This window comes from Mytilus galloprovincialis, chromosome 6 (genome assembly GCF_965363235.1).
Source record: "Mytilus galloprovincialis chromosome 6, xbMytGall1.hap1.1, whole genome shotgun sequence".
Lineage (NCBI taxonomy): Eukaryota > Metazoa > Mollusca > Bivalvia > Mytilida > Mytilidae > Mytilus > Mytilus galloprovincialis.
Genome location: NC_134843.1, coordinates 83,266,555 through 83,388,450, shown reverse-complemented (window position 1 = coordinate 83,388,450; position 121,896 = coordinate 83,266,555). Strand labels below are relative to the sequence as shown.

Below are 121,896 nucleotides of genomic sequence, written 5' to 3'. Positions count from 1 at the left end.
GTTGACTTATTTCTAAATCTTACTTTTCTGAACATTATTGCTGTTTACAGGTTATCTCTATCTATAATAGTATTCAAGATAATAACCAAAAACAGCAAAATTTCCTTAAACTTACTAATTTAGGGGCAGCAACCCAACAACGGGTTGTCCGATTCATCTGAAAATTTAAGGGCAGATAGATCTTGACCTGATAAACAATTTTACTTCAGTCAGATTTGCTCTAAATGCTTTGGTTTTTGAGTTATAAGCCAAAAACTGCATTTTACCCCTATGTTCAATTTTTAGCCATGGCGGCCATCTTGGTTGGATGGCCGGGTCACCGGACATATTTTTTAAACTAAATACCCCAAAAATGATTGTGGCCATGTTTGGACTAATTTAACCCAGTAGTTTCAGAGGAGAAGATTTTTTGTAAAAGATTACTAAGATTTACGAAAAATGGTTAAAAATTGACGATAAAGGGCAATAACTCCTAAAGGGGTCAACTGACCATTTCGGCCATGTTGACTTATTTGTAAATCTTACTTTGCTGAACATTATTGCTGTTTACAGTTTATCTCTATCTATAATAATATTCAAGATAATAACAAAAAACAGTAAAATTTCCATAAAATTACCAATTCAGGGGCAGCAACCCAACAACTGGTTGTCCGATTCATCTGAAAATTTAAGGGCAGATAGATCTTGACCTGATGAACAATTTTACCCTTGTCAGATTTGCTCTTAATGCTTTGGTTTTTGAGTTATAAGCCAAAAACTGCATTTTACCCCTGTGTTGTATTTTTAGCCATGGCGGCCATCTTGGTTGATTGACTGGGTCACCGGACACATTCTTTAAACTAGATACCCTAATGATGATTGTGGCCAAGTTTGGATTAATTTGGCCCAGTAGTTTCAGAGGAGAAGATTTTTGTAAAAGATTACTGAGATTTACGAAAAATGGTTAAAAATTGACTATAAAGGGAAATAACTCCTATAGGGGTCAACTGACCATTTCGGTCATGTTGACTTATTTGTAAATCTTACTTTGCTGAACATTATTGCAGTTTACAGTTTATCTCTATCTATAATAATATTCAAGATAATAACCAAAAACAGTAAAATTTCCTTAAAATTTCCATTTTAGGGGCAGCAACCCAACAACTGGTTGTCCGATTCATCTGAAAATTTCAGGGCAGATAGATCTTGACCTGATGAACAATTTTACCCTGTCAGATTTGCTCTAAATGCTTTGGTTTTTGAGTTATAAGCCAAAAACTGCATTTTACCCCTATGTTCTATTTTTAGCCATGGTGGCCATCTTGGTTGGTTGACCGGGTCACCGGACACATTTTTTAAACTAGATACCCCAATGATGATTGTGGCCAAGTTTGGTAAAATTTGGCCCAGTAGTTTCAGAGGAGAAGATTTTTGTAAAAGTTAACGACGCCGGACGCCAAGTGATGGGAAAAGCTCACTTGGCCCTTTGGGCCAGGTGAGCTAAAAAGAATTGGATGAAAGTTGTAATTCATACAATCATAATTAAAGATTTGAAATCCATACAGATTCCTAGTAACATTGATGAATAAAAACAAGATGAGTTCGAATATCCCATATTATCATCTGTCTGATTAATATAGTTGATTACATTCATTTTATTCTAAAATACCGCTTACTTGTTTTCCACTTGACGTCTTGCCATTCCTATTGAATAAAAGATGCCAGTACAATGTACTTGCATAATATCTAGTGTCGAATACTGCATGTATGTATTTGGATGATACTTCTTGATTGAAACTATAAAGTTTGAAAAAAAACTTACCACTTAAACAAACAAATACACGTCCACTTATATTTTTGTCCATCTGATGAGTTAAGCCTTTTTCAACTGATTTTTATAGTTCGTTCTTATGTTGTACTGTTATACCACTGTCCCAGGTTAGGGGGAGGGTTGGGATCCCCCTAACATGTTTAACCCCGCCACATTATTTATGTATGTGCCTGTCCCAAGTCAGGAGCCTGTAATTCAGTGGTTGTCGTTTGTTTATGTGTTACATATTTGTTTTTCATTCATTCTTTTTTTTTTTTACATAAATAAGGCTGTTAGTTTTCTCGTTTGAATTGTTTTACATTGTCTTATCGGGGCCTTTTATAGCCGACTATGCGGTATGGGCTTTGCTCATTGTTGAAGGCCGTACAGTGACCTATAGTTGTTAATGTCTGTGTCATTTTGGTCTTTTGTGGATAGTTGTCTCATTGGCAATCATACCACATCTTCTTTTTTATAAATACTGTGGATTCATTATCATTTGTTGGGATTCCATTTTCATGGCTTTTGAGGGTGATGGTGAACCACAATTCAAATGTTCTATAGACATTGGTTAGGTATAACCACAAAATTAAATATCCATGAAAAACACAATTTTGAATCAAGTCACAAAATTTATAGTACCCCCCAAAAAATAAATGAATCCATATCAATTGGTCAAAATGATTAACTAGTTTTTCTTTGCTTTAAAAAACATCATCCAGTGACATAATTTTCATGTGTATTCAAGATTATAGCATACAAAACCTATAATACATATAGTTTTTCATTATTATTTTTTCAGATCATATACAACAAGATATAATATTGGTTTCTCAAAGCTGTGTGCTACTATATAAATTTATAATTTGAATCTTAAAAAAAAAGTGTGCAAATGAAATTTTTGTACTACATTTAAAGTTTTGTCATTATAACCAGATTAATTTTTCCATTTCTGTACCATATATCAAGTTCTACCAGTATCACCTATGTATGTTCATTTCTCTTGTGTTTTTTTTTTTCCATTTTATAAACAAGCAAGGGTAAACAAATTAACATAAGTTGTATCAGTGAAATTTCTGAATATGACTGAATTTTGTGTAAAAAAACTTCAAAATCAAGGTCTTCATAAACTTACCATTAGCATTGATCAATAGAAATAAGGTTGAGGACAGACAACCATTTATAAACAGATATGAAGACATCACAATGACCCTATGGTCCAAATTCATCTGCTAAATCTCTCTAAGTAATTATGAAACTGATCTCTTATCAAAATCTTTAGTCTTTCACCATGAAAATGAGGTGAAAGTCACAAGAACCTTATCATTTATTTCAAAGATAGTGGACCAATAACTATATAGACAAACAATCATGAAAGTTTAAACTTTGAACAAAGAAAATGATTTCAACATTAAATTAAGATGATCTTTTAGTTGAATTATCACAAAATGACATGATCAGGACAACTAAACTGTGATCAAAGAATCATTCAAATCAGGTAATATGAACCAGTAAAACAGTGATCAATGAATCATTCAAATCAGGTCTTATGACCCAGTAAAACAGTGATCAAAGAATCATTTAAATCAGGTCATGTGACCCAGTAAAACAGTGATCAAAGAATCATTCAAATCAGGTCATATGAACCCAGCTAAAAACAGACATATATCCGTTACAATCATTCTTTTACACAAAATATTGTTGGCTTTTCCTAAAGTGTCAGAGAAACTGAAGGTATTCCAGAAACTCCATACTAGTTATGAGGACACAATATGGGCAAATGCACTCATACTGATAGACATGTACACCTTGCAATTATTCTTTCATATATTTAAACAATGGATTCATTTTTTTTCAATGCAGTCATGAAAACCATGAAAATGAGGTCAAGAACAATGAACATGTTCTGCAGTAAGAGTGAGACAATAAACATTTTTGCCAATCATTGACCATAAACAGCTGAAGTGATAACTTATTTTTTGGAGACTGAATGACAAATACTAAGCATACAAACCCATCTATGTCAGATTACAACCATTTACACAACTGTAAATAGTCCTTATAATCATCATGTAGTGGATTTAAAGTTTTTTCCTTCTTTTGGTTTTCAATTAATTATGCATTTTATCCTTATGTTTATTTTTAGCTGTGGCAGCCATGGTGGTAGTCAGTGGGAACACAAAAAATGACATTCTTTATACTTAATAGTGGGTACCATGAGGATTGTTCATGTAAAGCTTAGAGAAATTGTTCCCTTGTTTATTTCTAAAACTTTTTACCGAGAATGTCATAATAGTGTCACAAGATGTAAAACATATGTGATTGAAATGGAAAGATAAAATGAGACGAGAAATAGGAATAACCAATTTATCAAAGTAACAACACTTTAAATGCAGTTCTTCATCTAAATATTTGTCCAAAACTTTTTACACTGAACTTATAGATCACAGCATACTGCAATATCAAAACATCTCCTTGTCTACTATTTGGCAATTTTTTTTTATATCAATTAATTTAAAATAAAGATATAACAATAACTGTATCAAATATTTATTAATGACATTTTTCATATAAAATACTTAATTGTATAAAACACATATATATTACTATGATCCTGAAACATATCTTAAAATTTACAATTGCACAAGACTATGTGAACATGAGTTGTCTCCCATACATTAGCTAAATTAAAAGCAATGCATTTAGTGGCAGACTGATGTTTAAATAAATGGGCTTCACAAAAGAGACAACTGCAAAACATGAGTATAAATGATAGACCTGATTTGATTGCCAAAGAACCATACTTTAATGTGTGTTACAAAAGGCTCAAGATAAAAATGAAAATTAACCTATTTTCTGTTCCAGATTTAATATAAAGCATACCTAGTAACAGTATAAAGCTTAACAAGCTTGTTATATGAATCTTAGGAGTATGAATTGTTTTGCATATTTACAAAAGAAATAAAAGAAAAAAAACTCATAGATTTCAATGGAATTCATGCATTTACAAACTGGCAGGTTTTGATACACTGGCTCATACAAGTTTTGTCTACCCTGATTCATTTGAAAAAAAGTGTCCCTTGATTTATATCAAGGAGCAAGATGGATTGAGTTTTAAATTTTACTTTTGTATGTATGAAAACTCTGCAAGAATGTTTACTTGGAATTTAATATTAGTATGTACCCAGAACAGTAAATTAAGAAATTATTGAGTGCATTATTATTGCGATTTTGTCATTTTAAACTAAAAAGCAATTTTTAATGTTGAAATGTGAGTTTAAATTATTGCAATTAAAACTCTGTCACTTTTTTTCGTAAAAATTTCTGAATTTACAGTACTTAAATCCTTCAACAATACTGTCTAATAATTCCTAAATGGTGGAATTTTTAAACGAGTCTTCATTGATACATAGAGAACCTACTACGAATGGGAAAAGGGTACAATTTCAGATTAAGGATAATAAAAAACCTGAAACTCTAAAATAAAGAAACAAAAATTTAAATGTTAACAAACTGACCATTTGATTTGAGGAAAGTTATCAAAGTTTATTTATTACAATAACGACAGTTAAATTCACTGTTTTTCTTCACATGAAATAACAAATCCATATATGACATTCTAAATGAATATTTAAAAAAAAATCAATACAAACTGTACATCTGACATTAACATGATATAATATTAATAAACAATAATGTAGAATTAATGTGTTGACTTATTTCACCAATCTCTAATTTTCTAATTTTGTTCCCATGCCATTATACTTATATTTTTCCTTATTCCCACAGTTGTAAAATTCTGTCGAATATATTTCTAAAGAGTTAGATTTCACACAGTAAATTCTATAAGGACTATTTTATTAAAGACATGTAGAAACAAGAAGCCGACCATTTCTAACTCAGGATGACGGCAACTTCATAATAGAATAATTAGTTTGGTGTTTTTTTTTCTGTCTTGTTTAGAAAATTTTTCCATATAACATGATTCTTATAAAGACTGGCACTTAATTATTAGCAAACATTCAGTAGAAATAAAAACTAAAATGAAACATGGAAAAGGTCCAAAAATAACTCCCTTCCCTACTCAATAATATTCAATTGATATGAATATAACCTTTTTAAAAAATGCTGCTTTCTGTTTCAAGTAAGGATAAAAGTTAACAGAATGTTAATTGCAAAACATAGATAACATTTTAGCATGGCATTCCTAAATATATAATGTATCCAGATATGATCATATCATAGAAGACTGATACTTTAAAATAGGATTAATATATTCAGCTATATACAATAATTTCTTGTGATTTAAATATCAGATACAGCTATTAAAAAAAATCCCTCAAAAAAACATTTTAACAAATATAAATAAAAACAAAGCTGTAAACAGGACATTTTGATTGGTTAAAAATACAGCATCAATAAAATACAATATCAAATATACACATATTAAATGTAAAACACATGTTTATGTTTGCTGGTACCCTTTGGTTGATAAAACAAAATGACAAATTAATAAACATTTTGTAAAAGATTGTCATGTAACATGAAAAAAAGATTCAATTTATGATAAATATTACTAGGTAATGATTAAATGTTAATATCCTATACATTTCAATGGTCTGTCAAAACAAATATCATATACAAAATCATCTTCTTTTCATGTCTTTTCCATAAAACTCTTGTAATTAGTTTCAAATGCAAAATCGGAGTATCCCTGAATATTGGAGACCATGAACTGGTTCCCTGAATATTGGACACAGTAATTATTATCCAGTGAAGAATCCACGACAGGAACGACAACATTTTGAGCCATAAAATCTGTGATGACATATTCCATGTTTTGGAACTAAAAAGCACCATCTGAATTGGTCTGTGCACCTTGGATCTGAAATATTAAAGAAGAACTGTGAGATAGTGCTAAAAATGATCTACCCCATTAAGAAACAACAGTTCATTCATAGACAATTCCGAAAAGTCTTGTAACTTATCCATGCTGACTTGAAAATTTGAAACTTTTTATTTCACTAAAGGCCTCACATGAGGTGTAATAGTACAATAAATTTAACAACAAATATAATTAATACATGAACAAACAAATAATATACATATAAAGTTGATGTAATTGCAGCTAGAAGTTAAACATTACAAATACGATTATTTGAATACAAATATAACATTTTTGTAAAATGCTGACATCCAAAAAGTTTAATTTGAAAATTAAACACATTTGTTTTCACCTTAAAAAACGTATTAAAGAAAAATGTCGCCTCATGCAAGAAAACAATTGAATGCTAATAGACCAAGAAAGATAACTCATATACATTGGGATGGTCATGGTAAAATTGCAAGCTGAATTTTGGTTAATTTTGATTTAGTGCAAAACAATCCTTTTCTTAAATATGTAGTGTTATTTGTTCATTTTACTATTATGCTCCAATAAAATTATAATCTTAAGTTTCATACAATCTTCATGTCCAAAAATTTCTCAACTTTTTGCAATTTATTCTTTGAGATTAATATATATACCTGGCTTTGGACATTCAGGTTTTACACAGATGTTTTGAGAATCTGGTTTCCTACCCCGATCACATCCTGTAGATAATTCCTGAGTAAGTTCATCTAAACAGTGAACCAGTCTGGTCTGACTGCCCCTTCCACAACTGACAGAACACTGAAATACAACAAACATTTCAGTTAGATAGCTGTAAAGACTTTACAATGAATTTACCAAGCTTGGAAACTAGAAGTATTTGTTTAGTTTTATTGTTGTTTAAAATTAACTTCAGTCAGGTTTTTTTTTTTAATCATTTAAATGACAGTCCTAGATTACTAGAGATTATGCAAAAACAATCTATTTATTTTTTTAAATATGCAGTGTGGCAGTGTTCCTCCATCTTAAAAAGATGCAGTAGGAGAGCATGTTTCTTACTAGAAAATTATTATAATATCAGTGTTCCAGCTAGCATGAAATGGAGGGGCGCCGCGCCCCGCCCCCGAAATTTTGCGCCCCTCTGCCTTTTTTAAGCGCCCCTGCGCCCCGTTGTGCCCTTTTGAAAAAAAGTTTAAAAAACGATCTTTTTTCCTCATATCGTCGCCATTTTGTTGAGGTCTTTATACACACACTTCATTAAGACAACAGATTAAAATTGTTGACACTTGTTACCTGTATATAATCACCTCTTTGATTAGAGTCAATTACTTAATCAGGTGAAATTTACGACCCTGTCTAATCCCTTTGCCCTGAAGCACCAAACATCGAAGTTAAATGAATTGATTATTTTAACACCTGACGATGCAAAATAGAATTTATAAAATAAATGTGAACGGCAGAACGGTGTTCATTTCTATTGCATTTGTTATTTATAAAATAACGTTCATTTAAAAAGAATCATTCCAATAGGTCAACACGCAAAATGCCGACGAAAAAAAGAAAAATTGACCAACTCGGAAATGACAAGAAGAAAATATCAAAGACTTGCCAGTCTATTACATCTTTTTTCAAGAATAATGACCATCAAAAGTAAAAAAATAATTTAATTCTTTACCTTTATGAAAAATCGAGAAGAAGAAAGGTTTTTATCAAATATCGCAATTGTTCTTCTATTGTAAATTCCGCCGATTACGGAGCACTCGAAAGTCCGATTTTTATATCATTATTTTCTTAAATTGAAATCCGTTTTGACTAACTTTAATATTGATATTATTAAATACGCTCAACATGAAGTAAACGGAGATGCTTGTTGAATTGATAATAAACTTACAAAATTGAATCAATTTATTATTGTGGCGATTACGGAGCTCTCGAAAGTCCGATTTTTGTATCAATTTTCTTATTGAAATCACAGGCACTTGTTTCTATCCATTGAAGACCCCTATCAACGTATATTTCCGTAAATATACGTTGATAGGGGGTCTTCCAATGAACAAGTGCCTGTGATTGAAATCCGTTTTGACAAACTTATTGATTTTATTAGATACGCTCAACATGAAATATACGGAGATGCTTGTTGAATTGAACAGACAAAAGTGAAACAATGTATGGTTATACAGAGATAGAAGCTCTGGCAAATACATTTGACATGGACCCTGAAACTCTCTTTATTCAATAACAGGACTTTATAGCTCTTGTGTCATCAGCAGAACTTACAGATCGTTCCTTATCTAGTCTGCTAGAGCTATTTCATTCACCTTGTCATTAGGATAAAAACCTATTATCTATGTACCCTCTTGTTGCAAAACTATTCAGTGTTGCAATATGACATGTACAATGTACAACCACTCAGTACAGCAGAGGTGGAGAAAATATTCTCTCAGGTCAAATTGATAAAGACAAGTCACAGGCAGCTAGGGCAAACTTGAAAACACAGACATTAACAAAAATATTAACTGTAAAATTAAACTGTGATGAAACTAAATTTGAAAAAAATCTTGATCAATGTGTGACAACCTTCTTCAAAAAGAAAAACAGAAGATTTGTCATTGTTGTTTATTTATTTGCATTTGAACTCTTCTTTGAAAAAATCTATAGTTCTGAAAGAGAAATGAATATAGTAATGTCTATTATTGCTATCAGTTTGATTTTAACTTATACATGTTATATGTTCTAAATAAATGATTTGTAAACTTGTATATAATAGCTATTTAACTTAGCTACATGCTTGCTAAAAATATGTCTTTATGTGGTAACATAAAATATTTGATTTTTTTCAGTGAGAACGCGCTTAAGTGCCCTTTTTAAAAACGCGCCCCTCTATTTTCAAATCCTAGCTGGAACACTGAATATTATTACATATGAGAATAGAACCAGTTTACAATCAAGTTCAAACCCTAACAGGTGTACAAACATTGAAATTGTTAGAGGTGGCATGCACCATAATGACCTCATCACGTAAAACTATGTGAAACTATATGCAAAATAGTTAAAAATGTAGCAATTTGACTTCGTTTTTGCACAGAATTGTTTGATTATAATAAAGAAACAAATAAGAGTTTAAGTTTATTTGTTTTAATCACAGTATAGTACGATTGGCAAAAATGACATGCTTAACAAATGATTAGGTAAAATTCAATATACCTGAGATAGAGGTGAGGTGTACCAATATGGCTTAGTTTTGGTACACTCCTGAATGATACATCTATCTGACAGTTGTTGAACAGGTCGAGGTATATTCTGACAATACTCAGGTCTAACTGTCGGGGTTTCTGCACTGTTTTCTATTTGTCGATTACAAATCATTTCTCTTCTTCTTGTTCCATAATCACATGTCGTTGAGCACTACAATATACAAATTTAAATTATTTGTACTTACAAAAGGTCTCGGGATGCAATATAAACTTGTCTTTATTCGATTATACCTTGGAGAACAATATCATAACAACACATCTTTGTTATTGATTGCCTTTGGTCTCTTTATTGCCATTTTCCTTTTATCTCCTTATTTCATAATAATAACACTGGACAGTGACATATTCAAACTTCCAAATCATTAAATACCATCGCAACAAAGTCATAGCTCTTTTTTTTTAAATTAAAAACAAGAATGTGTCCATAGTATACGGATGCCCCACTCCCACTATCATTTTCTATGTTCAGTGGACCGTGAAATTGGGGTCAAAACTTTAATTTGGAATTAAAATTAGAAAGATCATATCATAGGGAACATGTGTACTAAGTTTCAAGTTGATGTAACTTTAACTTCATCAAAAACTACCTTGACCAAAAACTTTAACCTGAACTTTGCACTATCATTTTCTATGTTCAGTGGACCATGAAATTGGGGTCAAAACTGTAATTTGGCATTAAAATTAGAAAGATCATATCATGGGGAACATGTGTATTAAGTTTCAAGTTGATTGGACTTCAGCTTCATCAAAAACTACCTCGACCAAAAACTTTAACCGGACGGACGAACGGAGGCACAGACCAGAAAACATAATGCCCCTCTACTATCGTAGGTGGGGCATAAAAATTGACATCAATAGCATGAATAACTGCAAGGGAATCAAAACTCATCCATTACTATCGATTTTAACTCACTCAAGAGGAAATTTTCATGAACATGTTTTTATAAATTGCTCTCAATACAGTGGAATAATTTGACCTTGTAGGTACTGAATTCTGTAGTTTTAAAGAGATAAAATGTGTTAAGGATAGTTGAGGTAAGCATTTCTCAATTGTCTTTTTTATATTTATTAGTGTAATTATAAATCAACCAAGTGCCATAACTCCTGGACAGCTAAGTAAAAATTTTCCTATTCACCTTTACCCTTCATTGTGCCTTCAGAAGTAGCATATAGTAACTTTGAAAGAACAGTTGCTGTATGAAAACCATATAAAATGTTATCGTAAAATTTAAACAAAACCCACAAACTCCTAAACAGCCTTAATGAAAATAGTTCAAATCAAGAGTCACCTCTATTTGGTCTTCAAAAACAACATATATAGATTTAAAAATATATAAAATCATCCCCCTTCAATGACATACATGTATACATACATTATAGACCATAACTCATGAATAATAAAAGCTAAAATCTGCAAAATTTTAAGTTTATATTCATTTTGAAAAATATTCTTAGAAATGCTAGGTTGCAAAACTAATAACCAGCCAAGGGGAGATAACCCAACTATTTTTCCAAAGACACATTTGTGAGGGTTTTGTCCTTGACTGCCAATTTTTATATTTGTTTTTCAACAATACAGTTCAATAATTTAATTTTGGATGTAACGTGTCTTCTGATTGGCTGACGTTATTTTGTTGTCAGCCCATAGACATAATTTAGTCATGTGACTGTGACGTCATCAACGTTTTTTCATGGTTTTCTATGGTTTAAAATGGAATTTAGAATTAGATTATAAGAAATGACTGTAATATTTTTTCTGTCTATTCGAAATAACATAAAAAATGTGGTGCACACTGTAAATAACCCGCTACGCGCGTTATTCAGTGTGCACCACATGTTTTATGCTATTTCTTCATAGACAGAAACAAGAATGTGTCCAAAGTACACGGATGCCCCACTCACACTAGCCTTTTCCATGTTCCATGGACCGTGAAATTGGATAATTATCTAATTTGGCATTAAAATTAGAAAGATCATATCATAAGCAACAAGTGTACTCAGTTTCAAGTTGATTGGACTTCAGCTTCATCAAAAACTACCTTGACCAAAAACTTTAACCTGAAACTCCCACTTTCATTTTCTATGTTCAGTGGACCGTGAAATTGGGGTCAAAAGTCTAATTTGGCTTAAAAATTAGAAAGATCATCTCATAAGCAACAAGTGTACTAAGTTTCAAGTTGATTGGACTTCAGCTTCATCAAAAACTACCTTGACCAAAAACTTTAACCTGGACGGACGAACGGAACCAGACGGACGGACGGACGAACGGAGCCACAGACCAGAAAACATAATGCCCCTCTACTATCGTAGGTGGGGCATAAAAATATTACAGTCATTCCTTAAATATAAAATGAGGTTAACACCCCTCAACACTTTTATGAAACAAGGTGTTCTATAATTTGAAATAAATGGTGAATGGACACAGCTGATGCCCCTGCTTGCATTTAACACTATAAAGATGATCTGTGTTAGCATTGTGTATGAGTTTAATAACATAATTAGTTGAGGCAAACTTAAGTTACAAAACAGAAACCAATTATTGAGGAACATAATGACAAGGGATACACTTAAAGCTCCCTAGCAATAGGGGCATTAATCAATATCTTTAATATCTTTACTTGTACTTTGGATGGACATGAAAGAATGGTACAGGGCTAGAATATAATGTCTTCCTGAGTATATGTAAACTGGAAAAGTTTATTTAAACATGTATTGTACCATGTTATAATAACATTTGAAGTTATGTTTTTTTCAGAATTTGATAAATACCTGTGTCCAAGAAGAAACACTCCATTGGTAGGTAATCACAGGTGGACAGGTCGGCATCTGACAACGGGTCACCTTGTCCATAGAAGGCTGGTGATCACACATACTGTTTGGTAATAAGACAGATCCACGTGTTGTATGACTGAGACATGTCACCTCTCTGACCTTTCTTCCAGATCCACAAGTTACAGTACACTATAAATGTAGGGTTGAATAAGACTTACATTTGGAACTCCAATGTCAAAACATTAAAACTGTAAACATTAATATGTTATAGCAATACAAGGTACTGTGGATTCTGACATTTTTATATTATCAATTTTCACGAATTGAGGAAAACTTGTATTTTCAAAGACATTTTAATTTATCATGTGAAGTGTTTTGCTAAATTCTGCATACAACATTGAACATTACAGAAAATTTGATCAAACAAATAATACAGAATCCACAGTGATTGTATTTCAGAATTATTTAATTAAGCAATATTATCGATATTTCTTTTGATTTCATGGAGGAAAGTCAATTACTTTAGAATATGATTGATACATGAATGAAGGAGTTGAAATACTTTTATTTTTAATACTTACATAAACAAGAATGTGTCCCCAGTACACGAATGCCTCACTCGCACTATCATTTTCTATATTGAGTAGACCATGAAATTGGGGTAAAAACTCTAATTTGGCATTAAAATCAAAAAAGATTATATCATAGGAAACATGTGTACTAAGTTTGAAGTTGATTGGACTACAACTTCCTCAAAAACTACCTTGACCAAAAACTTTAACCTAAAGCGGGACAGACAGACTGAAACGAACGAACGGAGGAACTAACAACGAACAGACAAACAGACCAGAAAACATAATGACCCTCTACTATCGCATGTGGGGCATAAAATATAATCTCTTTAATTTTCTGTTATATTTTTGGATCACATCTTTCATACTATTGTAAAATATTACCTTTGACCATGCTTTAGCATGCCATGAAGGTGGACACTCTTGAGTGTTGCATGGTATTTTTCTTGCTGGTTTCTTAAGATGGCTACATCTATTACGTCTAACTCGCCTTTCTTTAGTAAGAGATAATTTCTGACTACAGTAGACACGTCTTTTCTGTTTACCACCTCCACAAGTTCTAGTGCACTCTGTCCAAGGACCAGAATACCAACTGTAAAAACAACAATATATTATGTCAAATTAAAATATCAAATTAGTTTTTATTTTCCTAAAGATATTACCTATTCATCTTATTCAATAATTTGGCAATTTCCTTTCCTGTTTGAAATTTTCCAGCAGAATCTTCTTTCCTAGGCCTAGTTAATAACTAGTTATCAAAGGTACCAGGATTATAATTTAGTATGCCAGACGCGCGTTTTGTATTCATAAGACTCATCAGTGACGCTCATATCAAAATTTTTATAAAGCCAAACAAGTACAAAAGTTGAGAGCATTGAGGATCCAAAATTCCAAAAAGTTGTGCCAAATACGGCTAAGGTAATCTATGCCTGGGATAAGAAAATCCTTAACACCAGATAATCCTATTACTGCTCTCTTATAGCCAATGATAAGTGTATGAAAAATCTTGAGAGATTTCCTGTCAAACTTTAAATGGCTTATATCTCGAAAACAAGCACAAGGACCATCATTTTTTCTGCTTTTTCAGTTTCTTTATTTATATGCAATCAATTTATAACAGTCTTTTAAAAAGCTTGTTATTTGGAAACAGAGAAGCCAACATCCTTAACTCCTAAATTTCATGCAGTATAATTAAGTTAAGTTACATATTTTTATTTTTACAAATAACCCAAAATACTGTCACACAGTAATGATAATATAAAACAAAGATTTATTGAACTTCCATTAACTGCAGTAACAAGCTATATATAGGTATATGAATCTCAACAAGTTTTCTTAAAAAAAAACATAACAAAGCTTCTGAGAAATTCTAAAGAATTTAAGCATGTAAGTGATTGAGTGTACCTTGGCTGACAAGGTCTGGTATTACATGATGAGATACCAGTTCTAGGACGAGAGCTCTGATCACATACACGTGGGTTGACTTCTTCTCCATCACCACGGTAACAGTGGGCTGATGATTTCTGTATACCTAAAACATATTTCAATTAAAAGTTCTCATCTTGATGCTTATATCACCTGTGTATATCTCTTGGTCTTAAAAGTGGTATATCATTTGATGCTAATGTCACCTGCGTATATCTCTTGGTCTTAAAAGTGGTATATCATTTGATGGTTGAAAGTCTATTTATTCTAAAGCACATACTGTGGACTCATTATTATACGTTGGATACCAATTGTCGTTGATTTTGTGGGTATTGGTGAAAAACAAATGTAAATGTTCAACGAATGACAAATTTCCTTCAGACTTGTAACCAAGTCAGGAGCCTCTGGCCTTTGTTAGTCTTGTATTATTTTAACTTTTAGTTTCTTGTGTACAATTTGGAGTTTAGTATGGTGTTCATTATCACTGAACCAGTATATATTTGTTTAGGGGCCAGCTGAAGGATGCCTCCGGGTGCGAGAATTTTTTGTTGCATTGAAGACCTGTTGGTGACCTTCTGCTGTTGTCTGCTCTATGGTTGGGTTGTTGTCTCTTTGGCACATTCCCCATTTCCATTCTCAATTTTATTGTAAGCAAACTTCAGCAAAACAATCAAATTAATTATTCACGAACATGTAAGTTTTCCTCAATCCACGAAAATTGATACCCACGATAATAAGCAAATATACAGTAATTAAAGTTAAACCATTGTGGTGACGTCAGCCTATTCATTTACCGTGGATTCTTTTCCTAAATCCGTTGCTGAAATGGACTCACCAGATTATATGCTATTGTTTCCTTTGTGCGCCTAATATCATTAAGTTTGAATTGACTAATTTCCTGATTTCTGTTCACTAATGGAATTATTTTTAAAAACTTACCTTTAATTTTTGTAATTTCTATATGCCTTCACTGGGAATCGAACCCGTCTATAAATTTTGTAACCTTACTATGGACATTAACATATCGACGAAACCTCTGCGCTACCAATCGGTTACGATTTAAAAGTCTATTTTATACATATAAATGAATATATGATATATATCGGTACAACAGACACACATGGCTTGTACCTTTATATATACATAATAGGGAATCGTATAGTATGAGTTGGTAGCCACAAGGTTTCGTAGTTAAAATAAATGAGTTAAAGCTAAGGACTTGTCTGTTTAGGTTCGAATCCCTGAATTCTATTTGTTGTTCCAATAGTCTAGATTTCCAGTTTTTGTTCTTGTTTTGAATGTTATTGTGGATATTTTGTGCAAAAAAGCAATTTTGGTCGTTATTATTGGATAATGGTTGGCTTTTTTTTGAAACAAAACAAAAATGGATTGCATAATATTGGTCCATTTTTGTTTTATAAATTAATTTTATATGATTTCATTTGTTTTACTACATAATTTTACAAATTTTACTTTGCAAATTCCTATGCTAGAAAATCGTGATATTACTTGAATTAGGCTTATTGCTAGAAATTTCTGAAACATACTTATTATATGCACTATATGTTTTTTGTCGGGTTGTTGTCCCTTTGACACATTCTCAATTTCCATTAAGATCAATTCAAATAGAAATAAGTTCGAATAGATCTTATTTTGTAAAACAGATAACATTCAGATGGCTGATGATATGAAGATCTTTAAAGGCAGACGTGTTGTGTTGTTATATATTTGTATTTTTTTAACATTTAACTGTGATTTCTAATTTATTGTAATGGATCGTTTGACACAATAACATGGTTAATTAAACTCACTTACTATACCTTCTAATTAAGAATAGGCGTTAATTTTCAAAAGACATTCCCACAATAGTTTAAGTGATAGATACAATGGATAAGCGTTGATTCATGAAAAACAAACCATTCGCCCTGCGGGCTCATGGTTTCTTTTTCAAGAATCAACGCTTATCCATTGTATCTATATCACGGAATAGTACCACCTCTTTCATTTGATCTCTTTTCTGAAAGTTAGATGTTTTATTATGCAAACTTATCTCCCAAATATAAATAATTTATGCTGGATGGTTTAATATCCAAATCACTGTATCTAAATAGAACACCATACCTCCAGCACACTGCTCACTACAAGTAGATAATTTGACTGTCCATGTAAAGTTATATCTCCTTGGTCTGTCGTCTGTTTTTGGTAATGTATATTGATATGTGACTCCTGGGTTCTTGCCTTGTGTTAGAATCTACAAAATGAGATGGAAACTTTAATTCAATTCTGTAACCTCAAATTTGATGGTCTTAAAAACACGTCATGAATTTTCAAATAAGTAAAAGTCAGTTAATCAGTTTGATTCAGGACTATGTCAAGAAAAAATTTACAAGAGGGGGTTTGACATCATTTTTATACCCATTCACCCATAATTTTTCATTTTATTACAACAGTTGTATTTACACCCAGCCCTGTCACCAACAGAAAATAATAATACGTGGTGTTTAACACTTCCTTACTTTTTTCGTGGAATAGCATTAAAGACTTATGTGAGTGATAAAATGTATTATTTCTTTATTCTTAAATTCAAAACAATTGTAATTTTTCCTCCACCTTCATTCAACATTTACTCATACCTCTAATACTACATCCTCTAACAATGGTCCATCTGATTGAAGAATTTCAGGTTCTATATAACTTCTCTTGTATATAAACTTAGCTCCAGCAATGGAGTATGCTCCATTAGAGTTCAGATGCCAATTCCCATTCAGGTAGTACTTTCCATATATGTCCCTGACAGCTAGATAATTACGTGACAAGGCTTCTTCAGCAATCTGAATAGTTCTAGCTCCTCTAGGTAAGACCATTATAGGAAAATAAGCTAGAAAATAGTTGTTAAAATTTCTTATAGAGTAAAGAACTGGAAACAATCTCAAAGAAAAAGACACACATACTATGCCAGAATTTTTAATGTGCCTGTCTATAAAGTAACAAGCTAGGACAGGAAGAAATTTCAAACTACACAATAACATTATCCTGACTCTTGAGTTCACCAGTCTTTACTCTTAAATTCTACTTGTTTGGTGGAAAAGCAAGCACATACCAATTCGCCTTTTTAGAATCTAAAGCATTAAGGGTAATATTTCCAAAAGTGTACACCAAAACGTTGAGATTGGTTTAGAGCGTGATAACCAATAGAAATTAAACCAATGATGTAACATTATTTTAATTTTGGTGTACGAACAATGAGATTACCCATAGTCCTTTAGATTCTGAAAAGGCGACTTCTAAAGTTATGAACTAATAACTTGTATACAGGTGACGAGCAGAGTATCACAATACCACACATCAACACATATGACTGAAGTTTACTTTTTCTTTTCTTTTGTAACCAATAAAAATATATGTCTTAACTCTTAAAATATAACTTACTGTAGGTTCATTTATCTTCAGGGGTAGCAATTTTCTTAAATCAAGGAAAACTTGCAGTTTCCTGGATATTTGATTTCATGGTTTTGTGAAGTTTTAAGAAATTTGTTATTCGTTGAACATTCAATTTTGTGGTTCACCTGTAATAATGAAATCCATGAAAATTGGTATCACATAAATTATAATAAAACCATAGTAGCCAAATACATGCACCAACTTACTGTTTGTAGGAGGTTGCCTATCAAATCTTCCTGTCACTTTACGACATGTAGAATCATCTCCCATACATACACCACAGACATCCTTTCTAGCTATAGAATCAACCACCAGGTCACAACCAACAGTCTGAAATATAAAGAATTACCAACATTTAACTTTCTACATTTAACCATTGAAAATGAAAAAAAAACCCTTAATAATCAAGAATGACAGGTTCAATCTTTTTATTCATACCCCTACTCATAATTCAACAGGGAGTAGGTGTCTGTTAGAACTGCCAAACAGACACAGGTTTCAAATCATTACTGTCAAGCTGATAAGCAAATATGTTCTGCAGTTCCTGAGACTAAGTGTGACAGAAATATTTGTTGGACGAAAACAACCGTCTTAGGGATTGCAATATAGTCCCTTTCTAGACTGAAGTGGGGGTTTAGTTGTACATTGAAGAGCCAAAGTTACCAAGGATTTTCGATAACAACTTATTTTGTTAGGGGTATGCATGCCATCAACCCCATTGCATTTAAATTTCAAACATGCTAACTTGTTTATCAAAACTTAATGGCAACAATTTTCACATATACAAAGGCAGGGAAATTTGTGGAGACAACTGCTGTTAAAGACTTATGATTACAAATGTTTTGGATAAAAATAAATATGAACTGTGCCTTAAGCATTATTTAAAATTCCTGGATAAATTAGAAAAAAGAAGAATGTGGCAAATTCAGCAATTTTCCTGTGTCTATAGGGACATTAAACAATGTAAGTGACACCATCTTAATTTGATCTGTGTTTGGTGGTTATAAACATTGTGTATAAATGTCATAACAAATGGCTGCGGCAAACTACAATTGGAGTGTGTGAATGGCAAATTTTTCCATCTACAATGGATAAAGGGACATAACCTGAAAACCGTTGAAAGTGATGTCATCCACATTTTAATTTAATCTGTGTTTGATTATAATAAGCATTGTGTACCAGTTTCATAACATTTGGTTAAATTAGAGAAATGGAACTTATGGGCAAACATACTGACGGATGGAAATACAGATGGACAAATGTAAAAACTTAATGCCCATTACATGCAGCAGCTTAAAAATGTATTGTTTTACTTGTGACTAGGGTTAAAAGATTCTTTTTGTCTTCTTAAGATTTATTTGCAGCAAAGTATATTTATTAAAAATAAACTGATGAATAAAAACATCTGAGAATAAAAACAACCTTAATTTTCCTGTACACAGATAATCATTATACCTTACATTTCCCTTGTACACAGATATTATCACTGTAGTCATTACATTTGGTCCCATCTTCTACTTGTTTAGACAAGGCATAGTAGAAGTTAAATCCATCAGCCTGGCAGTACAATTTACACTGGTCATGTTCTACAATGAGAAAACAATTATTGTTCAATGAGTTGTCCCCTTGTTGTTACTGATCAATGAGTTGTTCCCCCTTGTTGTTACTGATCAATGAGGTGTTCCCCCTTGCTGCTACTGATCAATGACTTGTTATTACATATAAATGAATTGTTTACCCTTGCTGCTACTGATCAATGACTTGTTATTACATATAAATGAATTGTTTACCCTTGTTGTTAATGATCAATGAGTTGTTCCCCCTTATTGTTACTGATCAATGAGTTGTTTCCCCTTGCTGCTACTGATCAATGACTTGTTATTACATATCAATGAGTTGTTTACCCTTGTTGTTACTGATCAATGAGTTGTTCCCCCTTGTTATTACATATTAATGAGTTGTTCCCCCTTGTTTATACTGATCAATGAGTTGTTTCCCCTTATTGTTACTGATCAATGAGTTGTTCCCCCATGTTATTACATATCAATGAGTTGTTCTCCCTTGTTGTTACTGATCAATGAGTTGTTTCCCCTTGTTGTTACTGATCAATGAGTTGTTTCCCCTTATTGTTACTGAGCAATGAGTTGTTTCCCCTTATTGTTACTGAGCAATGAGTTGTTTCCCCTTGCTGATACTGATCAATGAATTGTTATTTCATATCAATGAGTTGTTCCCGCTTGTTTATACTGAGCAATGAGTTGTTTCCCTTGTTGATATTGAGCAATGAGTTGTCCTCCTTGTTGAAACTGATCAACAAGTTGTCCCCCTTGTTGAAAATTTAAAAATATTCAAATCTAAATATTGAAGAATAAATGGAAAGAAAATCTCCTGAAGAATCATGAGATATACTTTGATCAGATGAACACAACATAAAATTTCTTTTCTTTTTATAATTTAAAATTTTTCATGTTTGAATCATGTCAGTGTTTAGAGTGTTATAATTACTTGATGAGAGTACACAAGAAACTGATATTCTTACACACTTTATTGCTATTTGGAAATCTGTGCCTGTTGACATGAGAATCTGTGCCGCTTGAACTATTGACAAACATCATACAACAATCACTTTTCTATTGTGACATGAGATATTTCATATTATGACATCAAAATTTTACAGGAAATCTATGTAATGTCCAGTAAAGGCAGACTAATAGCTATACGGTGTATAAAAAGATCATAGAATCAAACTTCTAAAAAATCTGTCTCCAGCAATTAAAAAATTTACTCTCTACTATTTCATATTAACAAAAATATTACCATCATATATTCTTTTATAAGGCATCCATTTATACATAAACCCTCTAAATCTATTCTTATTAAAATGGCCACACTGTTCTTCTCTGAAATCTTTGCTGCCATGTGGACATTCCTATGAAAAAAATTAAATTAAATTGATCACTGCTATTTTAAAGTCATTTTGATGAATTGGTATTCCAGGTCCATAGACAATATTGCATACATCCAAGGACAAGAATAACGACATGTTTTTTTTTATTAACAACCTTGTCTAAACAAGTGGATCTTGCATGGTCAGACAAAAATATGCTAATGTTGTAATAATATAAACCCTGCTTAGTACTTAAATATATTAGTTCAAAAGCCCAACAGTCTGCATGTCATGTCATTTTACTAGGGCACCTTATTCTGACACAGGGCAAACCAGTCTTTGCTCAACTCCTTCATGCCCCCAGCAGAGAAGAAGTATATACCAATTAAATTATCAAATCATTGGATTCATCGACAGTAGACTGAACCCAAGACCTCTTGAACAAGAGTGGGAAAGTTACCACAAGACTTATATAATCAGAAAATTGAACTGGTTGGCTGAAGGTGTTGAAAAATTAAAATAATATCAAATCTAAGTCACAACTGATTCTAATTAGGTGTATTGAGCATCAAAAACTAAAACAAACTGTTCAAACACACAAACAATCTATTTATGATCAGCAATATAAATTTCCAATGTTTTTGTTGTTGCATTTTTTCACTATTTTTGACATTTATTTTCTGATGTTCATGTCTGATTTCATTTATATTACATGTACAAGTATTTCAGAGATTTTTTTTTATTGAATTTCATTTTCTAGAGATTATAAAACTAGAGGCTCTAAAGAGCCTGTGTCGCTCACCTTGGTCTATGTGCATATTAAACAAAGGACACAGATGAATTCATGACAAAATTGTGTTTTGGTGATGGTGATGTGTTAGTAGATCTTACTTTACTAAACATTCTTGCTACTTACAATTTTCTCTATCTAAAATCAACTTGTAAAAATTTACAAAAATTTATCAAATTAATGAAAATTGTTAAAAATTTACTATAAAGGGCAATTACTCCTTATGGGGTCATCCGACCATTTTGGTCATGTTGACTTATTTTTTAGATCTTACTTTGCTGAACATTATTGCTGTTTACAGTTTATCTCTATCTATAATAGTATTCAAGATAATAACTAAAAACAGCAAAATTTCTTTAAAAATTACCAATTCGGGGCAGCAACCCAACAACTGTCAAATTCATCTGAAAATTTCAGGGCAGATAGATATTGACTTGGTAAACAATTTAATCCATGTCAGATTTTTCTTAATGCTTTTGTTTCAGAGATATAAGCTAAAATCTACATTTTACCCCTATGTTCTATTTTTAGCTATGGCGGCCACCTTGATTGGTTAGCTGGGTCATCGCACACATTTTTTAAACAAGATACCCTAATAATGATTGTGGCTAAGTTTAGGTAAATTTGACCCATAAGTTTCAGAGGAGAAGATTTTTGTAAAAGAGCGCGTGATTACAACAATTTATGAAAAATTGGTAAAAAATGACTATAAAGGGCAATAACTCCTTAATTGGTCAACTGACCATTTTGGTCATGCAGACTTATTTGTAGATCTTATTTTGCTGAACATTATTGCTGTTTACAGTTCAACTCTATCTATAAATATATTCAAGATAATAACCAAAAACGGCAAAATTTCTTTCAAAATTACCAAGTCAGAGGCAGCAACCTAACCATCAATTGTCCGATTCATCTGAAAATTTCAGGGCAGATAGATCTTGGCCTAATCAACAATTTTATCCAATGTCCGATTTGTTCTAAATGCTTTGGTTTCAGAGTTATAAGCCAAAATCTACATTTTACCCCTATGTTCTATTTTTAGCCATGGCGGCCATCTTGGTTAGTTGGTCAGGTGACCGGACACATTTTTTAAACTAGATACCCTAGTGATGATTGTGGCAAAGTTTGGTTGAATTTGGCCCAGTAGTTTCAGGGGAGAAGATTTTTGTAAAAGTTTACAGACATCGGACGCTGGACGACGGACGCCAAGTGATGAGAAAAGCTCACTTGGCCTTTTAGACTAGGTGAGATAAAAATAATTCAAATCATGAATTATTTTGGTTTTCAATTCTACAAGCTTATAACATGATTTTTTTTAAAATTCACTTTAAAGATCCTATATCTGTCTTGTAAAATGAAGATATAAATGACATCACAAAGAGTGAGTTATACCTGTAGATTACAAAGCTTGAACATTTCTGATTTCCCTTGGCACTGCTTCCCTCCATACTGTGGTCTGAAAGTAGAAGTAAAATTTATTATCATCTATCCCATATTTAATTACGAATTATATCTTTACTTAATTCTAAAATAATTTGAATTGTCTTTTGGTTTTGAACATAATTAATGAAAATGATGTAAGGTGCCTGAGGCATCTTAATTAAAATCCATAGAATTTTTTAATAATGTGTTAAAATGAAGTCTTTATCATGCTTTTTTCAAAAATACAATCAAAAGTACAGGTCACTAGACTTTTTTATATGCTACAGGTTGTGCAAAATTGTCAGATTTTGTATAGATTATGCATGGAAAATCCAACTTTGTGTCATAACATGAGGCTATAAAGAGCCTGTGTCGCTCAAAGATTTTTGTAAAAGTTAACGACGACGGACGACAGACGCAAAGTGATGGGAAAAGCTCACTTGGCCCTTCGGACCAGGTGAGCTAAAAAGTTACAAAATTTATGAAAATTGTTAAAAATTGACTATAAAGGGTAATAACTCCTTAAGGGGTCAATTGACCATTTTAGTCATGTTGGCTTATTTGTTAATCTTACTTTGCTTAACATTATTGCTGTTTACAGTTTATCTCTATCTATAATAATATTCAAGATAATAACCAAAAACGACAAAATTTCCTTAAAATTACCAATTTAGGGACAGCAACCCAACAACAGGTTCTCTGATCCATCTGAAAATTTCAGGGCAGATAGATCTTACCCTGATAATTTTTTTTACCCCTATGACAGATTTTCTCTAAATGCTTTGGTTTCAGAGATATAAGCCAAAATCTACATTTTACTCCTATGTTCTATTTGTAGCCATGGCGGCCATCTTGGTTGGTTGGACAGGCCACCGGACACATTTTTTAAAATAGATACCCCAATGATGATTTTGGCTAAGTTTGGTTTAATTTGGCCCAGTAGTTCAGGGGAGAAGATTTTTGTAAAAGTTAATGACGACAGACACGGGACAACGCTGGACGCCAAGTGATGAGAAATGCTCACTGGGCCCTTTGGGCCAGGTGAGCTAAAAAGAAAACTACACCATAGAATTTATTAAGATAAAATGTGAGAAGATAGCTCTTATGACCTGCCTTCAAATGAGAAAAAGACAAAAGAGGTCACAGGACTTGTTTTCTTGCTAAATATTAAAATAAGTAAATCCCAACATTTTCTCTTGTAAAATTACTTTATCTAAGTTATCTCCCCTAATTTGGCAAAGTTGAAAAAAAAATAATCAAACAAAAATATTTTGTTGTTTACAGAATACAGCAAGAAATATGATAAAACTAATAATTGTCTATGTTAACATTAGAAGTCTTACAAATAAATTACATACTACACTCAAAATTTGCACATTGCATTAAAGATCTAGACTAATTGTTATCTGCTACTTCAAAATCCAAGATAGATGAAGACAACTGAGCCATCTTAAGTTATGTAGGTGTTCAGTATGAATAAAAAATACCAATTTTAAAATAGTAAAGTTTAACTGACATCCTTAATTTTTTTAATCTCCTTAACTTACAAAGGATTACTGCATAGTCTATTCCTCTTTTTAACCCCTCCTCCACATGTCCTAGAGCACTGTTCCCATTCTGACCAAACAGACCAATTTCCATCTCTGGGCTGTGGACCTCTTCTTCCATAGGACTCACAATTGCCCTGCTTACACCACTGTAATATTCAAATTAAAATCAAAAATAACAACTTGTCCAGAGTTATCTCCCTTCAAGCATATTTTCATTTGGTATATTCATGTGTACAATGTGTACACAATTTTTCTTTCGATGAACTCTGCTAACAAATCTAATTATGTCTCTTTGGTCAAGGAGTTACATAGTCAATTTAGCTCCATAAACACAAATTCTTTTAAAGCTTATATATGAACTACAGTTCTTTCAGTAAAAAATCCACATTTGAATTTCTTTTTGGTGTTTTAAAGGCAATGGATTTGTTAGTATTTTCTATCGTCTAATACTATATCTATGAAAAAAATCTGCATGTCAGATAAATAATAAAGTAATATGATCAAAAAGTCCTTAAGACAAAATCCTAAAGCACATGAATCTAAAATGATAAAAAATATAATTGAAAAAGACATTTTCCGAGACAACATAAGCTGCCATGACAAATTATGCCTACCTAAGGATAAAAGCCTAAAGCACATGTAAGTAAAATGATGAAAATTGAAATTAAAAAGTGATGTATTTCTGTATCTTCACCAGCTCAATATCCTGGACATTTTTTGGAGACTGAACATTAGTAAGTTACCATAACAAAATATGCCTACCTACCATACCATTACCACATGAGGTACCGTCTGCTGCGGGTAGGAACTTAGTCTCACACATCAAGCCTCCTTTATAACACCATAACTTCTGACAAATCTCTCTCTGAAAAACATCAAATATTAGACATTAATACTATATTATGAGATTATGTGATGGCTGAAGGTTATGTAATAAGTAAAATGGTGCTGCATCTCCAATAAACACCAGTTCATTCTGCAGCAGAGCTGCAGACATGTTGATTTAATAAAGCAAAAATGTTCTAGTATACAAATGGTCTATGATTTTAAAGTGAATAAATACCAAAACAAGCAACTCCCATAGAAATGTACCTTTCCATCTCTTATGATCTACTGATGTTGAAGCATTGAACAAGTCAACTTAAACAGTATAATCAGCTATGAAAAGCATTGAACAAGTCAACTTATACAGTATAATCAGCTATGAAAAGCATTGAACAAGTCAACTTATACAGTATAATCAGCTATGAAAAGCATTGAACAAGTCAACTTATACAGTATAATCAGCTATGGAAACAAGTCAACTTATACAGTATAATCAGCTATGGAAAGACCAGACATGACTAAATGTAAAACTATTCGAGCAAGAAACCAACAGCCTAAATTATGACAAAATAATGAACAAAAAAATAATTATGACAGACAAGACAGACAACAACATACAACATACACTGAGTGTTATGCTATAAAATACACAATTTTGTAGGTAAATTGCCATACCCCAAAAACAAGAGTATTCATACCTAATTGAATTCAAAGACTTGACAGTTAACACCAACATCTTATGTTTTCATATAAATTGTTACCACTAGTTGTTAGTAGTGAATTAAATGCTGTTGTTTTGAGAACTGGACAGATTGTTTGGGCATCAGTTCTTAATCACATACCTTTCCAAAATCAAAGATGCAGAGTCTTGCATTTCTTCCAAATTGCCATCTACACTGAGTGTCTGCATCAAACAGTTCTCCTGGCAGTCTCTCTGGGAATTGTAATTCTCCAAGTCCATGGGGTCGGTTCTCAAGACAGGATGACTGAATAGTACTGAAAATACAAATTAAGGCTATAAATTGTAGATATACATCATTCTTATGAAGATCGACATTAATAACTTTGTAACTGAACAAAGCCTAAACAGCAATACACAACAAGAATGTGTATCATTAGACAGACACCACACCCTGCTTGCACTAACATATTATCATGCTCAGTGAACCATGAAATCTTGTAAGTCTCAAAACACTAATTTGGCATATATTCTTTAAAGTTCATAAATTAACAATGAACATGTGTACACATTTGAGTTGTTGTGACTGAATTAATCTTCATGGTATAAATACTTTTAATAGTAATATATGTAAGAATGGTAGAGTTTCGTATTCAGTATATAAGTGTGTCCTACTTACTTGAAATACCTGTCAAGGTAATGTTTACTACATCTTGACCACCTGAACAACCCTGTCCTAGAACTGAGTGTGGGGGACATTATTGTTCCGGCATTAGATCTACATGGATTATCTGTACCATCATGCATCATGCCAAAGCTGAAGAAAAACAGATTTATGAATATTAAAATGTTAACATTTCTGGTACAACATGTACAATTGGTTAACTGATCATGAAAATTTTGTATAAACAAGAGGATTCGTCCTGGATTTCAATTTCTCGAAAAAAATTCATCTTATATGTTATTTTTTTTTAAAATTCCTATTGCAATTCCTTGGTGACATTTAATAGAAAAGACAAACAGCATTTTAATGTTAAATAATAAACTTACTTATGTCCTATCTTATGAGGTATAGTAAAGGCTGTAGATAAAACACTATCCTCAGTCACGATACAATAAATCTAAACTTACTTATGTCCTATCTCATGAGCTATAGTAAAGGCTGTAGAGAGACCACTATCCTCAGTCACAATACAACTTCTTGCTTCTTCACACATACCTTTAATTGGGGCAAACCCTGGAAAAAAATAAGTATTGAGATAATTTGGTATACATTTTTTATGTTGTTGGTATTGTCACCTTTTTGTTAAATATATGTATTTCAAAGTGCACTAATATGCCAGGACAATTGCAGAATTGTCATTGTAAATCATTACTAATTCCTTTAAATAAAATAATAATTGTCCTTATTTATGTGCAAGTCTTTCGAAAGATAAAGCAAAAATAAAACCTATTTCTCACCGTTGTTACCCACAGTCCTTTGATAAATCTCAAAATTCACTTTCAACTCAAACAAAAGACCTTATTTTTACCAAATTACTTTCTGTTTCCTTGCCATTACCTAATGTATCACAAGGTTTGTCACTGAAGGCACATATATCTAGTCTTACCTAATGTATCACAAGGTTTGTCACTGAAGGCACATATATCTAGTCTTACCTAATGTATCACAAGGTTTGTCACTGAAGGCACATATATCTAGTCTTACCTAAAGTATCACAAGGTTGTCACTGGAGGCACATATATCTAGTCTTACCTAATGTATCACAAGGTTTGTCACTGAAGGCACATATATCTAGTCTTACCTAATGTATCACAAGGTTTGTCACTGAAGGCACATATATCTAGTCTTACCTAATGTATCACAAGGTTTGTCACTGAAGGCACATATATCTAGTCTTACCTAATGTATCACAAGGTTTGTCACTGAAGGCACATATATCTAGTCTTACCTAAAGTATCACAAGGTTGTCACTGGAGGCACATATATCTAGTCTTACCTAATGTATCACAAGGTTTGTCACTGAAGGCACATATATCTAGTCTTACCTAATGTATCACAAGGTTTGTCACTGAAGGCACATATATCTAGTCTTACCTAATGTATCACAAGGTTTGTCACTGAAGGCACATATATCTAGCCCTGTAAGGAGTACAGCATGGTCATGTTGATGTTGTCTTCCTTTCTTTATTAAAGCTTGCCACTGACAGAAACTGTTTAATGTCTTGTCTGCATTGTTGTTTATATTCAAACCTGGCTGCAAAAAGAGCAAAATTATAGAAAATTAAAACAACTATAATCTGATTAATATGTTGGGACACTCACAGTGATATTGTTGGCTTTTTTCAAAACTACCTCTACCCTTTTTTATTGGGAAAATATGCATTATTTTTATCAAATTGGGAAATTTATAATAAACCATGAATTTGACTGGAACTTCAATTTGCAAACCCCCATTCAAGAGGTAAACCCTCATTTGAAATAAGACCCCTTATTGTCATATTGATACATAAATAGACCCTCAAATCTGCACATATAGTCATTTTAGACATGAAAAATGTTTACCTGGAGTGTTTTTCGGTTTGTATTCATGCCCAATTATTACTGAGACTGCACTGTTTGGGAAAAAATTTGTATTTTTGGGAATAATTTTAAGCCAATTTTTTTTTTAATTGGGATTCTTCTCCAGGGGAAAAAGCCTTTATTCTCCGGTAATTTAAGGCAAACAATATCAAGTCTTACTAAAAGATTTGAGAAAGAGTTTAACTTGTTTACATTATGGAGCAATGGAATTTATCTTTGTAGGTAAAGAAATATTAAATAGTTTCAGATATATTTTTTTTATATGATTCTATATACATTCATGTTGGTTTTCCTGTTTGAATGGTTTTACACTTGTCATTTTTAGGGGCCCATTATAGCTTGCAGTTTGGCTGGAACCAAGGCTCCGTGTTGAAGACCGTACTTTGACCTGTAATGGTTTACTTTTACAAATTGTGACTTTGGTGGAGAGTTGTCTCATTGGCACTCATACCACATCTTCTTATATCTATCTAATCAATATATATATATATAAATCTCCAGCTTTCTTAAGTCTCAGGAGTCGATTTCACAAAAAAACTTACGACTAAGATTTGTCGGAAGTTATGAACAATTCAGTATACTTAAGATCAATCTTAGTTGTAAGTTTTTTTGTGAAATCGACTCCTGGTTTGGAGGATGTAGAATAAGCTAACATACTTCATCCGTTTCCAAGATAACCAGACCAACAACAACTATCTTAATTCTGTATGCTTCACCACTCTCTTGGAACAACTGAGACACCTGTTATAAATAAAACGATCATTTTGTTACATTATAACAAAAGCACACCTTTTATAAATTTTTCCAGAATCAAAGCAAAAGAATCATTTTAAAACAAAAATCAGCTTATTCATTCACCTTCCATAAAAATTGCTTTTTCATTTTTTAAACAAATAAGTAAAAGAAAGTTTTAAAAACCCTGAAGGATCTTCATGCAACCAAAAAATAAATTAAAATCAAAATATCTTCAGTTGCAACTGAATTACTTAATTTTATACACAACAATTTCCCAATAGTATGAAGGCATTTTGATTTATAACTAAAGTTGTCTGAAATTTACACCCTTCACCCCCTTAAAAAGGAAAAAAAAATGTCTTCATAGTAATTTAGCGCTTGTAATGTTTTTCTCTTTCCTGATTTTGTTAATTCTTACAATATTAAACATACTAAGTGCATATGTTGTGATGTTATTTCTCCCATGTTTACTCACAATATTAAACATATTAAGTACATATGCTGTGATGTTATTTCTTCATACTTACAGTATTAAACATACTAAGTGCATATGTTGTGATATTATTTCTTCATACTTACAATATTAAACATATTAAGTACATATGTTGTGATATTATTTCTTCATACTTACAATATTAAACATATTAAGTACATATGTTGTGATATTATTTCTTCATACTTACAATATTAAACATACTAAGTACATATGTTGTGATATTATTTCTTCATACTTACAATATTAAACATATTAAGTACATATGTTGTGATATTATTTCTTCATACTTACAATATTAAACATATTAAGTACATATGTTGTGATGTTATTTCTTCATACTTACAATATTAAACATACTAAGTACATATGTTGTGATGTTATTTCTCCCATGTTTCCAGTAAACATGTTTATCTACAACCACCAGTGTTTCCACAGTTTTGACAGATTTTCTGTGTGTAGCTCGTTTCGTCCTGGTAGGGTTAAAATATATATAGCTACCATTGGGCAATGTCTGGTTTTCATCCAAATCGGCCTCTTTTCGTCTTGATGGATTATAATATGTATCACTTTTATTATTTTCTATAGTATCTGGAAAATAGAAAATTGTTTTTATTATCAAGGATTTTTAGATTAGTTCTACGTCCTAAAATGTGTCCTTGATATCATGGATATTATGTATACAGATTAAAAATACCAAAACAAGGAATGAAAGTAGAAATTTTGAGGACACAACAATCACACAAGAGTCAAGACACAAGTGCAGAACTACAACATGTACAAGAAAAAGTGTTAACAGAAAACACATTGATCTAATTCATTGGGCATTTTCAAATCCTTTAATATCAAAACTTAACTGGAGTTAAAGAAACAAGTAAGTACTTAAATGTCAACTACTGTACCTATGCTGTATATGTTACCTTTTTAAAGAATGAAAAATCAAAGCAATGTAAAACTCTGTTGAAAACTTCAGAATAATATTTTCTGAGACATAAAAAAAACCTACAAATACATGCATTGCATGTGTCTTGGCTCTGAATGTGTCATTATTGTCTTGTTCAATATAATGTTTTATGTAAGGTGCTAGTGGACTGTTAATAAATTGCATATATTTTTGTCACTTTATGGTTTTATATGGCCTCTTGGTATTTCCTACCTTTTTTACAGTGATCAGGTATTTAGAATTGTATTTTTATGACACTCATTTTTTTAAACTTACAATTTGAGTCAAAGTATTGATTTTGAACTGATGAAGATGAGGCTCTGTAGAGAATGTGGGATGCTTCTGTATCACCGTAAGATGTGGACAATAAATGATGAGGTGCAGGCTCAAATATATAGTCATCATCTTCAAGCTGCAACACTCCATTCTGAAATGAAAAAAATATATATATATTTTAAAAAAGCAGTACATCTTTTATATACTTCGATCAATGGCTAAGTTATACAACATAAGTGGTCTCTATACACATTAACTCCAAATGGAGCTTTTGTTAGTAGAAGCCATATCAACTATGTGTATTAGTGTACTTCTTAAATTATTAAAACACCCTTTACCCAATGATAAAGCCCAAATCTGGTTATATCAACAGGTCACGTGTTTACTGTATAATGTCAAAATGTTTACCGTAACAGGTCAAAAAGATTACTGTAACATGTACATTAGCTAAATATAGATAACTGTAACCATGGAAAATCCCACTTGGATTTTTCACTGAAAGGATAATTGAACTTGTATCTGAACCGCCGGTTAAATCTGAACCGCCGGTTACCATATCTATATAAATAGGGTGCAAACATTAATCCACCATTCTGCCTCTGATGAAGGTCCTTTTTAGACCGAAACCCGTCAGGCTATGAAACATCACCAGGCACTGTTAATTATGTGTATTGGTATATATACTATATTTTAGGCTAAGTTATACAACCTTTTTTCTTATTTAATTATTGATATTTTTTTGTACTATCAATTTGCCATCTAATATTCTTTAAATCCAACAAAATTGTTTTATAATTATAGATTATCGTTTATCATCTCAACGAGATTGATTTTCTCGCTTGAGCTGGTACATGTTACAGTTAACTCAACCGCCGATAAATATAGATTTTTTTATAGATAAAAGTTTATTTTTGTAAACTAAGAGGACAGATTATTCATTTTCTGCACTATAGAAGCAAGATTTTTCATTTTCATTAAAGCAAAGGACTGATTATTCATTTTCACAAACTATATTTATGATATGCAAAATCATACAATTTTTAAAAGATTTGTTTATTATAAATAATATACATATATGTATAGTCAAGTCATTACGTATCATTTAATCAGAATTAATCATCATCCTCTACAGAAATCCCAACTGCATATACATGTAATGCATACATACATAGTATTAAAGTTTGGTTGTAACTAGCCTCTTATAAAAGTCTTTGAAAACATATTTCTCCGAGCGGAGTGAGAATAATTTTTTTGGAGGGTTTTGGAGTCACTGAAGGCCCAAGAACATGAAGAAGCTATAGAACAAATGATGCAAAATCATGCTTTCTGGGTGTTCAGAAGACATATTCATAACTTTGAAAATGCAAGTTTTGTTTTAATCATTTTTTGACAATATTTTGGTCTCAAAGCAAAATGTATAAATTCAGTATAAGACTTAAATTTCTAGGGACAACATCAAAAGACCAATGTGCATGATAAAGCAAAAAAGGAAATTCACATATAGTTAAGTCTGTGGCTGCTGTTTTTTTTATTAAACTCAGGCCAAATAAAAATATATGTGTGGTTCCAGTAACCATACCGTCCCTACTTTTTCGGCTTAAAAATAGCCTACCCTAAAGATTTTATTGTCATTTTTCATTAAGCATAAGTCAGAATGTTGCTCCCATAGACTCCATGTAAAAAAAAAATATAAAATAAAAAAAAATCCCTACCTACCTACCCTAACTTTTTTTCAGATGTAACTGGAACCACAAATACTTTTTTATTTGGCCTCATGATCAAGTTTATAACAAAATTACTAGATTACAAAAGGAATGCATCACTAACAGAATATAGAAAGGCAATCAATGAACATAGGACAAATAAATAAGAAACATTGATCCTGAAAAATCAGGGCTACATCTGAGGGAAAATACAACATAATGTGATATGGAGACAAGCGTATGGTTTTGAAATTTCCTGCATGAGGCAATTGCCTCAATGTAGTTACGGCCCTGTTAAAATAAAATTGAGGTAAGGTTACATGAAACCAATTTTAAGACATTTCAAGTATATTTAAATAATATTTATACTTTTATTATCAAAAAAATTGGGATGTGTTTCCCAAGTTTTTTGGATTTTTTTGGGGAAAAAAATGTGAATTTATGTAGAATCTGGTGCCATCTCATACTTTCGATTAGACCTGCTGTCCTGAGTTATTTATTTTCAATACATTGCAAGTCAAGTAATTTATTTTCAAACTACCACAGAACAAACCATTTTTTTTTGTTATTCATACCTGCCAACTTTCACGATTAAGGCGTGTATTACACGATTTTTACCCTTTGTCACGATTGCAGGATCGTGATCGTGAAAAACCCTCTAAAACACGATTTTGTGAAAATCTACACGAAAAATATGATGGTTCAAGATTTTGAACTGTGTCCAAGGAAGACATTCGTGTTCAGCCAATCAAATTCTATGTTTCTCATGATCAAATTAATCAGCCAATCAAAAACGTTTTCTCTCAAGATAATTCTAACATGCTAGATTTTGAACTTGTGTTGAATTCCTCTGTTTTTTAAAATCGTGAACATGGCAAATGTTTATTCACCTGCAAGGAGGTTCTTACACAGAATAAGAATAAAAGCATGGCTGATTGACACACTTCAATGATGCAGTACTACCATAAAGATAATAAATAGTAGTTTATTCACTAATTTATTGATATTACACTTGCTGTAACAAATGTTATTTATATATTTAATTAAAATACCAAATCATTTAATGTACTATTCTTTATTTTTCACATGGACAAAACAAAAAACCCCACATGAGGAATCCCTTAAATGAGAGACTTCCCTTAGTCAAGGGGTCATTTTACTTTGGTGAAAAATAAAAATGAAAAATATAGATTTTTATTAAACTTAAAAATGGGAAATTCTGACATTATATTTAAAACTACTTTTCTAGATGTAGGGTCCAATTATTTTGAAAAATAAAAAAGATACACACGATATATTAAGCCAAGAACATACCAAAATTCTTGTACGTGTGCAGTGTTCTCCCCAGAAATTTTGGATAGCATCACATTTGGCGTAAAAAAAAATGTATTTTTTTCAATGTAATTTGTCGCGTCGTGGCAATTATGATATATGCGTTATTGTTTATTACAAAATGAATTATATTGTTTGTATGCTATAGGCCCTTATTTGGTGAATAAAATATTCTATTCAACCCTATTCTTTGTGTCAATATTGTTGAATTTATGACTGAGAATACAATTAAACTATAACCCTGATAATGTTAGTATTTTCAGTTTATGTTTTCTATATTCATTTATAGTTCCAGAATATATTTTTCCTCTTGGGCCAACCAGAATATATTTTTCCTCTTGGGCCAAATAAAAATACACATGTGTGGTTCCAGTTACCCTACCTACCCAGTTAAAAAAAAATCTTTCTCATGTCTATGAAATATATTGGTTCATGATATTCAATTAATCAGTCCCAGTTGATTCTTTTTATCAAAATGATATATATTCTTAACAAAGTTATCTGACAAATAGTCTGTTAATGCTTAGTTTTCTCTTTAGGTATCATTGTTTTCTGTTTACTGTACCATTTGTGCAAATGTAGCTATTAATGTAAAATACGGATTTTTGTCATATCTGGTCCGGTTCCGATCATTTTTGAATAGTTTACACTAAAATATTAAAGGGCTGCCGAAAGCAATGAAAAATACGAAAATAAACAATGTTTGACAAGAGATTTGGAATGAATATGGCGTTTTTAATGCATTAAATGGATGAAAGATAAACTAAAGCCAATAATGATCACTTTCTAAAGAAAGACCAAAACTTATTTAGCTCATAATCAAAATTTTCACTCTCGATTTACAAAAAGTGATAGGAAGAGAAAGAAAGCAATACTGCTTAATTGTCTATTGTCCGACTTGAACATGTTAAAGGGATTAAAGGTGATATATTTTTTATGATCATAAGCGGTAATTAGATGAAAGTTCAAAATTAAGGACATGGCTTTGCCATATAGAAACGAGAAAAATAACATCCTAAAAATAATGATAGCGTTGCGGTACTGCGACGCTAAAACGCCTGAGGAGAACACTGCATGTGTTGCTTGACCATATTATACCAGATAGATCATAAGATGTATAATTCTTTGGGAAAAGTTTCTTCAAATAATATGAATATGTGCTAATTTTTACTTAAAAAGTGGTTTTTAATGTCCTTACATTGAGGGGATATCCCTAGGTGTTATTCCTAACCTGATAAAGGTCTTTCTCTGTGCATAATTTTAAATTGGAAAAGTCAACATTATTAAATTAATATCCTTACACATGAAATTAATTCCTGGTCTTGCAGCTACATGTTCATCTTTTCTACTGATATATAATAACTAGAATCATGCAAAATAAACTTAAGAAAAAGGCATGTAAGCTCATCTTACAAATATGACACCTTTTCTAGACCACAAAACAGCACACGCAAAATAGTCGTCGCAAAGAATTGTAATCAAAACTTGGCAGGTACATGTATGGTTATAATTATCAACGCTGAGTTATTTATTTGCAAAATCATCCTGCCCCCCCCCCCCCCCCCCCAGAATATTAAATGGTCATCCCCTAAGGTATGACAGGTTGGACACAAGGATTTCATGTATTTAGGGAACACCCCATTTTTCTTGTGTTAAAAAATCAGTCAACAGGGACTTCCTTTTACTATTTCAATTTATGGCATGAAATTTATTAAATTAAAAAAAAGAATAATTTATGTGGTCATGTTATATATGAATTGTAGTTTGTCTTTAATTTGTTGCCATAACCATTTATTGTCAATGTGTTAGTGCTAATAAAGTTATCTATCTTATCTATCTATGACTATATGTATATATTAATGTGTAGGACTACATCAAAATTTAGCTCATTACATCGGTCATCAGGAATGTATTTCCACATATATGATTAGGTACATGTTATCTGAAGGCTTACTAGGAGCTGATCTGAGACAATTTTCACCCACTTCTGTTAAATTTCTGTGTGTTTATACATGTGCTTATTTCGCGCCAAAATAATTCATCTTCGTCTCTGAAACGCTTTGAGATCACGACACTAACCAAATTAAACAATTGAAATGTAACGTACAACCAGTACAATGCTATGTTTGTTAACGAAGACTGACATCGAGTATGTGTGAACAATGATGACCAAAATTTAATCTAAATGCTTTGTCATTTTTTTGTTTAAGGCTTTTTCCTATCAATTTTTCAAATATAAGGGAATAGTATAACCGGGTAATGGTTAAAAAGAGGGACGAAATATACCAAAGGGGCAGTCAAACTCATAAATCGAAAACAACGTCATGGCTAAAAATGAAAAAGACAAATAGACAAACAATAGTACACATGACACAACAAAGAAAACTAAAGAATAAACAACACGAACCCCACCAAAAACTCGGGGTGATCTCAGGTGCTCCGGAAGGGTAAGCAGATCCTGTTCCACATGTGGCACCCGTCGTGTTGCTTCTGTGTCATAATGTGATAACAAATCCGGTAAATAGTCTAATTCGGTAGGTCACATCAGAGACATATAATACAATTATATGTCTCTGGTCACATTCATGAAAGTGAAGGGGATTGTATTTTCGACGTAAGGAACATCCGATATCATTTGTGAAACGGTTATTCCATAACGGTCAACCAACTCGTGATGGCGTCCGTAAAATTTAAAGAAATTTGACATGGATTATCTCCCTTTGACTGATCTTAATTTTTATTACCAATTTCAATTTATTGAAAGGTTGGTGATGGACAACTTCCTAGTCTGATAAGTTGGTTTTGACTTTTTATGTTAAAGAAAGACAACAAATCAAACAAAGAATCGGGATGAATTTATTTTCACAAGAACAGAAACAGACAGTCAAGCCAGTTCAGCTGTCCAAACCGCTGTCCTGTTCCACTAGTGACAATGGTATTTACGGTTGCTTGTGCAAGTAACATTTTGATGGCCTGTCGTAATCGAAGAAAGGAAAGCAAGATTGTTATAAAATGATGTCTGATATATATCCGTGGACGTCTGCGAAACAGTTAGTCAATAATGGTCAACCAAATCGACATAATCATGTTCGTCAGCAATACTGAATTTCAAATGGATAACCTTATCCAGATAGTGAACTTAAGGTCCAAGTTATTTTCATATATTTGAGAAGAGCCTGCATGAAAACTACCTCGTCAGAGTAAGGGGGAGTATGTAAGCAAAGGCGTACATTTGGTTTCCTTAGGAATGCCGGAATCTTAAAAATAGATCCATCAACTGGAACGTTACGAATATGTTGCCATAAAATCCAGTAATTTTATGAAATTCTTCACTGATTTTTATTTGTAGAATCAAGAGTTTATCTACATCCAATTATTATTAGTCCCTCCTTAAGGTGTACTTAGGTGAGGTTTTGGAATTTGTGTCAAATGTTCGGACTCCTTGGTGTTTTTCCATACAATACAATGTAAAATATTTTGCCCCATAACACCCATTTATTTTTTCATATAAGACTTAGAAGCTCATGAAAGGTCATTTACCAAAATTTTAGAAGATTCTTAATTTTCTTTCTTTTGTTTTGAGAACTAATAGTACCAATGCAAATATAAGGTAAAAGTCCGAGTCAGCCTTTTCCCGCCATATTTTAAATCTCAAATATCTCGAAAAGAAGGTCCATGACCTATCAATATTTTTAGCTTATTTTTATCCTTAATTGATGCTCTACCAGCTTATAGTATCAATTTTAACTTCTTAATTTATTAATTTTCACCTAACCTCACCTAAGTACATCCTTAAATAAAGTCTTACTATATATTTTTTTTAATTTTGTCTTTACATTTTGTTGTAGGTTTAAAATTTTAAATTGTGTAAAGAGTACAGAAGTTGGGAACAACAAAAAAGACTAAACATAAGCACACACATAAAAACAACAACCAAATAAACAAAAAAAAAAAAAAAAACCAAAAAAAAATAATAACTACTTTCACATGCTTTGAATAGTTAATTAAGATGTGCCAGTTATATCGACAGATTGTTTTACTATTGCTATTTTACCATGAACTTTAAAAGGCATCGTCATGTGATCGGAATCGTGCTTTTGTTGTATTTAAACTCAATTATGCTACCCATTTGATATAATTAAATCATTAAATTCATCGAAACAACCCTAGAACTGTTGTTAACCTGGAACTTTTGGCCCTAGCAGCATGCTTTTTCCAATATTTGTCCATATATAATAATAAAATCAGAGATAACGATGACACTGACAAGTATAATTGATCTCCCAACGTAACAACTTCCGTTTTAAGTGTATATAAGGGCACACTTGATTTAACGTTTAACTAATTTAATTGACCTTGCTTAAATAAATACACCGTACTAACACATTATTTCTCCAGGGGTGGTAAACTTTACAGGGTCAGAGCAATCCACCGTGAAATGCTTGTGACATATCTATTTTCCCTGTCAAATCAGTTCATAGAATCACATATTTTCACATTCTAGCGAGCGAGAGAACGGAAATAAGTAATTCAAGGTATAAATAAAGTATGAGGCTTATCATTCATATTTGTATCCTACATTCCGAAAATGCACGTACGGTCGAGAAGATTTATGATTATGCTTCTACATTTGTATAACCAACCACTTGTAATGTGTAAATTTATATATTATATGGACTTAACCCTTGAACTGCCAATGCACTTTGTTAGAACATAACGAATATATTGTACAAATATAGAGACATATCATGCAGAAACCAACATAAACAAACCATAAAATAGAAAGTTAGCTTAACCTCCACAAGTAAATGTCTGTCAGTAAAAAGTAGTGAGTAACAGGACATGTTACATGTCGCTATAGGATTCATTATAGTTTCTATTTTTGTCAAAAAAGTGAGAGGTATAGCTAGCTTTAAAACCAGGTTTAATCCACCATTTTCTACATAAAAACCTAAACCAAGTCAGGAATATGACAGTTGTAATCCATTCGTTTGATGTGTTTGAGCTTTTGATTTCGCCATTTGATTCACAGGCACTCGTCTCAGAATTTTTTCCCCTATATACCTGTATATATATATAAAAAAAAAAAAAAAAAAATGCTCAGACGAGTGTCAGTAATTTGATTAGGGACTTTTCGTTTTGAATTTTCCTCAGAGTTAAGTGTTTTTGTAATTTTACCTTTTCGTACTACAACGAACCAGTCGTTGTTCACCATCAAAATGATAAAGCATACATTCATGGCGCTAACTTTAATTTCAAATAAATAAGAATCAGTTTGTAAGTCCTTAATTTTACCATGTAAAACGATGTAAAAGAGAAGAATAGATTCAACTATGTTGCTTAGCATACTTGTTTGATATAATATGTTAATTTTAAAAGGAAATTAGCAATGAGTTCTGAGAACTAGTTCTGTCAGCTGATTGGCATGTAATTCGTACAGTCAATAATAACTGGTTAAGATTTCTCACTGAATTCGTCAATTGTCATTTTTGTTTCTTTTGTGAAAACTGTGAAACCTCAGTATGTTATGTAGCTGAAAATATCTGTCAAGTTGAAATATTTTGGCATATCAAGTGAGGAAATTTTTTTATATTTCCATTTATCACGATTTAGTATCTTTATCAAACAAACATTGTCTCCTGACCCTCATGACCTGCGGTTTCTTCAAACCATTTCAAAACATATTCATCACTCCATAAAAACTACGACTTAATTGATTAATAAAAAGTTGATCCACCATAATGTATAACTTTCGTGCAAACAATGGAGCTGCAAAGGATTAAGTTCGCAATACAAGATTTTAAACGGAAGGACAATTTAAACTTGCTGAAATTACGATCTTGTAACTCAAAGTGAAATATATATGCAGTGTTTTTGCATTCGTAATAATTTTTGGAGTTAAATTTCGTTATTCTAGCGTTTAGATCTATTAGCCAAAAAGTTTAATGTACAAACAGAGCTAAAAAATTTGGTTCATTAAAAGCATGCACGTGAAGTAATTAGACAATTCCACGCCGGGTGTTGATTTTTCTTGTTGCATTGAAGATCAATTGGAGGCCACTCGGGCTCTTTTCTGCTGTTTGATCGGGTTGTTGTCTCTTTGAAACAATCCTTGCTTCTGATCTCTATTCTACTTGTTGGGTAACGACTGCGTTATAATGACAATATTGTGGTATTCTGATAAATGTTGTGTTAAAGTTAGCTTTGTCAACTTTTTTTGGAAAAAAAAAAACAGTGCAGTATATTTGTGCTTTTCTGAATCAGAGATATGCCCCAAAGTTCACTTATAACGTAGAAATATACATTATGTTTTCGCCACTCTTCTTCCAAAGCCAGTTGTATTTTTTTTCTTACATATTTGTCTATTGCCATCCTATTAAATACATGTACATCGAAATGATAAGATATATACCAAAGTTCTTTTAAACAGCAGATTCTGTTAACTTTAATCAGTTTGTGGCAAGTCGTCTCAAAATTTATAAGCAAGTTTGTATTTCTTTCCTATTTGTCAATTGTCATCATATTGTATGCATTTACACCAAAATGATAATGATATACCAAAACCATATGATCTCGAGGTATCCTTTTAACTTAACTCAATATTGAAACATAATAATGTGATATATAAACAGTCAAGCTCCAGTGTTAGTCACAGTAAACTCGGTCTTTTAACCCAAAGGTCACTTGGTTCATAAAACAATTTTAAAAACATATTTATCACCTCATAAAAAGAGTGCTTTAACTGATCACCTGTCAGTAAATGCATCACCATCGCACATTTTGTGCACATATTAGATCTTTTGAAATGCACACGGGTTTAGTTACGATAATGAATGAATTGTCATGCAATGCATTCATCTATATCAAATCATCAAGCTATATTCACTGCATAACACCTACAATTATTATACCAATGGTATCTATTCTTCTCTGCTTAACATCCTCAATGTCACGTCTGTATTAAAGTGAAATGAGTGAAATTAAATATTTTACAAAAAATAAATGATACATATCTTGATTAATAAATCTTTTAAATTTATTTCTAGTGATTTGTAATATAGACATAAGGTACTATTTTTCGTGATTTTGTGACGTAATCAACGTCAAATAAATTCTTGAGAGTTACAAGGTTTGGAAGACAAATGTTTAAACGTTCGAGGTCATCAAACGTCCATCCCTTTTAAATCTTACTTGTGGATATTAAGCCAAATCATACAATTTCATATATGCTGGACTCGTCTTTTTTTCACTAACTTATTATGCTTACTTTGTTGATTTGAGGATTGGAAGATTTTATATCTCGCTTCAACTTATATCCATCAATTTTCAATTTTTCGAAGTAAGACATCATTCGTTTTTGCATTCTCTCTCGAAACACCAACACAATCACATATGATCAATGCATCTGATAGATTTTTGTATGTAGTGTTGGTATAAAACAGTTATCAAAGGTACCAGGATTATAATTTAATACGCCAGATGCGCGTTTCGTCTACATAAGATTCATCAGTGACGCTCAGATCAAAATAGTTGTAAAGCCAAACAAGTACAAAGTTGAAGAGCATAGAGCACCCAAATTCCCCCAAAAAGTTGTTCCAAATACGGCTTAGGTAATCTCTTCCTGGGATAAGAAAATCCTTATAGTGTTTCAAATTTTTTTAACAGGAAATTTTTAAAATTATAATTGATATTCATGTCAACACCGAAGTGCTGACTACTGGGCTGGTGATACCCTTGGGGACGAAACGTTCACCAGCAGTGGCATCGACCCGGTGGTGTAAACAGTTATCAAAGTACCAGTATTACAATTTAATACGCCAGACGAGCGTTTCGTCTACATAAGACTCATCAGTGACGCTCAGATCAAAATAGTAGTAAAGGCAAACAAGTACAAAGTTGAAGAGGATAGAGGACCCAAATTCCAAAAAAGTTGTGCCCAATACGGCTAAGGTAATCTTTTTCTGGGATAAGAAAATCCTTGGTTTTTCGAACAATTCAAAGTTTTGTAACAGGAAAATAGTTATCAAAGGTACCAGGATTATAATTTAGTACGCCAGACGCGCGTTTCGTCTCCATAAGACTCATCAGTGACGCTCATATCAAAATATTTATAAAGCCCCCCCCCGCAAAAAAAAAATTAACATGATAGCATTATTGTTGAAGTAGATCTCTCCGAAGATACAATTGACCAAATAAGTCTCTGTCTTCGTACATTTTGTTTTACTAAAATTCGACATCAGAGACATTTTAAAAGTCAAATGCTTTCCAAAGATATTAAATAATCAAATACATTATGAGAGGACCAATATTAGCAAAATATTAGCAATTTATTAGGTTTCAATAGCTATATCGTTTTTTCTTCTGTTTTTTATATGATCACTTTTTTGTACTTCTTCGTCGTGCATCCGATCATGTTGGTGTAACCATATTTTCAAATGCCCAGTGTGTACACGATATTTCCGGACCACATGAGTTCATCGCACCGGTTTTTGATGGGATTTGTGGTGCTGAATCTTTAGTTTTCTGTGTAGCGTTTAGTTGACTGTCTATTTTCTGTTCGTTTTTTTTTTCTTCTCCATTTTAGCAGTTGTGTTGTCTGCTTTTATTAGTATTTAGAAATTGGATATCCCTGGTATTATTCCATTTTCCTAAATACGATTTAAATACTTAAGACAGATAAGAAATATTCATTTCAACTGCGATTTTTAAACTGTTTCTCCTTTTTTAAATTTGAATATGGTGTTACCATTTTAAAGCTTCGTAAGTGTGTAATGCATATGATTTTTATACAAAAATGTGCTTCGGTCAACTTTTTTACATTCTAATAAATAACAAAAAAAGTTGCCTTTTTTTTAAACATTACTTAATACTTTTTGTTGTAACTTGATGAACCAACAGAAGTAAAAACTATTACATGGGTCATGATTTATATAGCAAAAAATCTTAAAAAATATGTCTACCGAATATATTTTGTCAAATTAAATCTAGATTCACGTTTCATTTAAAGTTCCTAATTCAACATAACTGTCTATCAAATTAGCAAAGAATTTTGTTACTGGTATCATAAATAATTTTCTTCAAAGATATGATTTAATGTTTTATGAGATGAGGTAAAAGAGGTTTGCTGATTACAGGAAACAAATTACCTTTCGTCACTGTAGGAACAGACTGTTGCGTAATAACATGCGCATAACATTCATATCTGCAACACGCAGCTCTCACTTTAAAGATGTTTCGTGACATCATTTACCTACACCATAATTCATAAATGAAGTTATTTAGACAGATGTAAAATAATCATTATGTTAAATGCTTTAACCTGATCTGGTTAATTGAATATTCTGCAAGCAATAACAATTCCAAATCACAGACTTGTATATTAATAGATTGTTTGCTTGATAACCAATACTATGTTCGTTTTTATGATAAGGTACTGTGTCAAGTAGTTATTATGAAAATGGGACGAATTTTTACCTCTCATTGCATATAGTTATTAAAGGTATCAGGTTTAATTTGATACGCCAGACGTGCGTTTTCTCTACATAAGACTCATCTGTGACGCTCAGATAAAAGTTAGAAAGCCGAATTAATTACAAAGTTGAAGAGCATTGAGGACCCAAAATTCCCCAAAGTTGTGCCAAAAACGACTAAGGAAAATATGCCTGGGATTAGAAAATCCTTAGTATTTCGAATAATTTATACTTTTGCAACAAGTAAATTTATAAAAAAATTACCATATAATTGATATTTATGTCAACACCGAAGTGCTGGCATATGATTATTTACACCATGTCTACGAAAGAAGTGAACGTAATGTCACCAGTCTTTATTGTCCGTTCGTCCAAACCAGATAAAGTTAAATTTTTTGGTTACCTTAGTTTACTATAGCAAAAATATGGAAACAGCATAAATCTTGCGCTTCCGAAACGCTTCTCTTAAATCTCCTTCTTCATGGACTGACAAAGCCGATTATTTGAAACAAAAAGAAATTTAAGAACCGACACAGTTGAAGAGCTATATGAACAAAATGGATCCAACGGAAACTCAGTTCTCATGTCAATTTTGATACTAAGGTTTTACTACCTCTGAAATAGATTACCTTAATTGTATTTGACAAAACGTTTAGGAATTTTTCGTACTCAATACACTTCAACTTCGTACTTTATTTGGCTTTTTTTTAAACATTTTTTTATTCGACCGTCACTGACGATTCTTTTGTAGACGAAACGCGCGTCTGGTGCAAATAAATCTGGTAGCTATGCCACACCCACCCTAAATGATGGAACTGTAAAAAAGGACATTGACAGAGGCGTTCCCGTTTGTCGGTAAAGTATTATAAACCATGTGCAATGACGATAGGAAGACCTTCAGAAGAAAGCAATATAACAAAGCAGTTACTAAAATGCTTTCAGTCAGTTGTCACTAGCTTTGATAATTTAAATGAAATAGCTTTTTCTTAATCATTAATTTAAGTTTTCTGTAGTAAAATTTCATTGTCACATCTGTCAACCTTCAAAGCTTTTAAATTTTGTTTATCTTTCAAATAAATCTTCTGTTTTACCTTCAATTGTTATTTATCTTACAAGAAACAATCTATTCCTTCCATAGAGGATACGGAGATATGAAATTAAATTGTCAAAACAGGTGCGATAATGTTTCTTCTCACTTTTTACACTTTATTAACTTATGTGATTTTTAAATGTTATCTGTTCTTTTGAAATTTGATCAGCTGTCAAGTAGAGATGTCAAGCAAGGACTGACAAAAAGTACGGATATTTAGAGAGGAAAAACTGCAAGCTCTTTACAAATTACCAGTATTTTGATTGTTCTTTCAGTATAGTGCATAGATGGGCCTGATGGTATCAATAATTAGCCTTCAAAAATTACAATGTTATTTATTTTGCTGTCAATTTTTTTATATGCAAAAAAAAGATCATTTCTTATTTTGTACTATGATCAAAGTGCATGCTATATAGATATATTTTCTTTCATTGCAAACATCTGATTCTTTATTCGGAGCTTTTAGTCATTTAACCGGGTTGAAATAGGCATGCAGCAATAATTAAAGCATTCTATTCGTTTCACATGTACCCTGGTACCAAGTATGCACATGATGTTAATTTTGATAATAAGATTTTTTTGGGGGCATTGTTATGGAATCCAACATTAGACTGTTATGAGCAACACACCAAAACACTATACAAAACATTGACTTGCAAAAACCATAAAAACACATCTTGGAGAATAATCTAACTGAATATAGTACCAGTCAAACTAGGTTAAAATGGTGTTATCGCAAATAAGACAGGACAAACTAACACGACTTAACAAAAGCACACTTATGTAAAGGTCAGACTCACTATTCGGTCAGCAATATAACATTCCCGCAGTCTTGGGTAGGGACTGAAATGACTTACATCAACATCATCTGTCATGAAATATTTCTGGTCACGGATAGTAATGATTATAATATTATAGTAATAATAATCATAAACATATTTATGTAATGTAATGGTTTAGGGATGTCTCTTCAGGTTATAATGTTTTTCTCGTGAGTGGATACAATAGCAATAAATATTAGGATTAGCTAATGGGTTTTATACTATGATCCCCTTTTGTATCCTACTAGTATATGGGCTAAAACTAGCCATAATTTTGTCACGACAACGAAGTTACATGTACACCCTGCACTTCCACATCATATGTAGATGGCTTACAGTTCCCTTACGAAGACAAAATGTTAAATTATAATTATAATTATAAGCGTATTTCGTCCGTTTCAACAAAATTTGGATCTTGATAAAAATGAGTATTATTATATGCAGTTCTGCCAAGCACGTTGGTTCTTAACGGAATGTTGATATTTCATCTTTCTGTGTTTAACACATATTTCATTTGACTTCATAACTTTAATATTTAAAGATTTTATCATTTCTTTTGAAATATGATCAGCTATCAAAAGCATCGACAAATTATCACCAAGAAAACATATTTCTTACAAAATGCATGGTGTTTTATTCTATGCAATGTGGAAATATTACTCTTTCAAACAGCTCGTTTATCATGTATGTCATAAATGAAAATAAATAAAAATAAATTTCATCTTTTATATTTATATACTGCATATTTCAAAGCTGAAGTTAAGGCATAATTTTGAAATAGATTTATTTTTTAGCTACACAAATCCATTTAGAAAAAACTATTTAAATAATATAAACAGTTAATTGTATTTTTCAATGCAGTGTACTCATCAAACGTAATTCACAATAATCAGAATACTTTAACTGCAGACATGAACCTTTTTATTTATCATGCAGAAAAGACAATTACAATCAAAACCCAGGAGTAAACAAAGACGCACAAAACCAAAGGACATTTACATCAACAGTGATAAATAATAAATTAGAAACAACAAGAACTCCACTAAAAACCGGGAGTGAAATCAGGTGCACCGGAAGGGTAAGCATTTCCTGCACCGTATACGGCACCAGTCGTGTTATTTCTTTGTTCAGTTTGGTAATGATGGAAGGTAATTATGACTGAGGATGAATATCAGATATGATTTTATTATGCTATGCTTTTATTATGCTATCTCAAACAAAGATCAGTCACACACATGCCTATACGCTTTCACCTCGTATGCGCACATAACTACTTATAATTACTAGCATTTCTTTCGCGTACACGAATCCTGAATATAATTCTGTGCGTGTACATGACTACTGGACATTATTTCGTATGGGTTCATGACTACTGATCAAAATTTCGTATGCGTGGATGACTACTGAATACTAGTATTCTATCGTATGGGTACACGAATTATCCATACGCTTATATGCCTACTTAAAATCATTTTGTATGCGCACATTACTACTCAATATACTATTTCGCATGTGTACATGACTCTTGAATATATATAATTTTGTACGCGCACATGACTACGGAATAGTATCTCGTATGCGAACATGAATAATTTCGTACGCGTATATGCCTACTTCATATCATTTTATATATGCGAACGTGAATCATGTATCATTTCGTATGAGTACATAACTATTTAATTAAATTTTGTATGCATACATGGTTACTTTATTTCATTGCAAGTACATTACTTCTGATCAAAATTGTACTCATAAACGACAACTTGTCAAACTGTACCGTAAATGACTACTTCTACAACATCTACCGCGCAAAGGAAATCCTATTCAAACAAACTCGTGAATGTCTACCTATCAACAGGTTTATCGTTTAACTAACCAAACAGTTATGCATAGTGATTAAGATTCAGATTATAGAAACAATGTTGACTGTTGTACCCTATATTTGACATTTTTACCCATTATGTCTGTTTTGTTCACACATCGTTGGCTATATAATAGAATGTTTAATGCAAATGTTATACACGTGAGAAGTATAGCTAGCTAGAAAACGAGGTGTACATAAGAAAAATGCATGTACCAAGTCAGGAATATGACAGTTGTTTTTTTTTTCTTTTTTTAGATAAAATATATATATGACAGTTGTTATTCATATTTGATGTATTTAAGCTTTTGATTTTGCCTTTTGATTACAGACTTTCCGTTCTGAATTTTCCTTGGAGTCGGTATTTTAGTTATTATACTTTTTGAAAAACAATTATTTTATCCGTTTTTTTTTAAATAGTTCAGGGTTGGTTCATAACTATCGACTTCTCGTATATCGAATTATTCTTAAGACTTAAACAAAATATGCGTAATACACCTTGTATAAATATAATAATACAAAATTCGTCTAAAAATAAGCCAAGCAATGTTAGATCTGCATATTGATGTGACTACATCATAAATATTTTCATCTATTACGACTGACAAAAACAATTGATACAAAAAGTATATCATCTTCATACCACCATACATCATGTACTGTGTTTTAACGCCATGTGAACCCGACGATGTATTCGACTAACTAAAATTATATACTGTGATTTATCTATTTTCGTGGATACCAATTTTCGTGGATTGCGGAAAACTTGTATATTCGTGGATATTTAATTTCGTTGTTTGAGAAAATTTGCATACATTCCTATGGAAACTATGTATTTCGTTGAACATTTAAATTCGTTGTCCCCCTGTTCCCACAGAATCTTCAAAAATTGGTATCCAACGAATATAAATGAATCCACAGTACCTATGTTGTCCGACGTCGCTCTTAGAACACTGGACGCAGTACAGGCGGTTTTGCTACGATATCTCAAAAAGCATGGATTTAAATCATAATGTGGGAATAATAGATGTTTGTTAAAATTTAATATACATTTTTGCATCGGTCCTATTTCATTGGATATGATATTTTACTGTTAAAGTTTCATCATGTCAGTGATCTTCAATAAAGAACTATTTACAGGACAAGTTATATACAGTTCTAACCACTAATGTCACAAAACAACATAAACATACGGGTTATTCTTTGATTCTTAATCACTGCATTACGCAACATCAACTAGTTCATATCTCTATTTGTTTACAGTTTGTAATAAGTCAAATGTTATATCAACATTTATAGTGAACACCTTACCAAATCAGTTACTTGTTTATCTGAAATTACATATTTGTTGCCCTGATATTTGTAATTATCAATCAGTCAATAAATATTTTTAAACAAATTTATCTGAAATGGTTTAAATTTATCGTCCGTGAGACTAAAGTTTTCTGTTTACAAAATTATATTGAAATACATAAACAAATGTAATTATTAAATTAGAATGTACTCGTTATACCCTACACCAAATGATACATGCGTTTACTCCTTCCAACACGAGTTTCATATCATTCCAACATTATTTGGTCAACTAGTTACATAGTATTCGTTGATTCAATTTCAACAATAAAATTAATGTAGCAAACTGGTCTCAGATTAACAGCTGAAAGAACAGTAATCATACAAAACCGACAAAAGCTATCAAATGAAAAAAATGTTTGAAAAATTTGGGGAGTCCGAAGCGCTTTTTAGAATTCACCTATAGTCACCAATAATAAAGCAAAAAATTGAAAGCTAAGTATATAAAATTATTTGAATACGCGAAGGGCTGTGTGACTAAAAGGGATAACAAAAGAATAGCCAAATCCGTCCATTACAAAAAGATTTTGAAAAACCCTAGATCAAATCCAGATACTGTTTTCTTCCTTTGTCATTTGCACTACAATACATAGAAACAGATGTAAAAAAAAGCCCAGAAAAATTAGAAATGGCATTGTCAAATACGCAGAATTTTTTTTTTCACAAATTTTTACCATAAATAGAATAGATTAGACAGTTATTTTGATATGAGCGTCACTGATGAGTCTTATGGCGCGCGTCTGGCGTACAAAATTATAATCCTGGTACCTTTGATAACTATTAAGTGCATGATTTATTAACGGTCAAGAACGATTTGAAAAATATAAACTCCTTGAAGGTATTTACATACAAACAGAGCCTAATATACTCAGATGGCATATCAAATTACAGCTATAAATTTAAAATCAGACGCTGTTATTTTAAAATAATATCGATTGTTACTTGAGGATCAGTTTTAAAGAAAAAATAACCTACAGTAATTCTAGATCAAACTGTAAGATGATTCTAAACCATGATCATTACATTCATGCAAATGAATAATATTTTAACACCTGGCAAATAGGCCTGTTTATGCAAATGAGGCGTATGTAAATGAGTCATATGCAAATGAGACATAGGTATGCAAATTTGGTACAGTTGATGAAAAGAACTTACCACGCCATCACATAGGGATACAGCAGCTTTTCCTCTCCTCGTAGCAACTTTCCCTTTGAAATAACACTGTTTTTCAATACTTTCAGTTGATGATGACACATTGTAATATCGATATTGGACAAAGGAATGAGGTGCTACAAAATGTCCATTACGTCTAAGATGAAGCTGGAATGTTTGATTGAAAGCTGTGAAGTTTAAAAACAGGTCGTTCCTGAGTTGAGGAGCACTACGACGGTGTCGCTGGCTTGAGTATACAGTCGAAAAATGAGGTTCTTCTGAGATGATAGGGTATATCAGTTGGTAATCTGAAGAAAATAATTTGTTAGGCAATTATCAAATACGAATTATACATTGATGATGTTATCTGAATTAGACGTATAGGATTTAGATTTAAGAATAAAAGATATACAAGCGTTAAATTCCTTTTTCATTTATTATTCCCATCCTCAAACTCTTTCGATAGGAATCATGTAAGGAACCAAATTCATAATGCATTCAATGGCAACACTATATTGAATTAACTGCCGGTTGGAACAGAACAGTTAAAATGAAGTATTTTTTGCCGAAAGAACCTGCGACTATTAACCCATGTAAATAAATAAATTAAAATAAAAAAAAAAAAAAAAAAAAACAAAACAACATGTCTTTCAATCACACACATATGTGTCGAGAAGCCGCAAATCGGGAAAGGTATTCTGAGTAGGACAATGAAAATTCTAATTTTTATGATTCATTATGGCATACTTTTGAACATAGTTTTATGCTTAGTTTAGGAAAAAGATAAATTTTAATACATATAAACGTTTGATCCTGTACTAATTACGATGACGAATTAGGTCGTTTACGAAATACAGCAGCTGATAGTTAAGGAATATAATCTTGGAATTCATAATTTTTGTCAGGTGTGCTCGAAACCAATTTTTGAAGAACCCACAAAAATATGAGATTTTTTTCTTTATTCATAATTGTTCTGATTGTATAGCCAACTGAATTTTCCATTTTGGTTTTACATATATCGACTGTCAATCTGTGTTTAAGCATTTCTGTTGTAATACTCCCCCCACCTGTTAATTTACAAGATACGTTAATTGGTATAACATCTTTCTAATTTACATTTATTTTAATGAAAGGAAGGATAGATTATATCATATGAAGATAAGTAAGTTACCTAGTTTTATCTAGAGCGTAACTTATGACCTAATTGACGAAAAAAGCCATGTGTTTATAGTTCCTGTGGCAACACATTCATCTTTTCAGCATAAATGAATTATGGGTTATCGTTATGATATTTATGATAGGAAATGAATATTTTTTTAGGTATGTCGACGGACACAACCGCCCTTAATTATACGCAGAAAAAACCCATCCTGAAACGAAAGAAGAAAACACAAACCGGTACAAATACAAATATTCACATGTAATATAATAACGATCAAAAGTTTTCTTTAAAAGTTGTTTTTTCTTCTCGAACTTAACTTTACTTAAAAACATATTTAATATACAAAAAAGACGTTGAAAGTAAAACATTATAGTAAATACAATAGCACTAGATATCAATATAAGAAGATGTTGTCTTATTGCCAATGAGTAAATGAGGTATAGCGAATGCCCATAATAGTCCTTGCAATTGTGTTCTTGTAACAATTACTTTATCCTACATTTGATTGTAAAAATCAAATTCATACTAGATTATGCGTTGTTTAGCTACTTTTATAACATTTCGACATATTTTTTCATTGTTGGCTTTAAAATGCGTTCTTTATAGTTGACAATCCAGAATATACTTTGGACGTACAAAATTTATTATTTTGATAAATAGAATAACAAAAATACCGAACTCCAAGGTGGAAGTCTAAAAAAAAACGGCCAATTTAACAAATTAAAATTTGGTATTTACCCAAGAATATCAGGTCATAACCACTAATACGTTCCCATAACATTTAACAAGGTTTATGTACACTTCATGTATAATTATTGTACGATTTTATCTATGATATGTAAAGATGGGAAATTAGTACACTGACCTCCATATCACGGTAATGCCTACAGGTGTTTGAATAAAGACAAACGGACAAATGCAATACTAAATTCCTCTCCCACTATTAGTTTGGTGGAAATTAATAACATTACATAACGATAAATTTCTTTTTTTTTCAAAAATAGATACTGCTATGCATCGCATGATGAATTTGCAAACTGCATGTCGATGTTTATTAACAGGATATACACCAGATTTATTGCATGCAACATATTCACGCCTCTGGATACCAGCGATATGTCTATTCATACATTTGTTATTATTTGATTATTTTCTAAAACAGAAATAACAATAAAAATTAAAAAGATCAAAATTCTACATTTTAATGAAGAATTTATCAATCAACTTTTCTCTACAATATCTTGATAAGTATTAAAGAATCAACGTATACCTTTTGAATATTCAAACGGATTTTCATAAAATGTATAAACACCTCACGCACCTCTTTAGAGAAAGACGTCCTCGCAAAAAATCTGTCTCAGTCTATATATGCTTTTACGATATCGCTTACATTACGTTTGAATTTGATCGCTAAAGCAGTGTATCAAACCAAATTACATGAATATGGTATCAAATCTACGCGTGAAAAAAATGATTTATCGACATTTTGTGCTATAGGTCTTCACCCTTTAAACAGAAGACGTTTACTATGTTACATTGATATACTACATGTGACAAGATAAATTACAACTGATATATTAAAATTGATATGCAATATAGTACTGGGTAGAACAATGATTCAATGAATAAAAATACAAAATCAATCACTTCCTAGCTAACCGTAATTTTTTTCACTCCAGGAAATAATGTAACCGTCTCCGTGTTACTCTTATTCTGATTTGATTCATAGACAAACCTTGCTCAGGTGATTCTATTGATATTCAATCGTCTGCGTTAGAGTGCCCATACGTTTTACTGCTGGATTCTTGTTTTATGTACTTATAAAAATCGAAAGCTTTAACACAGCTGCGTTGATGGCAGTGTTATACTAGTGCATTTGTATATAAAAAGTAAAATAGCAAAAATACTGAACTCCAAGCTTATATAATCCTCTATATATACTTTAACGTCCGAAAGGAGTATATGCTTAAAAGCACACATTTAATACTCCGAGTTAAGTTGTTTGAGTTTGTCTGTCCTTCTGGTATCTTTCACCCCTCTTTCTTGAACAAGAGCCTTGATGTATCGACTGGATGAGAAGAAGTTAAAAATCAAAGAACCGAAAGTTGTATTTTTAGAATGTCCCGTTTATGCCCTATCCCATGTTTAAAAATGTTCTGTTGGAAGCTTATCAAATTAGTAGAGTGTGGGGACTGATATTCCAACCTACATTTAGTTGACAAATGTTTTATAAATTTGTATCCCTTGTAGCTGGTCTATTCTTGTACCCATTTAAACGTAACTTTTTTAGACCTTCTTTCAGGCATGCATAAAACATCAAGTTTTCAATTTCATAATCGGATATGTTGTGCATGCCATTTTCGTTAAATGTTTTGTTTTAGGGAATACTTTCATATTAAATAAAGGTTTAAATCTTTAGTCTAACAAAACTCCATGATTTCAGATTACTTATTGTTAACTTCCCATTCTTAAGAAGTAAATTACCATTATCATGAACTGTTAGATAGACGCGTGCTTCGTCTACAAAACACTCACCAATGATCCCCTTATTAAAAAGAAAAATTCAAAGGCGTTTACTTTGAAGATACCCCAAAATTCACCGGCGCCTCGAACTATTCAATTGAACTGGCCTTGACTAGGGTATGTTGGGACAGGTTATTCGTGCATCGTAAGTGATGTCTACATTGTCGACATACTAAATATTCATGCGATATCTATTGTGTGAGACTTTGAATTTTAAGATATAAAGTCAACTTTGGTAAGCCTTTATATTTCATCTTTTGTCAAAATCATTTGTACTGTTAAGGTGCATTTCATCTTGCGGTAAGCCATAGTCAGACCTGACTCATGTTATGCATGTCTGTCATTTTGATTGCAAATATTGACACCACATAAAAAAGTGTGTAGTGCATGCACATTCCTGAGCTATCTGAAATAACCAATGCACCTAACATATATCTTAAGAGATAAACGTCATCGCAACAATATTGTCTTGGTCTTTAGTTAAACGATATCCCTGACATTCCATTTTCATTTGATCGTCTGAAAAAAGTCGAGTATCAAACAAAATTGCATGATAAATGTTATCAAATCTTTAGGTGAAGAAATGATTTATGGGCTTTTAGTACTATAGGTTTTCACTTTTTAAACAGAAGAAGTTTACTCATTTTACTTGGCAAGATAAATTGGATGACACATTTTATTTAACCAAAATAATCGCAACATTCGGAGTGGAACTGTAATTAAATATATCAAAAATACAAAATCAATCATTACCTTTACGCCATTTTTGTCTACATTTAAAACTATTATCAAAAACTCTAAGTCTGATATGTTTTATGCGCCGTCTATGTCTATTCCCAAAGTTACATTCACCACAAGCTTTGCTATTGATACACAATAGAGACACCGTTAAGTTAATATTATTTATTTCATATAAAAATATAAATTTACCCCATCACATACTGCATATATATTTATTTTAAAGTGATATCTTTGACATCGAGGTTTCTTAAACAATAAGATCATTACACATCCATATCGTTTCGTTAGCTCGGAATACGACCTAAACTGGTTGAAAAATTGCAACGCCTACATTTGACTATCGCTCTATAAACCAGACAGCAAACTAAACTATTTAAATACAGCTTTTGTTGGTAAGTGATGGCTTTCCTCGTGATAGAGATGTAAAATTGTACATGGTCTACGGTTACATGCAGTAGCTATAGCTGTGCATTTGATCTTTTTTCGAATGAATCGTAAAGCAATAAAATGTTAGAAAGCCTTTAGATTTCTATGTTTTGTTTTGTATTTTTCGTCGTTATTTGGTTGTTTTTCCTTCCTGGTTGGTGTAATCTATGTTTGCGCTTGCTTGTTTGTTTTAAGTATTGCAGCTTTTATATTTTAAGTTCAAACTTTTTATTTGGTCTTCATTCACCTTTTTAACCTGAATGATGAAATCAAAATTGGAGAAATGTAAACGCGTATGTGAACACGATGGTTTGATGCTTATCTTTACAAAGTACCTGCATGATACAAGACTCAAAGTTAGATAATGTTGCTAAGTCTTTAGTCTTATATGCAGTGTTTTGATTGCCTTTCGTTTTTGTTTTTTTTCCTCGTTTCAGTTTTTGTTTTGTCCCTTTGGTATCTTCTGCCTTTTTGTTTTACTAAATCGGAAAGCTTGTTACCCACTCTTGCATCTGAAGTGATCCTTACAACGGATTTTGACGCGGGGTTGGTGTGTTGGGTGATTTATGGTATTTCTACTGTGTCCATTTTTTTTTTTAATATGAGAATGTTTAAGACAGTTAGTCAACATTAAATAGTCGTGAAGATCATTTTGTACTGTAAAGGTACATTTCATTTTGCGGTGAGCACTAGTCACATCTGACTCATAATATATGTCTGTCATTCCTTACTTGATAATACCACTAGCGCGTCAATGTTTCATGTATGTTTGGTAGATTTATCTAGAAGCAAATATTGACACCACAAAAAATTATGAAGTGCAATCAAATTCCTTAACTATCTTATAATACTTACCTCGAGGTAGTAGTTTCCCTGAGTTTGTTCCTAATACTGGTAGGCTTATATTCTGGAAAAAAAGAAATGATTTTAAAATTGGTATGCATATCCCAAGTTCAGGTAGAAGGATGATATCGTATAACAACTATTGCTAAATTTGTATCAGATCAGCCAGTTTATATTAATATAAAGATCAGCACACATATAGCAACATATTTTTTTAACATAGGAGAAAATATATTGTATACAGTTTAATTTGCTTCGTTAACACATCCAATATACCAAACAAATCAATGCACGGACCAACTGGTTGACCATCAATTCTAAGGTGTACAATTATTCTGAAGTGAATTTCACAAAAGACTTTTCCTGTCACCAATTACAAATACTATAGAAGACTCATTTTAACGCCACCAGGAGTTGGTTGACCGTTATGAAATTGATATCGAAAATGTTCATTATGTGATAACTACAATCCAATCCCGTTCCCTTTTCACGAATGGGACCTACCAAATTATACTATTTACCGGCTTTGTAATAACATGAGCAACATGACGGGTAACACGTGTGGAGAAGGATCTGCTCACTCTTCCGGGCACGTGAGATTACCCCCAGTTTTTGGTGGGGTTCGTGTTGCATTTGTACTTTTTTGACATTTTTAATTATTTTGTCTGTTTGTTTTGTTCACACATCGTTTTCAATATTATGGAAATTTGATGCAACTGTCATACAAGTGGGAGGTTTAGCTAGCTTAAAAACCAGGTTTATTCCACCATTTTCTACATAAGAAAATGCCTGTAGAAGGTCAGGATTATTACAAATGTTATCCATTCATTTGGTGTGTTTGAACTTTTGATTTTGCCATTAGATTAGGGACTTCCCGTATTTCCGTATTTTTGTGATTTACTTTTTTATAATTGTGATCAATGGCTTCCAAGACAACATGTTTTAATTTTTAATTACAACAGATCTAGACTGTTGGAAAGCCAATGCACATTAACCTTTGCTGTTGGATATTCGCTTTTCTCTTTTAGATTTAAGTATTTAAAATCCTTACAAATCATGTATATAACTTTTCGCTAGTTTAATATTTCTCATGTTTATGAATGATTTGCATATTTCAATCATTGAAGAACACAACACAATAGACAATTAATATCTTTCTTAAACTCTTGATCTTTCTCTCTTTCATTTGAATTTTGAATAGGAAACAACATAAGGATATATACAGATACGCAATCAACCAATCACTGTATCTTTCTGGTATTTGGTTATACCGAATGATAATATGACTAAAACATCATCCGACGTTTGATTTCTAAAGACAATTTGTCATAGGAGTCCCTTCTTAAATCTAGTTGTTTTCACCCTGTTTCAAAGTTGTCTCATTGGCACTCACACCACATCTTCCTATGTCTATTTTATCTGTTTATATATATATAAACATATCTTATGTCTCACCAATATTTGTGACTAACAATTAAGACGACTTTGACGTTCTCTAATAACTATACATTCAAGATTTGTATGTACTTTGATTTGTTAATAAAGTCTTTGAATAATTTATACATTTCATACTATGGTCTTTGTTTGTCATGCCTTCAACATTGTATGCTGTAATTGAACCTGTCTTGTAAACTAATGACATTTATAGTCTCCATTTATTGTTAAATTAATTAAAAATTGAAGTTTATTGTAATTGTCTACATAAGATGATACAAAACTGTTTCAAAGGTTGATGTATGAATATCATTTGACACATTTGTTTTTTTATTTTTTTATGTGCAGATATAATGTCGTCTTTAAAAACCATGTAATGATCACTAATAAGGACAATGGTTTTGGAATTAATTAAAAATTGAAGTTTCTTGTAATTGTCTACATAGGATGATACAAAAGTGTTTCAAAGGTTGATGTATGAATATCATTTGACAAAATGTTTTTAATTTTTTTATGTACATATATAATGTCGTCTATAAAATACAATGTAATGATCTCTAATTAGGACAATGGTTTTGGAAAAAGAACAAAACATTACTGATATTAATAAATCATTTATAAGTAAACCACATTTGATTTATACTCCACGATTATGTATGATGTATTATTTCATTCACCATAATTTATGTTTATGCTACTACAGACGATAAATTTCGTGTATGATATACAAACCGTAGAGATCAGAAGATAAAAAACATTCAGTTACAAAAACTCCAGCAGGTATACAACCGGAAATTGTATGCCCTGACTTTCATTTTCGGTTTCCGACCCGGATTTGTTTTAGTTAAATCGATATATGACTATTGGACAGCGGTAACATACCATTGCCTTAATTGATGGACCAGGTTAAATAAATATCGAAAATAAAAAACAAGTCCAAGGACTGATCTATTTAGCTGAAATTATGCATGTACAATTGTCACAAATGATAAAAAAAGACATACAAACTAACTCGACATCCTTGACAATTCAAGAAGATAGATACATTTACACATTTAAACGTGTTTAATTCATGATAATAATTGAAATTGTACTCGTTCGACGATAAACATCATTCAATGGAACAACAATATATGTGTTATTACTTACAAAGATATCTTAAAACTTATTTGGAAACACACACTGTCGGATTAGTGTCATCACAGGAAACGTATATATTTACCCATTGAAGCTTCTTGATATTACATCTAGAGAAAAGTAATACAATAGTTTTACAATTATAGAAGTCGTCAGCATTCATCAAGAATAAATCGTCAAAATCTTTAGCATTGTTGCCAGCGACAGAACCTATTGATTGAACTCTGGAATACTACTTTAAAACAGTTGTATGTTTAGATTTTTTGTTTCAATATTCTAATTTATTAACAACCTATCTTTGATTTGTGTATTGCTTCATCAAGCGAAATGTTTTATGGACCATAGCGTTTAATTTTCTTCATTTAGCTAGCTATATCTTTTTACCCTTTTCCCAATAGCTTTGGATTGCTCTGTCGATACCACTTTTAAAAGAGCAGAACCTAAGAATTATTTTGATAAGGAAACTTCAACAAAAGCATTCATAATAATTTCTATTGCCTATGTCTCACACACTTACTATGCACGGGATATATACATCGTTAGTTGAAAAGTCAGACTAAAAACCTACTGTAATCTTAAATTAATAGGAATTTAGTATAAAAAATTACGAGAAAACTTTTCATTACCATAAGAAATCTATGTACCTAAAACGTTTTTGATTGATATTTTTGTAATGACAAATAAATTATCGGCGATGTCGTTATCCCAATACACAAGTACTTATAAACTAAAATTTATTGTAATTTCATCTTAAGAACGCATTATTAGAATTAAGATTAAGGCAGGTAGTAGATGCACCATACATTACATTTAAAAACCTTCAAACACATTAAGAATCAATATAATAAAAGCATATGAAATTATGTGTGTGGCATAACTGATTTAAACAATAGAAGATCGCAATAAATAACAGTATTAAAGGCCCTACACCCTATAGTCCTGTTATAAAAATGTTAAGAAGAAGTGAGTAATTCAGCCAATTTGCACTATTATACTACGCTGCAGACATAACCTTAGATAGTATTGTAGACAATTCGTTTGATCTGTGCTGTGCACATTAATACCCATAGAACATCCGTTACAGTTGGGTTATATATGATCACTTAGTTAATTTTGTTTCTTTGAAATTTAAAAATGAGAACTATAAATTAAACTTAAATTGTATTTTAATTACCGAACGTCTTGCAAGCGACTTCTTATTTGCAAATAAATTTCTCCATAAAAAGAATAATTGCAATAACTTGTTTCCAGTCAACTATGCAAACTTTAAATAAAAGTTATTGAAATTTTATTGTTGTTCTTTCAGTGTGACAATCAAAAGTGTATGCATGACACGAAATATTAAGAAATGATACTGCATTCTAGTTAATTTGTTCTATTTTACTCGATATTCTAGAAAGGTTCACATTCAAACTCTTGCAACAGAGTAATGAGACAAACGTAAAGGTACATCTTAATAATAAATGATTTGTAAGACACTTTTTGTAAATCCTCATAAGTATCATCATTTGTTTGATGTATTTGAGCTTTTGATTTTGGCATTTGACAAAGGACTTTCCGTTAAGAAGTTTCAGTGGAGTTCGGTGATTTTGTTTTATTTTCCATTTTAGTATAATTCGTAAAGCACAATCGATTGACATACGAAATAAAAAATGTTTTCTCATTCCTCTTTGGAGTCATTTGATTCCTTCTGTTTTTAATCGATTTGTTTGATCGACAAACTACTGTTGGCTTCATTTTTTGCAGAGACTTTGCAATTTGGTAGAAAAAATATTTATGAAACATGACTTCCTGAAGCAGTACATAACTATACTAGTATGATGATTCAACAGGAATAAGGTAAAGTACAAAAAGGTCAAAAGACGAAAACAAAGTGATTTATATTTTTAACACTGCAAGAACTTTATATAAGTGGAAAAACAGGGAACATGTCTCTATTGTTCAATGAAAAAAGGTAATTAAAGCTGACAACATTTTGAGCATTTTTTAATCGCTGGTTACCTGGCCTTAAAAAATTGTAACCAAACTTTTTATTTAACATCAAACTAGTTGCGCAAATTCTCCATTTAATAGAAAAGTTAGACGAAGAGACGTAACACATATTATCGATCTGTATGGAATACGTTTTGTATATTTAAAACAGGAGCATGTGTGTATGTTTTGATGTTTCAGTCGAGGCTAAATGTTGTAAAGTTTTGTTTTAGAATTTAAGATCCTGAGAAATAATCAACACAAAATTATGTCAACGCGAAAAAAAAGCGAAATGATACCGGATCAAGTAAAAGCTAGTTTTCTTAATCAATTATGCATGTTTCAGACTATGATACAATGGAAGTACTTTCAGACTGACACTATGATTCAAAGGAAACCGTTTCCTGTGTTTTGTCATCAACAAACATTTCTCTATATTTCACATATCATGTTTGGGACATTTAAATTAAAATTTGCAAATTTTTATGGTTTTAAAAAGCCACAATACCGCAACTTTTTGTTGTCAGTTCACGCAGCTATACTACTAAATGAAGGTAGGAAATCGGTCAAATATAACATTTAAAAACTTGGTCAGTGACATGCTTTACAGGTGTTAATACTGTAAAATATATTTTTGACATTTAAAACTTTGCTACATACTTCAATATGGCACTTAATTTTTCTAATTATACGTTCACAGGGAAAGTGTTCTAACACCCTACGCATTTTCCGTGTAAGAGTTTTGAAAGACTACGGACGACATCATTATTTAGACATAGACATGATAGATTACCTTTGCTATTTACCAATACTCGTAACCACAATACTTGATTATGAGATCACCGAATCAGAGTTATCACTGAATGTGTACTAACCATGAGTAACACGACGGTAGCTATATGTGGAGAAGGATCTACATAACCTTACTGAACATCCAGATAACCCCTGTCTTAAAGGTTGTCATGTGTTGCTCAGTCTTTAGTGTTCTGTATATTTTATATAACATCGTAATAGATACCAGGATTGAAATTGTATAGGCCAGAAGCGCATTTCGTCTAAAACAGACTATGAGTGACGCTCGAATAAATTTTTTTAAAAAGACCAAATAAAGTTCGAAGATGCAGAGCAGTGATGACCCCAAATTATTTATTATATTGTAGACTGCTGCTTTTTTCCATTGTTTTTCTCTTTTGTTATTGTTGAATACATAACATTTAACTATAGCTATCCGTTATTGATCATTTGGATATTTGAGTTCTCCTTAATGTTAAAATACATGAGAAACAATATATGAATGTCAATAGAAACAAACAAACACATAACAAAACAAGAATGTGTCCATAGTACACGGATGCCCTACTTGCACTATCATTTTCCATGTTCAGTGCACCGTGAAATTGGGGTCAAAACTTTAATTTTGAATTTAAATTAAAAAGATCATATCATAGGGAACATGTGTACTAAGTGTCAAGTTGATTGAACTTCAAATACTACCTTGACCAAAAACTTTAACCTGAAGCGGGACGAACGGACGGATGAACGGACCCACAAAACAAAATACACCAAAGAGTCAAATAATTTCATCGATCATTGTATTGAAAACTAAAGACCGAGCAAAACATAATCAACCGAAAACTGCGGGTGATATAAGTGTTCTTGTAAGTACAAATACAGTGATAGGAATCATGCAATGACGTCACAATCGAGAACAGATGGTGTATATATCACCCTTTGTTTTAAGGACAAAAAAGGCAGTACACAAGATCAGAACGAGCTATATCATGTATTATGATACAGCTCAATAAAGCTTAACTGCATTCTTATACGCACGATATTTATTTATCAACCTAAAATAAAAAAAACTATATACGGCAAGTTTAACCCATTTTGCCCTTTGGAATGATGAAGTAGTTGAATTATTATTCACAATCATAAACGACTTGAAATTCTGTGGACAAAAGAATTATGAAGATTCTAGAATCAATGATAAAAGAAAAACTCAGCTCTTTTACTTGTTTGATCGATGTTCTTTTCTCAAGTTTTTTTTTATACGAAAACGTTATAACCATCATGCTGTGCAAAAGACAACGCAAAATGGAAGACACATCAATATTTAGGTCGAACATCTGAACAAACTCTGTAGTATTGCTTTGCACTACAGTAAAAGAAACACTCTTTAATTAAAGTATAACTATAGGGATATCAGCATAGGTCGTTAACGTAATGATAATGAAATTCTCATGTGATGTGCATTATTTGTATCAATCTTTATTGTTTATTATGTTGATTGTTCTTTACTTCTAGCCTAGAACTATTATTAACGTCCTCATTGACGACATATAAACAAAGCATTACTAACCAGTTCAAACATCGTGTTTTACTGAACCGATATGTGTCAATTGCTTCAGTTAAAAACCAAAGTAACCGATAACAAGAACATTGTAATAATAATGTTGATTACAAAGTCATAACTGAACCTGTAAATTATTTTTACAGACATTTTCAGTTTTGGACAGATCATCTAAGTTGCAAATCAACCTGAAATGACTTTGTCAGCCAAAAAGGGATATTACCAATTATCGTTACCGTCATGAAATATTATTCAAACTGAATATGTAACTCAAAGATGCTAGAAGTAACTCACTGAATTAAAAAATTATTGGAAAATATCAGTTATTGCTGGTATATCAAATTAATGCTATCTATGATTAAATCCACTTTCAGTTAGTTAACAAATAAACTCATCATAGAAACCAGGATTGCAATTTTGTATTTGCGCAAGATGCGCGTTTCGTCTACAAAATACTGATTAGTGACGCTCGAATAAACAAAAGTTTTAAAAAAGACCAAATAAAGTACGAAATTGAACAGTATTGATGACGAAATATTCTAAAAGATTTGCCAAATACAGCTAAGGTAATATATTTCTGAGGTAGAAAAGCCTTAGTATTTCAAAATGCCAACTTTTGTAAAGAGTTAATTTATAGTCAAGACCATATCAATTATAATACGTGTCAACACAGAAGTGCTGAATATTGGGCTGGTAATACCCTCAGGGAATAAAAACTCCACCAGCAGTGGAATCCAATCTCGGGCCTATTTTTCAAGAAATGCAGCCATCAGACGGACTTTTGATGTTGCGACCGAAGGAATTGTTAAAATGATAAACTGATATAGATCTATTCTAACATATGACAACGAAAATATGAAGATATATCTATTCAATCATGAAAAAGGCATCATGTAAATCACAAGAAACGATTTGAAATATGTATCAGACAAATTATGTTTCTTACGTGCAAAAAACAATATACAAATTTATAATCTGCAGTAGGTTAGACTAATATGTGTTGCATGTTACATATTGCAGAGTTAGCAGAGTTAGGAAAACCACCTTGCAGACCCCACACAATCTTAAACTGGTATTTGATTGACGTTACATAATCGTTACATAACCTCATCACTCGGGGACTAACACGATATGCTACTTGTCATGAGATTTAATGATCTGTCTGTTCACTCAATTAGGTACCTACAAACAAGATCGTTAACAAGTGCTCTTCTCTTAATCTGTCTAATGGATATGTAAGAAATGAATAAAACAGGTATCAGATTAAAAAAAATAGAGACAAGATAAGGAAGTTACGATCGTTTAAGCATAGAACATCTGGTAAAACTGAGTGATATAACATTAAAACGTTGAATCGGAATTTTACTTTACAATCAAATACAACAAATCCAGAGATGTCGTAGACTCATTTCACAAGAAAATTACAGATATTAAAAAAAATCTAAAGTCCAATGGAAGTTCAAAACGAAACGTCAGTTATAAAAAGACAAAGTCAAAAATCCAAACACATCAAACGAATGGAAAACAACTGTCATTTTCCTGACGTGGTTCATGCATTTTCTTATGTAGGATATGAATGTCATAAAATATTATCAATACCCAAATCTTGACCACTGGTAGGATCTTTAAGCACTGCCGGTTGACCAGCAGTTAGAGTAAATTATAGTAGATCACGTACGAGCAGGTCTGGATTTCGCTTCCTCCAAAACTATGAATTTTCATTAAACCTCTTCTTACTTCATAACGGAATTGTTAGAGAAGGCGAAAAATACCAGAGGGACAGTCAAACTCATAGATCGAAAATAAAATGACAACGCCATGGCTAAAGAATTATAATACAAAAGATGCAACATAGAAAACTGAAAACTAAGCAACACGAACCCAATCAAAAACTGGGGTTGATCTCAGGTTTTCCGGAAGGGTAAGTGAGCGTTTATCATCATCGAAAGCCTTCGTATATGTTTGACTAATGAAAGGAAAAAGCCAAATAACAAAAATACCTAACTCTAAGGAAAATTCCGAATGGAAAGTCCTTTATCAAATGGAAAGTCCTTTATCAAATGGAAAGTACTTTATCAAATGGAAAAATCAAAAGGTCAAATACATCAAACGAATGGAAGGCAACTGTTATATTCCTGACTTACAGAAATGAAAAGTAATCCAAGATGAGTGTTTCAGAAGTACGCAGTAAGAATGAGACCAAGTTGTACTCAGAACGAACACGGAATTTTTAATGTAACATATATTGTGTAAGTAGGCCGACAATCCGAAGTATTTTTCATCGTTTGAAAAATATGACAATGCATATAAAAAATATCGAAGTAAGAAAAAACAATGAAAGGAATGCTGTTTGGTCTAAAGCATATTTCTATCAAATGAACTTGAGTTATTTCAAAGGTCAATTTTTAGTGTATTGTTGGTTGAAAAATGATTATATATCTTAAAGAAAGATATGCATTCTTCAGAAAGTTAAACTGTACGATAAAAAGAAACCAAACATAAATGATCGCATATAGCTATTAATTAGAAACTATCCATGCATTACAGTTTAACGAAAAGCAGTTCGAGTATTGGTGCCTTTACAATTATTGAACCCTCGTCGATAATTACCAGTGAGTGTCAAACGCGACAGACAATTTACTTAAAATAGACTACTTAAGAAGTATAATATCGTACTTGACAACACCGATTTAAACAAACGAAAGTACAAAAGTAAATAAAAATGACCTCTTATGATGACCAGTATAAAATGACCTTAATCTATTGTCTGGACATCTGGTGGAAAGGGTATTATAAACCTAATTATATATTCTGAAGATGTTTATCATTATAAAGCTGACCAACTGAAAAACCATTATGGTGTGTATACTCTACAAAGATTTATATTCAACTACCTAACGATACCATGTTGACCACCATAGGACTACAATATAAAAAAGAAGATGTGGTATGATTGCCAATGCCACAACTGTCCACAAAAAACCAAAATGACACATACATTAACAAATATAGGTCACCGTACGGCCTTCAACAATGATCAAACCTATCATCTAACTAATTACTGAGTATAATGATATACTACACATATAACTTTGAAATCTTTCACAGGGATTACAATATCTGGTTTTATTATAAAGAAGCATCAGATTGCAACCCTGGCTTATACCGCTACATTCAGCTACAGGCATGTGATTCGTCTGATGTTAAATAATCTGAAATTTGATATCATTACTTCTGGTCCTATTTATGCTGCATCTTTTCATTAATATATCTTCAACTTGTTGTAACGTGCAGTATCAAGACAGTAAAAATACGAAAAAAGCTGAAAGCAATACATAGTTAGTGTTATAGTAATAACAACCAAGCTTCCAAAGTGAAAGTGTTTCAACACGCGAAACGTCTTTATAAACCAGCACACGTTTGTTGATTGAGAATGGATCCTTGTTTCATTCAATCAACCTCAATTGTATAAGCGTCCTAATAAATATCTAGTATTGACAGAAAAAATATATACCCTACAAGCACGCACAAATGAAAAGTAAACGTCAATATGGTGTGGTACTTTACATTAAATTAATAATAACTAAGATATCCTACAATCCGAGAAGTCAATGTGTGGCACAATATCTATTTTAAACAATAGTCAACAGATTTTGATTCAAAAGACTTCATTTCAACAGTTTTTTTCTGATGGGTATTTTTTCTTTGATGATACATTACAAAAATTTTAACATATGATATATCTCTATCAAGTTTAAAAATCTATGATAGAGAGCTTGTTACATGCCAAAATATAAAACGCACACAGAAAGATGATAATATCACTGTACTGTCATGCAACACACGATTGACATCGAATTCATTGTTTAATCGCGTGTAACTACGTATATAATGTAAATAAACATGTGGAGTGTAAATTTTATAACATTAATGAAAATCGAGGCTAATATGTTGAAAATATTTAGACTTTTGGATTCACCATTATTTTAGATACATTTGTTTAAAATTACTGAAATATAAAGAGAGGGAGATGCAGAAACTCAAAGCGGATTACCACAGACCAACATACAAATTAACTATGTAATAATACTGAAGCTGTTTTAGAAATACCAATATAAGTTGGTTGATCAGAACACAAGTGTTGTCTTCAAATTGAATAACGACTTAAACCCATAACGTATTTGATATCGGTTATATCATGAGAATTGGCTGTCCTATAGATATGATACCATTCACCTATTGTAAAAAGTTATATTTTGAATGCTTTAGCTTTAAGTGGTTTTGATGTTTGAATATAACAGTATATTGATATTCTTATTAATTGTTCCCATGGTCATGTAAATATCAGCAGATGTAGTATGATTGTTTATGAAACAACTCTCACTCGCGCGGAGATAAAATGGCGTAGATGATGGCAACTATAGGTCTGTCACTATATATATATACGACCTTCAACATACAAAGTAGCAAGCTATACGATGTCACAATACATGAAAATATGTAAAACAATTCAAACGAGACCACTAACGGTCTGGTCTAGTGAAAAACAACTAATGAATAATAAATATGATACAGAAAAAAAAAGCAACAAAAAGACAACAATTATCTTTTTTTGTTATTTTCGTGATATTTTACTTTTCCCTTTGTATACATATAATGTACATTTTGTACACGTTAATCTTGTATATACTTAACACAAACAGTATTGTTTGTCAATTCCTACACTTTTACAAAATTGGCTGTGCATGTAATCCATGATAATCCATCACGTTATCGCGTACAACACAAACAATTGGAATCTTTATACTATGGAGACTTTGAAAATATCTAGATGGCCATGGGTCAAAATGAGACACTAATCCAAAACAAAGGCGACATTCATCGCGCTGAATGGCGTTAGAACTTAAGCAAGATGCAAGGATAATCATGTTTTAATAGGGTAATTTGTCTGTGTATTTCTGAATTTACAACCCCAAGATATATTCAAACTAAGCGCATCAAAAGCAAAAGATTTGGAAAGTCATACTTTAATCCATCCTGAAAAATTCAAAATGTGATAAGAATATTATGTTCATGTCATTTAGGTTATGAAAATGATGAGCCATTTAACACCTCAATTCCAGTATGGCATTTCTAGCTTTATAATTTTGGTTTCATAAAGGTATTATAAAAAAGACTATAAATGAATTTGAAAAATTCTGTATAACATATATAATGTCAGTGCTAACTGTCACCTATACAGTTTTTCAGACGTGTATAGAGTGTATAGCTTTATTTGAAATACTATTCCGGTAATCCTTGTAGTACTTCAAATGATCACGTATTAAATATTCAAACAACAGCAATTTTAATTCTGGACTTTAAAGTGTCTAGATGACCAGTGGTCAATGTTTGGACAAAAATTCAATTAAATTGTACATCGTTCTTAAACAGTTATAGATTTCATAGTGATTAAGTTCATTTTATATGCTTTATATAAATGTTAACGCTCTAATTGTCTACATGCTCAATCGGTTTGTGATAAGAAACTTCTTGTCAATTTCTAATAACAGAATATTTCAAGATTTAAGACTTTCTAATTTACACTACAAATTTGTTTAACGTCTGAATAAATTTGTTTGAAAAAACACGATTAGAACGTTTGTTCTGTATGCAAGAGAATGATACACAATATTTTCAATGGTGTAAACTATATTATTACCTTTATAATTAAACAAAACCAAACTGATATCAAAATGACTGTTATAATTCATTACACGAACTAATTAAGTTTAAACAGATCATGTAAATGAGCATGTTCCAAATTCTAAACCATGACAATAACCCTTCTCGATGTTGGCCTTTAGTTATATCTGCAACAATTTTGGAATCTACTACAAGGTGGAACATTATTCATAGACATGTTTTCATATTGGCGCCCTCAAGTAGAGCGCATGATCAGATAAAGGTTAAAATTGGTTGAACCTATCACGTTACCAAGAATCTCTTCAGTGTTTGTTTTGAAATCATGCTGTCAACTCTATCGGTTGAATGTTTAACACAACAAAGCCATACACAGTAAAGGAAGAAATGTATAGAACAAACGATACAGTCAAACGAAAGACATTTTTGTAAAGTATTGTTAAAACTATAAATTAGAGAACAATTTATTATTGACGTTTATCTCCAAAAAAAAAAAAAACAAAACAATGTACTTAAGATTTTTTTATTCATTCAAATATTGCCATGATGTTACGCTTACTGTTCCGATACAAGTATACACAATTTATTTCATTTTAATACACATTAAGGGAAAAAATATGTTAGTGATGACAAAACAGTAGCATCAGAATCCGTAATTAATGTCGTGTATAAGTCCTCCCACGCTGTTTAAGTGTCAAAGTATGCACCATAAATTCTATATTTAACGCCAAGCGCTCCTAGGTAAGACTGATATGTTGTCACTCTTTTAAGATTAAATGCCAAAAACTTTCTTTTTCCCCAATAAAATAATGACAAAACTACAGGTTGTATCACCATGACATAATCTCCATTAAGTTAACATGCTTTACTTAACTTGGTATCTTATCATCTGCATAATCAAACTTCTGCTGCAAAGGATGCCGGGAAGTCGTGTGTCCCTATCAAATTAACGTGTCAGACCAGATTATATAACGATTACTGAAGATAACAGCTAATTCTGACAGAAGTCAGCTACTATCAGAAAACACATTATTGCATCTTACAGAAACTACGATGTTCACATAGCTACTTTATTGTTCAACAAATATGCATAAAATAGTTCATAACTAATGCATGAATAACAAAGAAGTGAGATGACAATGAAATGTAATGAAATGCAATGAAAATAGCATCCGTCATCCAATATAGCTTCCATCCTACGACAAACTGATATATCGTCCCTTTTATCTATTTCAAGATTATTCCACAAAGGTTGTTTGTGCTTCAGAAGTACCATTTTAGCCACTTCATGGTCTTGGGGAAAGTCTACTTTTAAACGTTGACATACAAGTCTTTTTGATTATCATAACTTTAAGAAGTGTTACCAATAGGTGAAACGAAAGAATATGCAGTGAAATGTAAAAATAACAAAAATACGTGGAAAGGAAATGTTAATAAAAAATACAGGACAATTCCTAGTACTAAAAATCAGAAATTGATATACAAACTGATTGATTGAATGTTGGTTGCTTAATCCCTAGTTTCAAATATTAAAATTTTGTTAAGAACGATACAAGAGGGTCTGGATGGGGGGTCTGTTATTCTGTAAACATTTAATTTTCACCCTTTTTTTTTTTGTCTAATCTTCAAAAAATAAACCCCTTTTTTCTCTAATTTTCATTTTTTTTGCCCGTTATTCTCTAATCTTCATTTTTTTGCCCGTTATTCTCTAATCTTCATTTTTTAAGGGCATTATTCTTTAATCATTTAACCCCATCCAAACCCTCATACAAATTGGACTACAATCAACAATACTCAAACCACAACTCTCAATACAAATCATAGAGGAAGAGAACAAATACAAACGAAAGAGCTGGAACAATCAATGTATCGCAACTGAAATACATTCACGCGTATTACAGGTATCAATTACGAAATCAAACAAATAGTCCTCAGGTCATACATGCAAAGTCGTATGCAATGTCACGAATGATAGTAAAGTGTCCAGTGTTTACCTCTGTTCCTTTTTGTTTGACACTAGGTACAGTTCATTTAATTTCCTATTCGTATTTATTTTACTAGAATAATGTGACACAAAATTATGATTACTTATGCATGGATAAGAAAGAAACAAGCACGAAAATGATTCAACTTTTCTTAAACATAATAACGAATAATTGATTTAAAAATGTGATCTGTTCGACCATTTATACGATAACAAAGTAAACTATTAGAGAAATTTAATAAAAGGGAGACTGCACAACATTACTGTAGTGTTGTGTTTTTGTATACGGGCTAAATGACAAAACCTAGGTGTCGGAATGAATGAGAGAGAGTAAAGCTGCCAGACTATGGCATTGACCCTAACTTTTTCTTGACCAAAACTTTGCACGAAATCCGTTCGATGTGTACTGCTTGATACATAAAGACTAGGAAAACATAAATTTAAAAGTATATATTGGCGTTTCTCGCTTTCTGTAACTGGGATTACTCTTGCTTTGGTGTTTTATGGTTATTGTTCTTCCGCAGTTGTTTTTGTGCCTTTGATCGATCTTTTGTTAAGCCAATTCCAAGTTATTTTAACCGTTTCTTCCTATGTTGTGCTGTTTCAGCAGTGTCCCAAGTTGGGAAATCAAAACATGTTTGATCCTATCACATTATGTATTTGCCTGTGTCACGTCTATTCAAGCTTGTAGTACAGTGGTTGTCATTGGTTCATGTCATATTTGATTTTCGTAAATTGTTTTGTTATAAATAAACTGTTAGTGTTTGTGTTTGAATAATTTCACATTATCATTTCGGTGCCTTCTATAGCCGACTATGTGTTTTTGTGGAAGACCATACAGTTGTCTATTATTGCTTACTACCACATCATTTTAACTCTTGTTTATAGTTGTCTCATAGTTCATACCACATCTTCTAGTTTTCAAATTATGACTTTATGTCAGGTGTTATAGTCCCATAAGATCTCATAAAGCCCCTATTTGTTGTCAATTATGTATTACCTAATCCCAGAAGCTGCATGCGAGCACCTGTTTTTTAAGAGTAAAAATCAGCTGAAAATTAATGGCTAATATGTGCTAATTTATTGGAAATATTGCAAAAAAAGATCAAACGGAAATACGGACAATCAAAAGTTTATGCAGTATAACGTAAACTTGAATAAACCGCATTTTATTGAAAGATTTTTAACTGTCAGTAATTTGTAAAATGTGTTCCAAGGTTGTGCTCGTACCTCAGGCTCGTACACATTATACATTTTTGTAATTGCAATGTAATTGGAAATCATACATTAATGAAATCAAACACTAAAATACCAGCCTCCTAAGTACGAATCTGTAATGTAGAACACTCTATAAACATAAGTAACATTATATAATCAACCTAACAGGTGGGTTCCAACGTTTTAACTACAAAGTGTTAGATGTGCTGATATAGTAGAAAAATCTTTACTTACATACAAACATATGTTAACTACGATAGCTTCAATTCTCCAAATTGATAATCGTAAAAATTCACCCTAAATATTATAATAGACTAGTATATTTCAAAGTTGCAGTTAAAATTTTTAGTGAAATTAATAAAGATTTTTGATAAATTCAGAAGACTTACCTGTAGTTGAAATAATATCAGAGTTGATAATAGTCCGTGAAACCTCATTTTTCAACTCCATAGAAAAGAATTTCCTGAACTTAATTGCTGTTATGCATAAACATAATGCTATTTTTTGCTATAAAGTCACTTTCGTTTGACTATCCTCTAATCATAAAAGATGACTGTTCACTATATCTCTGTACGACCAAGAATTCTCTTTTCTAGGTTTGAAATATACAAAGCAGAAGAAAAGTGTATTGTAATTTCTAACATTTAAAATATATCAATATGAATTAATAAATGTTAAATATTTTTATGAAGCGTTTTCGAAAATTTTTGCCCAGCTATAAGTGGAATAGTTTTAAATATAGAAGTAGTTGGAATATATTTAATATACTCTCATTCATAAATTTTGTAGCAGAATATATACAATTGCTATCGCACATGTCGACCAATCAAAATTGGAAGTTTTGTGGTCTACTGAACACAGACAAATTTATGTGTAAAAGGGGTAGTGCGACTATAACTAGTGTACTGTATTAAAGTACTATCTTGAACAGGTATACTACCTAGATCCTATTATCTTAACAAACTTATACCTCATAATATGAACTTTAAACACCGAATACATTCAATCTGTTTTTACTAATTTTATCATTTCTCGGTTTATGATTCGCATTCAATTTGTTTACATTTTGCCATTGCGTAGAGATATAATATAATGTCACAGTTTGTTTTGAGGTTTAGGTTTATAGAGGAAGAGTTTGATTTATAACTGTTAAAACATAGCAGGCCTATAATGTGTTACGTCAGACCAGCGTTTCGTCTATATTTGACAAAGCAGTCGTGCTCGAAACAAAACAGACCAGTCGGCAAACTCGATAACGAAACTGAAAAAACATTGGGAATAAAATTAGTGCCATATTTTAATTAACTAATAATGCCCTGGAAAAGAAAGTCTTAGTGCTTAAATTAATCTGATTTTACAAAAAAAAGACAAATCAATGATATGCAGTGGGGATCCAGAAAGGGGGGTTCAACCAGACCTTTTTTGTGGACGATCAATGCATTTGAATGGGGACATATGATTAGACACCCCTTTATCCGGCTTTGAGAATCCCCCTTTTAAAATGGCTAGATACTCCCCTGATATTTCATTTTAGCACTTACTACTGGACTATGATATGATATAAAAATCAAATTGTATAAACAATTACGTATGCATACAGCAAAATTGGTCAGAAATAAAAACTAAAGTATATAAGAACAACCGTCACCACATCATTCTTAGATAAAAAAGAAATTACGGGTTCGTCTCAATCTTTCAGTTAGCACATGCTAAGCTTACTTAACGAAAACAAGACTAAACACAATAACATATCCAAACAATAAGGGACTATATGATACCTAATTTGACAAAGAATGAAAAAAAAACATAACAAAGAAAATTTAAAATTATCAAACTTCAGCCATCCACAACGTTCAAAAAAATAAAATTAGTTTAAGGCAAACACATTCAATCCTTGACAAACGTTAAAGTACATTTGAAAATGACACAAACAGTCCATTGATTTGCATCATTACTACATGTATTTTATAAGTTGACAAAAAATATGAAAATAAACTCAATAGTCCAATAACAACCCCGCGAGTAAGAGGGTGGCATTCTGTGAGATAGAATGCATGTGTATGTTTTAGCAATTCCACTGATAAATAATTGACACAGAAAAAACTACGAATTTGGGTTTTTTGCTTATTTTGCTTGTAAAAGCACGTTTACAAAAAAATAGACGATTAAGGACTTAAAAACTTTATTACAGGCATATCGATCTACGTTCAAGATATTGGAAAGGAGTTTTTAAAGATAGTATAGATATTTTTTTTTTGTATTATGACAGTCAGTACTGAAGAATAGGTTCTATTGTATTCGGGTTCGTGGATTAGTCAAATAGTTGCACGAAGAGATATTTACATTTAATTCTTTAGTTATTTAATCGGTAATAACCATAAACTTTCAAATCATGAATAATTTCATTTTCTTAATGTATAATGGCTATGAATTAATAGAATCTGAAGAAAATTTAGTTTATCAAAGAGGATGATTTATGTATGCATATTTATATACAGAAATAAATGGAAAGTGTTTTCTTCACTTTTTTGTTTATATTCTGATAGCATTTTAACAAGACTAGCATTCTCTTGAAATGTAAATATCCATATCGTGTGGATTTTAACTATAGAATGCATGTTTGGGAACATTTTTTTACTATCATAGTAATGTCTATCATAAAAAAAGGAACGTATCATTCTAAAAAATATGTTACTTGTAAATTAGCATAAAACACGAATTTTATAAAACTTGAACATTAATTGATTGGTGTTTAACGCCACTTTCAACAATGTTTTTCGAATTCGTGGTATTCATATTTTTGTTGTTAAAAATTAGTATAAAAGACATCTTCAAATATATGATCTTGAACGGTATTCAGACAATTTTAAGCCAATTGAAAACTGTGATTCTACCATAATTTATTCTGTGTGCTTATTTTTCTTTTTTTTCCCTTCAAAATATAAGATATGTTACATAAATTAACCTGATAATTAAAGTCCATGGTAAAATTTCTTATAACTACAAAAGCAAATGTAAGTAGTAAATATTATTTTCGGACAGTTGGTTCTTGTCAGTAAATATCAACAATAAATTAACAACACAGAAAAAAACTCATTATCGTTCGACTTTTAGAACAAGAGGAATCCCTGTTTTTATTGTCAGTTCAATTTGCAATTCTTTTTCTCGGCATGTATTTTTTCTCTCTCTCTACGCTAACGACTTTTTGATTGCTCGCCCTATTGACATTATGTTTACGTTTTGGTTCGTGTCAATTAATGCAATGATCAAAGGTAAAGAAGAACATACTAATTAAAGTGTTGCATACATGCAGATGGGTTTTCTTCTGTTTCTATCAACAGATACAATATTGTAGAAAAATAACAAGACGATAGGCGCTTAAATGAGTATTAATGTTTACATAAGTGACAATAATGACCGAAAAAACATAAATATTTAGAAAAGAAAGAAATATCAGAACTAAACGCGGATACCGTCTGAAAAAATATACCGCAGAAAATATATTAACCAAATATTTAAACAAATCATGAAAATATATTGCACAAAGAAAACAAAAGTAACTAAAACTTCACAGGTTCTACGTTAATAGTCATCTGGATGAGTTGTCTGTTAAAATTTCTAGTGCTAATTTACCTTGTTTGGACGATTATTTTCTTTTGAAGTCATCTGACGATGTGTTTCCAAACTCGTTCGCTATGCCCGTGTCTATAGAGACGTTTTAGATTTTCTATGTATTATAACTTGTAAATTGATGTCAGGGATTTTGTTCCTATGAATAAGATATTACGTTTACATGATTATTTTATAGGCACACATGTTTTGTTTTTGAAGTCTTGCTGTAATTCTGGTTTCTTATTTAAACACAATATAGCATCCTACTTTAAGGTAGATAGGGTGTCTTCTTCCATCTTGGATTTGGAAATAACAGAAAACAAGGTCTAGATCTTTAATAGAATGTGCAAATTTTGAGAGTAGTAGGAAATTCATGTGTAAGAACTTTCATTTCAATAAAGAAAATGACATGCTTTATCATATTTATGGTTGTACAAAAAACAGAAAACTTTACCACATAAGGGAAGGCAACTCAAATGCAAGGGCAGATAATTCAGATAAAGATACTTTTACAATAGAATGTGTTAGGAATTTGCCTATTTTATTATGAAGCAAGAAAACGGGTCCGGTGACCACATTTTTTTCTTTTTCTTAAATGAAAGCATACTATTAAAGCTATCTTCTCATATGTTATCTCGAAATTCTATGGTGTAGTTTACGCTTAATTGCAGAAAATTGGATTTTCCGTGCATGATCTATACAAAATCTGCAAATTTTGAACACCGTGTAACGTAAAAATAAGCCCGGTGAACCATTCTTTTTTTTTTTTTTTTAAAGCATGATGTAAACTATATTTTGGCAAATTATTAAAAACTTGTATGGATTATAATTAAGAGACCCCATCTACATTAATGAAAATATTGTTTATAAAGCTCGAAAATTTAGATATGTTCCATCTCAACTCTATCTTAATTCATATATAAACTTATTCTTAATGTTTATCAATTTAACACAATAGTTAGATATTTGAGTTTTATTGATACCAGTACTAAAATTGAGAATGGAAATGGGGAATGTGTCAAAGAGACAACAACCCGACCATAGAAAAACAACAGCAGAAGGTCACCCATAGGTCTTCAATGTAGCGAGAAATTCCCGCACCGGAGGCGTCCTTCAGCTGGCCCCTAAACAAATATATACTAGTTCAGTGATAATGAACGCCATACTAATTTCCAAATTGTACACAAGAAACTAAAATTAAAATAATACAAGACTAACAAAGGCAAGAGGCTCCTGACTTGGGACAGGCGCAAAAATACACCGGGGTTAATCATGTTTATGAGATCTCGACCCTCCCCCTATACCTCTAGCCAATGTAGAAATGTTGCTATACGGTTGTGGAAATTATTGTCGATATTATGGACCTATATTTTGGCATTAAATGGCACAAGATAATGCATTGTCAGACGGTTGATGACGTATAAATACTAAATTCATTAGACTAGTACTTGAAGATACTTAAGTCAAGGAGAACATAATTTATCTATTAGATTTTATTGGCGTTAAACTAGCTTTTAGTAACTCATAAAACTCTCAGAACTCATACATTTGTATCTATTGTCTCTATGTTAGTTGTTGTCGTGCAGCTCGTAACATGTCTTGCAATATTAATTACTAATTGTCCGGAATTTTGGTTGTATTCATGTTGCTCAATTATATTTTTGAGTGTCTGGTTGAATACTGTCTGTCTATCTGATTGTGTATTCTTCTTTTGACCATGCTGATGTTAGTTGTTCAAGATCTATTTTTTTCTGTATGTAACGTAGCTCAATCACCATAAATATGTGTCTTATTGTGTCAGACCACCAATTCATTTCAACCAAAAAGTAAAATCACAAAAATACTTAAACCAGAGGAAAATTAAATCGGAAAGTCCACAATCACATGGCAAAATCAAATGAAAAACACATCAAAAACGAATGGACAAGAACTGTTATATTTCAAATGTAGAAAATGGCGGATTAAACCCGGTTTTATAGCGCTAAACCTCTCAGTTTGTTGACAGTCTCATCAAATTCCGTTATATGTACAATGATGCGTGAACTAAACAGACATAATAAATAAAATAGTCCAAATATGGGTACAGCAGTCATCCTCAATTTAGAACGTATGTTAAAGCAGCCCTACTCTGACACAAAATAGTGATTTAGAATAATTGTTTACTGAAACTTACAAACAAATTTGCAGGAATAAAACTTTTGGTGAAATAGAAATATATTTAGATCGTTTTGAATCAATTGCATTTGTCTATGAGTTTAAAATTGAGAAAGGAAATGGTGAATATGTCAAAGCGACAACCACCCGACCATAGAGCAAACAACAGCCGAAGGCAACCAATGGGTCTTCAATGTAGCGAGAATTCCCGCACCCGTAGGTGTCCTTCAGCTGGCCCCTAAAATATGCATAATAGTACAGTGATAATGGACGTCATACTAAACTCCGAATTATACACAAGAAACTAAAATTTAAAATCATACAAGACTAACAAAGGCCAGAGGCTCCTGACTTGGGACAGGCGCAAAATTGCGGCGGGGTTAAACATGTTTATGAGATCTCAACCCTCCCCCTATACCTCTAGCCAATGTAGAAAAGTAAAAGAATAACAATACGCACATTAAAATTCAGTTCAAGAGAAGTCCGAGTCTGATATCAAAAGATGTAACAAAAGAAAATAAATAAAATGACAATAATACATAAATAACAACAGACTACTAGCAGTTAACTGACATGCCAGCTCCAGACCTCAATTAAACTGATTGAAAGATTATGTCTTCATCATATGAATATCAGGTACAATCCCTCCCGTTAGGGGTTTAGTATCATACTATCATAAAATATATGAGAAGAACATAACCCGTGTCATGCCAACAACTGTTTTTTTTAGAAATAAATGTGTTTAGTTCCGATGCAAAGACCCTATCAGTGAATCAATGTTAAAGCCAAAATATGCAATCTTTAATGACCTGACAACAGTATCGTAACTATATCCCCTTTTAATAAGTCTATTTAAAGGTTTTGTTAGTTTCTGAGGAGAATACTGACATTTTTGTGCTTTATAAAGAATATTTCCATAAAATTTTGGATGTGAAATACCTGAACGTATAAGATGTCTGCATGTTGAGTTATATTTACGAATTATTTCCTTATACCGGTGATAAAATTTAGTAAATGTTTTGACCAGTTTGTGATATCGAAAACCCTGGTGTAATAATTTTTCAGTAATACATAAATTTCTCTCGCTAAAATCTAATACATTGTTACATACACGAGCGAATCGTACAAGTTGAGATATATAAACACCATAAGATGGTGACAAGGGAACGTCACCATCTAAAAATGGATAATTAACAATAGGAAATGAAAAATCATCTCTTTTATCATAAATTTTTGTATTAAGCTTCCCGTTTATGATATAGATATCAAGATCGAGGAAAGGGCAGTGGTCATTGTTATCATTAGCTTTATTTAAAGTAAGTTCTACAGGATAAATTTCTTTAGTATACATACTGAAGTCGTCATTATTTAGAGCCAATATATCATCCAAATATCTAAAAGTATTGTTAAATTTTTGTATCAAATGTTGTTTTGATGGGTCTTTGCTAATTTTAGTCATAAATTGTAACTCATAACAATACAAAAACAGGTCCGCAATAAGTGGTGCACAGTTAGTCCCCATTGGAATTCCAATAACTTGACGATATACGGAATCTCCAAAGCGAACAAAAATGTTATCAAGTAAAAATTCAAGTGCATAAATAGTATCAAAGCATGTCCAATTGACATAGTTCTTTTGTTTATTGCTACTAAAAAATGATCTAAAAGAGTTTGAACATATGTACTCGCATTCCGACTTTTTAAATGCCCAGTTAATTAGGGATGTGAATTTTTTCTTAATAAGAATATGAGGCAAAGTGGTATATAGGGTAGAAAAATCAAAACTTTGAACAGATTCAAAATCACCAATATATGCATGCAATTTATCAAGTACTTCCAACGAGTTTTTGACACTCCAAAAGTAATTAATTCCACTATTTTCAAAGGCCTTATTTGAACAATTTATTATCAGGTTTTTTATTGTACCAAGTGTACTAGTAAGTAAAACAGACAATTTAGTAGTTGAACAATGGCTGGAAGATGAAATAAATCTATATTTGTAAGGTTTTTTGTGCAGCTTCGGAAGCCAGTACATACTTGGGACTTTCATTGTGTTTGGTTCTGCTTGTAAAGAAGTAGCTAAAAGTTTATGTTTGTTACAGATGTCGTTTTCTGAAAATGAAGTCAGTTGGAATGTTGGTGAATTCGTGATTTCCTTTTGCAGAACCTCTATATAAAATTTACGTCAAACAATAATGATATTATTCGCAGCTTTATCAGCCGGGACAAAAACAAATTCCTTGGCTAGTTCTGTTAGTTTATTTTTGATACGCGAAATAGGGTTTTTATAGTTTTTGTTGAGGGTAAAATGTTCTTTAAAATGTTGTATTCGAATATCAACTATCTTCATTACTGAATTAAAAAAAGAGTCCAAAGATTTTTTGTCAGCTTTTTCCCGTTTTACCCATTTCAAACAGTAGGCGCGGAGTGAGTCGTTGATGATATTACGACACTCATTCCAGTTAATAGTTGACGGGGGACGATATTTAGGTCCTTTACTGAGGAATGATTTTAACTCTCGGTCGCGAACGATGTTAAGGTCTCCTGTTATAACATGGGAAATTGGTCCATAGGTGTATTCTGAATTACTGCAATTACACGACATAGGTGTATTTTCAGTGATATTTACATCTTTACACAATTGGCTATAATTAAACACATATTTTCGGGTAGATTTCTTGTAAATATAACAAATGAGAGGGAGTTCAGTATTATCAAAATATCCAGGAATTTGGTCTTTAACAGAATGGTCGTTAAAAATACCGGCAATATTGCATGTTAAAATGAGGATAAAAGGATACTAAATTAAGATTTCCAGAAAACCAGGGGTTATTTTAAGTACTAAAAGTAGTACTTGTGTTCCGTATGCCAGTTTATGCATATGAGACTTTATTGGTAAGTTGAAAATTGGCATGAACAAAGGTAATACATTTACAATTCAGGATGTATCTGGTTTCAATGAAGTTAAACTAAAGGTAAAAAATTAGAAAGTTGTGAAAATTGCAAATTTGGTAAAATAGATAGGAATTTAGAATTGGTGGTCTGACACCTCATGGACTACTAATTGTCTTGCTGCTTGCTTATTCTTCGTTTGACCATACTGATGTTGGTCGTTCAAGATCTTTGTTCATATGTTGGTAACGTAACTCAATCACCAGTGTTACGTGTCTTATGTATTACTATTTTTCTGGCAGCTTGCTTTATCTTCTTTTTACCATGCTGATGTTCGTCGCTCACGGTCTTTGTTTTTCTGTTTTTAAGGTTGCTCAACCACAAGTGTTATGTGTCTTTTGTTATACTATATTTCTGACTGCTTGTTGAATCTTCTTTTGATTATGCAGATATTTGTTGTCCAAGTTCTTTCATCTCATGTTGTTAACGTAGCTCAATCGCCAGTGCTATGTGTCTAATGGACATCTATTTGTCTGGCTCTTCTTTTTATAATGCTGATGTCTGTCGTTCAAGGTATTTGATCCTCTGTTTTTGAGGTAGGTCAATCCCCAGTGTTATGTATCTTATGGACTACTATTTGTCAAGCTGCTTGTTTGTTCCTCTTTTGACCATGTTCATGTGTGTCTTTCAATGTCTTTGTTCATCTGTTTTAAAGGTGACGTAATCATCAATGATAAGTGTCTTATACACTACTATTTGTCTAGCAGCTTATTTATTCTTTGTATCTGTTTGGCTTTATAACTATTTTGATCTGAGCGTCATTGATGAGTCTTTTGTAGACGAAACGCGTGTCTGGCGTATTAAATTATAATCCTGGTACCTTTGATAACTATTATTTATTCTTCTTTTGACTATGCTGATGTTGGTCTTTCTAGGTCTAAGTTATCCGTCTTATAGACTACTATTTGTCTAGCTGCTTGTCTAGCTGCTTGTCTAGTCATCTTTTGCCATATTTTTTTTCGATCCCTCAATGTCTTATTGCTTTTGTGTTGCTCAATCTGTAGTTTCTGGGTCTCATTGACTAGTGTACTACTATTGGTCTAGCTGTGTGTATGTGTTTCTATTGACCATGCTCTTCCCCTTCATTGAGTTAAGTTTTTTTTATTTTATCCTTTGTATTTTCCCACCTTGTAATAGTGTAGTACGCCAGATGGGGAGCTATATTTTGTACTATATAACGATAAAGGTCATTCCCTGTACTTAGGTGTAACAATTTTGACGTAAATAGACTTCATTTATCAATATGTCTGCAATTTTAGATAAATTGATACAAGGTCTTCGCTCTTCTGTTGTATACTGATAACTGTGCACGTCTTCAGATTTCATCTTCAAATTATTAACTATTTTGTTTCAAATAAATTGTACTTCATGCTGTGCCTTGTAGTAAATGTCGAGGCGATGCATTCTGGTTGTGCATACCGATCCACCTGAATATCTTTCTCATTTATTTCTATACAACCGTTTATTTCAATGCTGTAAATTATAATTGTTTTTGCAATTTATTTAAATCAAGAACACGTCGCACAGAAATCGTCGTAATCAGTGCAATGTACAGTCCACACTTTATAAATCAGAATCTCAATCGATCATTTTCAGAGGCACCATATCTGATCAATCATCGAACTCTTTTGAAGAGTTTGCCAAATTGGAAAAATATATCTATACGTCTTTTAACCCTCTTTTAGCATTCTAATTCTTATAAAAAAACTCTTTCTTTTTGAATTTCGTCCTGCTGTTTCGTCGCTTACTTGTTGAAATCATTTATATATTTATATTACAAAGCGGTTAGAGGGATGATACTATGGACAGTACCCCAAATAAGATATTATAACTATATATAGCTATAATATGCATATTCAATCTTCAAAGAAACTTGAAACATATATCAATATGTCTGCAATTTTAGATAAATTGATACAAGGTTTTCGCTCTTCTGTTGTATACTGATAACTGTGCACGTCTTCAGATTTCATCTTCAAATTATTAACTATTTTGTTTCAAATAAATTGTACTTCATGCTGTGCCTTGTAGTAAATGTCGAGGCGATGCATTCTGGTTGTGCATACCGATCTACCTGAATATCTTTCTCGTGTATATCTATACAACCGTTTCTTTCAATGCTGTAAATTATAATTGTTTTTGCAATTTATGCAAATCAAGAACACGTCGCACAGAAGTCGTCGTAATCAGTGTAATGTACAGTCCACACTTTATAAATCAGAAACTCAATCGATCATTTTCAGAGGCACCATATCTGATCAATCATCGAACTCTTTTGAAGAGTTTGCCAAATTGGAAAAATATATCTATACGTCTTTTAACCCTCTTTTAGCATTCCAATTCTTATGAAAAATTTCTTTCTTTTTGAATTTCATCCTGCTGTTTCGTCGCTTACTTGTTGAAATCATTTATATATTTATATTACAAAGCGGTTAGAGGGATGACACTATGCACAGTACCCCAAATATAAGATATTATAACTATATATAGCTATAATATGCATATTCAATCTTCAAAAAAACTTGAAACATATTATGTTAAGTTTTACCATGGTCGAGTTGTCGAGCGAACAAGACACAGTACAAGTGGAACTGTAACAATGCCTGCTTCAGTAGAGTTTGACAAACTTACATTGTTAAAATTTAAAACGAAGGATATGAGGATATGTTTATATCGTTTACCATATACATTTGGAATTGAAAAAGTATGGAGTTTAGCGCACTATCAAGAATCAATCATGAAAGACCAAAATGTCGGTCATTATACAGTCAACCACCTTTTTCCATATTGGCTCGTATCATAGATGTGATACATGTCTGTCTACATACATGCTTTAAGATCGTGATAGCCAGATGGTTTTATATACTTTTATTAACAGTAACATTAACATTATGTCTTTTATATGCTTATATGCATTTTATACGTCTGTTTTATGGACACCTGTCCGCCTTTTGCACAATCTAGAGTGCATCCAGTCTGTTGTGCTAAAATTGAACGGAAATAGTAAGTTAAATATTTTTCCTAAATGTGTGTATATTTAATCATATGATAAAAAAAATGAAATTTCGATCAGGTTTTTTTTAGGTCTGGAGCTGGCATGTCAATACCTGTTAGCAGTCCTTTGTTAATGTATGCATGGCACTGTAATTTTGCTTAGATTCTTCGGTTACCTATTATAAAATCGGACTAGAACTTCTTTAAACATGAGTTTTAATGTGCGTTTTGCTGTGTAACCCCGCCGCATTTTTGCGCCTGTATTAATTCAGGAACTTATAGAGTTTGTTAGTATTAGTATTTTTTTTTTTTATTTGGTTCATTTATATGTTTCGGAGTTAAAGTGTGGCATCCATTTTGCTGAACTTGTATATATTTGTTTGTGTAAAGGGAAGCTGAAACCTGCCTCCGGCCTCGTGAATTTCTCTCTGAGTTGAATTGTATTCACCAAATATAAGGCAACTGTAAACTATTTTTGCGACATTTATCCGAAAGCTGTCTTGTTTCTTGTTTAAGACGATTCTGATGATGTCGTCTGCTTACAAACATGCGCACGCGCCAAAAATACAAATAGAAAAACCTCACATGAATAGACATGCTTAGAATTGCAAGTTCCATCTTCTGTGCATTTTCACAAATTTTTAAACAACTCAATATTATTGTCCTAAAGTAAAGTATTATCAAGAAATCTATAACACATCTTTAATATGTAAAAATTTCCAAAGTAGAATCGAAATACAAATTCCGTTTTGAATTTTCATCGGAGTTCGGCATTTTTGTTATTTTTCTTTTTTAGGGTATATATAAAACAATACAACGCTAAGAAGAAATTACATCAAAACGATGTTGCAAATGGGATGGAGAAGTGAAATATGATAGATAAGTACGTTATATCATAATTTCCGGACAGTTTGGAGTCTCGTCACCTTTGACAAACGTAAATTATGACTACATAGTTGTTATGAATACCGGAGTTGGTAAATGAAGTTTCGGAATTCAATGGCTAATAAAACAAAATCAAAAGAAGGAAATGAATTACATGTAGTTCTCAAAAGTGTTTCTATAAAATCATTTACTTTTGGGCAGCAACGTAAACGAACAAAATGTTTCTTTCGTTAGTTTTTTTTTCTTTTTAAAAAATAAAACAAAAATGTTCTTGCAAGGTTACTAGTATTTAATTTCCATTTAAGATATTCATGATATCTCAATTGATAAATTAAGCTCTTAGCATGTTCATGCTATATGAACTTCATTATGAGTTTCATTAACAGGGATATGTCCTTTTTACTTAAAAATAGCTCTAGCAGAATTATGAGAAGAATTATGGGAAGTAACGTCTGAAATCGGCACTACACAAGTTAATAGGTTACAACCACATCAGCAAACCTTCACTCTTTGAAAAAGAGAAACGAAAGACACCAAAGGGAGAGGTAAACTCACAACTCGAATACAAACTCATAATGTTACTGCAAAATAGTGAAAAACGACCAAAATAAACAACAGCCCGCAAAACACAACATAGTACACTTAATACTGAGCAACATTAACAAATATCATTTAGCGCATTTCCGATTTAACGCTCTTTTTGAAATGGCTATGTGTTTTATTCTTTGAAAAACCAGATTCACGCACAAAAAGTTCGAACATTTGATCAGCTGGTAGTTTTGAGTTTGCGTAGGATTATGAGATATAACGTATATAAGTTCCCTTGAAAAAAGGGACGAGCCCTTAATAATAGTTATCAAAGGTACCTGGATTATAAGCTGACTGCATGCTCTTTATTATGAGATTAAACATATCGATTCATGCGAAAAATATTTGGTGCTACACATATGTATAAAAGATATGATAGATCCAAACTCAAGCTACAGCTAATCTGCACTAACTACCAATAGTTTATTAAAACAATGTCATCAAGCACACAACATGCAGATTTGTGTTTATTTTCTAACACCCATAATATATCATGTTATCGAGTTAACATATGGTCTCTTTCTTTTTTATATATTAAATGACAAACAATATTATACGTACTGAATTTTATTTCAAAATGTCATCAACACTAGTTTGACATATGCACGCAAAAAGGACAATATAGCACTGACGTACTTGTTGACCTGGCAGACAGTAAACACAAACATTTAACAAAGATAAACAAAAGTAAGATATATGGTACAATAATGATTACAATTATCAATGAAAACAATGATATTATGTGACTCAAACTAATACATATCCATGTGAACTTATTGTACTTGGTTTGATATTATTAACCTGCTGTCCTCTCATATTGGTGGTATAATGTACTTGAAGTCATTTGGATTTATATTCTTGTTAATGATTATGTCCCTTGAATAATTCTATTGATATATACTTTTGAACTAATTGTACCTGGTTTGATATTATAAACCTGCTGTCCTTTCATGTTGGTGATAAAGTGTACTCGAAGTCATTTGGATTGATATTCTTGTTTATGATAACGCCCTTTCCTACCTATTATGTTTGTAAGTTTTGTTCAATTATCGTTTTCAATATAATGGAATTTCATGCGATTGTCATACAAGTGAGAGGTTTGGCTTGCCAGTGGTGTAAATAGTTATCAAAGGTACCAGGCGCATAATCTGATACGCTAGACGCGCGTTTCGTCTACATGAGAATCATCAGCGACGCTTTGATAAAAATAGTTAGAAAGTCAAACAAGTATAAAGTTAAAGAGAATTGAGGTACCAAAATTCCAAAAACATTGTGTCAAATATGGCTAAGGTTATCTATGCCGGAATAAGAAAATCCTTCGAAAAATTCATACTTTGATTGAAACTGTCAAATGCTCGGTCAAATGTTACCACTGCGATTTGATTCAAACTCTCAAATTTGATAAATATCATTCACAAATATGTCTAAACTACAAAATTCCGAAAGAAACAATATACAATGTCACAAAAGCAATTGATATGACCTCTGAAAATTGCTAATAGAATCATATTTGACCTTAAAGTAAGTATCAAACAGGGACGTGCAAAATTATAACAATGACATTTCCCAGTTATGTTTGATTTCAAATCATTGATAAAAAATGAAAGTAATAAAACTTTTGACCTGGATTAAAATGATTGTTTTGCTAGACAAATCAGTCAACGAATCGGTCTTATTTACTTATTTGTCTACTTAAGTTTTAAGCTGCACGGACATTATGAGCTTATATGGAGCCAATCTCTAAATGATGTCACGTCATCGGTCATACGGAACACAATTAGATTGAAATATTGTCTTGAAAAATTGATCAATAAGGATCGCTTCTTTTTTTTTTTATTTAACAAAATTAAAACAAACTTCCTACTCATTGCAAAATATTATTTTATAGTCCGGTTTTTTAAATGCAAACCGAATTTTGTTTCAATCGTTGGCAAATCGATACATAGTTAAATGATATTCAATTCCTGACAATTTAATCATTACAAATATCAGGTATATTGAGTGCGAGCGTGAAAATGAACTTAAGTATACATATATTTTCTGACATTTCCTTGTTTAAATAATAAGCGTACTAAAGGATTCCATTCGGCTGCTCACAAATCTGTTCATAATAACAACAGGTGGTTGGAGAAACTAACCTTTGTCGTAATTACAATGTACAATAATATATGATATACTTATTATGTCTATAGAAATGTTGACCATACCATCAGATGATATTATTGATGTATAATTAAAATTAAAATTATATTCTTGCAAAAGGGATAATTAATGTTTATAAAAATGAATTTGACTATGAATTTATTTTTTGTTGATGTAAAATGCAAATATAGAGGCCAATTCATATTTTTTTTTCTTGGTACCAAAATGTAAATGATTCTCATGATTTGCAATGGAAGGAAGTACTAAACATTTTCATGTCGTTGTAGCACCGATAATATATCAGTACATACCATTGTAAATCAACAAACAATGATGATGAGGAACTACTGAGATCTCCTATTTTTCGGTGGAATTCATTTTGTAATTTGTATACATTTGTATTCCTATTTGTCTTTTGGGCTTTTTTTTTTAGATTGTTTCAACTAGTAAGTATGAAAAAGTCCTTTAATATATATTTTGGCTCTGTTTTACTCTTTGGATCTGATAAATGTGAACTGTCTATTTGCTTTATTCTTACATTATTATAACATATCACAAAGAAGGTTTTTCGCCAAGGAATAAAACTCCTGTGATATGCATGTATTGCTTTTATCTTTTTATTTTGTTTTGCCATAACGTTGTCAATTTATTATCAACGTATATTACGCATCTACTTTCCTCAAGTATACAAGTTTTTTGTTTCGCAATATGTTCATTGATTGGAATTCGTTGTTGTTCATAATTAGGATCTGATTTGCATATTACACTTTCATTACTATCGTTATGAATATTCTTATTCAATGATCCACTCTAAGTACAGATGATTTTTGTCTCCCTTTAACTGTAATGTATTCATCACTGTATATGTTACCCAACTGGCTAAACTTTTCCCATTCAACTGAAACTGGGACGGTTCGCTTGCAGTTTACTCAAAATACGAAAAATTGTATCTTACATCTTATCTCAAAATATATCTAATTTCAATGTGTGATATAATGGATCTTTTTAGACAGTGGTTTACTAACACTGATAAATGAAAATAATATTTTTGAATTTCATGCGCCTGATGCGCGTATCTGGTTTAACATTCACCAGGCTCAAACCAAGCATTTGAAATAGTTCATTTAGGTTAAAATATGTTTAATTGTTACGCCATATGCATGAGCGTTTTGTTTTTGATAATGCTCATCTGTAGTGCTCGAATCAGTAGTATCAGAATTGAAGAGCAAAATGTGTAAAATACATGGAAGATACAGATTTAAAAAATACGTAGAAACGCAAGCACATTTTCTGACGGTAATGGACAAATATCAAAAATTATAATTGTATCGAATTTTCTGGAGAGAGTTGCAACCTTAGTTTCTAATTAATTACTTAATTAATCAACTTAGCATATCAGAAATGTATGTTATAAGCAATGTCATCGCCGAATCACTTACTACTTAACAGGTTATACTCTCGGGTAGTAACATTCTATAAGCAGAGGTATCGACCTAATGCTAGTAAATGGAAAATAACACTTTGTAAATTGGCCGCGTTGGACAGAAATCGACCTTGAAGCAAATGAATAATAACATATACATCTGTTAGTCTCTGTATCTTTGAATTTTGAGCTGTTGTAAAAATAAATCTACAAAACTCATTTTTTTGTCGTATTTGAATTTCCAAAATCTACCAGTCTTAAATGTGTACATGTTTACGTACATAGGCATAAGGTGGTCTATCTTATTATGACCCGTTGTCGAGAAAAACAGAAAATATGACAAAGGAATAGAAAATAAAAACTGAACAATCTGCAATATATGGGCGAATCTTCATATTGCTTCTTAATTCAATAAAAGTAGCAATGTGATTATTTGATATTTAAATTTTTGAGAGGTCATTTAATTCAAAATATATTGTACTTAACATGTTGCAAATTTTTAAGTGTCAGTTTGTTAAAAATTAAACAAATATTCATTAGATTGATAACGTAAGACTTCTAAATAGAGTGTGTTGCTATTGTGTCAATATGCATAAAAAGAAATATTATATTTAATATTTACAAATGTCATCGATAGGTATAAGATGTGGTTTGAGTGCCAATGAGACAACTCTCCATCCAAGTCACAATTTGTAAAAGTGAATCATTAATCAAATCTACATAAGTTGGAGTAGTTTTCATTGTTGAATTAAAATTAAAGCAGATATACAAGTACTTTATCTTTCACATTTGAATGACATTTTCTAATTTAAATCATATGAAAGTAATAAACAAAAATGTCTCGTGTAACGAACATGGCGAATATAAACAAGGAAAACTCTAAGTAGTTACTGCTATGGATTCCAGTCGTACAGCAACAATCAGTCACAAAGTAAAATAAAAATATAATTATGAAAAATCAAAATGGAAAGTCCCAAATCAAACGGACAAATCAAAAGATCTAACCCATCAAACGAATGGATAACAACTGTCAAATATAACTTACTTGGTACAAAATTTTATTAAGCAGAACATGAGGGATTAATAAAATTGAGAATGAAAAAAGTACAATCACAAAAATACTGAACTTCTAGGAAAATTCAAAAGGGGAAGTCCCTTGTCAAATGGGAAAATCAAATGATAAAACACATCAAACAGGGAAAATGGGGAATATGTCAAAGAGTCAACAACCCGATCAAAGAGCAGACAACAGCCGAAGGCCACCTATGGATCTGCTACGCAGCGAAAAAATCTCGCACCCGAAAGTGGTCCTCAGCTGGCCCTAAATAAAATTATGTACTAGTTAGTGAAAACGGACGTCACACTAAACTCTCAAACATATATAAGAACTAAAATAAAACAAACATACAAGACTAACAAAGGCCAGACGCTCCTGATATGTTTTGTGAGATCGCAACTACCCCGATACCTTTAGCCAGTGTGGAATAAAGAACCACAATGCAATACGCACAGTAAAACTCAGTTTAAAACCTGATGCTATAGCTAGCTTAACCTCTCACTTGTATGTCAGTCGCATAAAATTGCACTTTATTGACAACAATGTGTATACAGAATAAACAGACATAATAGGTAAAATTGTCAACATTGGTTAATCACTATAAAAACAAACAAATTTCTTTAACAAAAAAAAAATCCTCAAAAAAGCATATACACAAAGCACATTAGCAAAAACGAAAGACAAGAATACAAAATTTACCATAGCACAATATCACAATGACGGGTAGTACCGAGACACGTCAACTGGATATCAACAAATACACTAAACAGTAATAAATTAAAATTAATAAGACAAATAAAGAAACACTATAACACGTTTTTAAGATGATAAACAACGTAAGTACCTAGAATCTATACTTCAAGAATATCGTGTATTTTTTATGAATTTGATAGGAAATGTTTATCAACATGGTCGTAGTATCTTGCGATGTACCTTTTTTTAATTAGAAAAAGCACGAGACGTTCTGTGCCATCCCCTTGTCACTCAACTGTCTGCTCGTGCACTGGTGATATTTACAAAATCTGTATAGCAGCTATTTTTCTTGAATACCGAATGAGTTGGGAAATGTATATCACATATGCAGGTGGAGTCGGTATATTGCTACTAAGGTGAGGGAAATTGATTAATTTCAAATTCAAAATCGTCTCGTCTCAAAACGTCAAAATTGGGAGTAGAACTTAATCGATAATGTAGATTTGACCATTGTTCTGATACACTGCGAAAACATGTTTCTAGTGATAAGTTGAGACACCGATTTGTCATGATTCGTGACAGCGACCGTAATTGTTATATATGGTTTATTTCATTCGTTCTACCTCATAATTGTTTTTCTTTGGCAGTTTTTAAATTAGGATCTAATACAGTAGGTATAGCCAAGTCTCAGTCCAAGTAAGTGAGTTTGACAGGAGTGTAGAGATTAAAGGGGATAACAATAAATAAAATAAACAAGAATATAACGAAATTCAAAATTTAGAGACCCTAAGTACCAACACCTTGCCTAGTAATGATGGATATATTAAGAAATCAGACACAATTGACATAGAGCATTTTGATGGCTCTGAAGAGGACACCGAGTTTAAGGTAGTTATTGATAGAGTTAGTGCAGTTACGATGAAGGCTCCACCGTCTATAGGAGGCCAGTCAGTAAAAGCTGTTATAGATACACGGGCAGAGGTAACTGTTTACGTTGCTCAAATAAGCGATGATGTTTTATTGAGGTGTGATATCATAGACGATTTGATAGCACCATCAATACAAGACAGGGTATCAGTTGCAGATCCAGAATTTATAAGATCATAAGTGGAGGCCCACTGACTGCCTAAGAAAAGGGCCTGTTCCAGTCATGCTTCAGTGATTCCCTATATAATTAACCACATTTTCCCAGAAAAGGGGGACCGGGCCCCGGCCTCTCTTAAATACGCCTCTTGGTATAGAGGATGGGGGTACATGGGTTGATTGTGAAGTTAAAGGTTTTTGAGGGGTAGGAAGAGAAATACTTTAGGGACCGACTTGAGGCAGGCATAATAACTTCTTCTAAGTCCAGTTGGGCTAACCCAGTGGTGTTAGACTGGAAAAAGGACAAAATAGTACACTGGTGCATAGATTTTAGACGACTCATTGACGTAAGCGTCACAGATGCCTATCCGTTGCCCTGCAGGGATATGTGTTTTGACTGTTTTGCGTCGGCGTCAATATTTTCTGTCATGGAACTACAAAGTGGTTATTGGCAAGTCGAAATAGGGGAGGCTGATAGAGAAAAAACTGCATTTACAACTAAATATGGATTATTGGAATATGTTAAAATGCCCCTTTGGTTATTTAACGCCCCTTGTACTTTTCAACGATGCGTAGATTTGAAATTTAGAGGTCTATAATGGAAAAGCCGTCTAACTTATATTGATGATATGATCATCTACTCATCAGATATGGTATACCGTATAAAAAAGCTAGATCAAGTTTCTGGTAGACTGTCAAACGCAGGGTTAAAATTAGCGATCTTCAACTTGGTAGTTTTTATGGTTTTCTAACTTTTTACATCTGAGCATAGTTTTGTGTGGACGTTGCGTACATCTGGTGTATAAAAATATTTTTTAACCTGTTACCTTTGGATGGCTATTATTCGTTTGTTTCTCTGTTCTATATTTTCTCCCATTTATCTGTTTATTTTTTGTAACCCTGTCGTGTAATGTTGTTATTTTAATGTTATAGTTAACACTGCCATTAAAGCGGGAGGTTTGGCATGCCACAAAACCAGGTTCAACCCACCATTTTTTTCTTCATAAAATGCCCTGTCAGGAAAATGGCCATTGTTACATTATAGTTCGTTTCTGTGTGTGTTACGTTTCGGTGTTGTGTCTCTGTTGTGTCGTAGTTCTCTTATATTTGATATGTTTCCCTCAGTTTTAGTTTGTAACTAGATTTGTTTTTTTCTCTATCGATTTATGAATTTTGAACAGCGGTATACTGTTGTTGCCTTTATTTAAGGCTCTGTAACTACTACAGACAACTTGTATACAAATTTAGTGAGATAGCAGCCCCACTCAGCAAGCTCATCAGGAAAGAATTAAAGTTTAAATGGGACTCAGACTGTCAGTCTTCTTTTACTACACTGAGGTCAGCATTATGTACTGCGCCAATACTGGCTTACCCCCACGACACGAGTACTTATATACTGGACACATGCTTTCAATGTCGGTTTTGGGGTTGTCCTTTTGCAAATTCAGAATGGTGTAGAAAAGGTAAGTGCATACGGGTCCAAGAAACTAGATCAACACCAACAAAGATACTCTGTGACACGTAAAGAGCTTTTTGCTGTTTTCACCTTTATTAATCAGTACAGGCATTATCTATTGGGAGCTAGATTTGTCCTAAGAACGGACCATGGCTCTTTGCAATGGTTATTCAATTTCAAGGATCCACAAGGTCAAGTAGCTCGTTGGCTAGAGGTTTTATCCCGATATAATTTTGAAATCAAACAAAGGGCAGGAAAAAACACCAGAACGCAGATACTCTTTCTCGGAAAAAACGTTGAAGGTACAACTGACGCAACTTGTCAACAATACCTAGAAACAGAGAATGACTGGGATAATTTTAGGATAGAGGTAGACGATATAGCTACCTTAGTAAAAGTGGTAGTTACGCATGGGCATTTTGACGCAATACGTACAGTGACAAAGAGTCAGATCAAAAATACTCCCTCCTCAAAGGTTAATGTGACAAGTTGGTTCACTGGGTACACCTCTAAAGAAATTGAAGCTCTACAAAGAAAGGATACATATTTAGGTAGGCTTCATAAATGGAAAGACCCAGGTACCTTCCCTACTCGGGATCAAGTTGTTACATTATAGCCCAGCTATACGTAAATACTGGTTAAACATCAATAATATAGTACCTGTAGAAGGGGTACTTTATATAAAAAAAGAGTACATTCTACAGGAGCCCCCAGTCTCTAAATTTTGGAACCTAAATTCCTAAGACAAGAAATTATAACAATGTGATCATATTATTGGAGCTCACATGGGGGTGAGTAAAACTATTGAAAAGCTGACATCCCACCGCTGTCACCATTGTCGTAATTTCTGCTTCTTGCTATGTTTTGGAGAAATAACTCTTTTTTCGAATACAAAAACATTGTATCTACATCATTGCCATTTTAAGTATGAATATTGCATATTTTTGTTGGTTCTCCAAAAACAACTAGAGGCTCTCAAGAGCCTGTATCGCTCACCTGACTCTACTTGGGTTTTTGAAATCATATAAAAACATAAAATTTGGCTACAAAGTAACAACGCTTGGCCAGGACCTCATAAAGAAAGGACTATTCATGCCAGTTTGATTTCATTCAATTCCGTGGTTCTCTAGAAGAAGACTTTTGTATGCATTTCCAATAGGGTCCTATGTTAAACTAAGCCCCTCACTGGCAGCCATCTTTGATAATGGATCGGAGACAAAGTAACAACACTTAGTCAGCATCTCATAAGGAACATTCATGCTATGTTTGGTTTCATTCCATTCAGTGGTTCTCTAAAAGATGTCATTTGTATGCATTTCCCATAGGGTCCTATGTTAAACTAAGTCCCCCGCTGGCGACCATCTTGGATGATGGATCAGCTACAAAGTAATAACACTTGGTCAGCACCTCATAAGGAACATTTATGCCATGTTTGGTTTCATTCCATTCAGTGGTTCTCTAAAAAAAGTCATTTGTATGAATTTCCCATAGAGTCCTATGTTAAACTAAGTCGACCACTGGCGGCCATCTTGGATGATGGATCGGCTACAAAGTAACAACACTTAGTCAGCACCTTATAAGGAACATTCATGTCATGTTTGGTTTCATTCCATTCAGTGGTTCTTTAGAAGAAGTCATTTGCATGCATTTCCCATAGGGTCCTATGTTAAACTAAGTCCCCCCACTGGCAGCCATCTTGGATGATGGATTGGCTACAAAGTAACAACACTTGGTCAGCACCTAATAAGGAACATTCATGTCATGTTGGTTTCATTCCATTCAGTGGTTCTCTAGAAGAAGTCATTTGTATGCATTTCCCATAGGGTCCTATGTTAAACTAAGTCCCCTGCTGGCGGCCATCTTGGATTATGGATTGGCTACAAAGTAACAACACTTGGTCAGTACCTCATAAGGAACATTTATGCCATGTTTGGTTTCATTCCATTCAGTGGTTCTCTAGACGAAGTCATTTGCATGCATTTCCCATTGGGTCCCATGTTAAACTAAGTCCCCCGCTGGCGGCCATCTTGGATGATGGATCGGCTACAAAGTAACAACACTTGGTCAGAACCTCATAAGGAACATTCATGTCATGTTTGGTTTCATTCCATTCAGTGGTTCTCTAGAAGAAGTCATTTGTATGCATTTCCCATCGGGTCCTATGTTAAACTAAGGCCCCCGCTGGCGGCCATCTTGGATGATGGATCGGCTACAAAGTAGCAACACTTGGTCAGCACCTCATAAGGAAAATTCATGCCATGTTTGGTTTCATTCCATTCAGTGGTTCTCTAGAAGAAGTCGTTTGTATGCATTTCCCATAGGGTCCTATGTTAAACTAAGTCCCCCGCTGGCGGCCATCTTGAATGATGGATCGGCTACAAAGTAACAACACTTGGTCAGCACCTCATAAGAAACATTCATGCCATGTTTGGTTTTATTCTATTCAGTGGTTCTCTGGAAGAAGTTCAAAATGTAAAAGGTAACGACGAAGACGGACGACGACGACGGACGACAGACGACGGACGCCAAGTGATGAGAAAAGCTCACTTAGCCCTTCGGGCCAGGCGAGCTAAAAATGGATCGTCAGTTATACTGAAATGTGATATTGTACCCTGAATATCAGATCCTTTACATTTATGTTTTCTACATAAAGTCCGAAATTTTGTTTTATTGATACATTATTACTAATTATGTTATAGACCTAGATCATGACAAGATTGCATTGTGTTTTGTAAAATAATAATAACTTTAGGGCTATCTGTAAGATTTAGCACAATTTAATATTACCTTATCAACCTTAGCTTGTAATTCTGCTTTTACACGTGCTGCTTTTTAAATCACTGACACTCCACTTATTTCGTACCTTGCTGATAAATCAATAGATGATGGTTTAAACTGATGTCTATTTTACGACTTTTACCACAAACGTTATTAGCAAAATAATGAGCAGAACATAAAATTATAGTTAGTAAGTAATTTCTGTCAATTTTCTGACCAGATCCGGCGTCTGTCCAGGTTATCATAACCACGTATCTCATCATAGGAAGGTTTCTACGAGCTTCATTCCAATTATGCATTGAGAGCCTTTCTTCATATCATCCTGTCCATCTTCTTGTAAGACATATTATAGAAATTATATCTGATATAAGTTTTGATTAATCTAAGTGCATGGAAGGTGTTTTAATCTCTTGTTGGCTATTTTATGTTCTACCAGTTATCATAAGTGGTAAAGCAATTACACGAAACAGAGGAGCAAGACGCTTATAAAAGTACATAAACGTGAACTAAGGTATTTAAAATTTAAAATAAAATGTCTTTTATTTTTAAGAAATTGGAACTATATGAATTTCCTTCTAGTAAATTTATGACATTTTGTTTTTTGATAATTTTTGCTAATTTTTTTTCTTTTTGGTATAAAAATAATACAGACTTATATTTACGGATTTCCGTATAGTAAATAGTTATCAAAGGTACCAGGATTATAATTTAGTACGCCAGACGCGCGTTACATCTACATAAGACTCATCAGTGACGCTCATATCAAAATATTTATAAAGCCAAACAAGTACAAAGTTGAAGAGCATTCAGGATCCAAAATTCAAAAACAAAAAAGTTGTGTCAAATACGGCTAAGGTAAAAGAGATGACATTTCGGTTTTTTTTTGTTGTATTTATTGCTAAACTTCCTTCTTTTTGGTATAAAGGTTATGAGACTCATATTTTACGGATTTCCTTATAGTAAAAGATATGACATTTCGTTTTTTTTATAATTGTTGCTAAAATTGATTTCTTTCTTTTGGTATAAAAATAATAAAGACTCATATATTTAACCTTTGTGTAAATAGATAAATAAACAAATTTTACACTGACATTTTTATGGCCTGAATGTCCATAACAAACTATACAAAAAGGGCATTGGAGTAAATATTTTTCAATATTAGATTAATTTGAAAAGGTACAACAACACTCACCTATCAAAAATTATTTATTTTTACTGGTAAATAATTCAAATTTCATATTTGTAGTATAAGCACAAAATTAGTGCTCTTTGTGAAATTCTTTTGCTCAATTTACAATGAAGAAGTATAATACATTATGTTGTATTACAGTTTAAAAAATTCGTAAGAATGATATAAAAATTTACAATTTAAATTAAATTATAGTGTATAGAATAAAGACGTAGAGTTTATGACTGAGAGATCAGTATGGGTATTATTTAATACATTAATTTTACATCTGTTCATTACGGAATCACTGTCTTCAGGTGACAAAACCAGCTAACAACAAAACTATTTGATATCTTATACTTTAATGAACTACCTCTACACACATTTTTCACACTTGCTTCATTTTTTTGTCATTTCTCGAATTTCAATCTTGCTACTAATGATCGCCCCTTTCTATTGTTACTTCATTTAAACACGGCTTCTATTATATACACTTAATTATATACTGGGTTTTCTGTACCACCTCTAAATCTATATAATGGCATTCGTTCATGTGATGTAACATGTGTACAAGGTTGTGTTTGTCACGAGTTCTTCCTAAAAGCTTTGCTGAGGTAAAGGTAAAAGTCACTTTGGCTTCTAACATCAGAAGGTAAAACCCATGTAAAACATGGGCTATTGCCGTTTGACTGCATGTGATGTATAAATATACGTTACTATTTTCATTCGGAATTGGAAGTTTTATCTAATGTCTCGTTTTGAGGAAAAGCAACTTTCTGTGCGTTTGGGAACCCTTGCTCAACTCCTTGAATAGAACTGAGGTGGCGTGATGCATTTACTTTTTAGGTTCTTTAAAAGCTAATCATGTGTTGTACTCTACTCATTCTCTAATGTTAACATTGTGATGATGATACTTACAGTTCTGAGTACTGTAAAGTTGGCAGATTTTAGGTCCGTCTATCATTGTTGTTTAGAACCTATTGTTGATCTTTACTGTAGTTATTTTTTAAATTTCGATGCTTTGATGTTTACGATTTTTCATTGTTAAACGATTTAAATACCCATCAGCAGCAATTACACCATTAGAAGGATGTCAGTTGATTTTAAAGGGAATGGGGGATTGGTAGATAGTGGAAATAAAATTATTCTGGCTGAAATATGCCAGATAAAAAATATCTTGCCATATCACACATGAAAATATATATTTTATAGAACACGTTTTAGTTTTTAAAAAAAACTTGTGTCTGATCCTATTGTCATTGTTTTTGGACAATAAAAACTTTAACATTTTAATGGCAATTGCTGGGAATACAATGGCTACAACTTGCTCTTGAAAATAGCTAGGCTAGCGTTTTTAAACACACTTTGAATGGTGTAAGCTTATAATTGTCGTTAAAGACCATGTGGTCGGTTTTTAGTTTTTCTCTCCACCAACCGTGGACCCGATGATAATTTTTGAATGGTGTCTCGTGTGAATAGACCCAATATTCTTTAATTGTTATAGAAGGATTTAGAGGAGAAAGTCCTTCATTTCTATTTTTTCCACTTTTCTCTATTCTCTTTATTTTTGTCCATTATTCCCTATTCTGTAATGACCTATTCACACCCTCTAATAGCTTGTTTGAAGTTATATGCGTGTCCTTCAAAAAAGGTCAGCTAAATCCTGAGCAGTATAATGAAAGTTAAATTACGAAAGGGGCAATCTTTTATTTCTGAGAGGAAAACGTTTACAGATTTTGCGTCTCTTTTTAAATGTGGATCTGGATATCAACATTTTGTTAAATTGACACATTCAAACGCCCTATTTTTCCAAATGAATTATGCCACACGTATAAGTCTCGTTTCATAACTCAATAAGTGTACCCAAATTTTGCAAATATCTTTGAATATATTTTTTTTATAAAGGTTGAATTTATCTAATGACTCTTTTAAGCGCAAATAAACAAAATTAATGTTCATTGATTGAATATTGTTTGCTTAGCCTTTAGTCGCTATTATTTCATTCATGTTAGGGCGAGAAAAAATAATCAATAAATTTGATAGGTAGGTAAATTTTGTACTTCACATCTAGTCGAACGGAAGTAAAAAGAGACAATTTGGGCTGCTACTATATTTGAAAGGTATCGTGGATTGAGTAAGAATGTTTTCACGTATTGATCCCTCAAATTAAAGAGCGTGTTACTGGCTCTTCTCGGGGCTCGAATATAACGTCATCATTCAGTTCATTCAGATCGAATGTGGCTGCGTACAATGTATGTATCCATATCCTGGACAAACAAACGAATGACCCTTTTTAGTATAGGTTTTACTGCCGGAGATAATCAGGGATAACCATCATACTTGAGTACCCTGGTTTACCTTTGGGTTCTAAACGAGGTATTGAGGTGACACAATTAATATCTTAAATAATAATTAAAAGCTGCTGTATATGATATTCATACTATGTAATGTAGTTTTGAAATCCAAGATTCGTTGTTTCTTCAGGTTGGTCACTCTAATGTCAATGACTTATCTAATGTATCTGATTATTGACGTTTATTTGCTTAATATGGACAATTTAGGCAGTTAATTTTGTAAGAAGATTCCAATTGTATCATTTATATATTTTTCTTTCTAAAATCTTTTTTTATGAAAATTCAGTCGCTTTTTGTTTGAGGGTCAGTTAGGTACATTTTGCATAAATTATGGTGGTCAAAATGATCATATATCCTTTTCAAAGAGACCCGAGTTTAGGCCTTATTACAGGGCGATGATAAATGTTAATTATGTGAAATATGAGCATTTATTGTAGTATTTGATAAAAAGAAAAGAATATTTGCTAAATTTTTACCTGAAACTTATATCAAGTTAAGATCTGATAATTCTCTCTAAGTCCATTAATAATTTAATGACATGAAAGAACATTTCAGATCGATGTCAATGATCTATTCAGACACAGATCTTATTTAATTTACAAATTCTGTGTGAGGTTTCTCACTCCCGTAAGACAACGATAAAACTATATATCAGCTCATATTATAATTTCTAAAACATATGATTTATTACATAAACAAAGGTACATATATTTTCGAATGATTTTGATCAACCTTTTAAACCGCAGGGTTGACTAGGGTATAGAAATGCGGTCACCTAGTCACCTCCTGTCTGGTCGTACGATTTGCAGTTTGGGTGGCCTTGAGGCAGACATTTTACCCTATGTGATGTATAAGATATGCAGCCATGGAAAAGCAGATGTGTCATGACTCACAATGAGACAATTACATGTTTCCACTAAAAACAAGGGATATAGATGTTCAAAATATCTTTTTAAAGAAATTTTAAAGCCTACATGTATGTTCTGTGTTGTATTAATCTCTGTATTCTTGTCAGTAACTATAGATTTCGAGGATGACAAGGAAATATGTGTTCGCTGACAGAACCTACTTAACTAACGTAAAAAAAAAACATTTGGTATGCGGATTGCCAATGAGACAACTCTCCACAAGAGACCAATTGACACAGAAATTAACAACATTAGGTCACTGTACGGCCTTCAACAATGAGCAAAGCCAATACTGCATAGTCAGCTATATAAAGGCGCCGAAATGACAATGTAAAACAATTTAAACGAGAAAACTACCGGTCTCATTTATGAACGAAAAACAAATATTTAACACATAAACAAACGACAACCACTGAATTACAGGCTCCTGACTTAGGACATGCACATACATACATAATGTGGCGGGGTTAAACGATTTTAGCGGGATCTAAACCCTCCCCTTACCTGGGACAGTGGTGTAACAGTACAGCATAAGATTAGAACGAACTATAAAAATCAGTTGAAAAAAGCTTAACTCGTCAGATGGATAAACATACAAATACTTCACATACAAGTGGACGTGGCTGGGTACTTGTACATCCCGACAACAAAATAGACACTAAGCACAGATCTGAGAGTGCTCGCAGTTACTGATAACTAATAAAAAAAAATCATGCATTTAAGACTAAATTTTTTTTCGGCCTGAATTTACATGAATGAAATATGTGTCACTGAAGTAGAAAACATCAATCAGTCAAAATGTTTTTGAGTAGTAATGACAATGAATTCCAATCAGTAATTAATTTGTCCTTTAAATATAAAACTAAGTCAAAGTTTCATCTTGCAATCTACATGTATTAACCCACAAATTTTTCAACTTTCTTCATGACAATAAATCTTTAACTTGATAGTACATTTTCGCATCACGTAAAATTACATTTTAACGATTTAAATGAACATTTAATAAATAAGGTGCTATCAAAGTACTTTCCTGGATTTACCTTCATCTGGAACGCTCAATTCTAAATGTTTGAAAGCCACTTACGATTCAATTTTCAGAAATTTCAACATACACATGTTATGAAAGAAATAAACTATAGGGACAAAAGTAAAACAGTTAGAATGCTGACTATAATAAATATCTAGATGTTATCTTTGGGAATTGAAAGAAAATGTAATTTAGTTCTTTAAGGAGGCGAAAACATACATGTACAATGTACTAATATAGTATGTTTTTTCTTTAAATGTTTTAAACAGGATTATAACGATTTCAAATAAGGGTAAATCTTATTTGTTGATGGGATCAAAAGACTTAACATTTCCGAATGGACTGCTTTATGCGATTACATTTGAATGGTAGTGTTCAATTATTTGTGCAAATTAATACGATTTGGTGTTAAACTATCACTTAAGGTTATAAGTTTAATCAAGTCTTTACAATTGTTATTGAAAAGGATTGTTGGATAAAAAGTCATGTCAACGTAGTCGAAAAGACTCACACAACGAAAAGAATGTTCTTTGTAAAAATTTGGTTTAAGAACCATTTAAGCGCAAAAATATTTAAGCGCATAACCTCCCAATCGTCAAATAAAAGTCGTCTGCAATAAGGGAATGTTCAATGACATAGTGTTTTGTTTTGTTTTCAGAAACGCCCATTGCTTGCTCAAAGTTTTCATAAATTAAAATGATTTCATGTTAATTTGAGATCGTTTTTGTTAGAATAACTTATTCCAAAAGTTTTAAAAATCTCAACAAAATTTTAAAGCAGCTTTATTTGAAAAAAAGTCTTATATTCTTTTTTTCATGTTTCAATGAATTTCAATTTATCAATGATCTGTTTATGTTTAAACGCCCAATAAACGTCAGAAGCAACAACTTATGTAAAACTTTATGACAGCTCAGCTGTTTGCTTAGAATATAAAATGGCCTAGTTCTCGTCGAGAGTGCATACAAACAACCTTTTATCCAATTTTGTAAATAGCATAAAGTCATTCAAAACACAAAGGACATGGATATTCAATCAAAAAATGTCCAGGTGCATTTGGGGTATGGATATGCTGTAGGCCAACTAATTTTCGCGAGCGATTTGTTTTCGTAACTTTTGCGATTGGAAAAATAACTCGAATTGAACAAGTGTAACTGGATCTTCCTTTTAAGCTTACATCAATATATCAAGAAAATGCGAAGTTGGCAAGAAAGAAATTTAAGGGAAATTTAGTTTACTGTTATCCGAACGGATGGAAAAATGTATTGACAGGGCAACCACTAGTAATGAATGTATCAATGTTAAAGCATTTTAAAGCATCAATTACCTCCATTAAGGTATAATTTTAATGTTGGTCGATTTACGGGCATGTCCCTTATTAAACAAGCAATTGGATACGGCGGTCAAGTATTGAGAGACGATCGTGAAAGCTCTGGTAACGGATCGTGAAAGACATTTAATCGAGAAGACATATGAAAGGTCAGAAAATAATCTAATCAAATTAATTACACAGACATATTTACGATAAAATAAAACTGCCTGTCAAAATGGTTCAACATTATGATCAGTATGTGAGAATATCCAGTTTTAAAAGTACATAGTTATTACAAAACAACAAAAGGCAGATTGCTTCTCGACATTTCAATGACATAAAAAATGTAAACAAACATGAGTTTTTCACAAATTCGACTAAATAAACTACTTTTATCCGAATAAGAGCATTCTATTTGAATGAATCAAATGGTTCTCATAGTTATTGTGTATAAAAATAATATGAAACTTTGTAAATAAAGAACTATTTACACAAAATTGATTTTTCGGATCGTGAAAGATCACGTACCGCATTTTTGAAGATCGTGAAAAGGATCGTGAAAGATCTGATGCTACAAAGACGTTCAACTTATTCTTCAATAGTAAATTCCATATGGGGTGAGAGCGAAGCTCGAATCCCCATATGGAATTTACTGACCCCATATATACCGTATTATGTCACTAGAACACTATGTAACGAATTTATCTTCTGACTATCTTAACGTGTAAAATTTAGACTTGTGATCTATCAAAATGAGTAAGCCAGTCTTCAATACTGTTAGCATTAAGAAACTACTTCCAGTAATCCTACAAGAACTATAGCCAACGAAAACAACTTGTTAGGTTTAAATGTGTTTAATGGATTTATTACAATCTTAATCATCAATTTCTTCGTCTTTTGAAACCTTTCAGATTTTTTCTCTGTTCCGATTGTTTTATAAAGGGACGTAACACCACTACTAACCGTGTATTAAATAAACCCCGCCTCCCTACTACCAAATATGGAATATAAAGGGACGTAACTCCACTACTAACCGTGTATGAAATAAGCACCGCCTCCCTACTAATCTAATATCAAATATACACGGTCTTCACGCGGACGCTTTAACCAATCACATTCCTAGAAATGTATAGGAGGTAAGATAAAAACAGATAATGGATTAGATCATTTATATGATCGTCTAAAACATTTCGAAGACTCAGTTCTAAGCCAACTAGATAAGAATGAATTTATTACAAGCCTAAGATATGTATCTTTCAATCCCAGTCTTGCGACTAAAGACATGCGCCAACTAATTAGCAAACAAACTTACGCACTCGATAAATTTATACTGAAAGATGAAAAGGAAATTTGCAAAAACTACTCCTACAGTATTGATGTGATTAAAACAAATATATACAGGGCAAAGACTGTAATTTTGTGTATGGTGTACATGTCTGTCTGCATGTTTCATAGATTACCATGATGTTATACATTGAATGATAGTAAGATGTCTATGTCTGCCTGTCGGTCAGGGTTCATATACTTTTGACCTTATGTTCCGAATTTATTGGCCAAACATAACTTTTACATTTGTCAGTTTCTAAGGCACTGTAAGGATCGGAACACATTTATTTGGTGAACGAGATATTTGTAAAGATCTGTATGGCATGGTTCATCTGACCTTGACCTCTTTGTATGAACCGTTGACAATCTTAAGCGCATTTGACACTTCTAGTAAAACCCTTGATATTATAGACGTTCAACAAATATACTATCATAAGTTAAGCAGACGAGACATTACAGCATTTGCACTCTGGTATTCTATCGTCTGTAGTATATAGTTAAATCAATCAATATCTACGTTGTATATATAGAACTTAAGAAAGTACTGTTGCACAAAATGTTGGTTATCGTTCAATCTCAAATTATTCATGAAAGATGCTGTTTTTGCTGTAATTTTTTGTTTGATGAATAACATTTTTGTTTAAACGTTGCATATCCATATTATTGGCTAAATAGTGTCGGTCTGCCTGAATAGCACTAGACCGATTCTCAGAGCTAAATCTTTCACACTTATTTAGACACTTTTTATTTGTTGTTTTTTAACATTCGAGGTAAAGTGTGGATTAAAAAAATTATAAGAGATTTAATGTTCATCCTTATCAAATAGTTACAGGCTTCAACCAGTTGCAGGTTTTTCAAATGGTAAAAGAAATACTGATTTCTGATTACTAGTATTAAGTCGGATCACGCATCATCTTTTACGATCAAAATAATGCGTTGCATGATCTTTCACGATCAAGTTTGATGGAAATTCAACAAATTCAAGGTTTCTATAAGCAAATAAACGCTTTTAAGGGAAGAATATACTTTAAATTTACAGTACTATCAGATACACCAAAGATTAAATTTCAAATATATCATGATATACTGAAATATGACCATTATAGGTACAAAAAGCGTGTTTTTTTTTTGTAATTAATTACATAGACATTCATTGCGCTTTTTGTGTTTTTTCATAAAGTACTGCATATTTTCATTATCTAATTTCATAGTTATGTTGAGGCAGTGAAACCATTTTGACAGACATGTTTTTTTGTTCATATATGTTCCGCGTTTTGCAAATTATGCAATTTTTTTTTAAAGATTCTGAACTAGAATTTACATTAAAATTCTTTCACGATCCGGTACCAGAGCTTTCACGATCGTCTCTCAATACTTGACCGCCGTTAGATATTCTTTCACGATCATTTCTCTTGTTAAACCGAATGACACCCGTGATATTACCGTTTTACATTGTTTAATGTCCACAATTTAGAACAATTTGAAAGTTTACAAGTGGTGACGTAGATTATATGAGATTTCATCACTGTTTCGTCTACAGATTGAACTAAGTGACTATACTTAGGTGATGATCGTTTTAATTCACGTACATCTGTATAACCTGCGGTAGGCCAGACACAACATGGTAATCAGACATAAACTCTATATTGTGTGTTTATATGCTATACAATAGGTAAAGTAGCATATACAGGTTCAATTGTTATTTCTACATCAAAGGGATCAAAACTCATAATATTCTTGCGTTGGTTTGTATCGGTGGTATGACCCACATTCAACAGTCAGTGAGATCTTTGGTTTGTTAATATAAGAACTTCTTTATTGACTTGTAGAAACATTGCAATATCGATACGTTAAAGCTGTACTAAAATTGTCTAGAATTGTGTTAATAGTTTTCGATCTTTGGGGCTATGCCACATTTATAAAAGTGTTTAGTCTTACATGGTCAATCACCGCTAATCGACGTGTTTTAATGCAAAACAAAATGTTGATGACAGCAGAAATTCAGAGTTCGTTTACTGCTGATTATTTGTCATGTTGTGTTTATGGAGTGTAGTACTACGCTTACGGTCAATAAGTATGTAATTTCGTTACCCTAAATTAATTGAAATATCAATTAATTTCTCTTATAGATAAAAAGATTTTGAATTGGAAATTTTGCTGTATCTGCAGAATCCTTATTTCAACCGGGATATATATATTAATTATCGCCTGTTCATTTTTACGGCAATGTGATTTAAAGAGCACGTAGAATAAGATACGATCCATATAAAGTTAGGGATACTTTATATACATGGCTTATTCTTAAAGTTTGTCAATTACGCATTTGAGTAAGACCTTTTATTTCAGGTGGATAGTTGTCTTATTGACAATCATATTATATCTTCTTCTTTTACAACTTATTCAAATCAATAATCAAGTTAAATCAAAATGTATGTATTTATTTTCTAGAAAAGATAAAGTTGATTTGTCTCATGAACTTTCACGTAGAGATAATATAATAAAATGACAAAGTCAAAATAAAAGATATATTGTTAAACCTAGTAAATCAAAACATTTTCGATACCACGTCTTCTATATCAGATAATAAATTATCTTATAAGTGCAGGAAGGGATAACATATTTGAATCAACTCTCTTAAAAAACTTATTATTTTAGATAAGAAGGCAACGACCATGGTCTTTAAGATATTTATTCAATTATTAAAATTACACGTCTTTTTATTCCAACGCCTTCCAAAAGCCAACATAATGACTATTGGTGGATTGCTCATGAGTATGAATTTAATTTTGAAATACATTTATATCGTGATTTTATTATTAAAGATAGTAGTACATGAACAGTCTACAAATTTAAAGTAGTAGTTGTCAACAAATGAAAATAAGCTATATACATACGTTCTTTTATTTATAAAAAGATTAATTTGACAACAATCCAAAACGACCATGTCACGAAACAGTATACAGAACTGTTTTAGTTCTGACCGTGTCATATATTGTCTCTTTACGTTTAAACATTATAAGTACCAAACACTATACTGTATTTGTTTAAAATTCAGTGTGTTAAAGGGTCAAATTAGGCGTGAAAGTATTTTAGAATACGTTTATCGCTGTTAATTCAGCCGTACTGACGCGAAATAAAAATATTTTCGCTCCGTTTTGCTGTAAAAGGGACCAAGTGTCCTTTTAAATGTTAGAATCTGATTTGTTTTATTAGCCTGTATTTTATTTTTGAATATAACGGGAAAGAAATTGTTCACTTATGTGTGAAATAATATACAATGTACTAATATACATTATTCCTGAATTCATTACTAGAGAAATTTCAATAAAGATGTTATGATAATCGAAAAGGGAAAAAAGCAACTAAATACAATGTTTTTCCTAATACTTTTTCGTAGTAAAGTCAAGAATTTAGCGGATAGTACAAGGCAGCGTTCATAATTTGATTAGGCAAAAGCACCATTCTTTTAAATTTCGTTACTGAAATAACAGATATAAAGAAGTGATAATATAGTGTTGTAAAATAATGAGCCAAAAAGATATCATTCCGATGAATAGAGATTGAAAAACAGTTGCGTTTAGTTAAACTGTTTCTAAACGGAAAAATCGCATTATTTTGTAGGTGCGAGAGTTTGATAGATTAAACGAGACTATACTATCAAATGGCAGTTAAGACTTCAATTAGGCAGAAGCAGATAGAATAACAAATCTCTGATAAACTGATTAGTATAATGATGGTCAATACTAGAAACAATAAACGCTTACACATTATGTAGATAAAGATGTGTAGGTTCAAATGAGGTTTTGGCAAAAAAGATAATGAGTTTATACATACGAGCACAGCTTTACTGTATCTTAAGATCCCAATATAAACGAAACATGTTTTTGTCCGAGTGGATGTTTAAGTTATCATATACTAACAAAAAATGAAGCCTATCAATAAATTTGATAAGAAAAATACATGCTACTTTGTTCTTTTTTTTTTACCTTTTTCAAATCTTGTCTGTGTCTTAGTGTGATTTACATTGATATGAGGTAAGTAGGAAATAAAAACATTTACATGTACATAAAAAACTAAGTTATTATTTAAGGAAAAAAAGCATATTCTTTTAGCGGTACTTATGAAGGTAAACACAAAAAAGCATTTCGGACGCATGAAATTACAAAGTGCTCTTTTCATATCTATGGCACTCGGTTAAATTTGAATACTCTACTGATGAACTATTTATTATAAATAGTAACTATCATCAGCTCTGTAGTTAGTGCTTCGGTGATCTGAATAATAATCTTTCTTAAATTTTCCTTTAGAATTTATATATTATCAAGAAACTAATGTACCAACTCCTTTGGGTTAAGTTGACCTTAGAAGGATTTGACTATTTTTGAAGGTAACTTTTGATTATACGTTTCGGTTCCGGAAGAGTGCTTTTGACGCACAAAAATTACGATGTCTATTTGTACCTCTCTTTTCATTCGCTTCTTCAAAAGAATATGTTATGATCAAATGTAACACAACTGAAGTATTCGGTTTACAGCAGTTCCATGTAACACTACTGCAGTATTCGGTGGACAGCAGTTTACACAAGTGTCCATTGTACATCAGCAACATGTAACAATAGTATCTTGTCTAAAGCAGTTACAAGTAACCCAAAAAGTGCTGATGTATCCGATGTATGGCATTTAGCAGAAGATGCTGGTGAACAGCATTTACGTGCACCACAAGTATTCGGTGTTCGACTCAGCAGTTATGTTCACCAAAATCATACGATATTCGGATCGGCAGTTTAGTGCACCATAAGTATCTGGTGTTTGAATCAGTAGTTACATACAACAAGAGTATCCGATGTACATTTTCACGGGCCAACTTTCAAGCTATAAAATGTTTTTTTTTTTAATTTTTTAACCACATTCACAATGAAATAGAATTATTTACTAGTGCTGAAGTCGTCATTCTATTTTTGCAACTTTTTAAAATGTTATCTACATTTCATAGACTAATTTTTCAAATCGTTTAGCTACAAGGTTGTACTTAATTTTTGATAATGTGATAAGTTTCCCATTAGTTCCAGAGTTTAAAGAAGTCAAAATAGTAGACTTTAACAAGTGTTTGTGTCTTATTCCCCATTGTGAAATTTTTACCGAGTGTGATTCGCATGGTCAATGTACATTAAAGAGCCCGGTATCGCACTGCTTGGATTCCATGCGATTCCCTTAGGGTTTATTTTATCTACATTTGTAGCAGAAGGTCACCAACAGGTCTTCAATGCAACGAGAAATTCTCACACCCGGAGGTGTCCTTCAGCTAGCCCCTAAACAAATATATACTGGTTCAGTGATAATGAACACCATACTAAACTCCAAATTGTACACAAGAAACTAAAAGTTAAAATGATACAAGACTAACATAGGCCAGAGGCTCCTGACTTGGGACAGGCACAAAAATGCGGCGGGGTTAAACATGTTTGTGAGATCTCAACCTTTCCCCTATACCTCTAACCAATGCAGAAAAGTAAACGCATAACAATACGCACATTAAAATTCAGTTCAAGAGAAGTTCGAGTCTGATGTCAGAAGATGTAACCAAAGAAAATAAACAAAATGACAATAATACATAAATAACATCAGACTACTAGCAGTTAACTGACATGCCAGCTTCGGACCTCAATTAAACTGATTGAAAAATTATGTCTTCATCATATAAATATCAGGCACAATCCTCTAGCCAATTTAGGAATTACATGTATTTACTAGTTGTTTCAGTGATAACTGGTATTCACTGATTTCCTTTGTCATTTTTACAGCTATTTACTAACTTGATATTTTTGTTTTAAAATTAAAGATATAATCCAAGATACAAATAAGAAAGTAAAAGGGTAGGTATTTTAGGGCTGACTTAATTAAGGATTAATGAATATAAAGCACACCTTTAGTGGTTGTGAATTGAAACTGAAAAATGGTTGTTTTAAAAGTATTGAAACTCCCTTAATATCATTTGCAGCATGCAAGACAATGATATCAATCCAAAATTGAGATATACATTTGTGAGAAGATTATAGGCAACTTTATCAGCTCTTTTTGATGATAAACATTTGATAATGCCAAATTTGGTTGAATAATTCTTAAAATGTCATAATTTCTTTATATTGCAATCTCCATCAGGCATACTCTGCTTAATTCATTTGCTTTAATATTTTATATTAATCAATTAAATCAAAATCAATCATATTATGTCCTTTTAAACCTATTTTTAATTTACTTTACATTATGTTTGAAAATTATATTGTAATTGTTCTGCTCATTTTGGGCGCCGTGATTGGCAAATAAAATATTTGTTGTTTGTTGTTGTTGTTGCATATAAACTTGCCCAATGACATAAGTCAAATTCCTTTTTCAAAATAGTTTTATTTACGACTTTTTTTGTCAGACTGTTGCGATGAAGCCGACATTCTTCACAAACAAATTTATACAATTTGACGGTGTTAAGAGTCACATTTAATATTTTTGTGTTTCTCTTTTTTTATGAGTTTTTCAAGACCTCCAAACTCCAGCTTATATACCTGCAACAACATTTTATTATCGTTTTTATCTGTATAAGAATGATCTTTTGTGGATTGAATAAGCCATTTCTTTTGATTTTCCTTCAATATTGTCAATATGATTATGTTTCTTTTTGTCAAGCCTGCGACCTTTGTCGCAAAAGCGAGACACAGCAAACCATTCTGTCGTCATCATCATCCACAAGTATTCACTATGTGGTTAAAGGTCTTTAAATTTTGATAACTTTCTTAAGTTATCCTGGATTTCTACCAAACGTGAACAGAAGCTTGACTATAATTTTGAGATAATTTTCAAGAAGTAAATTTTGTGAAAATAAAATCAAATTTTTCCGTATTTTACTTATTATAAATGGACTTATATGCCAGTTAACATTACATTCACATTGTGGTTAAAGTTTTTAAAATTTTGATAACTTTCTCAGAATATCCTGGATTTCTACCAAACTTGGACAGAAGCTTGTTTATGATCATAAGGTAATATCCAGAAGTAAAGTTTGTAAAAAAAAAATCCCTTTTCGTATATTCTTTATAAATGGACTTGGTTTTTTTCCCCAGTTAACATTACATACACTCTGCGGTTAAATTTTTTTTTTAAACATTTATTAGATTTCATAAACCATCCTGGATTTTAACCAAATTTGGACAGAAGCTTCTTACAGCACTAGTCAAAAGATTTGATATTTTTCCCAATTTTTTGTTGAGCCTGTGACTAACAGCTAAAGTAGGCGAGATACTAGGTTCTACGAAACCTTTACAATTTTAAATCTGAATACATCGTTAACCTATCTCCAGCTAGGGATGGAATTGAAGGTCACATGAATAAGTATTCAATGAGGTCCAATTATTCACTTGCAAGTGCAAAAATCATCAACCATGTTTCTCTGCTTATTTTAGTAAAATAGAACAAGATTAACTGCTAAAAGTGAATTATAATTTCACTATATAATCTTCATTAATGATTTAACAAACAAAAAAATCATATTTAGTTTATATATATTTCGTTGCTAACGCTCTTATAACAAAAAAGGTACATTTTAGGCTGATCACTTTTTAAGAGTACTCACGGATCTTCTATCGCTAGAATTACCATAACTTTTGATCAGCTTACCATATTACAACATTGTTTTAACAGTTAGTAAATAGGTGTAAAAATTCAATTTAAAATAAGTAATTACTGGTATTAACTGGGCCGTTTCAGGAATTACTTGCATTTACTAAGTACATCAGGGATTACATGTAATTCCTAAATTTTAGTAATTACATGTAATTCCTAATTTCACCTATTTACTGTAACATATACACGATATTTGGGCATCGGTAAACTACTATTGCCTTTTTTATTGTATAGCAACGGACAAGATTGTTTCAAGAGGGTCTGGTTATACATGATAGTTAAAGTATGCAGAAGCTAACAAGCAATGGACTATGTCTTTCAAAAAGATTTAACATCTATATTATTCGACTGAATTTTATCGAAAATCCGGAAATGAAAAGGTAAGGGTTTTTTTAAAAGTTTGAAAATTGTGTTATTTTTTTCCTATATTTCGACAAAAATGTTAAGAAGTCGTCGACATTTTATCATTTAATTGCACTTGAATAAAATTTATATATGGTATTTCCTAATTGTTGAAAATGGAAGCTCAAGTGACATGTAGTATTGACTAAAACAACTTCACGTCCATTAAGTTTTTTTTCTAAAATACTCGTAAAATACTTAAACCCAGTATAAGATTAACCCATAGACCCATGTCTTTTAAAGTTTAGTTCTTCACATAAAAGAATTTTCAATATATCAAGCTAAACATATTTTAAATTGCACAATAGTGCACTGATGTGCATTAAATCTTTACTTGATGGTATTTGTCATCTAAATTAAAGACTTCAGTGACAACGAGAAAAGCTAACGTGTGACATTGCTTCTTAAGGTAAATACTATAACATCATTTATGGTCCTTTAATGGTTTTCACTTTGTTGACTGATGATTTAGTAGAATATGATTTCACGCATAAACAATACGTGAATCATGTAAACTCTACCATCCAGACAAGTGTTAGGAACAGTAAAAGCTTTTATGGAAGAAACTACTTATTGTTTTCTCTTCTGCACCTGTGATATTGAGTCAACTACAGATATTTTATATATTTTGTAAAAGTAATGAAAAAGTTTATTAAAAAGTATTGACAATTTTATCTACATTTAAGAGTACAGAATGCACGCTACGAACCACCAAATGTTTTAATAAAAGTAAGGAGATATGGTATGCTTGACGATGAGACCACGTCTCTTCAATGTGTATATTATGAAAATAAGACGATGTAGAATGATTGCCAATTAGACAACTATCCACCATGAAGGGATGTGAGCAATCGTTCTGCTTCTCACAATGAAAAAGAACCCATACCGTAAAGTCGACTTTACAAGTCTCCGACATATGAAATATAAAACATTTCAACTGAGAACACTGACGGGCTAACTTATATCAAAACAATATACGAAAAACAAAACATAATTATGAAAGACCCGAACCAACGACAGTTTCCGCACTACAGGCTTCTGATTTTGGAAAGGCACTTAAAAATGCGGCAACTAGATAATTTCAAAACGATATACCGCAGCATAGCTTAATTAATAAATTGTATCATAAACAACTTCGAATAATCCGTATAAAACAATGGTCTTCGGCAACACTGATAAGTCTTCTCATTCATACCTGTAATAGCTAGGGCATTTTTTATTGTTATTATGCATTTGACACATGGCATTATGTGTACATGTCATTTTCTAGAAAGACTTTGAAAATTCAAATAAATAAATGAGATTAGGCATTATATTAGAAGATAGAAAAGGATTCTTAATTTGAAACAGTCCGTAAACATTTACTAGAATCTATTGAGAAACAGCTTTATAAGTCTATCATGTCTAGCACCATTATGTCTCATTTCAGAACTTCCAATCAAACTAAAATCCTCAGATCGAGAAGGTATACTATGTTAATATGTGCAGTGACATGTCTTCGTGGGTTTATAAAACACATTCCTATGAACCAGTTGTACCACCATCTCACTATCTAACTCTAGTACTACTCTGTTATAAGTATTAAGCAGACTCATACACACATACGATAAGGCCACAATTAAAAATATTTTGGTTTGCCCAAACCGTATCCAAAGGTTGTGACAGTGGGTAGGTAGGTAGGCATTTTCTTTTTTTTTTCAAAAAAAGAAATTGAAGTATCGTGTGTTTATTAGTCTTCATGCCTATCTGATTGAAAAAAAACTTCTTCAAATCAGGACAATAAAAGAATTTGAGTAAGCAGCTTTTTTCTGGGTAGGTAGGGTTTGGGCAAACAAACCTATTCTTTTTTATGGCCTAATGATCGCATAAAGTATAATTTTATACACCAAGAGACACAACTCTATATTTTAACAGTGAATTGAAATTGTATCTACAAATTGAACATGCCGGAAAAGATTAAAATCGACATATAAAGTAACGATGAGAGCTGTTTTTCATATATATAAATATAAATATTTGTTAAAATGGTTAAATGTATTTCTTAACCTGTGCAAATTCCACATCCGCTTAAATATGTTACACACATTCAATGCTTGATACCCATAGGTTTTACTAGTAACATATAATTCTTTAGGAAAACCGACAGTCTCTCACATGAATTGATGCAACTTAAGCAAGTTTACATTTGAATGCCGTGTAAAAGTTTTAAATTTGTACCAGTTATAACTTGCACAAAACTTTAGACAAATTTTGTACAGTTACACGAAGAGTAACCATCATAGTTTGTACTGAACGCATAGTAAAAAAAACATATTTATATATATTAAAGTCGTATGCTCATACGTAATCTAAAATGTTGATATTAATTGGTTTAGTAACTTCTTGAAAATAATCGTCGCTGCAAAAGAACGAGTCGTTAAAATCGGAATGGTTGAGTGTGAGTTGGAATTAAAAGCAGTATACCTACTATCCACGAATACAAAAACAAGTGAATATAGTTAATGCTGGCTTTAGTCAGACTGCCTAGAGAGGTTTGTGATGTCATTGACTTAACCAACTGGGTAGATTCCGTAATCATAACTACAGTGCATTTGCGAAACAGAAACTAAAAAGAAAATTTTCCTAAGTATATATTGCTATATTTTAATGTTAATGTTTTTTCTAGAATAATAGTTGTGTCCTCTATTATGAGGAAAACACGAAGGAAAACCTAAAAATCGCCATCTAATGTCGAGACAATAAGTTATTTGTATAAATACACAGAATCTTGACTTAGGAGCTAACAGCCAGTTTCCGCAGAAATGCAGACATTTATATCAACATTCGAATAGATTAAACATAATTATGACTATTGTTTATTTGTAACATCTTTCTTTTTTATTTAACAAAGGAACAAGTAAATGCAATCCTGAGTCATTGTATGTTATGATTTAGTATTATCTTTTCGATAGATGTCTTAAAATATCTAGGTACCACCTTATTGGTCTACAGGACTTTCGATCTTCTCTTCATTTATAGTAGGTCCTGAATTATTTATATCACTTACTGAACATTCGCCACAACAACATTCTACTTCTTCGTTCTTTGACAAGATTTGCCCATTATTTTCCAATGATGTTTTGATGTCACTGCCTTCGACAGATTCGGTTGTGTTATTTCTGTTAGCAGACACTAGTTTACCTTCAGACAAAGTAGTCGAGACTTTATTTATTTTGTTCATCGTAGTAATTTCCGGATTAGAATACCTTGCGAGAAACAAAATAGTTCCACTACTTATATCCCTTATTACAAACAAAAATGGGTGATCTGCGATAAAATTAAATGTAGAGGGCCTTGCGGATCGAAATAACATAAAAATTGACGTAACAGCAGCGGCGACACTACCTTCTTCGTTCACTTCAATAACACTTTCATGAAACGCATCAGAAACATAAAGATCTCCTTTCTGGTCACGAGATCGTACCATATGACTAAAATCTGCCTTTAATGACTCAAATATTTCTGTTACTCCTAGTCCCTTTAGAATAGCCTTTAGATCAATTTTTGCCTTAATTTTGAATTTTGGGAGAACTAGTTCTGTTGGTCTAGATTTTAATCTTTTAACGAGATTATGAAAAGTTAGAGGGGTCAATTTCTTTTCCAATTCTGGTAAACCTTCTTTGTCATTCGGAAGAATAATAACCATTGAAATGTTATCCCCTTTATATGGAAGTTCGACAGCTTTACAGTTAAGATCCATGTCGACACCAGCTCTGAACGTACTTTTTTGCCACATCATATTAGTCATCACCTTTTTGTTTTCGTTCATCCAGAAATCCCGCTGTGTTGTTTTCTTTGGATCGAATTGGCTCTTCCATTGCCCTTTGAAATACACCACATTTGTGAGTATCATAAAAGTTAATTGATCTAGCATTCCATCTGGTATAAACTCTTTAATTTTTCTTCCGGTGCGTCTTTCTATCCATCTGTTGATTTTATTACGTGTATATGGTTCGTCTCCGAAATCCATCAGAGCAACTTGACAACCATAATTTCGTCTCGCACTTCTTCTAAACTTGTATTTGAGTCTTTGAACCTGCCATTTCGCCACAAAAAATTGATTTGCAATTGAGAGCTGCATTCCGGGTGTATGACTTGCTTTTCGCAAGAGGTCATCATGCAATACTTTATAGTGGTGATCAATATTCCCAGTTGGAAGTCCGTTCTTGAATAAGACAGATTTGAGTTGGTTTCTAGACAAACCACTTGTTCCCATCATTAGAAGCATGAGTGAAGCAGCAACACTAAACGGAGAGAGACAAATATTGTCTGGTTTATGCAAGTCATTGTAAATAGAAAATGAAAAATCAGATAAACAAACGTTAAAACTTATATTAGCTGAAACCGAAGCCATTGCTGCAGTCTACGTCTACGTTAAGAATGAATGTGTTATTTGAATAAATGAAAGGACACAATTAATGAAGCATCACTAAATAAATTGTTGTTTATCACAGAGGCGGGAATATTGGGTATATATATTCCTGAGAACGCTTTCTTGTTTAAGGAACGTATAATTTCTTTTCTTTTAACGAAAGTTACTTTGATCTTTCTGTCATTCCTTTCAATTTTTTTAGGGATTAGAAATAGTGATTAATATAACTCTGTGTTATTTCTAATAAACAGTTGTAAATCGATCATTATATAGCATTAGACTTAAAATTTATGGTATTGTTTGCAACACCTGTCTCACTCCTCTGTATATGCCACATCAGACATAGAATCTTAGTTTAAGTGTGACCGTATAACTTTTATGCTATGGTTCAGTAATACTTATTTCTAGTATAATATTGTCTGCTATGGTCATGTGCTTGGTGAAACACGTGATGTCATTGGATTCATCCTTGCCTGTGACAAAAAGTTGAGTTTCAATTCGGCAAATATTGCTAATCCACTAAGCACGCAGCTTTGTGGAAAAGAGTGAGAATATCTTACTTAGGCAGGTGACGTTTTACACAGTAAGCAAGAACGTTAAAAGCCTATAAAACGGGAGAGCATAGCCGAATCAAGCGTTTTATTTTAAGTTTCGTTTGCTAGTGGACTTTAATCATTATTACATCATTTGAAGCGTTATATAAAAATTTAAAGATAAGTTAAAACTGTCGTACAATAAAAAGTAAAATCACAAAAAATACTGAACTCAGAAGAAAATCAATTCGGAAAGTCTATAATCACATGGCAAAATCAAATAACAAAAAGAATCAAAAACGAATAGATAAGAACTGTCATATTCCTGACTTAGTACAGACATTTTCAAATGCAGAAAATGGTGGATTGAACCTGGTTTTATAGCTAGCTAAACCTCTCACTTGTATGACAGTCGCAGTCAATCTTATAACCTCAGGATGAAGTAACCCTATTTTACGAATTATTACATAATTCATACATGTAAGTTTGGAATCTAATTGTAGTTTGAAATTTGGAATATAGCACGGTGCTCTCGACCAATGAAATTTTAGAATTTGACGTTCTTTAACTGTGAAGAATGCATATAAATCATGTACGTATTTTTTTTTTAAATTGCCAAGATTGTAGAAAGCTCGCATTAAACTTTTAATTAGTTATTTTCAATTCGTTTTGTAAAATAAAATGATAAAATTAAAAAAAATGCATCGATTGGCTCAATAAAAGGAAAGAAAAAAATGAAATCAGGAGTTCCTTCATATGAGCTTTCATCTTTTTCTAGCTAAAACTTCAAAACAAAATCTATTTCAACCTCTTACTATGCATTCATTCTAAGTAGTTCAGTATAAATTCATAGTTTTCAACTAACCCATTTTACAACTTTCATTTCCGATAACTCTAATTTTGGATCTCAGAGCATTGTCAACCACAAAAAGCAAGACACATTATCTCTTTAAAAAAAAAGAAACAAAAAAAGAGTATAGAAATACTTATTTGATTATTGAAACATATTTTATTCGTATATAACGAACAAAGGGAGTTTACTACGGTCTGAAGAGAACTGTAAATGAATCCACCTGTTTTTTTGATTTACAGTTTGTCCTCTTTATTTTTCTCCCACCTTTTAAATAATTTGATATTGGCATACTTTGTGTATATAGTAAATAGATAGATGAGGAAAATAAAATGACTGTAAATAAAAATTTTGAACGATCTGAGGTCATATACTTGAGGACAACGACACCATTGTCCTTACTGACATGTATTTGCGGATGAAGGTTTAAGACGATAAAACAGATGTGAACGTGTTTCCAGATTTATTGTGCAACAAGTAAATCAAGTCGTATCGTGCGAATTGATTTACATGTTTCGTATGTTTATTTGAAAAATTAACACCATTAAGTATTTATTACAAATGCGAACAATCTGTTTTCAGACGAAAAAACATTGAGTCATATATATGGATTTTTTAACATTGGCGGTATTGGAATATAACCTTTTTTCATAGCATTTCTATTTTACATTTTGGATTTATTTTTTTCATGGCATTTCGGATTTATTTTTTCATAGTTCGATTTAATATATTTGGTTATTTGAACCATAGTTTGTTGGTTGTTGTTTGTCTTGACAATTATAAACAACCTTGTTTTCAAAGTGAAAATACATCGATTTATATGGATTTTTCATCATTGTATAAAGTATTAAAAAAAAGTCTTTATTTCATAGCATTTTTATTTCACATTTAGACTTTATTTTTTCATTGGTAGATTTAATATATTATGTTGTCTGTACCATGGTTGTTCATTGTTGTTAGTCTTGTATGACTACTGAGGGGATAGGACCTTTATCGGGACCCCGGGATCGGGTGTTTTTAAGCTCGGGATTTCGGGATTGACCCTTTTGGGTTCCGGGAATGCTTTATTTGAATTTCGGGATGTCAGGATTTAAATTTATTTCGTGTTTTTAAGCCCGGGATTTCGTGATCAAGACACCTCATACCTTCTCATGTACTTGAAATGTAAGCAACTTGTTTTTAGAAGAAAACAAACAACATTCAGTTATATGGATTGTTCGTCGTACTCAGTATTGAAAAGAAAACGGAGAATTTTTCGTCGCTATTCTATTTTACATTTCTACTTTTCCTATTCATGGCTTGATTTATTAGATTTTGCTATCTGATCTATTGGCTGTAAGTTGTTATTAGTCTTTTATTGTATTGTTATTTTATTGGACGGGTTGAACGTTGGTTGTTGTGGTGTATGGAAGTTCTTGGTCTGTTATACTGGCCAATGTATTTGTAGATTAATCTCAATCATTCAGTGTATTTTCTAACGGAACCATAGCTATGAAACATTTGGAGATCCCACAATACAAAGACACGAATAAGAAGGCATATACGATGCAAAAACTAGTTTAACATGCTTTTTGGAATCACTGAATGTTCTTCAATCATATTTCACAAATACACTTGTCAAATATTTGAAATTGAAAGGGACAGTAAATTAATTAACAATGTTACAGGTTTTTCAACAAATAATTGTCAATACAACTTAGACATTCTCAATTGTACCATACATTCAGTGCCTGTTCAACTTCAAAATATATAACGCATTAATACATCGTCAACGACACAAATTTGACTGCAAAAGGAGCTCATTTACACAATAAGTGACGCATCTTTTAAATTTATAACGATATATTTGTATGGAAATCGTTGAGATATACGCCCCGTATTTGTAGAAATAAGTGATAAATGTGCTTGCAGTTTTTTTATATTGATCATCTCTTTAAAATATTGACCAATTTTTCCAAATTATTTTCCTTGAACCAATCTGGATAACGGTACATTATTTGAAATTTAAAGGTTTCAATGATTGGATGACTCTCTGATACACAATTATCTTTTGTCGGTGATTGGTAGATTATCTTTTCATGATTCATACCACACAGTACTTGATTGGAAAAAAAAATGGAAAACAATACGTTTTATAATTCATGCGTCCAAAGCGCTTTTCAAAATAGGAATCTATGAAAATGAGAGGAGTAAGCCACCAAAACAATAAAATACCAAAAGTTACATTGAAGTCAAAATACGGTCTTCAAAAAGTTTATTCAAGATATGTCAAACTCGCAAATAATTTAGAAAAGATGCCATTAAACTATTATCATTTCAACAAATTTAATTGTAAATAAAAATTAATTGTCTCCAACAAGAATTGATTTGTTTAAAGAAACTAGATTTTTCATGACAATAAGATTATTATTTATTCCGTATATACCTAAATGCCACTCATTTTAATCGCTTTCTATATTCTTAGTAGCTTAGTTCACATCATAGGTTTAAACTAACCCAACATTGAATCTTTGAATGTAGATAAACTCATCGTAGATACCAGGATCAAAATTTTGCATTTGCGCCAGACACGCGTTTTGTTTACAAACGACTCATCCGTGACGCTCGAATAAAAAAATGTTAAAAAGGCCAAATAAGGTACGAAGTTGAAGAGCATTGTGGACACAATTCCTAAAAGTTTTGCCAAATATTTAGGAGGGTTTACATCTATCATTCAAAAATAGATTTATAACACATCGTTCTTGATTTAAACAAAGGAATCAATGGTGATCACCTATCAATCATTTTATGTACACTTACTATCTTCTTTTCTTAAAACTTAAGACAATTCGTTTGGAAACTTGAATGGTTTAGATTTGAAAACAAACTACAATTGCATTGATAAATCTGGTATTTACAAATTCAAGCACATTGGATGCTTCAGTTTTATGAAGATAACATCTATTCTAGGAAGAATATCTCGTTCAAATTTGGAATTTTGTTTCTGTTGCCTTCAATGAGGGTGGTAAAGGGTTATTTTCGTGCAACGTGATCGCCGTTTTTTTATTTCACGTTCAACGTGTTTTTACTTTTTTATTTGACGTTCAGTCTTGCAAGACGGGTGCCTCGTTCAACGTGTTCTGCTTATTTAATTTTACGTACATCGTGTTTTTCAAAGTCTTATTTTGCCTGCTCGGTAATTTTTCAAATAAAATTGAAACAGTTGGCAGGGATCGTCAAGAAATACTTTTTTAAAAGCCGTAAACCAATTATATCATAAATGTGTATACTAAATCGGGAATATCAAGTAAAACAAAGAGTTAATATATACAAGAAGACAGTGACTGAGTCACAAAAGGTTCAAATAAAAGTGTTTATTTTTCGTGCAACGTTCATTACAGAAATTATTTCACGTTTTTTTCGTGCAAGTACCCCCCCCCCCCCCACCTTTACCACCTTCTTCAATTATGAAAAGTCTCTTGTAAAATTATATTGCATACTAGGCTTCAAATTAAGTTTTCAAATTAACAAAAACCCAAATAGATGTTTTAATGTAATAACAACTTGCCACAAAATATATAAATAAAGGCAACAGTAGTATACCGCTGTTCGAAATTCATAAATCGATTGAGAAAAGAACAAATCCGGGTTACAAACTAAAACTGAGGGAAAGGCATCAAATATAAGAGGAGAACTACGAAACAACAGAAACACAACATTAAAAAAAACACACACACACAGAAACAAACTATAATATAACAATGGCTATTTTCCTGACTTGGTACAGGACATTTTAAGACAAAATGGTGGGTTGAACCTTGTTTTATGGCAATGTTACATATAACATCAAAATGACAACATTACATGACAGGACTACAATACAAATAAATGGGAAAACATATAGAACAGAGAAACACACGAAGAATAGCTAACAAAAGGTACCAGGTTTAAAATTTAATACGCGAGACGTGCGCTTTGTCCACACAAGACTAAACAGTGACGCTCAGATGAAAAATGTTCAAAAGCCAAAACAAGTACACAGTTGACGAGCACTGAGGACTAAAAGTCCCCAAAAGTTGTGGTTTTCTACCTGAGATAAGAACATCCTTATTATTAAATATTCATATTTCGGCAAACAGTAAATTTTATAAAATGACTATATAATAGATATACATGATAAAACCGATGTGGTGACTAACTACAGAGTAAAAACGGATACATTACATAAAAAACCTAAACCAGCACATAAAACACACAATCAAGTTGGCCAAAGCCATCAACGCACAGAGTGACGTCTCATTCGAATTTCTAAAAAGATTTCCCAAAAATAAGATAGAATTATGATAGAATTCAAGATTAGATTTGTAAGGCTAATATAACATTTATTTATAACAATGAAAATTACAATACCAATTACAATATGAATTGACTATTGAACCCATATTATTGTCTTCCTTCATGGGTTTTCTTTATCAAGCACATCCATCCATGTATTCATCATGTTCATATATGTGTTTTTTTTTTCACTTGCTGACAATGCGATACAATAGTAAACAATACCTATTTAGGTCGGAGTTATGTC

At 32.0% G+C, this 121,896-nt stretch overlaps 2 protein-coding genes across 3 annotated transcripts; both read right to left on the bottom strand.

The window, feature by feature from the left end:
- Positions 1–4,323: 4,323 nt before the first annotated feature.
- On the bottom strand, positions 4,324–72,299 carry LOC143080526 (A disintegrin and metalloproteinase with thrombospondin motifs 16-like). Of its 2 annotated transcripts, XM_076256401.1 has the most exons (24): positions 71,950–72,299; positions 55,797–55,848; positions 50,093–50,397; positions 31,308–31,458; positions 30,435–30,679; positions 29,518–29,601; positions 28,375–28,534; positions 27,408–27,513; positions 26,956–27,093; positions 26,440–26,593; positions 25,539–25,637; positions 24,770–24,918; positions 23,193–23,256; positions 20,941–21,052; positions 19,579–19,709; positions 18,330–18,453; positions 17,316–17,560; positions 16,804–16,933; positions 14,662–14,788; positions 13,642–13,849; positions 12,683–12,874; positions 9,864–10,064; positions 7,316–7,460; positions 4,324–6,674 (listed from the first exon to the last, which is right to left on the bottom strand). In XM_076256401.1, exons 1-24 carry the CDS (start codon positions 71,995–71,997, stop codon positions 6,556–6,558), a joined length of 3,489 nt encoding a protein of 1,162 aa, XP_076112516.1. In that variant the 5' UTR covers positions 71,998–72,299; the 3' UTR covers positions 4,324–6,555. The 2 variants fall into 2 exon arrangements, with proteins under 2 accessions (XP_076112516.1, XP_076112517.1); XM_076256402.1 differs by lacking the exons at positions 50,093–50,397; positions 55,797–55,848; positions 71,950–72,299 and adding an exon at positions 36,236–36,323.
- Positions 72,300–114,518: 42,219 nt separating this feature from the next.
- On the bottom strand, positions 114,519–115,495 carry LOC143081045 (leukocyte elastase inhibitor-like). Its single transcript, XM_076257279.1, has one exon. It carries the CDS (start codon positions 115,452–115,454, stop codon positions 114,519–114,521), a length of 936 nt encoding a protein of 311 aa, XP_076113394.1. The 5' UTR covers positions 115,455–115,495.
- Positions 115,496–121,896: the final 6,401 nt, after the last annotated feature.

Coding starts and splice junctions, on each gene's coding strand:
- LOC143080526 (XM_076256401.1), bottom strand. CDS start 71,997: ATGAGGTTTCACGGACTATTATCAACTCTGATATTATTTCAACTACAG. Junction 24,919..25,538: donor CCTCATGTGGTAATGGTATG/GTAGGTAGGCAT, acceptor TGAATATTACAG/TGGTGTAAGCAGGGCAATTG. Junction 17,561..18,329: donor TAGGCAACCTCCTACAAACA/GTAAGTTGGTGC, acceptor ACTATTTTCTAG/CTTATTTTCCTATAATGGTC.
- LOC143081045 (XM_076257279.1), bottom strand. CDS start 115,454: ATGCTAGATCAATTAACTTTTATGATACTCACAAATGTGGTGTATTTC.